The sequence below is a fragment of the Leiobunum rupestre genome, chromosome 3 (assembly GCF_980474605.1).
Source record: "Leiobunum rupestre chromosome 3, qqLeiRupe1.1.hap1, whole genome shotgun sequence".
Taxonomy (NCBI): Eukaryota; Metazoa; Arthropoda; class Arachnida; order Opiliones; family Sclerosomatidae; genus Leiobunum; species Leiobunum rupestre.
This window is the reverse complement of record NC_143386.1, coordinates 21,658,959-21,784,685: the sequence shown is the minus strand read 5'-3', so window position 1 is coordinate 21,784,685 and position 125,727 is coordinate 21,658,959. Positions and strand designations below refer to the sequence as shown.

The 125,727-nt window shown below is 38.9% G+C and overlaps 4 protein-coding genes across 8 annotated transcripts; all 4 read left to right on the top strand.

The window, feature by feature from the left end:
- Positions 1-15,885: 15,885 nt before the first annotated feature.
- Positions 15,886-73,824, top strand: LOC149949804 (F-box only protein 31-like). 4 transcript variants are annotated; one of them, XM_090167931.1, is made up of 9 exons: positions 57,264-57,551; positions 57,843-57,905; positions 58,352-58,428; positions 60,151-60,315; positions 66,979-67,059; positions 67,971-68,086; positions 68,634-68,778; positions 72,320-72,552; positions 73,324-73,823. In XM_090167931.1, the coding sequence occupies exons 1-9, from the start codon at positions 57,395-57,397 to the stop codon at positions 73,490-73,492; spliced, it is 1,206 nt and encodes a 401-aa protein (XP_090024057.1). In that variant the 5' UTR covers positions 57,264-57,394; the 3' UTR covers positions 73,493-73,823. The 4 variants fall into 4 exon arrangements, with proteins under 4 accessions (XP_090024059.1, XP_090024057.1, XP_090024056.1 ...); XM_090167930.1 differs by having other exon boundaries at positions 68,616-68,778; XM_090167933.1 differs by lacking the exons at positions 57,264-57,551; positions 57,843-57,905 and adding an exon at positions 15,886-15,906 and having other exon boundaries at positions 68,616-68,778; positions 73,324-73,824.
- Positions 24,251-29,820, top strand: LOC149949806 (uncharacterized). Its single transcript, XM_090169063.1, has 6 exons — positions 24,251-25,308; positions 25,372-26,994; positions 27,193-27,760; positions 27,822-28,193; positions 28,260-28,814; positions 28,907-29,820. The coding sequence occupies exons 1-6, from the start codon at positions 24,912-24,914 to the stop codon at positions 29,622-29,624; spliced, it is 4,233 nt and encodes a 1,410-aa protein (XP_090025189.1). The 5' UTR covers positions 24,251-24,911; the 3' UTR covers positions 29,625-29,820.
- On the top strand, positions 62,720-63,815 carry LOC149949805 (uncharacterized). The gene has a single exon (XM_090169061.1). It carries the CDS (start codon positions 62,720-62,722, stop codon positions 63,761-63,763), a length of 1,044 nt encoding a protein of 347 aa, XP_090025187.1. The 3' UTR covers positions 63,764-63,815.
- Positions 73,825-78,491: 4,667 nt separating the features above from the next.
- Positions 78,492-92,605, top strand: LOC149949803 (F-box only protein 31-like). 2 transcript variants are annotated; one of them, XM_090167928.1, is made up of 9 exons: positions 78,492-78,711; positions 83,908-83,986; positions 84,218-84,329; positions 84,747-84,911; positions 85,322-85,402; positions 85,658-85,773; positions 86,191-86,350; positions 87,623-87,855; positions 92,311-92,605. In XM_090167928.1, the coding sequence occupies exons 1-9, from the start codon at positions 78,555-78,557 to the stop codon at positions 92,477-92,479; spliced, it is 1,272 nt and encodes a 423-aa protein (XP_090024054.1). In that variant the 5' UTR covers positions 78,492-78,554; the 3' UTR covers positions 92,480-92,605. The 2 variants fall into 2 exon arrangements, with proteins under 2 accessions (XP_090024054.1, XP_090024055.1); XM_090167929.1 differs by having other exon boundaries at positions 78,493-78,711; positions 83,908-83,970; positions 84,253-84,329; positions 92,311-92,604.
- Positions 92,606-125,727: the final 33,122 nt, after the last annotated feature.

The following is a 125,727-nucleotide window of genomic DNA, read 5'->3' as shown; positions in this document are numbered from 1 at the left end:
ACCACCAAAATAAGTTGACTTTTATCCGTTTTTCTACTTCTAGTTAATTGTTAAGATAATTTAATACAGAATAGTCAAAAAAACAAATGAAATCCGATAAAATGACTTTAAATCAAAATATATATATATATTGTTTAATCACTTCGGCTTACTTAGATATATAAATTAAGCGGGTCAGATAAATTATTGAAAAACAACGAAAAGAAGATTAAATGATGTTTACCTGATATTTTTTACAATTGATAATTTATATCAGATATTTCTGAAATAAGAATTGATTAAATAAAATAACTTAGTTTTTTTTTACTAGGCTAATACCCAAGACACCACCTAAGGCCTAAGTCATTAAGCGACTTTTGAAGCCATTAATTCAGGTGGCCGGGCTACAATGCAAAGCCATCAATTATTTCTTTCGTTTTATTCATTTTTTGAAGTATGGAAAGATAGTTTTTGAGAGATAAACTTTTAAAACGAAATGTATCTTATAAAATAGCTATTATAACTAAAAAAACGTTATTTTTATTCTTCCATTAGATTTTTTTCACTTAGAAAAGACAAATCTATTGAATAGTGAGCTTCAAAAATAAGTTCTGATAAATTATGTATAAATTCCAAATGAATTAATGTGTATCTCAATATATGCCAAATTAAAAATATTATAGTTAAAATTACCAATATCCAATTTTTAGTTCCTTTATTGTGAACGCTACTTGTTGGTCATATATCTGTAATTTATTACGCGAATTATTTTCATTAGGAATATTAAATTATTTTCATTTTTGCAACTTATGAATTCTGCGGGTGATTCGAACTATGATTTTCCTTGACGCCATGAAGCTTCTTTAGTTCGATTAACTCCTAACGACTTCGTCGCAAAGGAGCAGCGGGACAAAGGGTTAAGAACCCAGCACGCCGAGACTAGGAGGAGCGCTATTAGTACAGGTCCTAGTACGTAGCAAGGGCCTTCCGGAAGGGAATTCCACATCTGTATGGAGGAGGGGAGAAATGAAAGTTTGCGGACGGCAAGTCTGAAGCCAGGAAGGATCATAGAGGGGACCCGCTTCCCTCTTGGGACTGCCGAGTGGGGGCGAGTGCACCACAGGAGCGATGAACCACGCTATTTACGATAATGAGACGCTTAAGACGGCAGTGCAAAGCTAAGGTCTCCCATTTGTTGTTATTGAGCAGGTTTGTCAACCGCGCGAACGCCACTTGCAGTTGATGGGGACCAGACGGCCAGACAGTATTCTAGGATCGGAAGGACGTAGGTTTTAACTTCTAACGACTTCGTCGCGAAGGAGCAGCGGGACAAGTTTCAGCGGAAGAAACCCAAGGCCCTAGCAGCTTGGAGGAGGGAAGTATTCTGGAGTGGAAAATCCCATAGTGGTAATAAGAACGTCCTTTCCCGCCTATTGCTGTTAGAATTACCCAGACTACCCCGGTTAAACCGGTTTTTGGTCGGACGTCAGCTTTATCTGCCATCATTCTGGCTTGATGACGTCCGACCAAAAAGAGCATGATGGGAATTTTACAAAGCCGCAGGTGGCGCCCGACTTTTCCACTCCAGAATACTTCTCTCCTCCAAGCTAGCAGCTTGGGAAATGACTCAGTTGATGTGGGTGGACCACTCCAGGGTGTCTGTTAAGGCAACTCCGAGATATTTTTGGGAGGAGACTGTGCACGGGTCAGCGCCTTGAAGGACATATATCGCTGAGTGAACTGGCTGACCAACTCTGCGAATAGAGAGAACTGAGAACTTTGCAGAGTTTAGCGGTAGCAGCCACTGCTCAATCCACTTGTCGATGGTGTCGAGGTCGGATTGAAGAGCAACGCAGTCCTGTGTCGAGAAGATTGGCCTGGAGAGTGCTATGTCATCCGCGAAGATGTAAAGTTGGGAGACGACGTTGTCTCCGATGTCGTTGATGTAAATGATGAAGAGGAGAGGCCCCAGGACCGATCCTTGCGGTACGCCAGAGGAAGCACGGAGCCAGTCGGAGGTGGTAGCGGGGAGTACCACTCGAAACTCGATCCTGTTCTCGAGGTAAGCTGTTAGCCAGTTCCGGGTCCTACCCGTGACCCCGTAGGAGTAAAGTTTGGCCTTGAGGAGCTCATGCGGAACCGAATCAAAGGCTTGCGAAAGTCAAGGAAAATGAGCTGGGTTTCAGTGCTGAAGCCACTACGAAAAACGTGCTGAGACGGACTCATGAATTTGTGCTGGATGAAGTGAGCCGAGATGGTGGTCGCACCCACATGCTCGTCAGTTTTGAGGACCTGCGACAGGAGTGTAATCGGATAGTACTCCGTTGGGTCAGACTTGTCTTCACCTTTAGGGATCGGCGTGACGTTGGCCCGACACTCAGAGGAGGGACTAAGACATCGGCCCACTTGCGAAGGATCACAGCCTAGATGCCATCTGGACCCGGATATTTTTGTGGTTTGACCTTTGTGAGCAGCTGGTGAATGCCTTTTATGTCGAACATTGGTGAGGCACGTGGTTCCAGGAGAAGAACGGTGTCCACATCGTGCGATGATAAAAAAACGCCAGAAGGCGGAAGCCAGGAGATTGGCTTTGGCAGCTACAGTGGTGTATGACTTCCCTGAGCCTGAGAGGTCAGGGACTCCAGTCACTTTCGCCTTCATAGAGACGAGCTGGTAGAACTGCTTCCTGTGGGTAGTCAGGTCGGATCCAATTGTCGACATGATGGGAACGCGCGGCACGGCGGAAGTATATGACGATGGCACGATGTCGAGTGCAGGCTTGCATGTTAGCAGCCGGAGGGTACAACCGAGAACGATTATAGCGTCGCTTCGTGATACGCATATGGCGGTGGTGAGAGGAGCCGACCCACGGGAGATTATGTCGAGAGGAGAGCCTCTTCATCGGAACATGGGCAGCTATCGCCTGGGTGATGGTAGTAGTGAGTGCGCTCCACGCCTCTGCAATAGAAGTGGTGGCCGTCAGGTTGAAAGTTGCCAGCGACCTCTCCATAGCACTCGGATTCTAAGAAGAAGAATGTCGAGATCGTTGACTCCAGGTAGATGGGAGATGTCCTCAAGTAGGTTGTCGTCAAAGACCAGCGCAAGGTCAAGAATATTGGCGGCCGCGTCCTTGACCCTGGTAGGCCTGGTGACTCGCTGGGTAAGTGGGGTGGTGGAGTGGTTAGCACTTTCGCCTCGCAACAAGAGGAGCCGGGTTCGTTCCCAGCTGGTGGCACTGGGTGAAAACTCGGAAGGAATGCACTCTAATTGTTAATGTAGTTAATCTTTTTCTCGAATATTTTTGGTATTAACGTCTCAATATGAAGATAATCATTAATGACACAGTAATTAATATGCCTTGTTATCCTTAATATTCAGAATTCGGTAGAAATAGAAGGCATTTTTCAATTCAAAAGAAACACGGGCGAAATATTTTTAATATAAACTTGGATATTTTATAATTTGGTTGAATAGAAATTCGGTTGATGGTAGAATTTCGAAAAGAGTCACGAAGGCGCTCAGTTCCGAATAATCTTAATATAAAACTCTAAAGGATCCTATATGTGTTTGCTTAACGCCCAATGCAGATTTTCAGCAGTTGGCGAAAGGAAGCGAAATCGAAGTGTGATCATGAATGTATTAATTTCTACCATAAGTATAGAGCTGCATTAGGTAGTCTGTCACCAGTTACGGAAAAGGAAAATAATAAATCTTCATGCCAAAACGTATATTCCTTTTATATATTTGGAAAGTTTTATAATATTTTTATATTGTAAGAAATAAAAAAGCACCTACCCGGGCACTTGCTATATTATCTCGAGTCAGAATGAAGCCGATTTTACCCCCTCGTATCTAAAAACCTATAGGTCGTATCAAAACAAGTGATGTATCGTTTGAAAGGTTACAGGCACGCGACAAACATATACGAATTGAATCGAACAGAGTTGAGGCGACGTTTCGTAGTAATGGGGCAAAGTAAGGCTTAATTTTTCTTCTTCTTCTTCCAGCTTCTCCACGCAGACCGCTCTACAGGAAAACCAACTGAACCGATTTAAATGCAATTAGGTATACAATTTCAAATTCAGCTCCTATTGTGTCCTTCCAAAGGAGAAGTTCATATCTGGTATAGTTCTTGAGCTACGGCGACAAATGTACAGTTCAGCGAGTCGGTAACGAACCCATGGAGTAATAAACACATAAGAAGTACTAAACCGGAGCGACCAGCGATTTAAAAAAAAAAAACATGCAAAAGGTTTGAGGGTTGATTCTAGGTGAAAATGTGGCGCTGTGTTGGAAAAAAAAGTATTAAAGGTTAAAATGCCCGCTATGACGGATAAACTTGGAAACTATGTATGTAATATAATTATAGGTGGATTGTAGGTGAGTTCGAAAACAATAGTCTGGCGAGTGTCAGGGTGGTGGTTGTCCGCCATAGGGCTTGTAGATAAATAAGTCCAGTTTATGACGGTTTTGATAATATAATTACAGATCTTGCCCTAGGGAAATAGATTAAACATTCGAATGCTACTGATTTATAGGTTGTTTCTAAGTTAAAGAGGTGCCGTGAGTTCGAAGTGTCTCGCCAGTGTCAGGGTGGGCAGTGTGCCACCAGAAGGCGGTAAATTATGCCAATGAGTAATAAACCCAGTTCAAAACGTGTAAAGTTTAATAACAATCGTGCAAGCTTATTTATTAATATAAAAAATGAATTAAAGAGTAAAATGACGTCACGTTTTCAAAAAATTAAAGTAAACAATATCTAATTCTAAACGTACACAATGTTGGCGAAAGAGCTAGTCAGTTCTCAATATTCCAAATAGGTGAAAGTTAACTTTCGAATTTTGTTTTAAATATTATTTCCTCTTTTTTACGTTTAAAGGTATTATAATAACTTCACTTCTATTGTTATAAACAAAAAGGCGTAAAATCCACCCAAAAAACATTCGGTTAAAAATTGCAAGTACCTTTAAACAAAAACGTCACGTCCTATATTATTCTAGGCCATAAAAGTAGTGAAATCAAATAACGGGCAAGATCTGTAATTATATTCCCATGAACGTCATAAACTGGACTTATTTATCGACAAGTGATGTTCTCTGAAGTAATATGCTAGACCTTGCGCGTCCTAAGTGTTTTACTGAGTTAAAATCCTTTGTACAACCATAAAACATTTAAAAGAGAATGGCTAATATTAGAATCGCATTGTATCAAATATAATGTTTAGATCGAAATATATTATCTTCTTTGTCTAAATTTACTCTTTTACCTTAAAAGCATAATTAAATAAAGCAGACAAGTTGTTGACTGCAGTAATTTCGTCACTGCAGTTAACAACTTGTCTGCTTTAAGTAATTTGCCAGTTTCAATAGTCGCACCGCCACCTATCGATAATGTACAGAAATGTTCGAGTACCACTAGAGTGTTTTTATTTTGTCTCGGTTGGCCAGGTGGTACTTTGAGCGAGACAAGAATTAAACACCTGCTAACGTTTATTTCACTGCCAAGTTATGTTGACTCTGATTATTGAAACTCGTTTACTATGCTTTTAAGGTAAAAGAATAAATATAAACAGAGTAGATAATATATTTCGATCTAAACAATATATGCACCTATAAATAAAATAAAAAAGCCGGGCCACGTTTTGCGAGAACGAAACAAAACTTTTCAAGTCGGGAGGTTGAAATGGTCCCGTGATTAGTTTATGCTGCCATCTACATCTTGATATTTATGCTTGCCTTTCGTCCGCTATGTGGTTAATTTTATGATTTGTTCACTCTTTATACATTCTTAATAAAACGTTTTATCTTATATTGACCTTTTTCTTTAATTAACTTGGTAAATTATTTAACTTATTTTGTATCACTAGAATCGTGACAGCTAAGCTAAGAAAACTTGTCTCGGCCATCGAGCCGAAAATACGTTCTAGCGCATGAGCGAGAGATAGAATTTTCATCAGCCAATAGTGTGTTTCTTTCTTTCCCAGAATGCTTTGCGAACATCCCAAAAACCGTTTTTCAAACCAATTTATTTAACGGTGTATTTGATACAATGCGATTCTAATATTAGCCATTCTCTTTGAAATGTTTTGTGGTTTTACAAAGGATTTTAAGTTTTTAACTCAGTAAAACACTTGGGACCAACGTTGCCAACCGTACTATAATTATAGTACATTTCGATAATTTTTGCTTTCAAATTTATCCGTACTATAATTTCAATCGCGTACTATATAGTACGCTTTTTGCGATAATTGTACTATAATTTTACTATATTTCCGATATTTGTGCGATATTTTAGAAAGTTCCTATCTGTTAACATACGAACGGCGTTCCCAGTTTCTTTTGTTACTCCTAGTAGCATATGTAACATAAGTATGTCACTGTACCTTTATTCCATTCAAAAATCTTCACTAACGGTTTGTTTCACCACGAACCAGTAAAAAGTTGGATTACGTTAGATTTTAGCCTTTTTATTAATCCTAGTAATTTTGGGAGTCACACTATTGGCTAGTAACATATTTATTTTAGCCAATGGAAAACCTCGAAATTGAGAAGGTATTTTTTGCGTCGGAATTTTAGGCAGCGAAATGTAGCTTTATTGAAATTTATAAACTCGCTCGGTTCGTGCGGATGAAGTTAAATAATGAGTAGTTTAGAAAAAGAAAAGGTTGGGGAAAATGACCTATACGGTTCGGTTCAGAGATCACTTTCCAAAAATGGAACAAGTAGTCGAAGTGGGATATTCCACCAGCGATTTTAAAACCCTTACCAAGCCTAGAAGAGTTAGGCCTAGGCTCAAAAGAATCTGCAAAGACTCCAACCTTGTAGATGCCCCAGAAAAGCTGAACCTGAATTTCAACTATTTATTCCAATAAACCTGCTTCTTTTATTTGACAATGCAAATTTATTTTAGAACGTGAGTCTCCGAGAACTTCATTATTTTGCAAATTAATTACATTAACAGAACTTGACACTATATTGTAGATCATTTTAGCTCCTAAGCCTTGGTTGTTCAAACCGGTTTGTTTACTAAAACAATGGCCGTCGGTTTATCATTATGTTACATATGCTAGTAGCATGCTAGTAGGCTAAGAATTGAAATATTATACTCCTTGGAGTGTTTGGTTTGTACTCGAAAATACGGCCGACTTGACTAATCAAGCGTGTTGTAGCCTAACGAAAATGAAAAGATTTAAGATAAGATTCAAGATTTATTGGTAAACCCATACAAAGTACAACCCCTTGAAATCGGGGCGGCGTCACCAAATTAAAGGGAGAACGGTTTACAAACAACACACAACATTAAACCAAATATAAAATATATAGTACTGGAAAGTAACAATATAAGTTACTGTAGTTACAGAATGCAACAATAAAATTATATATATAACGAATAAACATTTAAATTCCTAAATATTTCCACGACGCCACTTATCTTTATTAGCCCTCCAGGTAACCAGAATGTGTTTAACTATATACAAGTGATGAAAATTTCCTGAGAATCCAAGGGCTTCCTGCCTTCCTCTAAGGAAATGTTAGTAACGGCCAACTATGATAAAGTGCTACCACGCTCTAGCGAGTAATCAAAGTTGGCCGTACTTGTGTACTATAATTTTCTATAAAATTCGATAATTTTTCGGCTTCGATACTATAATTTCAGTTTTGGGACCTGGCAACGCTGCTTGGGATGCGCAAGGTTTAGCATATTACTTCAGAGCACATCACTTGTCGATAAATAAGTCCAGTTTATGACGTTCATGGGAATATAATTACAGATCTTGCCCGTTATTTGATTTCACTAATTTTATGGCCTAGAGTAATAGGGGACGTGACGTTTTTGTTTAAAGGACCTTGCCATTTTTAACCGACTGGTTTTTGGGTGGATATTAATTGTTTCTAGTGGTCGGCATTATCCATCCCTTATCCGAGAAAATGTTCTATAAGTTTAAAAATTTATACTCCCGGGTCATACCTAAAAGGATAGTTTTCGGTCGGTTTATGATATATTTTAGAAAAAAAATTAACCGAATATAAATTATTTATTTAATTTTAAAAAGTACAATTTTTTTTAGATTAGCAAAGCAACAAGAATGTATTTATTTATATTTAGGAAGAATATGATTATGTTGCGACAGTCGCCGGGCACGTTAAACGCCTTTCCGCCATCTCGCGCGGGGGGAAAGACAAAACGTCACCGGCCTTTGATTTCCATCGCGTTAGGTGACGTAAATTTTAAGCAGCCAATGAAATACCGGGACTATTTGTTTTATTTTAAGCGGAGGAGCGTACTGGGGGGACCAACGGGTGGATTGAGAGAAAGGCTAAAAACCGTCTCGACATAGACATTCTTCCTAGGTATAAATAAATACATTCTTGAAAGCAATTTAATTATTCTTCGTAATCGATTTACGGCAAATATTATTTTTCTAATATGTTTCTTTTTTCAGGAAATTTAAATTTAAAAAAACGAACAATCTTCAGCGGTTAGCCGCTTTTTTAATTAATCAAGAACGTATTTATTTATTGTTTTGAATATTTTTGAAGCTTATAACCCTATTTAAATAATGTTTACTTTTTCTTTATCAAGTAAATAAAGTAACCTAATTAAAAGTTAATTAGTTTACTACATAAATAGCTACGCTTTCTATGCGTTAAGTAATGTGTTTACCCTCTTCATATATTAAGCTATTTCCAATACCATAATTGGTTCAAGTACATACCATAAATGTAATTTAGAAATTATTTTACATTGACCCCGATAGATGTCAGCAAAGTATCTATTAAAAAAGATTTATCACTAGTTAAAAAGTCTTTAAAAAACAATCTTGATGTTTAATAGAATTGAAGTTTCCTTTTAAACGATTGGAAGCGATAACAAATTCTGGCGATTTGGGAGGGGGAAATTATAGCGATTGAAACCAATAACAAATTCTGGCGATTTGGGAGGGGGGAGGAGGAGTTGAATCATAAATAATCTTGGTGATTGTGATCTGGCGATTGAGATGTCAGACTGATAATCTCAAACGCGAGATCATAATTCCTTTCTCTGACCCCCGTCAAAAATACAACTATTTGCAAGTCTGGTTGAAATTCAAATTTAAATTTTATTTATTTTATATATTTTTTGAGTTTCAATACAATGAGAGTAGGGCTAAGTCAATAGAATGACTTGTAATACATGAACTCATAAAATTATGTATTTTCGTCTCCTGAGCAGACGCATTTTGAGTTCTCACTTGATAATCAGACAAAAATCCAGCAGTATATTAACTTTTCACGTTGTCCGCTACGTGGCTCTATGTAATCTAAAAAGGCTAATTAAAGCCCTTATTTGGTTAACAATGTGTAATGGCGAGTTTTGTCTCTTAACTTTTATGGCCTAGCTAGATAGGAATAGGATACTTCTTTCGTAACATATATGTTGTATACTTATGGCTTTACTTACCTTTTATAATTTCAATTATAAATATTAAAACATTTTATTTATAAAACACGTTGTTTTTAAACGTTTAAAAATTACTATTCGAAACGCTCTAATATCAAATAATTTCCTATTTAGTCGTGTCGTGAGTTCTACGAGATAAACCGCCGTCCAACTCTGACTTTGGGCCGAGTTTCCCTATTTTGATGTAACTTACCAAAACACGGGTGACGCGGTATCACGACGAACGTTCGATATCATGATTGTCATGTACAGCAACAGGCTCGTTGTCTTTTTTAACTCGATCGACATTCACCTAGCAACCGAGCGCTACGCGGATGTTATTGTTTTCATCTCGAATGCGTGTGGTGTGGAACATAGAAGCTAATATTAAAAATAAGTGTTGAAATAACAGTATACCAATCGAACTGTAGTTTAAATCAAATGACGAACGGAATCAATTTGGGAGACCTTCCTCAGGATATTTTGCTGCATATATATTCCTTTTTGGAAGCAGACGACGTACGATGTCTGGCGTTGGTTTCTCGCAAACTGAAAGATAGCACGTATTTCGAGGGAATCTGGAGACGATTTTGTTATAAAGGTACCTATGTTCACGCAGTTTAGACGGTATTTGATTTTTCAATTGGTCGAACGATTGGAAACGAAAATCTTCGTATTGCATTTGATCGAATTTTTATAACAATATTTTTATAAACAAATAAATATAAAATTATTTGTAGTACAACCATAAGTTAATAATCACGGCTCACATCAGTTAGACAGTTCTTTTCTGATGTGGGCCAAGTATGTTGGGGCACCTATTTTTATATTTTGCATCCCTTAGAAGGAATTTTGGGGTTCCTTTTACATTATCTAAAACTATAAAAATATGACGATTAATCCTCAAAATTGTAATTCTTACGCTTCCAGTAGAATTTTAAAGAAATTAATAGTTAACCCACAAGTTTTTGTTTTTATAAATTCCATGTGTTCGGGCACCTTTGATTGGATTGGGGGCCTTAGCGCCTCCAATTTCTGCTCCTTATTCGGTACACTCAGGAATAACAAGGATATAGTGCCTAAACCTCTACAGACTACATTTGATTTGTTATTTTTTCAAGCGTGTCAAAATCAGATTAATCTATTATTTAACCACCTGTAAATAACAATTAGCTGATTTACAGTAATCTGAATACATTCATGTTCTTCAACCAATTTTGTAATATGTTTCTTATCCGAGGTATGAAATCAGAAAGTAGAACTTTTAAAAAGTTTTAAGTGAAGTAATTATTTTATAAAACTTCGCTTTAGCCTAATAAATATGTTCCTTAATGTTTGTATATTTGATTAATGAGACCACATAATACTGTTCTAAAACCTACAATGGCCTAGCTGGGTCTGTAACAGATTTTTTTAACTTAAAAACAAGATCAGTTGAGGCATCGATATTAATGCGAACAACTTTTATCTGATAAGATCGGGCTTTCTCTGCTATATTTTCGGTATAAAACCAGAGTATGATAATCAGATAAAGGTATTCCTAAACAGATAGATATTGCTGCATACAACAAATTTATCTGATTTATCTCCATCATTCTGTCACCCTTTCACTGTAATTAACCTAACATAACCTATCAGGTTATCATTATCGATAATAAATGTTAACACGAATAAAAAGTATTAGAAATATATAATATATATTTTAAGAGAAGGTTCCGCCTAATTTTTTCGAATCTGAAAGTAAAACTAAAACTCTAGACTAGTTTAAACTGATTAACAATGTAACACTATTAATGTTCTGTAGTATGTTCTCTGATATTAGATATTTTATATCCATAAAAAGTTAAACACATTAAAACCCTTAAAATGTAAGTTATTTTCCATTTTTTTATTTTTCCGATTTCCGGAAAATGTTCAGGAAATTTTTCCGCATTTTATTTTTCCGGAAAATTAAAAACACTAATGTAAAATGTAACAATTAGGATGTTTACTGAACTATAAATAATTGTTTCCCCCTTGTAATAGTTTAGAAAGTCAATATAAAAACGAATTAACCCTGCGCTACTGAAATATTCCGAAATGGGTTTTGAAAAAATCAATAACACTATGCGAATAACGGAATAACATAAGGAATATGGGTATTTCCATAAGTAACATAATTCAAATAAGTATGCCAATTAGCAAAAGTTGTCAGAGCTATTGCGCAATCAAGGCTTAGATCAGCACAAAGCCCCCTAGTGTCTAATACGCCTAAGACGAAATATACTAGTCAGTTGAGTTAGAAGTCCAAGTAAGAAATTGAAGTGTCGAAAAAATGTTCGTTCAGAAAATTTGCTTTAAAACAATAGAACGTGTCATACTTTTTGGTGTTATGTAGCTTATGATACTTCTCATATTATCGATTAGAAAGTATTTATTTTTAATACGTTGCTCCTAATGCGCCTCGTGCTCAAACAGTAAACTTCTCCCCCCCCCCTAAAAAAACTCAAATCTCAACAACGCTTAGGTCTTCTGACGCAATTGTAGTGCACGCCGGTGACGTATTTCCCTCCCCCCCTAGCGGGAAGAGGGAAATACGTATTTCCCTCTTCCCGCTAGTGGGGGAAGGGAAATACGAATCCAGCCATGATGATCGTAATAGTAATTATCATAAAGAATACTTTATGAGAATACCTTTATCATACAAATCGATCCCAAGTATATTTTTATTACTATAGTAATAAAAATATACTTGGGATCGATTTGTATTGTTTCCAGGATTTGCAACCGCAATAAGCAATTCAGAATCATAATAACGTCACCTGAAAACCATAACAGCGTAACATTATTTGCTTGGTTTAATTTTTTTCACACATTACTTAAATTTGTTATAAATTTGGAAACAAAACCAAGTAACTATGCAGTCTATGCTAGTATTAGAGAGGTTAAACCACGGTAACCACCAGTCGAAACGTGTAGGGATAACTTGTAGCTGAGTGTATATTGTACCAATAAAGCTACGGCTACAGTCAGCTACAAGTTTTCCGTTCACGTTTTCGAGGGGTGGATTAACCTGTCTATTCATAGTTGTTAAGTTGCCAAATTCTTAACGGAATTACCCAAGTACATTGACGATTTTCTAAATCTTTAAATGGATCGAAAGATCGTCAACTAACAGGCTAACACGCTTTTCGATTTCTTTTTAACTTAACTAGAGCTACGTTCACACTTACCCCTAAATTCGCTTCGTTTAGATAATTGGGTTTTAAAACCAATGTGAGAAATCGCTTCTTGTTGGTTCGGGAAGCAAGTTACTCGTCCAAGTCGGTTCGCTTAGAATCGCTTTCAAAACGATAGGGCGGGGAAGTAAAATTGCTCGTATTTTCCAAAATAATGGGGATACAATTCTAAATAATGTCAAATAATATTACTATATGTATAGTAAACATAATTAACTAATTGTTTTGGGATATATTTTAGTATTTTCAAAATTCCAGTCATAATTTGAAATGGCGTTAAGCCTTGGCTATAAGCGAACCGGGGTGAAGCGATTTCGCACGTGTGAACTAAGAATTATCGTAGGCGGTCAAAACTGGCATACAAACCGACCTAAACTGGGTGTTAGGCTCTAGTGTGAACGTGGCTTATGAGTTGCGGCGAAATAAGGGGTACGAGGGTACACTTTACCCCACAAATTTGAGACAGAGATACAATGTACGTTCACTTGTGAACCCCAACAAATGGCACTTAATTTTTTTTAATAATAACATCAAAGATAATATAAACTTCATACCCTACATTCGAAATAACGGCCTCGCGCGTGGTCAATAGCGTTTACCCACTTCCCGCCGGAATTAATTAGCTCCACAGTTACCATGGTAACCAACTATAGATAGCGTGCCGGAAGTGGGTAAACGCTTCGTTACAAAACCGTCAATAGGAAAGCTCTCTGGAATACGAATATTATCTTTGTTCACCTGGTGGCATTTCAGTCCTTAATTTTACAAATATATTCGAGTTGTTCAAAATTGGGGTGAAGGAGGAAACACGAAAAACATTTTGAAAGAAAAAGACGTTTCAACAAATCGTTTTTTTTATTGTGTACACGAGGGCGGTAACAGAGTCACTGTTTGAACAATATTAACTATTGGATTTGAGTAATTTTTCGGTAAAAACGTTGGCACGCCCCTGACACACAATTCCCCCGATGTATTAAATATATTTTGAAAATTAAATTTAAATTTGAACAAATTTTCAATCATGTTGTATATTAACTTAATATACTTACTAAAATAACCTAAGAGGAATTTGGTCGAAATGAGCGTTTTCTCAATAAAAACATTATCTCAATCACCATGTCGTTTAACCAAAAGTAAATGAACCGTAGTTATCAGACTGCTATACTCTCCATGTTGGAGGCGTTTTCCTTATGAAGTTACATTTTGACCTCGAATTTGAAATTTTGCGCGCTCCTAGTCCGAAAAAAAGTTTGTTTTTATGAAAGCATTTTTTATACATAGAAATAGCTATACCCACAATTCCCAAGTGCAATTTATCGCGTCAAAAGAGACGATAATGGAAAGTAGCTTTTATTTGACTCGATTTTCTCATCTTTACCACAAAAACGTTATTATCAATCACCCTGTTCATTAGGAACTGGAACAAATATCAATCACCCTGTATATTAACTTGATAAGCGCACTATAACAACCTAAAGGAATTTTTAACAAAAGAAGCACTTTCTCAACAAACAAGTGCATTACAACGAACCTAATCACCTTGTCATTCTTCCAGTTAAAAATCAATTTTATCAATGAATATCTTTTTCAAAACCAATGTGCGGTGCCGTAGTGGCGAATAGCCAACGCGCTGTAGAAGACTATGGTTTCAGTTCGTAAAGGGGGTCAGAATCACATGGGAGAGTGAAATTGCACGTACCTATGGCTAGAAGCCTTAACAGTAGGCCCGAAATTTGTTTTTTTTTTCAAGGTCGAAGATAAAAATTTTGGAGATAGATGGCGCTTGAATTCTGAATCTTGAATTAGTACGAAATTCAAATTTCAAAACGAAAATCGACAAAAAGCACTAAAATACGCAAATGACCCACTTCTTGGGCTCCGATTTAAACAGAAATACTGGCTTTCTATTGACGTACTAGTTACCATTTTACAGTGGCGTAACTAGAAAAATTGGGCCCCAATGCAAAATGGACCCTACTATATTTACGTCAGTGACCGTTCAACCAATGTGGTGGACGGCTTAGCTTGCGGGCCCCTTTAAATTAGACGTCGCATTGGCCTAGTTACGCCACTGAAATTTTAGTACAAACCTGTCGAGGCGGTGGCGACGGCTACGTAGAACGGGAAAATAGTGCGCACAAATGTCTTAGGCATTTGGTGTAAAGAAAACCGTGCGGCTCCCCCGGGGAGGTACAAATTTTAAAATTTAATTATTATTATTATCTATTTAAATTAATGAACCAACGTGTTTTTAAATTTAGAGAAAATAAAGTCACTGTAACAAATAGCTATAACTATGACTTTTGAACAGGGCTTTAAAGGGAGTATGAACTATTTAGAAATATCGTCTGTTGAAACGCGTTAGGGCTTGTAACGTAAATAGTGTCAATCACCACAAACTTCCTTTTAACTTTTGGCAGAAACGTGAAATGCAACGATCCACCTTAAATAGTGAAGTTCATACTCCCTTTAAACTTCGTATAGAAAGACGAAACACTGCACTTCAACTACTGAGACATAGGTATGTATATATATACATATATATATACACTTGGATGTCTATGGAAGTCTATGGCGATTGTCATAGAAACGGGCGTGGTTCAGAGCGGAAATTTCGTTCGCGACGTGTTAAGCGAGACTCGGCTCCTAGTCGACATTAAGCCTTGCCACTTACATCCTTTGCTCTTTTTAAACATCTAAATGCACGATTTAACTCGGAACTAGACCAGTTGAACGTGACAAATAGGTGATAGCTTAAATTGCAAGGTATACTGGGTATAATTTCTTTCGAGAAAGATTTGAGCGCCATCAAACGTTAGAAACCTTTAAAATTAGTCACGTGGTTATAAAATTGCTTTAAAGTTTACCGTTGAACAGCGACTTCCAGCTTCAATAAATTAATCTTTAAAAGCTTAACTTTTAAAGAAAATCATACTTAGAAGTTATGTTTTTAAATATTTATACTTTTTAGTAAAAAAAGATTAACTTGTTAAACTTAATTTAACAATGACTCGGGCATTAGTATTATCATTGTGATAGTGATGTTAAGTCTCTGACTAGAAAATTGTAAGAAAATGAAAGACTTAGACTAGAACACGTTTTTAACCCAGGCTTAGTGACGTAGCCCCTATGTTTTGACCACGGGCAACCCCGATCAGTTGGCAGTGTTATTGTAACTCTGGAAATCAAAGAGATTTAAGACAATTTTTTTCATTTTCAATTGTAGATTATAAAGTTGACCTGGGCAATCAAGATAAAAAAGTTAGTGCCAGAAATCTCTACATGAAAAGTACGTATTCAGCGTGTCGAAGATCAAAAATTCATGAGACTAATTAATACATGGACCTTTCGGTGCCACTAAATTTCACCAGAATGTATACAAACGCTTATTTCCATCCCTGTATCGGGGGAAATAAGAAAAACAAATGACTATTTCAATTTAATAAAAATGACGCTAAAAAGGCAGGCTGTTGTTTAATAATTCCCACAAGAGGCGTTGCTTAACAAGATCTTTCCGTCCTTGTGATATTAAAACAAGTGGCGGCTTGACGTGAAGTAGCTCTTTTTTCAGTAGATGTCGCTAGCGTCGAAATAAAAAAGGCGGTATTTATAGGTACCCCTCTCGTTGATTTAATCGTTTGTAAATTGGTCAATAAATTACAGCAATTATAACCAAAATTTTTACACGGTATATATAGTTTAGGTTTAAGTCCACTAAATAGAGTAGAAGTTGTCTAAATATAATACTCTGCAATGGCTCTCTGACTACGGTATCATTTAGCTATTTTTAATGTTAGCTTCTTTTGCTATAAATAGATGGCACCACGCTCTCCAGTGAAGTCGCGTTTTTCGAAGAATTGGATTGATTCAAGGCCATGTCTAATAACAGGGGCCTTAATCATATCTCAGGTGGCAATGATAAAGCCGCCACTTGCTTTAAGCGCATGCCCAGAGTGAGTTACGAATTATTTGGCCGGCATTGACCACCGAAACGAGTCTAGATGGCGCTGCGGAGCAACGCTCCTCCGATATAGCGCCTATGATCTATCGTCTGCTATTGACAGATTAGAAAAAAATGCACAATTCTGGGCGACACAATAAGCGAGTATCAATAATATCTGACACATGCGCAGTAAGACGAAAAAGCAACGAGGCTGGTACATACCTCAGCGTGACCTCGGTGTCCCATGACGTCAGTTCAGGATTCTCTTTGCTATGAAAAAGTACCATTCTAATAGTTATTTCTTAAGCCAATAGAGGGTGGTAGGATTATTGAAACTCGCTTATTGCGCTGTGTTACCGTGGACGAAACATAAAACCGTGTAAAATTACAATAAACTACAAATATTAACATATTAAAGCTTCTATTTCATTCATCTTAAGCCTCTAATACGCGTAATTACGTCCCATAAAAATTCCTTACGCTACTGGCTGCCAATCATTAAAATCGTCTGCAAATACGCTACCTATATAATTTTCGGCAGCAACCAAGAGAGGGCGTAGAGATAGATTTCCGTCACGAATAGGGTATAAGCGTTTGTATATTTCAGAGGAACCTAACAGTCCTTGTAATAATGAGCTCAAATGTGATTTGTTTTCGGTCTACTGCTCATGATGCAGACGATATTTCTTTACCTAAGTTTATAAACATCGTAACTCGGATTTTCCCTTTATCCTCTCCATTAAAGTGTTGTAAGTCGAAAATGACCAAGGCCTTTTTTCCGGAAAATATTCCGTATTTTTCCGAAAAAAATAAAAAAAGATTTCATTCCATGATTAGTCTAATCAGGAATTCATACCTCGAACTTGGAATGGTTATCCGGCCGTAATCCCTATGTTAAGATCTCGGGTACCGTTTTCGGTGACGTGCGTGAGAAGAAAATCGGCCCCTCGCCCGCGTCTCCCCTCTTTAGGAGTTTTTACCCCGCGCAACTTCCCGTTTTTACAACGGTAGTTGTTTGTTGTTCGACTCCCCGGCCATTTCGAAATTTAGGGTTAGGTTTGTCCATATTATCTAGCAGACGACTATACTAGGTAACGGGTCCACTGCAGACTTGTAAATAGCGGCAGTCCATGCGTCAAAAACCCGTGAAAAAATCACGGGACTCCTAAAGAAATGTCTTTAGAAGGGGGTAAAGAGTCCACGGGACTCCATCAAATTATATCGTTAGCTGTGTAAAAAGAGGGAAAATTTCGAGAATTAAATAAAAAGTTGAATTATTTTTCTCTTTGAGGCATCTGTATAGTGTATACTGACCGCCACTATTTCAGCTCTCCGAATATTAGTCGGACTCCCGACGGAGCTAGAGCTCCCCTATCACTTATCTGTGAGGCGTATAGAAATTGACAATGACCAGTGAAAAATTTGGAAAACTTGGGCCTACCAGGGAAAAACCTCTTCTAACTTAAACAGGTGTGGTCCGTGTGGGGAATAATTTCCATATTTCGTTAGTCTTAGAAATTATTAGTCCATAATTAATAGTCTTGCTCTGTATTCCCTTAGGCACAGTAATTGTAACAGTGCCATTGAAGACCAAAATTTTGCTTTATTAAAATGAATAAAGGTAGAAAAAAAATTAAGCTTTATAGGTTTGGAATGAAGACTTTCATGGTTAAATTAATTGTGATAATATTTACGAGCATTTTAATTTACCCGATCACGATTATATATGAAAATATGTCAACTTTGATGCTGTAGTTCGATTACTGACTGTCACTTTTATAATTACAATACAAATTGTATAGGCTTTGCCTGGTTAGGTGCCATTTATTTTCGAATATAATATGGAGGAATAAAGAGAGATTAAAGAACATATAAATTTAAACGATGGGGGCGAAGAAAGAGGTAAGAGTCCGGAACCCGTCGAAAAAATAGATCGGCGGAGGGGTCCGGGTCCAGTGGACTCCCTTAAAAATATACACTATTTACAAGTCTGGTCCACTGTCCAGGATATTTTTGGTAGGAGATTTTTAAGCCAATGAAAATCGTAAGAGAAAACACGTTTGCTCTGACGTCAAAATGATGGAAAAAAAACGGTCCCCTAGATAGAGACGGAAATCGGCCGAGATAACCATTCCAAGTTCGAGGTATGAATTCCTGGTCTAATATATTGTTTGCGAATTGAAATAAAGCGGCATCTTCGACTCATTTTTTGAATCTAAAAGTAAAACTAAACCTCTAGACTAGTTCAAACTGATTAACAATGTAACACAATTACTATTTTGAAGTATGTTTACTGTTATAAGACATTTTATATGATAAAAATAAAAAATATTAAAAACCATTAAAATGTAATTTATGTTTTAAATTTTTATTTTTTTGATTTGCGGAAAATTTTCCGGAAACCTTTCTGGAATTTTTTCGGCATTTTATTTTTCCGGAAAATTAATAACTTTACTCCATTATATACTATACTTATTATTTTAATTCACTAGCGTAAGATGTTTTGAACTTATTTCATACTTTATTTTATCATACGGAAAATATTTGTAAATTAATTAATATTAATGTTATTTAATATACTATTATTATGGTTATTTAGTTAATAAATATTAATATTAGTTTTATTTAGTTAATCAATATTAAAATTTAGGTTGTTTAGTTAATAAATATTAATATTAAGGTTATTTAGTTAATGAATATTAATATTAAGGTTGTTTAGTTAATAAATATTAATATTAAAGTTATTTAGTTAATAAATATTAATATTAATGTTACTTAGTAAATAAATATTAATGTTAAGGTTATTTAGATAATAAATATTAATTTTAAGGTTATTTAGTTAATAAATATTAATATCAAGGTTGTTTAGTTAATAAATATTAATATTAAGGTTGTTTAGTTAATAAATATTAATATTAAGGTAGTTTAGCTAATAAATATTAATATTAATGTTATTTAGTTGATAAATATTAATATTAAGGTTATTTAGTTAATAAATATTAGTATTAAGGTTATTTAGTTAATAAATATTAATAATAAGGTTATTTAGTTAATAAATATTAATATTATGGTTGTTTAGTTAATAAATATTAATATTAAGGTTATTTAGTTAATTAATATTAATATTAAGGTTATTTAGTTAATAAATATTAATATTAAAGTTATTTAGTTAATAAATATTAATATTAATGTTATTCAGTAAATAAATATTAATATTAAGGTTATTTAGATAATAAATATTAATATTAAGGTTATTTAGTTAATAAATATTAATATCAAGGTTATTTAGTTAATAAATATTAATATTAAGGTTATTTAGTTAATAAATATTAATATTAAGGTTATTTAGTTAATAAATATTAATATTAAGGTTATTTAGTTAATAAATATTAATATTAAGGTTATTTAGTTAATAAATATTAATATTAAGGTTATTTAGTTAATAAATATTAATATTAAGGTTATTTAGTTAATAAATATTAATATTAAGGTTATTTAGTTAATAAATGATAATATTAGGTTATTTAGTTAATAAATATTAATACTAGGGTTATTTAGTTAATAAATATTAATATTAGGGTTATTTAGTTAATAAATATTAATATTAGGGTTATTTAGTTAATAAATATTAATATTAGGGTTATATAGTTAATAAATATTAATGTTATTTAATGAGTTAATAGTTATTGAATAGAAATTGGGTTTATCTTAAAGGAGTTTAAAACTAATTCGATTGTTTTTCAAAATCCAATTGTTCGAAAAGTTACGACGTTTTTGAACTCGGGGAAACGATCGAAAATAGCTCAAATTTTTAACTGGAGTTTCAAAGCGATATCTACGTATTTCAGTTTTGCGTCCATACGGCTTTACGATGGGTCTTTGGCAACCAACAGTGAAACATTACGGCGGTCTGGTCGATATTCAAGTAAGCATTCTCAATTGTTTACTTGACAGTAAATCAACTGCATTCGAAGGGTCATTTAATTGAGGGAACAATTCTTTTATTTTTGGTGGAGAAAATAAAAAATTAAGGAGTAGTTTTTAGGAGGGTTAATGAACGATAAGGTTTGAGTACGGAAATAATATATTAGATTTTAGGATAAAAGAAAATTAGTTTTTAGTACGGAAATAATATATTAGATTTTAGGAGGGAAAAAAGCATTAGTTTTAGGAATGATTATAAAGGATTAGTTTTTAGGAAAGATAATAAAGGGTTAGTTTTGACGAGATAAATAAAGGATTACTTTTTAGTACGGAAATAAAAGATTAGTTTTTAGGAAAGATAATAAAGGGTTAGTTTTGACGAGAGAAATAAAGGATTACTTATTAGTACGGAAATAAAAGATTAGTTTTTAGGAGATAAATAAAGGATTAGTCTTTAGGGTGGAAAATAAAGGAGTAGTCTTTAGGATGGATAATAAAGGATTAGTTTTTAGGAGGAAAATAAAGGGTATAAAATATTAGATTTTAGGAGGAAAATAAAGGGTATAAAATATTAGATTTTAGGAGGGAAAAAATATTTAGTTTTTAGGAGGGAGAATAATGGATTAGTTTTTACGAGGGAAAAATAATTAGTTTTTAGGAGGGAGAATAATGGATTAGTTTTTTCGAGGGAAAAATAATTAGTTTTTAGGAGGGAGAATAATGGATTAGTTTTTACGAGGGTAAAATAATTAGTTTTTAGGAGGGAGAATAATGGATTAGTTTTTACGAGGGTAAAATAATTAGTTTTTAGGAGGGAGAATAATGGATTAGTTTTTACGAGGGTAAAAGAATTAGTTTTTAGGAGGGAGAATAATGGATTAGTATTTAGGAGGGAGAATAATGGATAAGTTTTTAGCAGCGCCGGCCCTAGGGCGGTGCGAACGGTGCGACCGCACCGGGCGCCGTCATAGGTGGGGGCGCCGAAACGGGATCGGGACGACGGGACCAACAACTTTTGACCGCAAGACCGAAACGCCTGACCTCTCAATGAGATCTCGCACCACCAGAAAAACTTGCTGGGGCCGCTACTGGTTTTTAGGAGGATAATAAACGATTAGCTTTTAGAATGAAAATAACTCATTAGTTTTGGTGAGGCAAAATTAAGCATTAGTTTTTATGAGGGACAATAAAGGATTAGTTAATTGAAGATAAAATAAATGAGAGATAAGGGAGTGTGTATACCGATAAGGGGCACCTGCGGGCGGGGGAAACGGGCCCCTATAGGGGCCCCCTTTTGCGGCAATATTCGGCGGGGTCAAAAGGTTAGCTGATTTACGAGGTCAATAGGTTATCTGCCCCTATGGACACGATGCAAACAGCCGTTAAATAGGTGTGAAACGGACCCCCTATAGGGGCCCCCTTTTTGCGGCAATATTCGACAGGTCAAAAGGTCAATAGCTGGGGGCACCCCATTTTAGGGTCAATAGATGATTTACGATGTTACCCTCATAAAACCTGGGTCAATAGGTTATCTGCCCCTATGGACACGATGCAAACAGCCGTTAAATAAGGGTGAAACAGGCCCCTGTAGGGTCCCCCCATTTTGCGTACATTTTCGGCGGGGTCAAAAGGTTAGGTCAATAGGTTAGATGATTTACGATAGGTTATCTGCCTCTATTCCGCAGGTGGTGTGGACTGACACGATGTTATGCAAACAGCCGGCCAGTCATAGTTAATAGCTGGAGGCACCCCATTTTAGGTCAAAAGGTTAGCTGATTTACGATGTTAGGTCAATAGGTTATCTGCCCCTATGGACACGATGCAAACAGCCGTTAAATAGGTGTAAAACGGACCCCCTATAGGGGCCCCATTTTGCGTACATTTTCGGCAGGTCAATAGGTTAGGTCAATAGGTTAGATGATTTACGATAGGTTATCTGCCCCTATTCCGCAGGTGGTGTGGACTGACACGATGTTATGCAAACAGCCGGCCAGTCATAGTTAATAGCTGGAGGCACCCCATTTTAGGTCAAAAGGTTAGCTGATTTACGATGTTATAACCCATAAAACCCAAGGTGTTAACCCATTTTAGGTCAATAGGTTATCTATGGCGGTGACACGATGTTATGCAAATAGCCTACCCGTCATAGTGAATGTCGAGTTGGTTGGTTTTCGCCGACAAACACTTTCGGGCCCCTAAGGGTAGCGTAAAATAGCGGGCGGTCATCGGTAAAAGTGTTTTGGAAAAAAAAAGAGCAGAGTGTATACAAATTATAAGGTTTTATTTATACATTCAAAGTTACAGTACATTAAGCGGATGAAAACGTTTAAAGATAAAACAATTTATTTTTAATATATTTATGGTTGGTAGATACCATATTAAACAAATTGTAAAAGTTAAATACACAAAACATATTTTGGTTGGCCACTGTTTCTTTAAAATCGTCAATAATTTTAAATGCTGTTACGTAATTGGACGCATAGCGGACAACGGTATCATACCTTTCATGTTCATCCGATAGAAAAAAATTGTTGGGTGCACATGGTTCTTTATACAATATTTCGTAAATTTTACGATAATTATCGGTTATAACGTAACCCATTAATTCAAAGAGTTTTTGGTTCACTTTAAGGAGTTGAATGTGCGAATTAATGAAATATTTGAGTCGGTCCAATTCTCGAGTTTCCGGCGCTTTGATTACGACCGACGCTTCGGATATCGTACTTTGCAAGGTTAATTCTTTTTGGTCAGACATGGCGGCGGTCACTAGCGCGTCTGATAACGGGAACGGTGATCGAAAGGGCAGCCTTTGTGGATCATTTATTTGTTCCCAGTGGCCGTATAAATCATCCCAGGCGCGCGAAGACATTTCAAAGGCCTGGTGTGTGATTTTATTGCATAGAGCTACAGATATATCGAGCTCAGACGTAAAACCCGTAGTAACGAAAAGCTCGGATGAAAGTGAATACCGAGGTTTAACTTTCCGCTGAGTCGGATCAAATTTAGACATTTTAGTGGGCCCAGGAACGTTATCTACACAGCTTCGTTTAGACATGATGCTCGAGAAACGGTTTGTAGTGTACTGCCGATGGATGACGGGGATGAATCCCTTATATAGCGATAATAATTTGATGACGTAATCAGGATGATGTAATGGGTTGACTCAATGACTCACGCGATTAGTCAAATTTTGCGGTGTTATGTGTATAGCGACGGCCATATTGGTAAACCAAAGAGATAGAAATTCCACAAGTCCCATTAAAAGTAAAATCAACGCGATTAGTAATGCGTTTTTAGGATTGTTCGCGATAAGCCGACTAACGGGAGAGGCGGGGATAGAACCTTCCATACCGGAAGTTATCGTTAAACTAAATTTATCAATAAACCAAAAACGGGATTTAAACGTTATATATTTTATAAAAAACCAAATGACATACAAAGTATTAACTAAAATAAACAAATGACTAAAATATACAAAAAGAAATATTGACAAATAACTAATATATAGAAAGGAATTATTTACAAATGAAAAATACAAACGAGAAATGAAAAAAATATATACAATAATTAAGAGGATCTATTCCACATAGTTTATGGGGCTCCATAAAATTCTACGCGCAACAACATTCATTTATAACCATTTTTCAACAAAACGTTTGTCCCCAAAAAATATCTAACACTTTGAAACGTCTTTTTTAAAAAGTTTTTGAGTATATAACTCTTTTACCATGACCATCCTTCGACGCTTAAAAACAGCTGTGAAAACAATCGCTTTTTATAAACATTTCGGTGCACACTATTTTAACAATACCCGATTTGACGCGTCATGTTAAATTCAGGAGTCGCGCGTGGGTCTTAATTTGCATCGTAAAAAAGGTTAGGGTTGACACAAAAAAAGAGCCCCTAAACCATTTTCCCTTCAAAGAAAAAGACCGTAGGGGCCTACATTGTTCAATTAAGACTCGAGCGGCGTGGCCCCCAAAGGATTCCACCCTAAGGGTTTGGTGTCTAATAAAACAGCGGCTCGTAAAAAAAAATTGGGGCCGCTCGGAGAACAAGAAGGGCACAGTCAAAAAGTTTTTTTCGTATATTCATCCAGCTTTGTCAAAATAGCCAAAAGAGTTTTCTGCGGCTCTTTTGAAAAACAACCTTTGTCAGCGATAAAAGGATGAACCGCCACCATATTTATGGGGCTATCATTAAAGTAGCCATTGATCCACCCTTAAATTTAATAGGCTTAAAAAAACAGTGGGTCCATCTTTTAGAAAACAATCGAGTTTTATATAATAGAGTTTCGACTTAACGACGTGATATTATTTTTATACAGCCTCAAAAGATACGTATAAATAGAGCCCTATCGGCCAAAGAAACTTCACTAATCAGCGGAATTCTCAAGTTGGAAGTCGTTTTCTTATCGCCTAGAAAAAATGGATAGCGAAAGCTTATGTTGGTTTCTAGACGATTTGGAGGTAAATAGACCCTGGTCCGTACCGCAACTACTGCAATTTTATTACGGAATATGTTTATTTTTAAATTTAGACCCGGGGTTTGCACCAAATAAGTTACCCGCAATCTTTAGCCGTCTGAGTTTTAAATTAATTTTGACGGTTATTGAAATTTTTGAAACTGTTCAAGCTATCCCCCACGTTCCAGAAGCGTGCCAAACGGTAGCCGAACTCCGATTATTTAATCAAGCATTACCGCCTCGGTTAGGCGAAATTATTGAAGCTAGATATAATAAGCGGGAAAAAGAATTACTCGAACTCGAGTGGGATGCTATGTTGGGTGCCGAATATGACGAACCTGTGTTGGACTACCTGAAGAGTAAGTTTTTTTCTCGTACCGAAAAATATCTAAGAAATTAAAATATATATTTATTTTTTATAGACGCCCCTGAAATTGTCACGGTCGATGATGCTGAACCGCGTGAATCCGCCGAAATGGTGGACGACTATTTCAACGAACTACTTAACCAAAGCGGTTACGGGGAGGCGGAGGGAGATTTCCCAATTGTGGGGTATATTGAATTTGAGGACCCTAATTGCGTAATTTTGGGTCAGAATGAAAAACAGTTCCCGAACTTCAATATGACGGGAATTGAATTGGAAGCTGAAATATCTAATAATATAGCGGAAGGGCTTGCCAGGGTCACTGAACGGGTATTACGCGATGTAAACCCCGCTGACATGGTACAACTAGTAATACGTAGTTCGGCGCTGGGTGCGGCGCATCCCGATATAACCATTTCATTTAGGAGACGTGACCAAATTGATATCGAGGCCCTTCTCGACGAGGTATCCGAATCTATATATTCAGATGAGGAAGAAGCGTTTTTCCTGGCACCCGTTAATTTAACTTTTTCCATTGTCCGTCTCCCCCAAGGCGGTGGCTGTACGAAACGGAAACGACTAGAGACCTTTGCCCTGTTTTCTAGAAATAGACGAGCAATTGTCCGTATTGCGAACAGCGACTCAATCTGTCTCGCTAGAGCTCTTTGCGTCGGTGTGGCGCTGTGTAAATATCAGAATGAACCCGAAAACAAAAGACTAAAAACGGTCTATGAAACTTTGTCGCATACCAAAGAAAACAATGTGGCCCAGCGAGCCGAGGCGCTCCTCCTATGCTCCAAATCGGGTGTCCGACCGAATAAAGAATGCGCGTCGCCCGAGTCGATTAGAAAATTTAGAACGTATCTCAAAGAATACGATATTTTAATCTATCAAATTAAAAACAGCTGGCCGACCTTGGTGTACGATTCTAGAGTACGGGCAGGTATGGACAAAAAACGTATTGTACTTTTAAACGAGGGGGCGCATTTCAATCTAGTTAAAAAGCTGGCTCCCTTATTCGGGAAAGAAAAGTTTTGTTCAAAGTGTCTAGAGGGCTACAGACGAGATAGCACCCACGCGTGTTCAGACTATTGTTTCGCGTGCTGCAGGGCCATAAAATGTACCGGAGATATAATAAAATGTACCGACTGTTTACGTAAGTTTACGGGTGTCGATTGCTACGCTCATCATAAAATAAAATTAACATGCGATAAATTATCATTATGTCAAAATTTATTTCATTGCACGGAATGTTCGATTCTAATCGATTTGACTAAACGCGACGGCCAGCTGCATTCTTGTAACGAACAGTATTGTACCGTTTGTCGTAAGTTTTCCCCCTCTGGACATCAATGTTACATCCAAGTAATAAAAGACCCGCGACGCCCGTTACCCCGTTTCGATTCCAACGGTCAGCCTACGCAAATGTGGATATTTTACGATTTTGAAACGGTCCAAACCAAACGGCACCCCGATAAGAAAAACTGTTATATTCATCAACCCATTTTATGCGTGTCGGAAACTTATTGTGTCGCGTGTGTTGATACCCCCGACGTAGCATGCAGATTTTGCGGCGTTCGCCAACGACAATTTCTGGGGTCAGATTCCGCGCGAAACTTTTTCGAATATTTAAGAACACTGGCTCGGATAAGAAGAGTGACCGCGCTGGGACATAATGCCAGTAATTATGATACGCAACTCCTATTACAAGTTATAATGGAGAGTGCCGACTCGTTTGAGCCCGACCCGATAATAAATGGAACTCGCATCTTGCAACTGAAACTACACAATTTAACTCTATCGGATTCGTATAATTATATACCCATTCCTCTGTCGAAATTCGCGGATACGTTCGAGCTGGGCCGCGAATATACGAAAGATTTTTTCCCCCATTTTCTATTCAACGTAGTTGATAATAATTTTGACATTTACAAACCCGAACAAACAAACTACGTCTCGGAGAACTCGCTGCCCCCCTTGGAAGCTTACGGGGCCCAATATTTCACGGCGAAAGACCGCGAAAGTTTTAACAAATGGTACGCTCTCGAATCCGAAAAGAGTTCGGGATTTAATTACCTCGAAACGTTAAAACTCTATTGTTCTAGAGATACCCACATATTAGCTAAAGGTTGTTTAAAGTTTATGAAACTATTTCAAGACTTGTGCGAAGTTAATCCGTTTAGCGTGGGCGTGACTATCGCGTCAGTGTGTAGTTACGTGCTAAGGAAAAAATTTTTGGAGCCAGAAACGATTGGCATAATACCGGCTAATTTGTATCGGTTATCCGAGCCTCAATCCACCGAGGCTTTAGAATGGCTGGCTTGGGAAGCGCATGTCCGGAATGTTACCATCGTGTCAACGCTGAATGGTCGAGAACCGCGTGCTGGAAAAATTAAAATTGATGGTCTAATCGGTGAGAAAAACGCTCTACAATATCAGGGCTGTTGGTAAGTATTATTTTAAAAAGTTCGAAGAGACAAAATATAAACCGGTTTTTTTTCATTAAAGGTATCACGGTTGTAGGACTTGCTTCGGGGACTCTGTAAATAGGAACCAGCCATTATACGCTAACGCGAGCGATACCCTTAATACACGATTTTCCAACACGATGCGGACAACCAATAAACTTAAAGAAATGGGTTATACCGTCATTCAACAATGGGGGTGCGATTGGATTTTGGAAAAACAACAAAATCCAGCCATAAATGAATTTTTAAAAAATTCTAATTTTTCGGAAACTTTAACTGAACGTTTAGACCCGCGAGCCGCTTTTTTCGGGGGCAGAGTATCAGCCTTACGAACGTACTGTAACGTTGAAGGGACCGACGATAAAATATTCTACGTGGACATTTGCAGCCTGTACCCTTTTATAAACAAACGGTATTATATCGAAAAATATATATATATAACGAAAACAAATATTTAAGTGTGTTTTCCTTTTTATAGTGGCAAAGTCCCCGTTGGTCATCCGACAATTCTGCTCGGTAGCGATATTCCAGCCATTGACGATTTTGAGGGATTATTGTTATGTAACGTGCTCCCGCCAACCAATTTATTCCATCCTATTCTTCCGTATCGGACCGTTAACAAAAAGTTAACGTTTACCCTATGCCGGACGTGTGCCGATTTACGGTATCAGGGTGACTGCGAGCATTCTGACGACGAAAGAATGCTTAAAGGCGTTTGGGTAATCGACGAATTAAGATGGGCGGTAAATCGCGGATACAAAATTACAAAAAAAATTGAGGCCTGGTCATACACGGTGACGCAATACGATCCTGCAACGGACAGTGGAGGGATTTTTCGAGATTACGTTGACTGTTTCCTAAAAACCAAGGTGGAGGCGAGCGGCTGGCCGTCAGATTGTCAGACCCCCGAAGCCCAGGCTGAATACATTGCGGCTTTCGAACGTCATGAAGGGGTCAAATTGGACCCTACCAAAGTCTCCAAAAACGAAGGTCTTCGAGCCATCTCGAAATTAATGCTGAATTCCATGTGGGGGTCTGTATGGATTTTATTACCCCCCCCCCCCCCCATTGGGGTTATAAATCATATTAGGTAGCGTGATAGATATTAAAACTTTTTTTTTCCAGAAAACTCGGTCAGCGATCCATTGTGACCAAAACTGAAATCGTTCGCGAACCCAAAGTGTTCTTTGAACTGCTATCAAATCCGGAAATCAACGTAAAATCGGTTTTGACAGTCAACGATACGACTCTTCTAGTGAAATCAGCCCCCATCAAGGAAGCGGAAATCCCTCTAAAACATACAAATTGCGTGATTGCCGCTTATACAACCTGTCAAGCGAGATTAGTTTTATTAAAATATCTTGAAATAGTCGGAGAGAACGCGTTATATTTGGACACTGACGCCCTCCAGTACGTCTCGAAACAACCCCTTATAACTACGGGCCATTATTTGGGCGATATGGTCAGCGAGTTATCCGGTTATGGAAAGAATTCGTTTATTTACGAAGCCGCGTATGGCGGGCCAAAAAATTACTCGTTTTGGGTGAAAAATCCGGATACGGGCGAAAAATTTAACGTTACGAAAGTGAAAGGATTTCGAATTAATGTCGGTAATCAGCATATCATTAACGGCGAAAATTTAAAAACTATGCTAGGAGTGACTGACGAAGAAACTGAAATACCGGCGGCGTTTGCCGTGCCTCTGCCCAAACAAATCCGTCGACTTCCGGATCATACGCTCGTTAGCGTCGACTTGGAAAAAGCGTATAGACCCGTAATGGATAAAGTTCGGGTTTTATCGAATTACCGAACAGTTCCATTCGGATATAAAATACGCGCTTAAAAAAAAACCTTCGCTCTTATGCGGGCGAGCCGCGGGTCGAGAGGCGCCGGTCTCCGCGGGTCGCCGTCTCGGCGTTCGAGAGAGAGAGAGGCGCGCGCGTTCTCTCTCTCGATCCGCTATCCGCGCGCGTCGGTGGTCACGAGGGGGGTGTGTCTCTAGCGCGCCGGCCGCTTTCCACGTGGTAGGGGGGTGTGTCACGGGAAAACGTGTTTTGTTATTGTCAAAAATAAAAAATATTATATATAAAAACAAAATGTCCATTTTATTTCATTCTGGTTTCAGCTACGCGGTGATAATGTACCCTTTTTATCACAGTTGTAACATCATACTTTGCGGGCCTAGCCAAAGTGGTAAGACATATTTCGTAGAAAAACTGATTAAACATTTAAAACAAATGTTTGAACCTCAAATTGAAGAAATCCACTGGTTTTACGGCGAGGATCAGCCAGGATACGATAAACTTAAAAAATATAACGTTATATTTCATAAGGGTTTACCCGATCCTGACTTATTTGACGGCTCGAAACGGATACTGGCCGTTTTAGACGATTTAATGGGTGCGGGTCAAAAAGGAGAAGTTGCCCAGTTGTTCACCAAAGTCTCGCATCATCGTAATGTTAGCTTTATCTACATAAGTCAAAATTTATTTCATCAGGGTCGCGGGTGTCGCGAAATTTCCCTCAATGCGCACTACATACTTTTAACGAAAAATGTACGGGACAAAACACAGATTAATTGCTTGGCGCGCCAAATGGCCCCTGATAATTCCAACTTTGTTATCGAAGCGATTTCTGACGCGACTAAGGAACCAAACTCTTACGTATTGATCGACCTTCAGAAAGATTGCCCCGACTCACATCGGATCAGAACTAATATTTTCCCAGGCGAGCAAGTCTCGGTATACATTCCGAAATAATACTTTTCCGAGGGGTGGTTAGTTACCACACACCCCCCAGCGAGTCGAATTCATTCGATGTACAATGTCTCGACGAGTCAGGTCGCAAAAACATCTGCTCGAATCGATCGGCAAATTAAAGGGCGTTAAGAGACGTAATATTTTAATTAACGCCAATAAAGAGTTGATCGAAGCAATATCTGATTGCGTGTATAATACTCTTATCGGGAATATACGTCTAACCACGCGGCAAAAACTACGATTAAAAATACACCGTAAAACGTTACGCAAAATTGCCCAGAAAAAATTGGGCTGGCAAACTAAAAAACGAATATTATTAAATCAAAAAGGTGCCGGATTTTTCTCGTTTCTTCTGCCTATTGTGTCGTCGCTCGTGGGAGCCCTAACAGGTTGAACATAAAAAATGTTAAGGTACTCGAAAAAGATGACTTTAGCGCCGATTACGCCACCCCATCAACAACTCAAACCGGATATTGACACGGAAATGGCTGATATTTTAAAAAGCGAAGCGCTCGATGACAGGACCAAGTGGAAGATATACGAAGAGATGCTATTAAAAAAGCACGCTCGAAATAAACCGATTGAAAATAACGATACGCCCAGTTTCGATACATTAGTCAATCTGTTCCCGCTAGGATACAGAGCGAGCGCCCGAGCTATATTTAATCATTTGATTTCGGACAGCGGTCGACTGCGGTGGGACAGCCAGGGGCAGATTTTATTAGACGGTGAAATACAAACGGATTCTGATATTGTTGATTTAGTATATTATCTAATAAGTCCCCACGCGCCGAGACCCCAGAGTTGGTCAAAATTTAATAACCTGGTGGGTAAACTACGGAAAATCACCCCTCAAGCCTTCCCCACCACCACCCCATTACCGTCTACTTCGTTCGTAACAGCTTCCGCCCCCCCGGGCCCCCATCTTTCGCTCGCCTCCTCCAAACGAAAGAAAACTTTGCCGTCAGCGGTCGGGCCTAATTCTTTCGCGACACCTCGACAGTCACCGAAACTTTGGTCGCCTACTATTAAGAACCGTTTACGTAAAAAAAAAACGCCGAGTGCCAAAATTTTGAAATGGGAGAGTTACCGATAAACGTAACGACTAGACTCGATAAAATATATTTCGATTCTCGTAATCCAGCTAGCTACGGGGGTGTTGAAAAATTATACGATTCTGTCAAAGAGCTCGGAATATCTCGGGAGAATGTTGAAACGTTTTTGCAAACTCACGACGCCTATACGTTACATAGACCAGTTATTCGAAAATTCCAAAGACGAAGGATTCGTGTAGGAAACAGACTAGACCTCTATCAGACTGATTTGGCAGATATGCGCTCTTTAGCGAGCGACAATTCCGGATACACATTTATTCTTACTTGTATAGATTGCTTTTCGAGAGTGGCATTTGCCGTCCCCCTAAAACGTAAGACCGGCGCTGAGGTTGCCCGCGCCCTGAAAATAATTTTTAAAGAGCGGGGCAAGCCCCGCGCTATACAGTTCGACCGTGGGTTGGAGTACGTTAATTCGACTGTTTTAAAACTCCTAAAAGAGGAGGGCATTAGACATTACCATTCCGAAAATAGCGACGTTAAAGCCGCGATGGTAGAGCGTTTTAATAGGACCCTGAAACAGCGCATGTATCGTTTTTTTACTCATAAAAACACGCGACGCTATCTCGACGAGCTGCCCAATTTAATTCATTCGTATAACGCCAGTTATCATACTGCAATTAAAATGGCTCCCTTCGATGTAAACGACAAAAATATTCTTCAAGTTTATAGAAATATTTACAAACCAGGGCAGTCTCAGCCCGCCGCCCTCAAGCCCCGAAAATGCCGTATCAAAGTCGGCGATTACGTAAGGATTACCCGAACTGCCAGACCGTTTTTAAAAGGATACAGCGATCAAAATTGGAGCGCCGAAATATTTAAAGTTGTTTTCAAGAATACTAAAAGACCTCTTCAATTTAAGCTCGTTGATTTGGCTGACGAACCCATCACGGGATATTTTTATTTCAAAGAAATTCAACGAGTTATAAAACCGGAAGAATATACAATTGACAAAGTATTAAAGAAGCGACGCTCAAAGGGTAAAGTCGAATATTTCGTTTCTTGGTTAGGGTATCCGGCTACATTCAATTCTTGGGTTTCTGCTAAAGATGTCCGAAGCCTTTTACCTAACGATACCCAGTAATTCAAATCTCGAGATATTTCCGAATAATACGGTAGCCTGTTTCACGATAAAATTACCCGAACCTATCGAATTAAAGGGGGGGTGGGAAGTTGCGTTGGTGGAAATATTGTATCCCTTTTCGTTTTACAACGTGTTGCCCTATGACAATTACGTCTATTTCCGCGTTAATCCCGCCCAACATGGGGGACAGTCTGACCCTAAAATGGTCGGGACGATGCGAGAAATCCCTCCGGGGCATTACTTGAGTATAGACCATTTACTTAAAGTAGTAAACGACACCGCGCTATGCACCGCCGCTAATGTGTGTCTTACCCACGATCCGCTGAACGGACACGTGGCGCTGGTTGGAAAAAATATTACCCCCTATGGCGTATTTATGAGTGACGGACTGAGCAACACGCTAGGATTTGAAAGAACTAAAACTATCGCGGGCAGAAGCGAGAACCCGGCTCGCTTAAATTTCCACATTCCGCCCCAAATCTTCGTTTATTCCGATATCGTCGCTGATCAAGTGGTGGGCTCGTCGCTCGTCAAATTGTTAAGAATAATAGCGGTTGACGAATCAGCCCGATTTGGTACTCATATCGAGAAAACATACATTTCGCCGCATTACGTGCCCATTGAGAAGAAATACTTTGATACTATCCAAATAGATCTACGCGATGTTTATGGGAAACCAGCTCCTTTTGAGTTTGGCAATCTAACAGTAAAACTTAATTTGCGTCCAAGATGCCCTTAAGACACGTTCTTGAAAAAAGACGCTGCGTAGCGTGCCCGTACGCTCAATATTATGCCACTCAGGCGGGTGGCGCTATTCCCGACGTATACGTGGGATCGCCGTATCAGCGGGGGCACGGGCAATTCGGAAGCGGGTTTGGGAGTTTCTTCTCCGGCTTGTACAAGCTAGCGAAACCGTTTCTTTTACGGGGGGCGAAATTTTTGGGGGGCCAAGCCCTCTCCACGGGAAAACAAGTTTTGGCTGATGTCTCGACGGGGTCATCCATGCGTGAAGCTACCAAACGGCGCCTCACAGAAAAGTACGATGATCTCAAACAACAATACGGGACTGGGAAACGTAAACGCAAAACTAAAACAATTAAGAAAAGACCAAAACGCGGTGGAAAAAAATCATTAGTAGGCAGGAAACGAGCTAGAAAGGTCGTTGATATTTTCTCCTAAAATTATGGGTCATTGCGAAGCGTTAAAAAGTGAACTTGATATTTTTCAATCCGCGCCTATCCAAACGTCAATTGAGGGAGGAAAATGGACCACCTTCAAACCCATCTCGTCGCTGCGAGGCGATACCATCGAGTTTAATATTCCTGGAAGCGGGCACGAGTATATTGATTTACCGCTTACGTACCTACTTGTTAAAGCTAAAATCGTCGCCGATGACGCGGGCAAAAGTTTATTACCGTCGGATGTTGTAGGGGGGTGTAACAATTTTTTGCACACGCTATTTAATCACGCGGAAGTTTACCTTAACGGAACCTTACTGTCTCCGTCAGCTTGTTCGTACGCTTATCGGGCGTACATTGAAACTTTGTTAAATTTTGACAAGGGTGCCAAAGCGTCCCATTTAACAGGCGCGCTGTGGTACAAGGATACCCCCGGCGAAATGAATTCGGTCACTGCCAACGAGGGTTTTAAACAGCGGAAAGGATTCACGGATCAGTCGAAAGAAATAGATTTAATTGGTCCGCTGTTTCTTGACGCGCTCAATGTCGAAAAATATTTAATTAATGGCGTAGATTTACGTATTAAACTATCGCGAAGTAAAGCGAGTTTTGCGTTAATGGGTACGCCGAAGCCCGGGGTTGACTATAAAATTATCATTACGGACGCGAGCTTGTTGGTACGTCGTGTACAAATTGCACCCAAAATACTTATCGCTCACGAAAACGCCTTGTCACGAGCAGCAGCAAAGTACGCTTTTACTCGCACCGAAACTAAAATATTCACCATCAACTCGAATATCCGAAACACCGTTATTCCCAACGTATATTTGGGTACCCTCCCGGTTCGCTTGATTGTCGCGCTGGTGGATCACGAAGCCTACAATGGAACCCTGGCAAAAAACCCGTACGCTTTCGAACATCAAGATTTATCGAGTTTAGCTCTTTACGTGGATTCTGACGGTGTGGATTCGAAACCTATTACGCCAAACTACGACGCGGGACAATATATTCAAGCCTATCATACTTTATTCACGGGTAGCGGAATTCATTATAGAAACACCGGGATCGATATTTCCCGGGGAGATTATGCCGGGGGCTACGCTTTTTACGTCTTCGACATTTCAAACGACCATAGCGCGGGTGAGAGTCATTATTGGAACCCCTCCAGACAGGGACAGATGCGTTTGGAGCTTTCGTTCGCTAAACCAGTCCCGCAAACGTTAAGCTGCGTAGTTTTCGCCGAATTTCAAGCCAGCTTTAGCGTAGACAAAGATCGTAACGTTTCTATTGAAAACGTGTAATTATGCGCGGATCCGAGATTTTAAACATTTTGAGACGTACGCGCAATTTTATGGGCGTATTCGCTTCCGATTGTCTACCCTATAAGATTAATAGTTTTCCAGCGTCACTGGTTGTAAATCTGGACCCCCACGATGAACCCGGCAGCCATTGGGTCGCGATTTACCTTGATAAATTAAAACGGGCTTGGTATTTTGACTCTTTGGCGCTACGGCCCATTTTGCCAGCCATTAAACTTTTTTTAAAACAAAATTCGAGAAAAATCACGCCCACCAAGCGGCGACTTCAATCGACAACGAGCGTCATTTGCGGACATTATTGCGTGATTTATATACGTCACCGATCAAAACGTAGAAGTCACCAAAGCTTCTTTAAGGGTTTTTCACGAAGAGACGTCAACAATGATATAATGGCCACTAGAAAATTTAACAACCTGTTACGTCATCATAAACGGAGTATAAATTCCCGTCGCGCGACTATACCCCGTTTTTATTCCTAACTAAACCCTCAGTATCGTGTCGGTGGCATGGCGAGAATGGCCGTTGTCGAATTTGACTTTCTACTAGGAAAATCCGCCTCGCGCTCCGGCGGAGAGCCCCCCGACATTGTCGTGAAGGAACTAGCTATATCAACAGTATCGACCCCTCCCGCCGTTCAAGCTTGGACTTTCGAACAACCCTATCCAGTACAACAACTTCCGAACGCCATTAAAAGACAAAACGGCTGGGTGTCTAGGAACCTTCACGGTATTTGCTGGACCGCGGGGTATCTCCCCTATTATAAACTACCCGCCTGCCTTATATCAGCGGTATCGAGTGCGGATATGATTTTTACAAAAGGAGACGTAAAGTGTAAATTTTTAGCCGATTATACTGAGACCGCCATATACGATTTGGAAACTTTTGACTGTCCCCGAGCTGCGACTTTTGATACGCCCCCGCCAGTAAAATGTCTATTCCGACATCAAACTCTTAACACCCGACAACCGTGTTCTTTGGAACGAAGTCTACTTTTCGCCGAATGGATTACCCAGAACCGCGCTGAAATAGACAGTCAATTACGATGTCCATTTTAATTTTTTTTTGTATCACACTATAATATTTTTTTGACTCGTAAAAGAAAAATAATTTTTGTAATATATCATCTTATAAAATAAATATTTTTTATTATCTTATAAATCCGACTCGTTATTTCTCATTGCTCGCGTCATTTTTTTTAGATTACGTAATTAATAGTTCATTGTGTCCATTCATTCGCCCACGGTAGAAAAATATTATAAACGTATTTTAAAAATATTAAGTGTCAATTTATCCATGTAAAAATTATTTTATACGGTCACCTTTAAAAATAACAATGTATTCAATATAAAAACGTTTATTCACATTTTCTTTACAGCGGTTTTAATATTATGAATTTGATTAGTTTTACAATATTCTTGAAAATAAATCAGAGCAGCCATTTCCTTTTCAGTCGGCATTTTTAATTCGGCTGGCAGGTTAGATGTAGTTGGTTCGGTTGATTCCATTGTGGCACCGCGCTTTTTACATGCCACAATAAGTTCGTTAAGATAATCGATAATTTTATCATCTGACATTTCCTCGGCCTCCGTGTAATGGAGCGATTCACTCTCATCACAATCACACGCCAGATCCGAATCTTCTTTCATTGTATTACAAGATAAATGTGTCATTAAATGTTGTTTGAAACCTCTCACGGACCGGTATATTTCCGAGCATATCCCGCATTTCTTTGGTAGCCTAAGCGGAGACATCTTCCTCTTTCCCATAGCGGCTGGCTTATGAAAACCACAACGCATCTACGTAATCTTTACGTTTCATGGTGTAGATTACGTCATCTTTAGTGAGTCATTTTTATAGATTACGTCATTTTTATAGATTACGTCATTTTGGGGTTTAGACCCAGAAATATTATTCCGTAGCTCAAAGAGAATCGGGATGGCTAGTCACGAGGATCTCACCACCGTAACCGGTCGGCTAGAAACGTTCAAGCAATGGGACAACGTACACGTGAACAAGGAAGACTTGGCCCACGCAGGACTTTTCGCCGTAGACTCGGACGGCATAGTCGAATGCTACCTCTGCCACGGACAGTTAGGCAGTTGGGAATCCGGCGACGTACCCCAAACGGAACACGACAAATTTTATCCCAACTGTCCGTCACCCGCCGCTTTGGAGGGCCAAGATATCCCGCCATCCGAAAAATACATCTCCGGCGGAACCACAACCACCCCCGAGGGACCCGGCGACAACGTAACTCTTACCATCAAACGCCTCGAGGTAGAACATTTAATGAAAATGCTCGTAAAAACGCTAATTTCAGATGGTTCGTTTCAACCCTTTGAGTGAACTTTGGTATATACCCTACGAAGATCGACGTAATTACCATGATATAAATAAAATACATTTCCAAAGACGTATTTTCAATGTAAATCGTATTATACAACCTGTACTCGAAAAATATCTTAATAAAACCTTATAATTTGTATACACTCTGCTCTTTTTTTCCAAAACACTTTTACCGATGACCGCCCGCTATTTTACGCTACCCTTAGGGGGCCCGAAAGTGTTTGTCGGCGAAAACCAACCAACTCGACATTCACTATGACGGGTAGGCTGTTTGCATAACATCGTGTCACCGCCATAGATAACCTATTGACCTAAAATGGGTTAACACTTGGGTTTTATGGGTTATAACATCGTAAATCAGCTAACCTTTTGACCTAAAATGGGGTGCCTCCAGCTATTAACTATGACTGGCCGGCTGTTTGCATAACATCGTGTCAGTCCACACCACCTGCGGAATAGGGGCAGATAACCTATCGTAAATCATCTAACCTATTGACCTAACCTTTTGACCCCGCCGAAAATGTACGCAAAATGGGGCCCCTATAGGGGGTCCGTTTCACACCTATTTAACGGCTGTTTGCATCGTGTCCATAGGGGCAGATAACCTATTGACCCAGGTTTTATGAGGGTAACATCGTAAATCATCTATTGACCCTAAAATGGGGTGCCCCCAGCTATTGACCTTTTGACCTGTCGAATATTGCCGCAAAAAGGGGGCCCCTATAGGGGGTCCGTTTCACACCTATTTAACGGCTGTTTGCATCGTGTCCATAGGGGCAGATAACCTATTGACCTCGTAAATCAGCTAACCTTTTGACCCCGCCGAATATTGCCGCAAAAGGGGGCCCCTATAGGGGCCCGTTTCCCCCGCCCGCAGGTGCCCCTTATCGGTATACACACTCCCTTATCTCTTAAATGATTTTGTCAATTTTCACAAACTTTGTATGTCTGCAAGAGCCGGATCCTTCGAAAGGGGTTAAGGAATAGCAAGAACGCATTTAAGTGCACTGAGAAACTACGAGTCTGCCTTCCTAAGTCACTAACCTAGACTACGTCTTTTATAATGATTTTATCATATACACTACTGTTATAATGGATAACTTTGTTAATATGTGCCAATAACCGCCACGAATAGCCGATATGTACCCATATCAGTGCATCGCTATAAACAAGGACTAACGTTTGGAGAGAACACACTTTATTTTTCTTTGTAAATTATAATATATTATAATTATTTTTCTGTGAGAGCTATAGTGCAAAGTCCGTAAGTTGCGAAATTGTTGTTGCTGTGAGGGTGCTTTTATTTTATCTCCGCTAAAGTAACTGTGGTCGTCTAACGCCATCTACCAACTAGACAATGTTTAATTTCCGAGCCGTCAATGATTTAAAGTAGACGGGTTTACTCGTATGTTCTCAGTAACGATAAATATGTTCCCCAAAATACCACGTTTTTCGAATATTGTGCATATCACAGGTAAATAGTGGTAAATAATAGTAAATAATGGTAAATAGTGGTACATAATGGTAAATATAGTAAATAAAGGTAAATATAGTAAATTGTTTTAAATAACGGTAAATAATGGTAAATATAGTAAATAGTTTTAAATAACGGTAAATAATGGTAAATATAGTAAATCGTTTTAAATAATGGTAAATCTAGTAAATAATTTTAAATAACGGTAAATAATGGTAAATCTAGTAAATAACGTTAAATATAGTAAATAATGGTAAATATAGTAAATAATGGTAAATATAGTAAATAATGGTAAATCTATTAAATAATGGTAAATATAGTAAATAACGGTAAATCTATTAAATAAAGGTAAATATAGTAAATAACGGTAAATATAGTAAATAATGGTAAATATAGTAAATAATGGTAAATATAGGAAATAATGGTAAATCTATTAAATAATGGTAAATATAGTAAATAATGGTAAATCTATTAAATAAAGGTAAATATAGTAAATAATGGTAAATATAGTAAATAATGGTAAATATAGTAAATATTGGTAAATATAGGAAATAATGGTAAATCTATTAAATAATGGTAAATATAGTAAATAATGGTAAATATAGTAAATAATGGTATAATGAATATGTTAAATCAAGAACATCATTAAAAAAAGGAATATATAAACGTTTGGAATTATTAAACTTTATTTTCATTATTCTACAAGTCTGTTATAAATATTAAAGGTTTTACTCTATAAGTTTTAACTACTGTAAATAATTCATGGAAATATATTATTTACCTTTTACTATCATTATTTACCACTTTTCCAATTTTATACCATCACCTTACTTACCATTATTTACCACCTGAGAAATACCACTTCCGAAGCCTGGTAAATTGGGTAAACTGATCAATAATGTCAATCTGTAGTACGAACGTGGCCAGCTGGTAGCCGTGGAACTGTACGCTCCTTTCTACTTGGACTGGAAATATCCGCTGAAAAGGAAGAAGCTCTTCACGGTCAGTCTCGACTCGGACGGCGAGCGCCTCCAGATCCTCAACCCTTCCGGCAAAGAGGCCAAAATACGCTTTCTGGTAATTTACTCATTTCAACCACGAATATCGAACTGTATTAGCACGGCCAGCTTTGATCTCGCGCTATAGCAGCCAGCCCATTCGTTGAAGTTTCTATGTTAACGTACGAGCAAAGATATCTGTATGAGTTGAGCGCCCCTAGCGGAATATTCTTTTTAGAATAGTTTTTGCATTGAAGCCAGTAAAACAAAACGCCACGCTTTTTATAGCTGGCTCACGGAATTTCTGCGAAAGGGTTGGACGCTATAGCGAGAGATCAAAGTTGGCCGTGGTATAAGTAAACGGCAGCTTATGCAAATGACATAAACGTGAACGTCTACGTCCCCATTTTTTTGCAACTATAGGGAGAAACGTACACGTTCGTTTTTACTTCATTTTCGTCAATTGCTGAAACTGCGCATTAACACAACATCAGCGACGAGGTAGAATCCGCTCACACTAGTGTTTCCAACAGCCAACAGATCAGGTTATTTGGCTCTTAAAGTTCTGATATCTGAAGGTAATTAGTTAGCCAGACCATTGTAACACTTAAATATTATGGTAAAGTAATGGCGATTTTAAATTATGGTTAAGTTGTCTAGGGTTAATGAAGATAATTAGTTAGCCAGACCATTTTTCTGATTTCCCTTAGCCAGAAATCTGATCTCAAATTATATCTGTTAATCACGTCGTATCTTCGTGAACAATTGGTCTTTTTCAATGGAATCTTTTTCTTTGTACAATATCGACAGGACTCTACAACTTTCTCATTCGAATTTTTTTGTCTAGCACCTTCCTGCTAAAATGTTTTTTGTTTTTTTTTTTCAAAAACGTGAACATTTTTCCATTTTTCTGGATGTTTGGATTTGACATAATACCATAAAATTTTCGTAATTCTAGCTATTGTAGTTGTTGAGAAAAATGCTCAGTCAGAACAAAAATAATAAACAAGCATTTGAAATCCGTTCACCTTTTGTCTGTCGGGTTATAATGAATTCAGATTAGTTTCAAGTTTAAACTATCTGGTATTCTTTTTGAGTCATATCAACTGATGTGATAATATTTGAGCGTAAATGCCGATAATCAGATATCTGATCTTTGGTAATTATAATTGCTATCCGAAAATTAGTCGGAAGCAGTAGCTCAAACTGCACAGTGCTTGCCCTTGCCGTTACAGTACGACAGCGCCACCGGTGGACTTTCTTAGAACTAGGTCCTGTTTCAGTTTCCCCCGAGGTCTCCCCACTTTCCCCGTCGTCACCTTCGTAGTGACTTCTGGTTTCAAACAATGTTTCTCCAAAATTTTGTTTCGTGCGAGCGTTAAGAGGCGCTGTTTACGTATCTTGAATTCTTCTTCCAGAAAAAGAACGACACGGATGCTTTTAATTTCTGCCTAATCAAAGCTGAAAAACCGCTGCAAACTTTGCGAGACCAGGAGGAGGTAATTGTACTAAACTTATTTCGTTAAATATTACCAACATAATTAAAATAACAAGAAGTTTGACAATTATCAAAAATTATCTCCGAATTAATTTTCAGAGTTATAGCTCAATCAAGGTATAGTCATTGAGTTGGGAATAAATAGAGGTACAACTAAATCTGGCTGGCGCGGGACCAATTTCGTTACATAACGAGACTTTTTCAACTTTATCGCTCTACCAACTATATTGCAATTGAATTTTTTCGCGAATCGGATGCGAAATTGAAATGTATGATTTCTCGTAACCAACAAACCTTTGAAGTTGTTTAAAAATAATTTTATTCTGTCCACACGATCCTTTTTAACTCAAGTTACGGCGAGTTAGCTAATAATTATTTATTTTTAGCCATATAATATACAAAATATAGATGGCGCTACCGCCTAATTATAAAGATGAATTTCGTACAGTCCTATCAGAACAGGTCCCGCGTAACCATGGCAACCGAAATCGTAATTGTAATTCTAGCAGTATTATTCCCAATTAAATGGGTATAGTTTAGCGCAAAGCCCCCTAGTGTCTAAATATACCCAAGGCGGCATATACTACTATCGAGGACGATAATATACCACCATGGACACTTTATCTCTAACCGGACGGGAAAAGCTGTAGCTTCCACCATACAAAATCACCTGTCGCCGCTACCGTTTCTCTCTAAAGGGGGGAAGGTTCTAGATTTTGAAATTTTCGGGCTTTCAAGTCCATATAATTCGTCACGTGATCAACAAAACGTTCCGTTTGAAATGGGGGTTTACATTCTTTAAAATGACCTTGACGGCCCTGCGAATCGAGAACGGCCGACTATTTCAGCTAATTCGAAGTAGGACGCAAACGGACAATGAGTGGGTAACTCTTTTAAGATGCTTTTCTCGTCCTGTTAGAAATACAGTGTCCATGATACCACTCACAAGTGTCAGTTCAGTTGTAACTTAGATTAATAAAAGTGTTACCTCGATATATCACTTCGACATTTTTCTGACCACAAATGGCTCTAACGACCCCCGCACCGCGTAGCGATAAATTATTTAAACTGCCGTAACAAACAGGAAGACTCGTTCTTTTAAACCAGCCCTACAAACGCGTTTTGATACAAGCGCGATTTGCAACTTCGATCTTGGGTTGGTTTCTTTTACATACAGGTAATTGATCTTATAATATTAAACTTATTTTTAATCAAGTAAATTGTCTTGTAGTGGTAATGTGGGAACTTGGGAAGATCCTAAACGTTAATCCTAACAGCAGTTATTTTCTAAATCCGGATCTCAAGAGCAGAAACCGTAACAACGGAAACGGATTTCAAAAGTCGAAAACACATCGTCACGTTCTCATTTCTTCCCCCTCGCAAAAGCGCATCGGCGGACGTGCTGAAATGCACGCGTTTACTGTAGAATGATATCCAGGTAACACTATTATTAATCCAAGGTTGCAAGTCCAAGTCGGAGCTTGTCAGTATGGTATAAAGGTTCGATCCAAACAATACGGGATGTCATACTTATTGTTATTATGTTACTTAGGGCCACAATTACAACGTTCAATGTTAAAAGGGAATAAATGTAACGCGTTCTATGGTGTATCAACGAAAATAACTTTTTACCGTTAATAGCGCTGTTGATTGATATTTAGGGTGAAAAGTACGAAGTAGCTGCTATTGCTACTATACCGCCTTATGCAAAATACTGAAACGTGCGCCTTTTCCCTCGGCCGTTTCAAGTAGCTTAATGGAAGTAGATTCGTTCAAACGTCATTTTAAGGCGCGTGCACTCCTTCCTAGTGCTTTTAACCGAAATCGGATCAATCTGATTTGTGATCCGACGATAACAGATTTTTTAAGTCATCATTATCCGCGTAGATTAGATTTCCTTTGCAGTTTGAAAGTCGGATAAATATCAATACGTGATAAATGTTTCTTTTTAATTTATCAGACCGGCTGTCCGAGTATCTGTGGTACTAACGGGTGAGATCGAGGAGCTAGTCACCCCGCGTAATCGGTGTACCTTTGACTGTACTAATGAGATTACGCGTAATCGGTGTACCTTGGACTGTACTAATGAGATTACGCGTAATCGGTGTACCTTTGACTGTACTAATGAGATTACGCGTAATCGGTGTACAGGCCATCTGACAGTGGCTTACCCCTCGGCTTAGATCTAGAATATGGTTGTAATAGGGTTCAGTCAATTGACCTTGACCACTTCATTTTTCGGCCAATTATCGACAACTTATTTTTTGATAGAAACCAAGTTTTATTTTGTCTATACCTGTGGTAATTAAAAAAACTCTTTAATAAAAAATATATAAAACAGTTGTCTGTTCAGATATATTTTTAATGCACAGATAACAGCTAAGAATGTCTATCAGTTATCGCTAACGGATATTTAAAAGTTACCGGATCAGATCAGATCTAATTTCTTATCAGATATCGAAATTAAACCTAACTGTTTAAGACTTTTAAAAGCAGATATCAAAATAAGACGTAGAATAAACTTCAAAAGATCAAACATTACTCCTCCCGACAAGAGAGGTTCATTTTAACAACGCGATGACTTGTTTCTTTGCTTCTGATTTACGAAAGATGGCTCTCCCATCTGGACCTATTTCAGGGTTTTTAAAATGTTAGATCTAACCTTTTCCATTAAGGCAAAACACAAATTTATCTTAAAGCAAGTGGTGGCCACCTGTCGGCTGGAGTTGCTATAGCATCCACTCTTAATAGGCGAAACTATAAAGTCCAGGGGGGCTGAAAAGATGGTAGTCAAGTGACTTTGTGGAGAACTGCAGCGCCATCTATCCTAAGAAATACGAACTATTATTCATGTTATTTTGCTAATGGTGGTTTAAATTTTGATCAATTCGTCTAAATTATCTGTTTATTATTATTATTTAAAACATTTTGTTATAGAAAAGTGTAAGTTATTTAGCTGTCTGCAGTATCTGGAAGGAATAATTTTTTTCTTTAACGTCGCACGGCCAACTATGAACACGAGTTAACGAATCGAAGTTGGCTGTGAAAAGGTAGTCACGTGATTTTGTTTTCCCATTTTAACAAGTTGGTTAAGACCAAATTTACTTTATAGTTTCGCCTATTCGACTGCCGTGGGCGAATTGGGGATTGGTCGTCCCATTGCTGCACCTTCTGCTGGGTTGAGTGGTTCGCGTAGGGTACTATGATGATAGACCTCCGGTGGTATAGTCTCTGTTACTAGGTACTCCAGGCTATAAATTCTGACACACTGTATTATGAAAAGACCCCTGTTATTAGAGATGGCCATTAATCATTCCGATTCTTCGAAAAACGGGACTTTATTGGTGCTATCTATTTATGGCAAAGGAAGCTAAAATTAAAAATAGCCAAATTTTAATGTCGTCAGAGAGAAATTGTAGAGTATTATAGTTAAACAACCTATACTCTATTTAGTGGGCTTTAATTTAAATTATATATCGCGTGTTAGGTATCGAAGATGGCTATGGTTGCTCAGATCGCCGGGAAGATGGTTACACCTAGTATCGACTTTCAAAAACGTTTTATCGTTTATTTTCAAGTCGACAATTACGTGTTTGCCGAAAAGCCAATCCAAGCGAGGTCAACTAAGCACGTGATTCCAAATAGTCTTTTCTGATACGTGATTAAGAATACCCAATGACCTAATAGCATGCTTTGGGCCACGCCATATTGGTAAATTATGCTGGCTAGTGTGCCTAATCAACTTGTTTAAATTTGCACAGTGGCGACAACTGTTCAGCCAGAACGCAACTACACTAGAGCCCACATTTGCTTTAAAATATTGTTTATAATTGCTGGAATTTATGTTATGGACAATGACCAATTTCCAAACGATCTAATCAACGCGAGGGACAGCTAAATGTACCGCCTTTTTTATTTCAACGCTAGCGACATCTATTGAAAAAAGAGCTGTTTCACCACTTGCTTTAAAACCATTTAAATTAATGAAATATTAGTTTCGGGAATTATAAAATTTGTTACAACGCTACAGTTCGCTCTGTGCGAACGCCAAATTTTTGTGGGTCTTGGCCCTTGAAAGTTGAAACCTGGTCGTTGCCTAGGCAACAGGTTCCAATTGCGAGAGCACCTAGTGTCCAGAATTATCAACCTAAAATGCCAGATATTAATTGAAGAAATTTGTCATGCAGGGGCCTTTACAATAACGTAGGCCACGGTTCAAATAAGATTTTGCTAAATAACTCACCGCGTAAACTCGAAAAACACAAAACTCCTATCATACTATAGAGAAGTGGTTGAGTGTGAAATTATCAAAACACTTAAAATCTTTAAAGCACATTGTCGATTTTGAGGGATGTTATGTTTTGATGTTATATAATGAATGATTACTCAGCTATAACTAAAATATTACTTATTTATTTAGGAAATTAAGAAAGGTCTAAAAGTTACATGCTTACTGGCTTATGCCCAATGGGGGAATGCCTGTTTAAATTCTTGGGCTTCCCTAGCTAGTCCAGTGTGCCCTCTAGCGGATGATATTGTAACTACATCATATGCTTCAAGGGAAAAGACAGGTTAAGTTCACGGAATATTTAATGGATTTTGGTATATTTTAGGGATTCAAAAAGTGGTTGAAAGAGCAAGGCTACGAGTCGCCGTTGGCCTCGGGCTATCACTCCGAAATGGACACTCCAGGGGAACTAACCAACCGATTCTTGATCACTTCGAACTATAAGTGAGTTACAAACTTCTCTCCTAATATTTGATATTATCAGAAGCGTATAATATATTTCTTACGAGAGAATAATTCGCTTGAAACATGTACCCGAGCAGGTTCCCGCTGATTTTTCAAATTGTAATCTTGGAAGAAAACATGGAGTGTAATTCACCATATAGCGAGTTTCTAAAACTATTACAGATTTAAAATGATTCATCAATGAACATTATTCCTAATTCCTAAAAGAGATGGATTTTACTGATGAATAGAGTTGGGGATGCAGACGATATTTTAACAGGGTTACCATACACTTATCATTCATTTACATCAAAAGATGCTTGGCAAAAACGTTCTTCAATGACTGATAAAAAGGGCTCCCGTAAAGTGTTCGGTGTCAAATAAGTAAATCAGCTTCCAAAATCCGCCACTTGGAGGAAATAGGAATAACGTCCATTAGTACATATTCCTACGCAGGGTTATTTTAATATTTTATTTGCTTAGGAAAAGTAATACGCGCGGTAAATTTAAGGTCGTGATCCGGTGTACACACATTGGAATCCGCGTCGAGACAACGAAGGTACAAGTTTCATTTTTATGGCCTAGATAGATACTTCTCTCGTAAGATACATATGATCAACTTCTGATATTACTAGTTTACAAATCAATGACAACTTATAGAGGTTTTCCCGGACACTGTTAAGGTCAAATTTAAACTTCATATTACCGTACGTATATTTTAATATAAAGGTGTTTTAAATTAATAACGTTGTTTTGCAACGCTAGAATTACAACGTTTAAAAATGACCAAAGCCTTTAGTGAAATAAATAATAGTCACAAAACTATTAAAAAACTCAATTTTTACAATTTCAAGATGGTATTTTACAGGAAAGTTTGGTGAAAAATTATTATGGTAAAAACCTTTCTGGTTCGTTCTTCCTTATTTTGGTGAAACTAGTGAAAAAATATCAAGGCTCCTAAGAAAATATAGTGTACCTTTAATTAATCAAAGCGGTAGAAACCTAAAAATAATTTTTAGTGCTCCCCACGAAGGGGAAATATATGATAACAATATCGTTTCCCCTAAAATAAAATAAACTCAGCCAGGTAACAGTGTTAATTTTTACCATCTCTCTCGGACCAGGGTTAGGTTAGACCAGTGGGGGTGGGAATCTGGGTTTTGTTTTTTTTAATAACTTTGTGCAGCGGGAGACTCGAAAAATGGAAAACAATTTGAGACTAAAGATGCATAAGCTCCAACAAAAACGGAACATAATTTATACCTTTGATAGTATGTGGTCGCCGTCTAACTACAACAAATAATAGCATTAAATTAAAGCTAAATAAACAGCATACGTTTTACGTTAGTGTTGTAAGTCGGAAAATGACCGAGTCCTTTTTTCCGGAATATTTTCCGTATTTTCTATACGGAAGTTTTCATTCGATGATTAGTCTAATATTGTTTACAAATTTAAATAAAGCGGCATTTTCGCCTAATTTTTTCGAATCCAAAAGTAAACCTAAACCTCTAGACTAGCTTTAAACTGATTAATAGTGCAACACTATTAATGTTTTATAGTATGTTTACTGTTATTAGACATTTTATATCGATAAAAGTAAAAAATAAATAAAAACACATATAAAAAATTATTTTACCGATTAGCGGAAAAGTTTCCGGAAACTTTTTTGGGAAATTTTCCGCATTTTATTTTTCCAGAAAATTAACAACACTATTTTACGTGCTAAAAAATTAAGCCCTATGGGTTATTAGCACTTTATCACTTTCCCCCCAAATAGTTCCTCGGAACCCTTGGAACCATGACGGGTACCGCGGTACACCGTTTGGGAAACACTGGGTTGGACCATGTTGTCAGCGTAAGTGTCTGTGTAAGTATGCGACGCGTACGTTACCTTGACAACATATGCTGGACATTAGCGATGGCGTTATGTATTAAGCTAATCGAGATTGACAAATTATGGATATAATTTATGGCGTTTTACTTTCGCGATGCGGTGTACGCGTCCGCTTTTTGCTGCGGATAATCGAGAAGTTAACATTTTCACATCCTAGATTGATAACCAGGGCTGCAGAGAGTGGGCCTGGGCCCCGGTGAAATATAAGTTGCCGGCCCCAAGAGAGCCATTACTACTGGAGATAGCTATCCTATTTCGGAGTGAAACCAGAGCGAAGAATACCTCATTTGTTCAAACACGGGCCCCTAGGCTGCACGGGCCCTGGTAAATTGTAATGGCTTCCCCCTATTGTCGGGCCTGTTGATACTTCTCTCGTAAGAAGTGTTTCATAAACTTCTAATAAGACGTTTTACAAAACAAATTAGTATTACACTGTTAATTTTATGTGTACAGGAATTCGTGTACCTTCAGGAGAATCAAAGGTTTGCCCAAGAAGAAACCCACTTACCCAATTCAACCAGGGCTCTTCAAATCCGAGTACGGCGACCACGGACCGGAACTCATTATGCTCACGTACGCCGATGACGGAGCCAAAGCCACAGCCTTAAAGATTACGGTAACTCAGTCGACGATCAAGAATCTTATGAAATTCGCCACTCTGACTCAAAAACTCACGACGCAATTCTAGTTCTATCTTTAACCAGTGCTCACAATACCTGAACAAATCTTTGTCATTTTTCGAGAACTGTTGACAGAACTTGGAGGTTCTGTGAGAGCTGCTGACAGTTCTTAGAGGTTCTGTGAGAGCTGCTGACAGTTCTTAGAGCTTTTGTGAGAGCTGCTGACAGTTCTTAGAGGTTCTGTGAGAGCTGCTGACAATTCTTAGAGGTTCTTTGAGAGCTCATGACAAATCCTAGAGATTTTTCAAGAGCTCACGATAAATCGTAGATATTCTGTGTGAGCTTCATGACAAAGCAGATATTTTTTAAAGTTCCTGACAATTTTTAGAGATACTTCAAGAGCGGGAAACAATTCTAAGAGATTCTTTGAGAGCTCATGACAAATCTAAGATATTCTTTAGGAGCTTATGCCAAATCGTAGATGTACTTTGGGAGATCATGACAAATCTTATAGGTTCTTTGGGAGCTCATGACAAATATTAGATATTTTGTGAAAGCTCATGACAAATCTTAAAGATTTTAAGAAAGCTCACGACAAATCTTAGAGATTTTGTGAAAGCTCATGACAAATCTTAGAGATTTTGTGAAAGCTCATGACAAATTTTAGAGATTTTGTGAAAGCTCACGACAAATCTTAGAGATTTTGTGAAAGCTCATGACAAATCTTAGAGATTTTGTGAAAGCTCACGACAAATCTTAGAGATTTTGTGAAAGCTCATGACAAATCTTAGAGATTTTGTGAAAGCTCATGACAAATTTTAGAGATTTTGTGAAAGCTCACGACAAATCTTAGAGATTTTGTGAAAGCTCATGACAAATCTCAGAGATTTTGTGAAAGCTCATGACAAATCTTAGAGATTTTGTGAAAGCTCATGACAAATCTTAAAGATTTTGTGAAAGCTCACGACAAATCTTAGAGATTTTGTGAAAGCTCATGACAAATCTTAGAGATTTTGTGAAAGCTCATGACAAATTTTAGAGATTTTGTGAAAGCTCATGACAAATCTTAGATATTTTGTGAAAGCTCATGACAAATTTTAGACATTCTTCGAGACGTAACGACAAGTCTTAGAGATTATTTGAAATATCATGCCAATTCTTAGAGATTCCTTGACATCAAGATTCAATCTTAACAGTATTTGATGTTCCAGGGTGATCGAAATGTTCCTGCCGGGAAAGTGACCTTTTTCGCGAACCTCAACCACCCGCTGAACAACGTCACCTGGGATGATCAGGCCGTGTGCTGCACTTTGGACATGGTCAAATCGGATAATATTCCATACAGCCACGAAAACTACCTGAACACGCCTCCGCAGGTTTTCCGACTTCCAGATTACCTCGTCGAAAGTCCCAAGGAACCCATGCCGGAGATCAGCATTGGAAGGTTATACCCGATTTTCACCTTACTTACTGTAGCTCAACGTAATCACAAGTTTATTATAAGATCCCTTCGAAATCAAGTATCTAACTACAAGCGTAAGTCTAGAAATACGGTTGACATAAGTGTGTCAGTTCTCTACCTACTGTGTTTTCAGCGAGACATTTCTAGAATGATAGATAATAAATTAATAATAATACCCAAGGCACTACCTCCCACTCCTGAAATTAGTAAATATACCGAAATTGGCTTTATTTTGTTATTTTTTTTAAATTAAAATATTTAAACTGTAGTAATAGTAAGTGTAGGGACCTGTTTGCTCGCGTGGCATGAAGGGCTTTCCACCACCCTCCTACGTATTGTAACCCGGCCACCTGAATTAATTGGATGAAAAGTCGCTCGATGACTTTGGCCTACTGTGGTAACTTTGGTATTAGCATAGAGAAAGAAGGAAGGGGAGAGATGGTGAAGGCGAATTTCAAGGTATTTCCCCTTTTCACGAAGTGGCTCTTCGCGTCATATGGCTACCATGGTTACCGACTGAATCTTGTACAATAACGCGCATCGTTGTGCGCAACTACGTCACAGTCAAGAGAGAGAGCTTTCTCTGTTCGTTACTTCGTTTGCGTTTTTGGCAAAGGCTAAGGCTAAGGCTTACTAAAGTTCGGTAGAATCGGTTATAAATTTAATATAGAACCAAAAGTAATTTCTAATTTTAGGACTAGTTTCTAATTTAAGTACAATAAAAATGGTGGTGACTAAGAACTGTTGTTATCGTGGCTGTCGAAATGACTCTAGAAGTTTGGAAAATAGTGTTGTGAAAGGTGAAAATTTTACCCATTTCCTAAGAAAGAGACCAAATTAGGAAAATGTAAAAAATGGCATAGAGCTATTGTTAGAGTTAATTTAACTCACGTGGATCAGCATCACAATAATTGTAATGGTATTAATTGATTCCCTTGAGGCTATTTTTTAGGTGTATTATTTGTCAAGGATTACAGTAATGAAAAAAGTTTTAACCACAATTTAGTATTTTGAAAGATATGATAAATATAAAATTGTTACTTGCCATCAATTTTTACCTCGTAAAATACGATATATTGACTAGGGTTGCTATTGCAATTTTTATAGCAGCACGTTTTGTAGTAAACCATTTTAATTAAAAACTCACTAACTATAGGCACGTGGCAGAACCACAGTTGTCTCTTCACTGTGGGAAAGTTTAAAATTCCCAAATATTATGACGTCACGCGGTCTCATGCGCAACGGCGATGCGCGTTAGTGTGCGAGCTTCTCTCTACCGTCGAGTTTACGTCGCCCCCTTTCTAAATATCTATCCCCTTCCTTCTTTCTCTATGGTATTAGCCTAGCGGATTGAACACAAAGCTAGACGTAATTATGTCAACTAGCTCGCATACTTATGGAACATCCTTATTAACTTATTGTAGTTATAAACTTCTTACATCACTTAATAGGTGAAAACTATTTCCCCGCTCCAGTACAGTTTTAGGCCAATTTCGCTCGTAAATTTGTTTGAGCAATCCATGGAAAAAATTGACAGTGATGTAGCCACTGACAGCTTGGAGCAGATGAATAGTTTGGGCCTAACATCAAGTAGAAGAAAAAACCTTATTTCATATTTGTTATTTATTATTTTAGGTTTCAAGGTTTTTGTCAACTCGCAAATCGTGGCTACAAGAACCCTTCCTTTTCGAAGGGGCACTGGGTTATCTTCGACCAGGACATTTTCGTTTTCATCTTTCTGGAGATAAATACGGCCAGGATGTACTACAGAGTCAAAGAACCACGCCTTTCCAAATACTTCTAAAATTCCTAATCTTCAATAAACAAATGGATCGTTCACTCGAAGTCACTGTTGCCAGGAAACTATTTACGTATAGGCTTCTAATGTCTAAGGCATTGAATTGGGAATAATACTGCTAGAATTGCAATTACGATTTCGGTTGCCATGGTTACGTGGGACCTGTTCTGATAAGACTGTACGAAATTCATCTTTATAATTAGGCGGTGGCGCCATCTATATTTCGTAAAGTTGCATGGCTAAAAATAAATAATTATTAGATAACTCACCGTAACTTGAGTTACAAAGGATCGTGTTGACAGAATAAAATTATTTTTAAACAACTTCAAAGGTTTGTTTGTTACGATAAATCATACATTTCAATTTCGCATTAGATTCGCGAAAAAATTCAATTGCAATATAGTTTCCACCACTAGAGACAGCTGCCGCCACGGTAGAACGATAAAGTTGATAAAGTCTCCTTATTGAACGAAATTGGTCCCGCGCCAGCCAGATTTAGTTGTACCTCTATTTATTCCCAACTCAATGGTCTAAGGAGCCTTTGCTGCCATGCTGCGAATGCGTCTGGAGAAACGAAACACCATAACCTTCCTTAGACATTAATATTCCCAGTGTATGCGCGTATAGTTTCCTGCCTCTCTATTAGCACTACCAAAGGTGGGGAAATATAGTCTGCCAAGACTGCCAGATAAAGTGATCGCTCTGAAGTTAAATTAGGTTAGGTTTAAGTTAAATATAGTATCCGACACAAAAATGATCTGCAAACTTTAAGGTCCCATGAAAAGTTTATTATTATAATAAAATATTTTAAAACTTATCTCAACCGAAGTCTTTCAAAATACAATCCGCATCTACGTTAAAAAGAACATGGAAACTCCATTTTATAAGAATAAGTAACCAAAGACCAAACAATAGTCGCTTCGATAAAACCCATTTGGCGATTCGCTAGAAACTATTAATGCATAGAGCCTGAACGTGCAAACCACTCTTTTTATCTGACCCTTGAAAAAGCGCAAAAACGCCGCGATTGTACAGTGATCGTCGCATTTGTAGCAGGAAAAACTGGTGTTAGGCCTAACGGGGAATTTTTGCGTCTAAATTGACGACTTTTTAAATGACGTTTTAGCGCGCGACACTACAGGTACATGTCTTGGGCACACAGCCTTCTTTGCGTGCTTTTTTGACCATAACATGTAGAGGTATTTTCACGCGCAAAATGAATTTTAAAAGCCGTCAATTGTCTTAGGCCTAACTAAGATTTTTCTCGTTGACTCTCGCCATCGCGCCGTTTTCCTTTTTGAAAAGCTAAAATTTAGAAACAAAATTAATTGTGTTATAAAGTGAATGACGAACTTAGTTGACTTGGTTTGGCTTGTGTATGGATTACAGTTGGTTTCTTTGTTAACCAACCAACCCAAAATATTTTAGTTAGCTCAAAAAACACTTTTTTTGGATCGGAGTGCAAAGTTCTAAAGTTTTACGACTCTACTGATCAATGATTGAAGTTTTCTAAATGTGTGTTAAAGAGAGTTAAGGAAATTCCGCGGATGTTAAATATCCACTACTTTAGTAGTGTCCGGTGACATTGAATTCGAGTATTGAGAACGACGGTTGACAAATAATCGAATTTTTTTAAGCCTAATAGGCCTTTGAGTTTATTTGTATCACAACTAAAGTGCTAATCAAAAATTTAGGCAAATACATCGATTCGCAAAAGGAGTACATGGACAAAATATTTAGAGCGAAAAGCAATTTTTATGTAAAAACTAGAAATTAACTGAGTAAAAATTCAGTAAAGGAAAAAAATCGTGGTATCAGAAGACTTCGGGTATTTACCCCTGTCAAGCGATCTTCTCCCTGGCCAATTGTGTAGGACCGTGTTCTAAAGCTACTTCTATTTGGAAACTAACTCCAAAACACCACCACTCTCTTAACTACAAGTAACCAATATTTCTGACCTATTGAAATACCAAAATGTTTTAATTTGTTCCATAAATGTGTCTCTTAGTCAAAATAATTACTTATAGCAAGAATATATTTATTTATACTCAGGGAGAATGAATATGTCGAGATAATTTTTAGCGTTTCTCCAATTCCACCCGTTGAGGCCCCCGGTATGCTCCTCCGCTTTAATAAAATCAAATAATACTGCAATCTCATTGGTTCTTAAAAATTACGTTTTTCGACGCGATTAACGCTGCTGCGAGGACGCAAAAAAATAAGACGGGGTTAGGGCCTCAACGTGTCCGTCGATAGTCTCGACATATTCATTCTCCCTGAGTATAAATAAATACATTCTTGCTTATAGGTATTCGTGAAATGACATAGAAATTTCGTCACAAATAAAATGATAAGCGCCCCTGGCGAGATAAATACACTACTTTAATAAATTCACGCGACGGTCGTATGGTTAAACCTGTTGAAACTTGAGTTTGACGGGTTGGAAATTGAGATTAACTGATTGAAAATTGAGTTTATCCGATTTAAATCAGGTTTAATAAACTAAAAATTTCGGTTTAATCGATAAAAATTTTATTAACATTATTAAACATTCAGTTTCCTCTATTACAAGTTGAGTTTAATTGATTACAAATTAACTTATTTGGGTATTTATTTTTTCTCTACAAATATTATTCCTTTAAACAGTAATTTGTTAACCCCCTGACCAGCTTTATGCACCTTACTTGAGCTTGTTCGTCGCAAGCACGAATGTGAAGTATTGTGTGACCAGAGGTATATAATAAATTTCTTAAATTTCGCTTAAAAACTGTACCTTCGTAGGCTACCGCTGATTTTTAAACATACATTTTGAATGAAAATATTGTGCGGGGGTACTAAATCGAGATGTACATTATGTAGTGGTTTCCTAATCTATTACATATTATGGTTTTAAATTGACCTAAATGAATACGTCTCTCGCAAGAAATATATCTTAAACATATGATGATATAGAGTGCTTTCGTCTGATACGATTTTGAAAACTTGTAACGTCACAGCTGTAGTGTTAATAGTGGCCGCCATGACAGTAACCGTTTTTTATCAATAGGCAAATTACATTGGTGACGTCGTGAGTTTCGAATTGAAAACACTATTTAATACTAAGAATAATATCTTAAATGTTATGTTATGTGAAGTGGCAGATCTTAAACCAAGTTTTTTAAGAAAATTATCTTGTTATATGAATAGACCAATTTACAAATTGTTTACTGGAAAACCATCATTTCGGGTCCTTAGATGTTAGATTTTAACGCTTTTAGTAATACTAGATGGCACACATTAAATTTATTTATTGCAAAAAAAACAACTTCTAATAATATTTTAATCGGTGTTTTATAGACCAAGTATTGTGATAGAATCAAAACTACAACCAGGGTTATTCAACTTTTAATACGCGCGTCCCACAATAAGAAGACTTAGGGGGATTTCATGTTGATTTGTGAACAGAGCCCTCTATTGCAGGTATAAACACGCTCGTGAAAAAAAATTAATTATTAAAATAATATAATAAACTCTATTTACCTTTAAATATCTTCTGTAAATATCTATTTAAAATTAGGGCTGTCTTTACACAATGAAATGAAGAATGTTAATAAATTTGTTACGTAGATGGAAAGCCAGTCTGACGGTTGAGCGCTATCTAAAAGCGTCCGTTATCCAACCTAAAGTTGAATAACCCTGCTTTAACTTCATTTTTAGTTGACTCGAGGGGCAGAATGCTCCGTTAAGAACGTGTTACCACATCACGGAATTTGAAAATAGCCATAAAAAGTCAGGGAATTACGAGGATTTTTTGGAACGGCCCCTAATTAAAATATGTAAGAAACGGTTAAAGATAAGTAAAGTTAACCGCTTTATTCTTGTATCGAGATGTCTATTTTCTTATGTCGGTGATAAATTTCATTCAATGTTTATGGAGATCTGTGTATATCTGAGCTATGTTGCCAGTTTTGAAGAAATAAATATATTGTGGTTACATTTTGCTCTTGTCATGAATATTCACGTTTAAAATGCTTTAAGCTGCGAGAATGGACCAAGAATCACTCACTGTTCAGACTTTATGACTCACGACTTAATACTGGGAATAAGAAAATCACGGATAGTTTTAGTTCAATGCGGACAAACTTAGTGTCGCTGAAGTCGATTTCCGGCGTAGTTTCATAGAGAAGTTGGAGCGTTCACGTTCAATTTTGACAAAATGGCGCCGTTGTTGTCAATTAAATGATGATAATTAGTAATTTTTAAACCTTTTATTTTTGAAAATTCGTTCTTTGAAATTTTAAGTAATGGTAATTAACCATTGTGTTAAGTAACAATAACCAGTAAGCCGCATATTTCTGAGGTTTATTAATACAATTTACTGGAGCCCATTTCATTTCTAAACTTTAAAATTAATGAACTAAGCCTAACCTAAAGTACGGTCGCCTAAGCCTCTCGTAGTGATAGTTGAACAGAATTATTGAAACGCTTCAAAGAGCCTTGCGTACCTTAGTTAGCCTTCCGATTTAGGCCATGCTTACCGTGTCATATTTAATTTCAAGCAGCGATACTTCTAGGCCAAATTTAAACAAAGCACTTAAAAATGGTTATTTTACTTATGGGAGTATGGAGGGTGACGCTATACCGGTAATAGAATCGCCGGTCTCTTCCCCTTTCAATTAGAAACGCGGTTAATTTATATTGTTTGAACGACAGCGCCCTCTATTGATAGTTACATACCCAGATGAAGTTTGGTAATCAGGAAATTATATAAATCAAATTAATTTCTTTTTTTTTTAATACAAATCGGAAATCTTCTTGGTAAATAAATAAATTTGGTTACCTAGATGTCAAATAACATTTACAAGAGGGGAAGGTAGATCTGACTTATGGGTGACGGTTGAAAGCTGAATTCCAAAAAAAATAACCAAGGATGGAGCATAAGTGTAGAAGTCACGAAATTAAATTATTTCTTTAAATACATTTAACGCTGTTAAATTTCAAAAACCGCGCGTTTACGGACATAGTCTAGCCTAAAAGGCCTTCTACGATTTACGCGTTTTGGCATTTCTGGGATATATTTACCCAATATCCCTTAGTTAGCGAAGTTAAATTCAAATACCTCGTGGTTTAGGACTTAGTATAGCCTACATTGCCTTATAAGATATACGCGCTTTGGCATTCCTACGATACAGCTTTTTGTTTGTTATCTAACCAAATAATCCGGAAAAAAACATAGCAACGGGGTGGTTGGCTTTTGATGTGAATTGAATGTGCCATGATGAGCTAGTCTGACCTTTAATAGATAGTTAACGGATAGTATTTGGAGTAGAACGCTCTTTAGGAACTTTACCGTGTAAATTATGGAGGGAATTAATTTGGAGGATCTCCCGCAAGAGATTTTGTTGCACGTGTGTTCTTTTCTCGACTCGGACGACATTCGATGTCTGTCATTTGTGTCCCGGAAATTCCGAGATACCACGGATTTCGAAGAGGTTTGGAGAAGACTGTGTTACCTGGGTATGTTGTTGTAGTCTGACAGATCGAAACTCAGTAGTCAGTACAGAATTAAAAACGCGCTAAATTTTAGTTACTTCTGTTTACAGCTTAGGCTATAGTTTACAAAAATTATTAGTGCAGTAGAACCGATTACCGGCTGAAAATGTTTTCAAATAGTCCCTAGACATTTTTCATATGTTAAAATCGATCAACGTAAAGCTAAATAACTATTTATATGAATTATTTTTTATTTTCCGAAACTCGACGTTTGCTTTGCCAATCCATCATGGTAACTTTTCTTATTAATTTTAGATTACAATATTGAACTGGACAACAATGAAAGGAATTTTAGCGCCAGAAATCTCTACTTGAAATGTATGAATTACCAGAAGCATGAATATATCTAGCTATGAATATCCAACCCTACGATATAGCCCTACTATCATGTCGATTTGATTTGGGTGGCAACTTTCGAGACCAGTGAAGCGTTTTCAGCCAATCAGGAGACTGAAGGAAATGACGGCATGCTCCTCACTCGGTCGGAGTAGATGTGATTTATCACGTGACTAGATAAGACCAACCCAAATTTTAGCGGGAGGTTAGAGAGGCTATTGCTATTGTATATTCATAGCTAGATATATTCATGCCAGAAGCAAATTAAGATTTAGAAGCATCGATCTTCATGTTTTTTATGAGTCTTAATTTTTAATGTATTTAAATCGTTATTTCCAACGTGAATGTATAATCTGGTTTCTTATTAATTTTGCAAGAATTGTTATTTACTTAGATTAGTTGCTCATAAGAATACTCTTATTTTGTAGTATTGCGTCCGTATGGATTTATCATGGGTCTTTGGAAATCTTCGGTGAAATATTACGGTGGTCTGGTGGAAATTCAGGTAAGACATTAAAAAGGGAGTCAAAGTCGGGTATTGGATGAACGAATTTCACATTTTTGTCACTAGAAGCGCTGTTGACTAGTTTATAGGGTGAAAATCTGTAGGAGCCTCTATTAGATTTTTCAGTTTACATAGACTCATGCATCGGTCAAATCAAAGCTCCAAATCTACTAGATTTGTGTCTGCTAAGCATTCGCTTTATGTTTTATATTAGCAAATGGTCTGCTTAGCAGACAAAAATCTAACAGTTAATGACAGGGTGAGAAATAAGATATTTTTTTAAATTGGACCTGTGGCCAGTAGAGCCTAGGTAGTTAAATTAAAAAACTGGCCACTGGCCAGTTACCATTGTTAAAGGGGTTCCAAAGTTCGGTGGAAAAATGTGTGTAAAGTGAGTAAAGTGCGAAATTTACGGTTGACTCTGCCCGCCTCTGCCAAGGCCGAGTGAGGGGTTGGGGGGGATGAAAAGCATGCTCAATTTTCTTTTTCTTGCCACCGAACTTTGGAGCCCCTTTAACCTTCAAAATCAGGCTTTCATAATTTATTGTCAAATTATCTATTCTTGACAATATGTTCTATAGACCCGACCCGATCAAGCCTACTGAGAGAAAGACTGTTTATATTTATTTTTGCTAACTGCTTAATTTGCTTCTTCTATTCTGTGTGTAGAGTGTAGAGTAGACAGACTCACGACACCCAGTCAGCCACCTATACACACCATTGACCCTAGGCGAAGCACACAGCATAGAAGCAAAGACCAAACAATTTAAGGGATTAATATAGTATTTTTTTAATGAACTAAAATCTTGAAGGGAAAAATTAAGTGTTCACGACTCACCAGGGCCACTAACACCCCAAGCATTTAATTTTTAAACTGGCCTAGCTAATTTTTAAACTGGCCTAGCTAATTTTTAAACTGGCCTAGCTCATTTTTAAACTGGAGATTGGCCTATGATAGTGCCTTATTTATCACACTGGATAATGAAGCTACGTGGCTACCACCTAATTCCTACGCGTGTGCCTTTTCCGCGTGCTTTTCCAGCTTAGAGGAAGATGATTCGATTAAAGAAGGTTATTCGCGACCGAAACGAGTCTAGGTGGCTGAGTGGCTCCTTTGATCTAGCATCTGCTACAGACAAATTAAAAAGTCATGAGAATGTTTTCTCTTAAAGGGAATATAACCTCAGGTATTTGGTGTGGAACACCAACGTTTGCAACTTTGCCCGCTCTTGCCTTTGGCTTTAGAAATGTTTGGCGCCACTGACACTGTACAGGGAAATTTTAAAAATTGAAGGGGTCTTTCATAAAGATTGCTTCGCAGGTTATATTCCCTTTAAATAAACTTATCAAAATATAAGCAAAAGATGACAAAATTATATTAAAATGCAAATATCATTATTTATAAAGTCAAATGTACTCATAACGATTAGGAAAAACCATTAGCGTCTACTTTAGCCGCTACCTATCTTAAGTTTCTATGGCGAAGCAAAGGTAGCGTAGCGGTAGTTTTCGGTCGCAAATGGTAAACAACCCACTGCGTAAATTGGAGTAAAACTCCTATCGTAGTATACCGAAGTGCAGATTCGGCCGAGCGCGAAATAAGGATTTGAAATTATCTTGCTTGATTCCCCGAATTTTTATCCGTTCAAACATGAATTAGAGAACGCACATTCACCCAACTAGCCGAAAAGTTACACTCATAATTTGTTTTGGCTATCTTAGTACGAACAGGGCCAGCTGGTGGGCGTGGAGCTGTTCGCTCCGTATTTCTTGGGCTGGAGACATCCACTGAGGAGAAAAAAGCTTTTCTCGGTCGGGTTCGATTCGGAGGGAGAACGAATCGTTATTCTAACCTCTGCTGGAAAGGAGGCCAAAATTCGACTTCTGGTAAATTTTAACTCTCATAATAATTTCTCTAGGGGGCGCTCAAATATGCGATCTTCAGTAAATGGTGATCAGGGTTATTCAACTTTTAGAAGGTTGGATTACGACGCTTTACCTGTAATAAAGATATAAGAAGCCAATACAATGTCAATTAACTATGAAAATGATTAAATGAAATTTATTTACTTTTAAAACTTTAAAATAAATAAATGTGTTCGGTAAATATTTATTTAAAATTACCGTCAACTTTACCCAATGTAATTAACAAAGAAATTAAATATGTTACCTAGTGCAATAACGATAACATACGGGGAATATAGGGAAAACAAGTCTGACCTATGGGCGGAATGTGAACGCTTCTGTACTCTAACCTCTTAACGTTGAATACCCCTGCCTCTATCTAGCCACTATTAATATAGTTTTAAACTGATTTCTGTCATCGTGGGTATCAACACAGGTTGTCAAGTTACAAGTTGCAAACCGATTCCTTCGCGCTAGTTCGCAAAGGCCGTTTTACGGATAGTTACCGATGGATAAAGCGTTTGTGATAAACCCGGACCCACGAAATTAAAGAAAGTGCTTAAACGATTCTGCAGCCAAGGTAAAAAGCCTACAGAACATTACTGCTGCAGGCCATGCTTTTATTTTGCCGTCGTGTATCCTGCTTTAGCTAAAAATAGTGGTGCTCAGGGAAATCTGGGTATATAAAAAGTTAAAGGTCGGGGAATTTTAATAATTTGTAAAAGTCCGGGAAAGGTCAGGGAATTTTTAAACAAAAGCTTGAAGTCAAGGAATGTTAGAATTTGCAAAGAGATAAATGTCTGAGAATATCATTTTTTTGTAAACCTTAAAAATAATTAAAAATTCTTATACTGATTCTGAATGTTAAGAATTTTTAAGTCAGGAAACATCAATTTATTTAAATATTTTATGAAGGTGATCTAAAATGTTGCAATAAACATTTTTTCGTGAAAACCTAATCAATGAATCACCTTCATGCTTAAATATATGCGAGGAAATTCTTCAACTTCTGATAATAGTAATATTTAAAATTAACAATCTTGTAGTATAGCCTTAGACCAAGAAACACAGGGACGTCGCACGGTAGATATTTCGCGCCCGAATCTTCGTTGCGGCTGCCTATTTCCTATTTATCTCGCGCGGTGTCGCTAGTAGCGAAGGTGAGTCAATTTTTATTGGCTATTTGAGTCACGTGCACAGCCCTACAATCTGTCAGCACGTGGCCTGCAACAGCGTGGCTCCAAAAAACGAAATTTCTGGTATGTTTTTTAATATTTGTGTCCCTAAAATATTAAAAAAATATAAAATAATTAAAAAATATGTAACTCTTAGCTGATTATTTTTTTCAAGTACTTTAAAAATCGTTATTTTTATCTCTCATGGATGGCGCCTATTGACTATCTGTATCACCTAACCCCCCTCTCCCCACCGCAGCCGCAACAAAGACCCGTCGAAAAATAAAGCGTCGGGTATGCTATGAGCGAGACGTCCCTGTGTTTCTTGGTCTAAGGTATAGCCCTTAAAATATGGTCAGGTATTTTAAATCTGAAAATATTCTGGCAAACCTTTTAAACACCTTTCCTCCGATAAGATTAAGAAAGACGGAATGACAGGAGACAAATCTATAAGGGTAAATACACTTCAGTAATATTGAAGAGCCATCTACTATCGCAAAACAGATATTCTTATTAAGTAATTTCGTTTTACCTATTTCTGTATATCTGTTATTGCGAAACAGCTGCAGAAGTCGTTGCAATAAAGACTGAAGTAGTGTATTCTCTTATTTATGCTTTTTTTTATTTTAATTTTATGAATCAAATGAAAACAAGAAGCATTTTTTAAGCTGTCCCAGCTATCCCAAAAGCTTTAACAGGGTTAGTACAAGACCTGGAAAACCTGGAAAAGTCAGGGAAATAGAAAATGACTCCAAAAGGTCAGGGAAAAGTCAGGGAATTTTAAAATTTTCCTAGAGGTCAGGGAAATGTCAGGGAAATAACTCGTAATTCGTATGTACGCTAGGCGAAGTCTCAAAGTGCTACGCGAACAAGTCTATACTCTTTTTTATTCATGCCGCCCTCGGCGCTCTTCCCTCTCGGGTCTCGGAGCTCAAGCAGCCGCTTATGGTTTTCTACCTTACGGGTAACGCACCAGAAAATTTACAACCTAAAAAAAACATCGTCTGCTCTTCGGATAATTTTCGCGGGCTAGCTAATTTCGAACAACAATGTGTCTCTGTGTCCACGTGAGCTTTCTTTATGCATCCAAATTTTAATTATAATAATTTTATAAAGTAATACCTATTATATTACTAGAATATAGAATGTTATGATAATTGGGGATATTTTTTCGTCTTGTTTTTAAATGTTCAGTTCTTATATGGTCAAACATGCCTTCCAAGAAAACCGTATTTAATGACGATTGGGTTAACCCTTATTTACATCCGAACTTCGCTATCTGGCTTCAGCCTGTTAAAGGAGATGATAATAAAGCCTTTTGTAAGTTTTGTAACAAGAAAATCACACTTAGTAACATGAGAGTACAAGCGATAAAGAGTCACGTTGGACCTAAACACCTTAAAAATGCTCAAAGTGCCACTAAGGGTCAAGCCAGAATTGGATCAATTTTTAAGTCAACGAATTATCCAGTGGCTAGCACATCTTTAGTGGTTAGTGTCAATGCTCCTGAAGAAACGTTGAATGAAACTATCAACGAAGTTATGCCACCGCGCGCTTTTCAAGGACAGATATCCAGCTATTTGATTAAAGAGAAAATAACTTCAGCTGAAGTATTGTGGGCGTTGAGGCTAGTGAACAAGAGACAATCATTTCATTCATTGAATGATGATAACGAAATATTTAAAAGAATGTTTCCAGACAGTGAGATTGCTCAAGGTTTCACAATGAAAGAGAAAAAAGCCAAGTATGTAATAGCATATGGTTTAGGTCCTTACTTTCACAATGAACTTCAGAAGTCATTGGATGTAGTAAGTACCTTTGTTATATGCTTTGATGAAGCTCTAAACAAAATAGCCCAACGAGGTCAGATGGATATCCATGTAAGATTTTGGGATCGAGTATCCACGAGATATTTCAATTCTGTGTTTCTGGGGCACGCCACCGCTGAGGATTTACTGGCCAAATTTAAGGAAGGCATTTCTCCTTTAGAAGTACATAATATACTCCAAATAAGCATGGATGGGCCAAATGTAAATTGGTCCTTTTTAAATCACTTAAAAGCGGAAAAAGAGATTGAACCCAATGACAAAAAGATTTTGGACTTAGGTTCGTGTGGGCTACATGTTTTAAATGAAGCTTTGCAAACTGGACACAAGGTGGTGAAATGGGATGTGACATCTTTCATAAGGGGAATGTATTACTTGTTAAAGGACACCCCAGCTAGGAGAGCCGATTACACTACACCGAGGGGCTGATCACTCCGCGTAATCGGTGTACAGAGCCGTACCTTTGACTGTACTAATGGGATTACGCGTAATCTTTGAAGTCCCTGCCTTTGGCAGTGCTAATTTAGGTGTAATCCGGTGTACAGACTTTCTAAGAGAGGTTAGCCCCTCGCACTACACTAACCGGTTCAGAAATGTTTCCTTTGAAATTTTACGCAATTAGATGGGTTGAAAACGCAAATTGCGCTGAAAGAACTTTTAAAATATACCCTTATATAAAGAAATACGTCTCTTCCGCAAAACTACCCGCAAATGTGTCAGTTACTAATGTCAATAATGGCATTAACGATCCTTTGATGCTACCAAAATTGTCATTTTTTAAAACCATTGCCTCTGATCTTGAACCATTTTTGCGTCAGTTCCAATCTGATAAACCTCTTGGGCCCTATTTATATTCCGCCCTTCTAGAAGTAGTGCATATCTTGTTAAGAAGATGTGTTAAAGCGGAGGTTCTTGAAAACGCAAACTCGTCAACGAAAATTCTGAATCTAGATTTATCAAATAAGGAAATCTTGCTCGGACCAGCAAAAATAGACATTGGTTTCGGAGCATCGTCTCAACTAGCCAAAGCTAAAAGTCTCAGTGAACGTCAGAAATTAGAATTTAAAATGCAGTGTAGAGATTTTGCAGTTGCTACCACGAAGAAAATTTTAGAAAGATCTCCTCTCAAATACAGTCTAGTCAAAGGGATATCATCTCTGGACCCTGAATTAATTAAGAAAAAACCAAGAATCGCAGAAGAAAGAATTAAGATTTGCTTGAAATCATTACTAAATAATAATTGGATTGAAGAAGGAGTTGCAGAAAGAGCATCGCAGCAATTTTCTTCATTTTGTAAAGCGGCAAACTCTAAAACTGATCGAAAGGGAAAATTTCAAATATTTCTGGACGGGAAATATGAATTCAAGAAGAAACTAGGTTAGATGCATTTTACGTAGACTCAATGTCCGAATCAAAGTGCAAAGACCTTTGGACTGTAACCAAAATCATTTTGATACTCTCTCATGGCAATGCGAATGTCGAAAGTGGATTTTCGATTAACAAGGGTATGCTAGTGGAGAATCTACACGAAAATTCGTTGAAGGCACTGAGACAAGTAAATGGAATTGCTGCTGCTGGTGGATTGAAAAACATTTCAGTAGATTCAAAACTGCTCAGTTTTGTAAAGGGCGCAAGGGCCAGGTATGAGTTTGCATTACAAAAGAACGCTGAAAAAGATAAGAAAATTGATGAAGCGATGGAAGACAAGAAAAGAAAGCTCAAGCTATTAAAAGAGTTAAAGGCGAAAAAACAAAAGGTTTCTGCGACGCGCGCATTGGAAGACGAAGAAATTGAAAGAGATATAAATTGCCATTGCTGCTTTTTGTATAAGTAATTTAAACTTTATTTTTCTTTAAAGATGATAAAGTTTCTAGAGTATCGTAAATTTTTGTTTTAAAAAAGTTATATAAGTTCCTATAACTACATATTTTGTCCTAAAAGTGATAATCTGTTCCTATTGTATTTTGTCCTAAAAGTTATAATCTCTTCTTACCTTATATTTTTTTAAAGTGACAATTCTAGTCTTTTGTATTAACAAAATTCAAATGTTCAAGTTTGTAATATTTAACCTATAAATTAAATATTGATAAAAAATTTATTTCAAACGTTTCATTTGTTGACGTATAAACTATACAAAAATGGTCAGGGAAATCATTGAAAAATGGTCAGGGAAAACCTGGAAAAGTCAGGGAAATTCATTCTGAAAAATGTGTACTAACCCAAATTAAGCGAACGCAGAAGTTATTTTGATCTATTTCTGCCTGCCTCTGCTACCACTGCCTAGAGCCTAGCACCGCCGATCCAACGCCGCCGAGTCATTTAAGACTGGTTTTCACTAGGACCGAAACAGGACGACGGCGACGGCGGACGCAAAAATATTGTATGAGGCCTAACGGGAATTTTTTGCGTCGAAGCTAACCGTCGTGGCGTTTTTGGACTAGTGAAAACTAGCCCTTACTAGCCGATGAATTTTGATCCCGCCGCCGAGTTTCTTATTTTTTAGATTTTCAAAAAGGGGGGGGAGGGAAGAAACGTTTGCCCTTTCAGGCCGCCGAAAAAAATTCAACGCCGCTGGGGATTTTTGGAAAACGCTGCCGCCGACCAAATAAAATCGGCGCTATGCTCTAATTGTCTTGCCTGAATTTCCCTTTGGCCTGCCGCTGCTACCCCGCATTCTTTTGCTCCAACTTTAATTTTGACTTCTGCTGCCCCCCCCCCCCCACTATCTTGCCCCAACTTTTTTTCGCTACCCCGTGGTTGTCTAGCCCCAACTTTTCTTTCGCTACCCCTTCGTTGTCTAGCCCCAACTTTTCTTTCGCTACCCCTTCGTTGTCTAGCCCCAACTTTTCTTTCGCTACCCCCTCGTTGTCTAGCCCCAACTTTTCTTTCGCTACCCCCTCGTTGTCTAGCCCCAACTTTTCTTTCGCTACCCCTTCGTTGTCTAGCCCCAACTTTTCTTTGGCTACCACCTCGTTGTCGAGCCCCAACTTTTGTTTCGCTACCCCCTTGGTGTCTAGCCCCAACTTTTCTTTCGCTTCCGCCTCTTTGTCTAGCCCCAACTTTTCTTTCGCTACCGCCTCTTTGTCTAGCCCCAACTTTTCTTTCGCTACCCCCTAGTTGTCTAGCCCCAACTTTTCTTTCGCTACCCCCTCGGTGTCTAGCCCCAACTTTTCTTTCGCTACCCCCTCGGTGTCTAGCCCCAACTTTTCTTTCGCTACCGCCTCTTTGTCTAGCCCCAACTTTTCTTTAGCTACCCCCTCTTTGTCTAGCCCCAACTTTTCTTTCGCTACCCCCTCGTTGTCTAGCCCCAACTTTTCTTTCGCTACCCCCTCGTTGTCTAGCCCCAATTGCCTTTTCTGGGAGCTCAATAATTTACAGGCAGCCGTAGAAATTATCTGATCTCTTTTAATTTAATGATTTAGTTCATTAAAAGGAACCGAAAGTTTAGTAAACGTGGCGTTACAAATTAATTGAAATCATTTCTAGTTTAATTTCATTTTTCTAATTTTTATATCAGTGCATATAATTTTGCACCCCGAACGCATCCTCTGCTGCCATTAAAAATTCTTCGCGAATTTTGCTAAGGAATATCCTATGAGGATAAATATTTAACTTCGAGTTACGTTTCGTTATATTTTTTTCAGAAAAGAAACGACCCGAATGGTTTTAACGTTTACCTGTTGAAATCTGAAAAACCATTTCAAAATTTACGAAGTCAAGAGGAGGTAAAGTTTGTATTGTACAGGAGCATTTTCTACACGCATAGTATTGTCGGGCCAGAAAATACTAGGCGTTTACACTTCTTTCGGGTTTCTTGAGAAATAATGGCCCGTACTCGGACCCGGTTTAGGTATCAATGGTCGAATTGCATTAGATCGAAAGCTGGTGCGAAAGATCGAATCGAGAAAGGGTCGAAAAACATTCGGAGTGCAATTGACCGAATGGACTTTGATCGAAACTATTATTGTAAGGAAACCTACGGAAAAAACTTAACTGTGAGTAAAAATATGAAAATGACACCTGATTTTAATTAATTAATGTCCGCTGGCATTGGTATCTGTAATGTAAATTTAGAGCTAGAAAACGGAATTTGAAAGATGGGAAACCGAAAACTAACCTAACCTAACCAAATTTGATCATTCGATCTAATTAAACAACATTTCCTACTACAAGTGTTAAGTTAAAAGGAACCACATATGGACTGTAATGCAAAGGATGATAAAATTAGCGAATAAGTAGATTAGTTCATTAAGAAAAGGGAACAAAAAGCTAAACCCTAAACAAATTTGAAGAAAATTAAATACTTACCAAAGCTCGTACCGATAGGACTTCGAGCAAACAAAAATACGCGAAACTCGGACCAAATAGATCTTCCTACTACAAAATTACTAATAAAATATCCACCAAAGCAGTATTTAAATACCATTCGACCAAAAAAACGTTCGATCCATTCTACAACAATTAAAAGTCTGATTGAAAATTGTGCCAATCAAAAGCAATTCGATATTTTCATTTTCGATCAATTCGGGGTAAATTCGACCAATTGGACTTATACCGAGGTAACCGAGAACTCGACGGGCCTGTTTTCAAGACCTTTGACTCTTGTGATTTAAATAACGTTGAACGTTTTGTATAGGAATTCAGCAAGTGGCTGGAAGAGCAAGGCTACGGGCCCTTGGCCCCGGGTTACGACCCGGAAATTGACAACCCTGCGGACCTACTGAGCAGATTCTTGGTTACGGCTAACTTTTGGTAAGTTAAATCTAATAAGGATTAGCGAGTGTTTCACATGGGTTAAAAGAGGCTTTCCATAATAAAACAATACACAAATTAATAGCCCAAACATGTTGGCGGCTCTAATTTCAACAACCCATTACTGGCAACACTTATGTCATGGCGGTTTGTTAAAAGGTATATTTGCATCTCGTTCCAAAAAAAAACATACACAAAATGCGCTTGTTTTCTTTTTTGTTGATATTTTCTAAAACACCAGCTAAGGTACCCTACGTTAAGAAATCATATTTCAAAATATAGCAATATTAAAAATGAAATAGTTATACTATCAATAAGATAAAGTTATGACACGCCACACAAATGTTTGTTTGAAAATGTACCCGATAAATTAGTAGGGTCTCACACTCATATTTAAAATTTAGTGTAGTGAGGGGCAATGCCCATGTATTGGCGCGAAGCAAACTGTTAGTTACCTCTGTTTTCTTTGTTGAAACGTTGGAAAGTTTGTAGATTCTGGTTCGTATATATTTTTGTTATTTCTGTACAGGAATTCGTGCACTTTTAGGCGAATCAAAGGTTTGCCTCAGAAGAAACCCAGTTACCCCATTCAACCAGGGCTCTTCAAATCCGAGTACGGTGACCACGGACTGGAACTCATTATGCTCACGTACGCCGACGACGAACCCAAAGTCACAGCCTTAAAAATTACTGTAAGTTATATCAGTTAGTTAGTTACTGAGAACTTAGGTGTCTACCCACAGTAAAATTCGCAAGTGAAATTCAAAACAGGATCTTTTTGTGAAGAGGTCACAAACGTAGTCTGCTCCTAGTGGGGGGACATAACAGAGTGTCGTCGCGCCAAATATGACTTTTAAATTATGCTACGAAACGTCATTTTAATATATTATATAACTGTCGTTAAAATATTATTTATTATTTATATTAATATTAAGGTAATAAAAATACATAATTATATTAATACGATAATATAAATTGATGCATATAATTTAGTAAGTGTAGTTTGGCGTACCAAAATAGATGGCGTAAAATAGCGCAGATATTTTTTCCCTGAAGCTTTCGATAGTGTCGCAATAGACACATTAGCCTAGCTGATTATTATTATTTTATTATTATTATTAGACCGAGAGTGCGCTGACCTCTCCATAAAAAGATCCTGTTCAAACAGTAACGTCATTGGTAGGATCATTTATTTAAAATATTTTCCTACCACAATTTTTAAGAATCTACAATCTATTTCGTTAATTAAAAGTTAAATAATTAAATCGTTAAATTCAACTTTAATTAAAGTTGCTGGAACTAACTTATAAGTTCAATTGAACTTTTCGGTAATTAATTAATTATCCACCCAAAAACCATTCGGTTAAAAATGGCAAGGTCCTTTAAACAAAAACGTCACGTCCTATATTACTCTAGGCCATAAAAGTCGTGAAATCAAATAACGGGCAAGATCTGTAATTATATTCCCATAAACGTCATAAACTGGACTTATTTGTCGACAAGTGATGTGCTCTGAAGTAATATGCTACACCTTGCGCGTCCTAAGTGTTTTTACTGAGTTAAAATCCTTTCTACAACCATAAAACATTTGAACTCTGTTTAAATTTACTCTTTTACCTTAAAAACATAATTAAATAAAGCAGACAAGTTGTTGACTGCTGTAATTACGTCACTGCAGTTAACATCTTGTCTGCTGTAATTACGTCACTGCAGTTAACATCTTGTCTGCTTTAAGTAATTTGCCAGTTTCAATGGTCGCACCGCCACCTATCGATAATGTACAGAAATGTTCGAGTACCACTAGTACGGAGAGTTTCAGTAATTTTATCGAGTGTTTTTATTTTGTCTCGGTTGGACAAGGTGGTACTTTGAGCGAGACAAGAATTAAACACGTGCCAACGTTTATTTCACTGCCAAGTTATGTTGACTCTGATTATTGAAACTCGCTTACTATGCTTTTAAGGTAAAAGAGTAAATTTAAACTGAGTAGATAATAGATTTCGATCTAAACAATATATGCATCTATAAATAAAATAAACAAGCCGGGCCACGTTTTGCGAGAACGAAACAAAACTTTAAAGTCGGGAGGTTGAAATGGTCCCGTGATTAGGTAATGCTGCCATCTACATCGTTTTTAGAAACTAATTCTTGATATTTATGCTTGCCTTTCGTCCGCTACGTTGTAAATTTTATGATTTGTTCACTCTTTATACATTCTTAAGAAAAAGTTTTATCTTATATTGACCTTTTTCTTTAATGAACTTGGTAAATTATTTAACTTATTTTGTATCACTAGAATCGTTACAGCTAAGCTAAGAAAACTTGTCTCGACCATCGAGCCGAAAATACGTTCTAGCGCATGAGCGAGAGATAGCATTTTCAGCCAATAGTGTGTTTCTTTCTTTCCCAGAATGCTTTGCGAACATCCCAAAAACCGTTTTTCAAACCAATTTATTTAACGGTGTATTTGATACAATGCGATTCTAATATTAGCCATTATCTTTGAGGTTACACACTGATTTTGTTCAAACTCTAAGCATTGGTAGACCTTCATGTAACTGGAAAAATCCCAAAGGGATTTTATTCAATGGTCAACGGTTTTGCCATGGCACCGAAAAATGTTTTTGACAACTTAAAATGGAAATTTTCCCATTGAAAATAACATGGGATTTTGACCGATTCCAAGGGTCCCGTGAAACATTTTACAAAATTGAATAAAAATTAAAATACCAAAAATTGGTCACATTTTTATCAATTTTTTAAATCTTTTTCACAGGGAAATCGGTCAAAATCCCATGTTATTTTATGTTGTCAAAAACATTTTTCGTTGCCATGGCAAAACCGTTGCCCATTGAATAAAATCCCTTTAGGATTTTTCAAGTTACATGAAGGTCTACCAATCCCCCAAGTTTGAACAAAATCGGTGTGTAACACCTCAGGTAGTGTCCTTGTCAGTAAAACACTTAGGACGCGCAAGGTCTAGCATATTACTTCAGAGCACATCACTTGTCGACAAATAAGTCCAGTTTATGACGTTTATGGGAATATAATTACAGATCTTGCCCGTTATTTGATTTCACGACTTTTATGGCCTAGAGTAATATAGGACGTGACGTTTTTGTTTAAAGGACCTTGCCATTTTTAACCGAATGGTTTTTGGGTGGATTTTGTGCCTTTTTGTTTATAACAATAGAAGTGAAGCACACTGCCCACCCTGACACTGGCGAGACACTTCGAACTCACTGCACCTGTTTCACTTAGAAACAACCCATAAATCAGTAGCATTCGAATGTTTAATCTATTTCCCTAGTATCGGCCATTTTGACCTTGACCGCCCTATGGCGGACAACCCCCACCCTGACACTCGAACTCAGCGCCCCTTTTTACCTACAATCCACCTATAAATATGTTGCATACATAGTTTCCAAGTATATCCGTCATAGCGGGCATTTTGACCTTTAACGCCCTCTGGCAGCTAACTGTCCAATCTGCGACTTGCACGACTATTTTTTCGTATACAGCGCCACTTTTTCACCTAGAATCAACGCTCAAACATTTTGCATTAATTTTTTTAAATCGCTGGTCGCTCCGGTTTAGTACTTCTTATGTGTTTATTACTACATGGTTTCGTTACCGACTCGCTGAACTGTACATTTGTCGCCGTAGCTCAAGAACTATACCAGATAGAAACTTCTCCTTTAGACGGACACAATGGGAGCTTATTTTGAAAATGTCTACCAAATTGCATTTAAATCGGTTCAGTAGTTTTTCTTGTAGAGCGGTCTGCGAGGAGAAGATGGAAAAAGAAGAAGAAAAATTAAGCCTAACTTTGCCCCATTACTACGAAACATCGCCTCAACCCTGTTCGATGGCATTCGTATATGTTTGTCGCGTGCCTGTAACCTTTCAAACGATGTGTCACTTGGATTGATACGATCTATAGTTTTTGAGATACGAGGGGGTAAAATCGGCTTCATTCTGACTCGAGATAATATAGCAAGTGCTCGGGTAGGTGCTCTATACCCGGACCTTGCATAGGGACTACCGTCCCTTTTGATACTAATCCCCTTGATAGATAAAAGAAAATATTTTTCCCGATCGATACAATTCGGAAAATGGAGAGTTTCCGTTTGAGTAGTAGATCATGGAAGGTAGACTCATAAGTTCTCAGTACACACAAGACGTTTTTGGTTATTTGTTTTTCTGAAAAGGGTTCTGTTTAATTCGTTCCAGGGCGATCCAAATGTGCCGGCCGGAAAAGTAACTTTTTTCGCGAACCTAAACCACCCTCTGCACGATGTCACTTGGGATGATCAAGAGAGCTGTCAAAATTTGTATCTACTCAAAGCCGAAAATCTCCCCTACAGCCACGAGGACTACCTGAACATCCCTCCTCGGGTATTTCGAGTACCGGAGGACATCGAGGACGAGTTCGACGAGCCCCTCCCAGAAATCAGCATCGGAAGGTTTGCCATTTAACCATAAGTCTATAATCATCTCCATAAGTAAGTTAGTCGAGAGGATTACTGATAGCTATGTGTAGACACGGAGAGTTGGGTGGCTAACAAATAAATGGTAAACAAGCGTGAGTACACCAACTTCGACGTCATTACACTCGGAAAAAGACCCGGTTTCGAACCTCTTTCTTGTCATCCAGCTTGTGATGCTTTAAAATTATTTTACATAACGACTCCTTACATTTTCTCCATGGTGTTCAGTGTCGTAGAATCAGGGTTGCTGTATTTTTTTTTTAAATCGAAGAAATCTTTTTACACGATTTGAGTATAGATGTTTTGGGTTTATTAATTTTTGAATGTTTTGTCTCTTTCTGCTGCTGGGAAAGTGATTGAAGAGTTTGAAACGAAATCGAAAAATTGTCTACTAACAAGCGCTACTACTTGCTTTTAACGTAACTAGCGCCAGCTTCTGTTTAACCTGGTGGCAAAAAAATTTTACTTCATTAATCCACAAATAAATATGAAGCTTCAAACTCCCCTTAATAATTTAAATGCATTTGAATACAAACTAAAATTTATATTCTTCTTAATAAAATTTAATTTCCAATTGTACTTAAATTTACTCGGAATTGCTAATGCTACATAAATTAATTTTGCATATTTTCATAAATACACAATAGCTGATTTAAATCGATGATTTTTTGTTTGAAATGCTGATTGAAATCAAGATAGATATTTTTGGTAACCTAAGCAAGTTCTTGATTTTAATTATTTTGGCAGGTATCAAGGTCTTTGTCAGCTTGCGAATCACGACTATAAGAATCCTTGTTTCACTAAAGGCCATTGGGTGGTGTTCGACCATGACACTTTCGCCTTCCTTTTCCTGGAAATTAACTCGATGAGCATGTACTACAGGGTCACTGATCCATCAATCGCGAAATACACCTAAATCCCGGAAGAATACTAATGTTCTGTTGTTAGATATTTATTTTCTTGTCGCTGAAACATATATTTGATAATAATAGCCGTCTTTTCTATCTATGCAAACAATATAATACTAATATTACAAATACAAATAGCACTAACGCTAATTAGCTAGTCTAATAACCCAGGCAACAGCTTAGGCCCCAGTCAGCTAGCTACTATTAGTATAAGTACTAATACAATTAAATTGAATTAGTACTAGTAGTTTTAGTACTATTAGTATAGGTACTAATAGTACTAATACTAATAGTATACCGCAAAGTCTTTTAATTATAATGAAAAACAATGTATTTTCATATAGCTTTATTTATTGGATTGTTATGTATATACTTAACACATTGAATGTTATAAATAAATATATTAATAAATTGTTGTATTCACTTATCGTTAAGTCAGTAGCAGGGGCGGATCCATAGGGGGGGCGATCGCCCCCATCGCCCCCCCCCCCCCTTAGATTACTTGAAAAAAACATAACAATTTTTGAAGTTATTGAAATATATTTATAGAGACTAGAGTATACTAGACTTTCTAGTTGTAGAAAGTACTTCGTTTAAGCAAACGAAAATAAGAGCTCTACGTTACATTTTCACGCTCCATATAGGCTTCGAGCTTAGAAACGATAGCGCCATCTACTTTAATACCTGCCAACTAAATTTGTGAAGAAATAGCAGACGACTTTTGAATGCCCATGATCGCCCCTCCTTACTTGATGGCCTGGATCCGCTCCTGGTCAGTAGAGTAAACATAGGAAACTTTCAATTTACACAGGAAAAAATAACTAAGACGATGACTGCCAGGCCACATAGCAAACAACGCTACAAGATTCTTAGCTGCTGGAATTACAAAGCAGGCACAAAGCGTCTGCTAGTTGAAAATTCGCAGCTGAGTGAATTTCGGTCGTTTTGGTTATGCACAAGCAGGTTAAAAATGTTTCCAAGGGCTAAGAAGCGTAGAAAACCGTAATGACGTCTTGGTCTGAAAATACACAGACAGTAAAGACTAATAAGATTTCGTATGGCCAAAAAGTTATGATGGGCGGAGTTACTGAACTCAACGGATAATAAAAATCTTTTCTACGTTTAAAATAACATGAAAATCATGATTTTAATGAATTTGTACCCAAGGACTAGCCATTAGGCAAAAATCGTTTGTTTTTTCGGTTAAATTAACACTCACTTTTATTTTGTAAATCCCATGTTTTTTATCGTAGTTCTGGGTTCTCTTATTTTAAAAACTGGCACACGACTAGCGCCATCTACTGACGTCCGGTGAAATTTAATTAAACAGCGACTTCTTCAGTAATCATTGACATTGATTTCCAGTGTAGAGAAAAACGCTTAAGGGTCATTCCACGTGAAATCGACAAGCGTTGTTGCTCGATAGTGACGGATTTCGCCCAAAAATTTTTTTCCCTGGTTTATTTACCCTAAATATGAAGCCTCCTGGACTTTAGCGAGCTAATTTCAAAAATTTTAAAAGTTATGATTTTTTGAAATTTCATGCATTTTGGCTTGAGTTTCGTTACTTAATAAACAGTTTTTTCAGTAACATGATTCGTAAAGCTCGTCAAAATATGAAAATTGGTACTCTTAGCTAAAACGATCTACAGATTTCGAATTTGGCTTCCAATTTACTCTATGGGCTCTAGTTTGTGATATAAGAGCTGTTTGGGGGGGGGGGGGGGGTAGCGCAAAACATCGTTTTCAATAAAAATTTCAAATAAGCACCTCCTTGCACATAGAAAGGTTCCTCTTAAATTTGGTGTTGGCGATCAAATTATTTTTATCAAAACGAATTTTTTGAAATTGGTCATTTTTCGCGTTTTTCGCAAAACTGCGGTGTACGAGCTGAATAGTGGTGGCACTTATCATTTATTAAACGAAATATGCCACATCCAAATTCAACGAAAATTTCCAATAAGCACCTTCTTACGTATATAAAGGGCTCTGCCAAATTTGGTGTTGTCGACGAAACTATTTCTATCAAATCAAATTTTTTTGAAATTGGGCATTTTTAGCATCTTTCACAAAACTTCAGTGCGTGAGCTTAGACGGGGTGGCACTTAATATTTAAAGATCCCCTCCATAACCAGAAATTTCGACTACTTTTTATTTCTAGGTTTCAAAGAACTTAATTTTTAATTTTCTATTCTTATTTTTTATGAAATATTTTAGAGATGAAATATTTAAAATAATAAAAAAAATCAACAGATAATTTTAAATTAAAATCCTAATTTACTTTTTTTTTAAAATAGTGTCTTGGCCTTTAATAAACACTCATTAAAAAAGTAGTAATGCCTTCCCCTTGGTGATTTTGGACGATTAACAGGGCAAAGTATTTCACACTCTGGAATCCAGTGCTTGTCTTTTCGATTGGGCCAGTTATAAGAAGTTGAGCTAAACGAATTTGTTGAAATTGGTAATTTTTCGCGTTTTTCGCAAAACTACGGTGTACGAGCTGAATAGTGGTGGCACTTATCATTTATTAAACGAAATATGCCACATCCAAATGCAACGAAAAATTAAAATAAGCACCTTACGTATCAAAAGGCCTCTGTCAAATTTGGTGTTGTCGACGAAACTATTTCTATCAAAACCATTTTTTTTTAAATTGGCCATTTTTAGTGTCTTTCACAAAACTTCAGTGCGTGAGCTTAGGTTGGGTGGAATTTAATATTTATTTAACGAAAAAGGCAACATTCAAAATTTTCAGTATTTAGCAATGCAATCATTGGGGACGGACGGACGGTCTACATATATGTCGGGAAATTAGTCCGTACTATTAGACGCGTCGCCTACTTATACACTATACAGGTAAGGTTATTACAATACATTTGGCGCGATTTCCGGGTTTCATACTATTATCACGGTTTATATATTTACACAGGGTAGACTACTTGTACCTTCATACGTGCTAGCGTTTTGAGCATCTTAAGTTCTTCTGACAGGCAACCCTGTTTTCTACTATGCTTCTGTTACGCCCTCTAATGTATATAATTATATATATATATAATTATAAATTCACTAATGAGCTACCGTATTTATTTTTTGATAATAAGTATTTTAAAATGTTGTGGAAACAAATGACAAATATCGAGAATCACTAATCATTTTCATTCACCCTCACGGTAGCTCAACTTCTTATAACTGGCCCAATCGAAAAGACAAGCACTGGATTCCAGAGTGTGAAATACTTTGCCCTGTTAATCGTCCAAAATCACCAAGGGGAAGGCATTACTACTTTTTTAATGAGTGTTTATTAAAGGCCAAGACACTATTTTAAAAAAAAAGTAAATTAGGATTTTAATTTAAAATTATCTGTTGATTTTTTTTATTATTTTAAATATTTCATCTCTAAAATATTTCATAAAAAATAAGAATAGAAAATTAAAAATTAAGTTCTTTGAAACCTAGAAATAAAAAGTAGTCGAAATTTCTGGTTATGGAGGGGATCTTTAAATATTAAGTGCCACCCCGTCTAAGCTCACGCACTGAAGTTTTGTGAAAGATGCTAAAAATGCCCAATTTCAAAAAAATTTGATTTGATAGAAATAGTTTCGTCGACAACACCAAATTTGGCAGAGCCCTTTATATACGTAAGAAGGTGCTTATTGGAAATTTTCGTTGAATTTGGATGTGGCATATTTCGTTTAATAAATGATAAGTGCCACCACTATTCAGCTCGTACACCGCAGTTTTGCGAAAAACGCGAAAAATGACCAATTTCAAAAAATTCGTTTTGATAAAAATAATTTGGTCGCCAACACCAAATTTAAGAGGAACCTTTCTATGTGCAAGGAGGTGCTTATTTGAAATTTTTATTGAATTCTGAGATGGACCCCTTTGTAAAAACGATGTTTTGCGCTACCCCCCCCCCCAAACAGCTCTTATATCACAAACTAGAGCCCATAGAGTAAATTGGAAGCCAAATTCGAAATCTGTAGATCGTTTTAGCTAAGAGTACCAATTTTCATATTTTGACGAGCTTTACAAATCATGTTACTGAAAAAACTGTTTATTAAGTAACGAACATCTAGGCAAAATGCATAAAATTTCAAAAAATCATAACTTTTTAAATTTTTGAAATTAGCCCGCTAAACTCCAGGAGGCTTAATATTTAGGGTCAATAAACCAGGGAAAAAATTTTGGGCGAAATCCGTCACTATCGAGCAACAACGCTTGTCGATTTCACAAGGAATGACCCTTAACGAGAACGAGAGTTGTTAAGCCTTTCTAATAATGATATTTTTACAATCTAATTAGCCTGACGACGACGCTGGGTCGCTGGTGTTTGGCGTCGAAACGGCCGTAGCTGTTTTTGAATAAAACATTTGAAATTGTACAACAGTGGTTTTTTCTTATTTTTAATTTCTAAATTATGTACAAGATTTGTCCTTCATTGAGTTAATCTAATTACCTTTTTCAAAAAATAAAAATGAAATATCATCAGTAAATATAAAATTTTACCCTAATTTACTCAGGGCCGCCTTATTCATAAGGCAGACTAGGCATTGTGCCTAGGGCCTACGAAAATTTAAGGAGCCATTAGGGCCTACGATTCCATAAAATAGGGCCAACGAAGCTCTAAAAAGTCGGTAAAGATTAAAACAGCCCTGAATTTACTTATATTATATTCGGTTACCTAAATGGTACTAATGTCAAATAAAGATAAATTAAAGCTGTATTGCTGCCCACCCCTACTCACAACCAAAAAAAGTAAAATAACCATGGATGTAGCAAAAATGGTCAAGGAAAGGGGGGGGCATTAAAAATACGCCAAATTAAATACATTTCATCAATTTCCTTTAGTTCACGAAGTTCAATTTCAAAAACCCCGCGTCTTGTAACATAATCTAGACTTTCATTTATTTTCCACGGTTTCCGCGCTTCGGCATGCCTGCGATACAAATTTTTCGTTTATAACATAGCAATCGGTTGGTTAAGATTTCGTAGTTAATCGAATGCATAATGATGACGAGCTTTCGAATGAAAATGAACGTACTCTTTAGGAACTTTACCGTGTAAATTATGGAGGGAATTCATTTGGAGGATCTTCCGCAAGAAATTTTGTTGCACGTGTGTTCTTTTCTCGAGGCAGACCACATTCGATGTCTGTCGTCGGTTTCCCGGAAATTCAGAGATACCACGGATTTCGAAGGGATTTGGAGAAGACTGTGTTATACGGGTATGTCGTTGCACTGGTGACAGATTGAAACTCATTTTAAACATTAAAACGTGTCCACTTTCAGCTAGCTCATTTTAAAGCTTGAAATATTGTTACACAACAAACAAGTTCACACAATTTATTAATTTAAAAGAATAAATTGTTGTAAAATGTGTTAGGCCTAGTAAGTTAGTAGGAGCGCAGAGTTACAAAATGAGAAGTCAAACGTTTATAATAAGTCTTTAAAATGTTTTGTAGACTCTTGAGTATATAGGCCCTAAATTATTTATTGGATTTACTACAAAAAAACGTTATGCTCTAAAATTGGAAAATTTAATATTTTCGGTATACGGCTCAAAAGCAGGGATTTATTAAACTTCGACTTAAAATAGCTCTATTTCGTAAAATTATAAAGTTATACATTTTTGTTTTACCTGAAAATTCCCTTCTTAAAACGGAATATGTTAACAGGGGGCTATTGTGGTCTCGATTACGACATAACGACACGTTTATGGCCAAGACAAGAGGCGAGGTGGCGTTTAATGAGTTAGAATAGAAAACTAGAGCCCTAATCCGAATCTGCGTATCACGGGTCAAAAATTAACAACATTGACGGACAAACAACTATACCGTTCCGTGTTGGCGCCATCTCTACCCAGTCGATAATAATAAAATATAAAATTAATAATAATCAGCTAGGCTAATACTCAAGGCAAAACCCTAGGCCCAAGTCATCTAGCGATTTTTAATGCCTTTTTCCCAGGTGGCCGGGTTTAATTGCGTAGGTGGGTAGTGGCAAGCCCTTCATGCCACGCGAGCCAACAGCTCCCTACGCTTACTATTAACTGTTTTTATGGAAAGGGAAAACCGAAGAACTCGGTGGAAAACCTCTGTACTCAGTGGGGAGAGAACAAACTCTACATAGAAGGAGTTGTTCCGAGTTTTCACCCAGTTCCACAAGCTGGGATCGAACGCGGCTCCTTTGGCTGCGAGGCAGAGTGCTTACCACTTTTCCACTAAATTATTAAGTATTGGTGCCATCTGTACGCAGTCGATAATGTTTTGTTTTAATGGGAAATTTAAATATATGTTTTGCTCAGCGGGTTTTGAAAATGAATTCATATGCCAAATGAGAAATTTAGTTGATGATTATTTTCATTTGGGCCTTTTAAGCAAAATTACATTTTTGAAATAGGTAGAAAATGTTCTGTCGAGAGTTGTGTAAATAATGGGATAAGCAAAAGAAACTAAAAACTTAACTGTTGTTTAGAATATAATGCTTAATTTAAAATGACGATTTCCTGTTAAGCGTTCAGATTGATATGATACAAATGACTCGAAGCTATTGGTAAATAAACTGGACTCCCGAACCGATTTGGGTACATTTGTTCGAATTTCGTTCGTCCGAATGGTGGTACAAATGTCCGAATGATCATTTGTCCGAATGATCATTTGTCCGAATGCCGGAAAACAGGATCGTATGTCCGAAAACGGATTTCATTTGCCCGAAAAATTTATCACAACTTTTGTTGGTGATTTAGTCGTTCAATTTATGTTAAATTTACTGGCGAATTTCATTTGTTCGAATAATCGTTTTTCCGTTTTTTCGAACATTAGGAATTGATTGTTTTTTTTTAATATTTTAATATAAGAAAATAGTAACATTAACATGAACCTAACCTAACCTAAAATATCCACAACATTGATAGATATTAATACGAATATGAAGTAAAATATACAATATATAGATATAGCAGCAATTAAGAAAAAACCATTGAGTTGGGAATATTAATCTAGAGATCCAATAAAATCTGCTCCCCGCGAAATAAGTTTTTGAAAATAACGAATGTGCCGTCTCCTCTAAAATGACGAGAAAACGTTATCATATGACCCGTGGCGCCATCCATTATTTGTGAAGAAAAAAAAATCTTTTTGCCGGAAAACGCGTCTTTTTTGAACGAATCATTGAGAGATAGACGGCGCCACGGGTAGAATGATAAAGTTTTCTCGTCATATGGAGCAGACGGCAGTATTCTTATTTTTTTTTCGCGAAATACTGAAAAAAAAATCCGGACCAAAAAAAAACAGCAATAAGAAATACTAATTTAGTGACAGAATTCGGACAAGTGATGCTACCGATTCGGACGAATGAAACAAACACACCGATTTTGTTCAAACTCGGGGGTTAAGTAGGCCTTAATGAATCATGAAAATTCCCAAAAGGAAAAGTTTCAACGGGCATAAGTTTTGCCATGGCAACCGAAAATGTTTTTGACAACACCAAATGGAAAATTTCTTACCGAAAAAACAAGGGATTTTGAAAAATTCCCAGGGAAAATTTTCCAAAAAATTGAAATTGATAAAAAAATTTCAATTTGATGAAAATAAGAAAAAATGCAAATGATTTGATAGAATTTATCTCATTCTGTCAATTTGATAAACACAATTGATTTTTATCACATTTAAGATTTTGACCTCTCCGAGGGGACTTTGTACCCTAGGAGGGGTTATACAACCACCGTGTCAGTTTGTCTGTCTGTGGGTGGGTGGGTCTGTCTGTCTGTCTGTGGGTCTGTCTGTCAGGCCTACGAACGCGTTCGCATTTTCGAGGCAAAGGGTAATCACTGCGTACGCCGTTTCTTAGAATCAGGGAAAAGGTTTTTCCAAAAGCGCCCTCTTTAAGTCATTGGGTGTAGTATAATTTTTAATCGGCCAGGATTCGAACCCGAGCCCTCTTGAACAGTGGTTTAGTCCTAAAAAACGAAGAACCGGGGCGCTACCGGGGTACGGCCAACTTCGATTTCGCACGTAATCGAAGTTGGCTGTACCAGCCGCTATAAATGTATATCCAACTTCGATTATTAGTGTGATCGAAGCTGGCCGTGACTAGGTGACTATTTGAAATTTTTATGGTATTTTCCTGCGGGCAAAATTTATAACAAATTCACATACCCTTTATTCGAGAAAAATGATGGCAAGTTGAAAAAAAGAGGCAGGGCACGCCCTGGCAAAAAGGAAAAACCAAGGCGGGGCGGCGCCCTGCCTTTGAAAAAAGCACCGGGGCGACGCCCTGGCCCGACTACACCACTGCTCTTGAACGACAGGTGAGCGTTCTACCGCAGAACTTGTTTTATCAATAAAATCCATTTTAATTAATTTTCTATCAAATCATTTGCATTTTTACCCATTTTCATTAAATTGATAAAATTTTGATAAAGGACATCGCACTTCTTCTATGGGATTTGGCTTTCGACAGATTTTTCTGAAGTTGAAATATGTTGTTAAGCTTGATCAAAGGAGCAAAATTGTCCATTTTTCCCTACCTCCTATAGATTGTCCAGTATCAGGGTGATACTATCAGCGGTCAAAACTCAAAAGTGGACGAAACTTAGTTTAGTCTATTTGTTAAGAGAATTCACGGCCTATCGGAGAGCGTTCTACGTTCGCGCATCGCTAGTCCAGGTTCACTATCAATAGAGTTTTCTGGCCAAGATTTGAGATGCTTCCCTAAACAGAGCTTCGCATTTGGTTTCGTTCTGATCGCGCGAATCGCACGATGAACGAACTCAGTAAATAAATAGTTAAATATTGAGTTTTAACTGTCGTGTGACCGTGACTTTAATCGATAAATAAGTGTTTGATCGGTTATGGTGGGACTGTTTCTTTCTTATCAGCGAGTGTTGAATGCGGGATTTAACGATTCAAACGAAACAGTTAATCATATATATTCTGATTTCTTAAGTATTTCTTTTATGGTATGTTTTATTTTATTATTTCATATAAAATATTGAATAATAAATAATTCCACGTATGAAAAATCATCGAATAATTATTTGCGAGAAAATAAATAATGAATAATGAAGTAGACATGTAAAAATCTTGGCAAGAAAACTCTATTGATAGTGAGCCCGGACTAGCGGCGCGCGAACGTAGAACGCTAACCGATGCCCCGTGAATCCTTTTAAAAAATAAACCATAGTAAGTTTTGTTCACTTTTGACCAATGATACTGGACAAACTATAATAGCTAAAGAAAAATGGCAATGGACAATTTCGCTCGTTTGAACAAGCTTAACAACATGTTTCAATTTGGAAAAAAATCTGTCGAAAGCCAAATCCCATAGAAGAAGTGCGATGTCCTTTAATTTTTTTTCGTCAATTTTGATAAATTTTTCTAGTTTTTGTGTTTGTTTTTAAGTGGCCACCCTTAGAATTTTCAAAATCCCATGTTTGTTTCGGTAAGGAATTTTCCATTTTGTGTTGTCAAAAACATGTTCGGTTGCCATGGTAAAACTTTTCCTTTTGGGAATTTTTATGATTTATTAAGGTCTACTTAACCCCCGAGTTTGAATAAAATTGGTGCGTTACACCTCGGGTAGTCTCCTGTCAGCGTTTCGTCATTTCGTCAAAGGTTAGGGTCAAGGCTTCAGTTGTGTATTATTTTATTAGACGTTGTATTTTTCAACCTTATTAAACGAGTAATGAGTAATAAAGTTAGAGATGATGATTTTGAGCGTTGCATAAAATAAGTTCTGCAATCAGCAGTAGCGAAGCTTGGAATTACTTTGGATAATTGCAACGTTATGAAGACGGAAATTGCATATGGCATAGGATATATTTTCCAACTACCAAGATGGTAGTATTTACATAATGTAGCTGATACTTTAAAAAAAAATAGATTTGTTTGAATTATTATATGCTGTTAATTATTATTCTAAACTAGAGTAAATAAAATAAGCTTATACTCGGAATAAATAAATTAAACCAGGAGCAGGACCACAGGTAGGTTGATTTCTACTCTGTAGTATAAAATTATTTTTCTTTATAAAGAAACGCCGGCTCACGCCGCCGCCGACAAAAATTGATCGGCTCGCCGCCGCCGATCAAAATTTCGCGGCGTCGGGGTCTAGTATAAGGTAAAAAATAAACTGGGTTATTTTGTGGTAAATTTGTCAACTGCTGCTGATGGTATGAAAGTCTTTCTCGATAGTGAAACCGCCTTCGGGAGCCCATAAATTTGGGCATAGAGAGGAAATGAAAAGCACTCGCTATCGAAAGTTTTATTTGGACTAATAACCATCAGATTTTTGTTCATTAAGTATATTTCTATGTCGATGTGGAACTAATATACGGCTTGGCTTACTTGTTTCCATCTTCACGCATTTGGTAAATGTCGTTGCATTGTAGGTGCATTATGTTACTTTTATATTAATTTCAGACTACAACATTGAACTGGGCAGCAATGAAAAGCGTTTTAGCACCAGAAATTTCTACACGAAAAGTACGTATTACCACAAGTATATAATATAGATTCTAGAGGTATTTATATCCAATATAAGCTTATCGGTAATGTTATTCGCTTGAAAAAGGCTTGCACCAAAATAAGTTTTGATAGATTTTAAGCGTGCTGATTGACGAAGAACCAATAGTAACTTTCAAATCGTTATTTGCAACAAGAATGTTTAAAGATAAATCTTCTTAAAAGCTTTGTTACTATTTGAATAAGAATACTTATCAACTTGACGCAGCCTAGTCACTCAAAAGAATACTTTTAATTTTGTAGTGTTGCGTCCGTATGGATTTCTCATGGGTCTCTGGCAGTCCTCGGTGAAATATTTCGGTGGTCTTCTGGAAATTCAGGTAAGACTTCAAATAGGGAGTATAAAGGTGGACGTTGAGTACGCGAATTTCACGTATTTTCCCCCGCTAGAAGCACCGTTTACGGTTAATCATTTGTAGTAGCCTCTATTCCTACTATACCACCTTATGCAAAATTCGGCCTTTTCCCCACAGGCGCCCCTCCTAGCGTAATGGAAGGTGATTTGTTCAAAATCAACTAAACTAGGGGAACACTCCTATCGTAGTATTATACCAAAGTGTAGATTTGGCGGAGCTTGGAATGGAGATTTGAATTAACCTTGCTGCCCCTCAATTTTCAAAACACGTTATACTCTCTTTAAAAATGGTGCGTTCAAACATGAAACCGTGAACGTACACCCAACAAGGCAAAAGTAGTCTAGTCACGCTCATAATTTGTGTCACTTTTCCTTACCTTAGTACCAACAGGGCCAGTTGGTGGCCATGGAGCTGTACGCTCCGTATTTCTTGGGCTGCGGACATCCTCTGAAGAGAAAAAAGCTCTTCTCGGTCGGGTTCGATTCGGACGGAGAACGAGTGTTGATTCTGACCTCTGCTGGAAAGGAGGCCAAAATTAGACTTCTGGTAAATTGAAACTCTCATATGAACCTTTTTAGTTCGTACGTAACTGCCCTCTGTGGCTAAATCACTTGGATTCGGTAGGTAGTTGTGAAAAGCTCGTCGTCGTCGTGTACCCTGCTGTAGCCCAAAATAGTAACAGACCATCGTACAGTATCTAGTTGTTATAGAAGCATGCATATCCATGATGTAAACCAAGGTTTATAAAAATACGTGTCCGTGTAATGTTGGTGATTACAATGAAATAAAATTAACATTATTTATTAACAGCTTTATTCATATCGGGGCATTTTTATGCAAATTGTAAAAAGGGGTGACCAAACTTAGAAATCTCAAATATTCTTCAACTCCCTTAGTGACCTACTGATAAGCATAAGTATATTACCTCTGGTTATGTTCCGTATTATTGTTTTCAGAAAAGAAACGACACAAATGCTTTTGAAGTTTGCCATTTGACATCTGAAAATCCATTTCAAAATTTAACAAGCCAAGAGGAGGTAAAGTTTGTATTCTACAGGACCATTTTCTACTTGCAAGCAGGCTCGATGAGACGGGGCCCGTACAACCTGGGGCCCCGGGTTTGAAGAAAAGAAGTATTTTTTCCTGAAAACTGATTGCTATGTACAGATAAATAGGAGCTCTTGAGCCTCAGAATTGTTTTCCCGGGGCCCGGGCCCGCTCTCGGCGGACCTGCTTACTAAACGTTTGGGATTTCTGATTTACCCCTACCGAAATTCCTCCCTTTTTAATAGGAATTCCAAAAGTGGCTGAAGGAGCAAGGATACGGACCTTCGGCCCCGGGTTACGACCCGGAAATTGACAACCCAGCTGAACTTCGGAACAGGTTCTTGATTAAGGCCAACTATTGGTAAGTAAAATCAAAGAAATTTTAGAAAATTTAGAATAGTAATAGAAACTAATTTTCGCTAGGGTATAAAAGAGGTTTTAAATCATAAAAAAACTTTAGTTTCGCGCCATTTGCAACAAACCATTATTTCACAAATTCCATGAACGTTAATATAGAAAATAGCACTTCCTTAGTTTGGTATTTTCTAAATAGCCAGCCCAGTAACCTACTTGAAGATAATATTTTTCCAAATATTAACCTAATCAATGAGATATCGTTATTTCGATGTAAACAACAGTTTGTTTAAAACATTAGCCCGATAGATTTCCCAAAATTACGTCCTTCAATGGCGGACATATCGAAGCGAAATGGTGGTGTTTAAACATTAGAAAGGTTGTAGAGTTTGATTGCTGTTATAATTTCGTTATTGGCATCCAGGAATTCCTGCACTTTCAGCAGAATCAGAGTGCCTCGTAAGAAACCAATTTATCCGATACAACCAGGGCTCTTCAAAGCTAAATACAGCGTCCATGGCCCGGAACTTATCATGCTCACGTACGACGAAGACGAACCCAAAGCCACAGCCTTGAAAATCACGGTTCGTTATGCCAGTTGGGTAACTTATAACGTACTAGTCACCCGTTTAGAGAAGCGATAATTTTTAACTGTACCTCAACCAAAACACTAACGCTATCTGTCGTTTTAAACTACTCGACTAATTTATCGGGGTAATGTAGACCTATTAACTTTCAGACTTAAGACTTATCTTCTTAAAGCAAGTGGTGGCTCGACGTGAAGTATATAGATTTATTTCAATAGATGTCGCTATCGTCGAAATAATAAAGGCGGTACTAGTAGGTAACTCTCCCGTTGATTAGATCATTTGTAAATTGGTCAATAACATAAATTACAGCAATTAAAACCAATATTTTTACACGGGATATATAGTTTAGGTTTAAGTCTACTAAATAGAGTACAAGTTGTCTAAAAATAATAAGACGTTATCATTTGGCTATTTTTAATCTTAGCTTCTTTTGCCATAAATAGATGGCACCACGCTCTCCAGTTAAGTCGCGTTTTCGGAAGAATCGGATAGATTCATGGCCATCTATAATATCAGGAGTCTTTTCATATTACAGGTGGCAATGATAGAGCCGCGACTTGTTTTAAATAGATATTAACCAACTTTAGAACATCGAGATACAGTTTAAAGCTTTGTCGTAGGAAGAGTCTCGAAAATTGAAAATAATATGTTTTTGCGTCCGATACAAAATGGCGTTGTACATTTGGTAAAATTGAACGTTTTAGTTTGAGCAAGAACGCATTCAGGTTAACAAAGGATAAATGGGCAACAACAGCCTGTGCGCCTCGTCATTCCCGGAAGGTGGGCTGGAGGAGTACTTTCGCCTCGCGGAAAGAGGAGCCGCGTTCGATCGCAGCTTTTTACTCCTTCTGCCTTGAGTCCTCTCCTCACTGGTTAACTGGTTTCCTCTCTAGTTCTTTCCATAATAAATTGTTGCAGCTAACAGTTAATAGTAAGCGTAGGGAGCTGTTGGCTCCATGACATGAAAGGCTTGCCACCACCCTCCTATGCATTGTGACCGGCCACCTCTATTAAAGGCTATACAAGTCGCTAGATAACTGGGTCCTTAGATAGCATCTTGGGTATAAGCCTAGCTGATTATTATTTAAAAAATCCTCCGGTTTTCCTCGTGTAATATCTACCCCTTTCAGCCGGTAAGGGGGAAGACACTCCACGAAAGCGGAAAATCTTGTGGGAATCAGAAATAAAGAAGCTTGCGCTTCGTCCCCATACTCTGTTCAGCTCAAGGGCCTTTAATAATCTTAATACCTTTTTGGTTCGATCCAGGGCGATCCAAACGTGCCTGCCGGAAATGTGACCTTTTTCTCAAACCTCAACCACCCTCTGCATGGCATCACTTGGGAAGATCAAGAGAGCTGTGAATCTTTGAATCTGGTTGAAGCTGTAAATGTTCCCTACATTCACGAGGACTTCACAAACACGCCCCCTGGGGTCTTTCGAGTTCCAGACGACCTCTCTCACGAGTTCGAAGAGCCCCTCCCAGAAAACAGCATTGGAAGGTAGCCTGTTTATTATCAGTCTAAAAATAATATTCCATTAGTCTATAAGCGAGAGAACTAGACTTGGGTTTCAAGGATTATTAAGAGAACCCTCTCATTAGCCTGGAGCTCAGGAGAACGGGTGGGAGGAAAGGCCCCGTGCTAAAGGGAGAAGGGAATCCATCTCATGAGAACGGGTGGGAGGAAAGGCCCCGTGCTAAAGGGAGAAGGGAATCCATCTCATGAGAACGGGTGGGAGGAAAGGCCCCGTGCTAAAGGGAGAAGGGAATCCATCTCATGAGAACGGGTGGGAGGAAAGGCCCCGTGCTAAAGGGAGAAGGGAATCCATCTCATGAGAACGGGTGGGAGGAAAGGCCCCGTGCTAAAGGGAGAAGGGAATCCATCTCATGAGAACGGGTGGGAGGAAAGGCCCCGTGCTAAAGGGAGAAGGGAATCCATCTCATGAGAACGGGTGGGAGGAAAGGCCCCGTGCTAAAGGGAGAAGGGAATCCGTCTCATGAGAACGGGTGGGAGGAAAGGCCCCGTGCTAAAGGGAGAAGGGAATCCGTCTCATGAGAACGGGTGGGAGGAAAGGCCCCGTGCTAAAGGGAGAAGGGAATCCATCTCATGAGAACGGGTGGGAGGAAAGGCCCCGTGCTAAAGGGAGAAGGGAATCCATCTCATGAGAACGGGTGGGAGGAAAGGCCCCGTGCTAAAGGGAGAAGGGAATCCATCTCATGAGAACGGGTGGGAGGAAAGGCCCCGTGCTAAAGGGAGAAGGGAATCCATCTCATGAGAACGGGTGGGAGGAAAGGCCCCGTGCTAAAGGGAGAAGGGAATCCATCTCATGAGAACGGGTGGGAGGAAAGGCCCCGTGCTTAAGGGAGAAGGGAATCCATCTCATGAGAACGGGTTGGAGGAAAGGCCCCGTGCTAAAGGGAGAAGGGAATCCATCTCATGAGAACGGGTGGGAGGAAAGGCCCCGTGCTAAAGGGAGAAGGGAATCCATCTCATGAGAACGGGTGGGAGGAAAGGCCCCGTGCTAAAGGGAGAAGGGAATCCATCTCATGAGAACGGGTGGGAGGAAAGGCCCCGTGCTAAAGGGAGAAGGGAATCCATCTCATGAGAACGGGTGGGAGGAAAGGCCCCGTGCTAAAGGGAGAAGGGAATCCATCTCATGAGAACGGGTGGGAGGAAAGGCCCCGTGCTAAAGGGAGAAGGGAATCCATCTCATGAGAACGGGTGGGAGGAAAGGCCCCGTGCTAAAGGGAGAAGGGAATCCATCTCATGAGAACGGGTGGGAGGAAAGGCCCCGTGCTAAAGGGAGAAGGGAATCCATCTCATGAGAACGGGTGGGAGGAAAGGCCCCGTGCTAAAGGGAGAAGGGAATCCATCTCATGAGAACGGGTGGGAGGAAAGGCCCCGTGCTAAAGGGAGAAGGGAATCCATCTCATGAGAACGGGTGGGAGGAAAGGCCCCGTGCTAAAGGGAGAAGGGAATCCATCTCATGAGAACGGGTGGGAGGAAAGGCCCCGTGCTAAAGGGAGAAGGGAATCCATCTCATGAGAACGGGTGGGAGGAAAGGCCCCGTGCTAAAGGGAGAAGGGAATCCATCTCATGAGAACGGGTGGGAGGAAAGGCCCCGTGCTAAAGGGAGAAGGGAATCCATCTCATGAGAACGGGTGGGAGGAAAGGCCCCGTGCTAAAGGGAGAAGGGAATCCATCTCATGAGAACGGGTGGGAGGAAAGGCCCCGTGCTAAAGGGAGAAGGGAATCCATCTCATGAGAACGGGTGGGAGGAAAGGCCCCGTGCTAAAGGGAGAAGGGAATCCATCTCATGAGAACGGGTGGGAGGAAAGGCCCCGTGCTAAAGGGAGAAGGGAATCCATCTCATCAGAACGGGTGGGAGGAAAGGCCCCGTGCTAAAGGGAGAAGGGAATCCATCTCATGAGAACGGGTGGGAGGAAAGGCCCCGTGCTAAAGGGAGAAGGGAATCCATCTCATGAGAACGGGTGGGAGGAAAGGCCCCGTGCTAAAGGGAGAAGGGAATCCATCTCATGAGAACGGGTGGGAGGAAAGGCCCCGTGCTAAAGGGAGAAGGGAATCCATCTCATGAGAACGGGTGGGAGGAAAGGCCCCGTGCTAAAGGGAGAAGGGAATCCATCTCATGAGAACGGGTGGGAGGAAAGGCCCCGTGCTAAAGGGAGAAGGGAATCCATCTCATGAGAACGGGTGGGAGGAAAGGCCCCGTGCTAAAGGGAGAAGGGAATCCATCTCATGAGAACGGGTGGGAGGAAAGGCCCCGTGCTAAAGGGAGAAGGGAATCCATCTCATGAGAACGGGTGGGAGGAAAGGCCCCGTGCTAAAGGGAGAAGGGAATCCATCTCATGAGAACGGGTGGGAGGAAAGGCCCCGTGCTAAAGGGAGAAGGGAATCCATCTCATGAGAACGGGTGGGAGGAAAGGCCCCGTGCTAAAGGGAGAAGGGAATCCATCTCATCAGAACGGGTGGGAGGAAAGGCCCCGTGCTAAAGGGAGAAGGGAATCCATCTCATGAGAACGGGTGGGAGGAAAGGCCCCGTGCTAAAGGGAGAAGGGAATCCATCTCATGAGAACGGGTGGGAGGAAAGGCCCCGTGCTAAAGGGAGAAGGGAATCCATCTCATGAGAACGGGTGGGAGGAAAGGCCCCGTGCTAAAGGGAGAAGGGAATCCATCTCATGAGAACGGGTGGGAGGAAAGGCCCCGTGCTAAAGAGAGAAGGGAATCCATCTCATGAGAACGGGTGGGAGGAAAGGCCCCGTGCTAAAGGGAGAAGGGAATCCATCTCATGAGAACGGGTGGGAGGAAAGGCCCCGTGCTAAAGGGAGAAGGGAATCCATCTCATGAGAACGGGTGGGAGGAAAGGCCCCGTGCTAAAGAGAGAAGGGAATCCATCTCATGAGAACGGGTGGGAGGAAAGGCCCCGTGCTAAAGGGAGAAGGGAATCCATCTCATGAGAACGGGTGGGAGGAAAGGCCCCGTGCTAAAGGGAGAAGGGAATCCATCTCATGAGAACGGGTGGGAGGAAAGGCCCCGTGCTAAAGGGAGAAGGGAATCCATCTCATGAGAACGGGTGGGAGGAAAGGCCCCGTGCTAAAGGGAGAAGGGAATCCATCTCATGAGAACGGGTGGGAGGAAAGGCCCCGTGCTAAAGGGAGAAGGGAATCCGTCTCATGAGAACGGGTGGGAGGAAAGGCCCCGTGCTAAAGGGAGAAGGGAATCCGTCTCATGAGAACGGGTGGGAGGAAAGGCCCCGTGCTAAAGGGAGAAGGGAATCCATCTCATGAGAACGGGTGGGAGGAAAGGCCCCGTGCTAAAGGGAGAAGGGAATCCATCTCATGAGAACGGGTGGGAGGAAAGGCCCCGTGCTAAAGAGAGAAGGGAATCCATCTCATGAGAACGGGTGGGAGGAAAGGCCCCGTGCTAAAGGGAGAAGGAAATCCATCTCATGAGAACGGGTGGGAGGAAAGGCCCCGTGCTAAAGGGAGAAGGGAATCCGTCTCATGAGAACGGGTGGGAGGAAAGGCCCCGTGCTAAAGGGAGAAGGGAATCCGTCTCATGAGAACGGGTGGGAGGAAAGGCCCCGTGCTAAAGGGAGAAGGGAATCCATCTCATGAGAACGGGTGGGAGGAAAGGCCCCGTGCTAAAGGGAGAAGGGAATCCATCTCATGAGAACGGGTGGGAGGAAAGGCCCCGTGCTAAAGGGAGAAGGGAATCCATCTCATGAGAACGGGTGGGAGGAAAGGCCCCGTGCTAAAGGGAGAAGGGAATCCATCTCATGAGAACGGGTGGGAGGAAAGGCCCCGTGCTAAAGGGAGAAGGGAATCCATCTCATGAGAACGGGTGGGAGGAAAGGCCCCGTGCTAAAGGGAGAAGGGAATCCATCTCATGAGAACGGGTGGGAGGAAAGGCCCCGTGCTAAAGGGAGAAGGGAATCCATCTCATGAGAACGGGTGGGAGGAAAGGCCCCGTGCTAAAGGGAGAAGGGAATCCATCTCATGAGAACGGGTGGGAGGAAAGGCCCCGTGCTAAAGGGAGAAGGGAATCCATCTCATGAGAACGGGTGGGAGGAAAGGCCCCGTGCTAAAGGGAGAAGGGAATCCATCTCATGAGAACGGGTGGGAGGAAAGGCCCCGTGCTAAAGGGAGAAGAGAAACACCCTCATTAGCCTAGATTTCATGAGAACGGGTGGGAGGAAAGAACCCGTGCTAGAGTGATTGGGAATAGACAGTAGACGGGGTAATACATAAAACAATGGTGAGAATGGATATTTGCGAAATTTTATCTCCTGATAAGAACACCGTACCAATGGTAAGTAGAAACTACGGTCATTGAAGATCTGGTTCTCAGTAGAAACGTAACGCGCGGAAAATAATGAGTGTCACACTACTAGATAAACTTAAATATGGTTTTAATTATTGTCTTCTATTTTTGCAGGTTTCAAGGTCTTTGCCAGCTTGCGGAAGAGGACTATCAGAATCCTTGGTTTTCGAATGGGCATTGGGTGATATTGGACCACGACACATTCGTCTTCCTTTTCCTGGAACTTAACTGGATGAACATGTACTACAGAGTGACGGATCCGCCATTCGCGAAATACATCTAAATCTAAACGTTATGGTGCGAAATGTTATTTAATTGTTGTTGAATCATACATGTGATAGTTTTAATACTTATAAATAGTAATAATTCTAATACTACATGTATTTGTGTACTGCAAGGGCTTTTAATTATATATTTCGGGGTTTAATGGATTGCTATGTACTTACGAAAAAATATTGATCATAACCTATTAATATTTACTATCTATCTTTCTTTGGGGCTTCGTCAAGGACAAGGTGTACGCCACACCGGTTGATACCCTTAAAAATCTGCGTCAACGAATTGTAAGCGCTTGCCGGGAAGTAACCCCGGAAATGATTCAAGCCACCTTCGACAATATGATTGTAAGTATTCCGACCACCCGTTGGGGAATTGGTGGTCTTCCTCACACGCTCATCCACAAACTCTGCCTCCCAGACGCTTGGGATTACAGAAGTACGCCACTACTACCGGCAACTGCTTTTTGATAAACGGATTACGTGAAAACTTTATTTTATTCCTAAGCTGGGGTGACCGAGGGGCTGATCACTCCGCGTAATCGGTGTACAGAGCCGTACCTTTGATTGTACTAATGGGATTACGCGTAATCTTTGAAGTCCCTGCCTTTGGCAGTGGTAATCTAAGTGTAATCCGGTGTACAGATTTTCTAAGAGTGGTTAGCCCCTCGGGGGTGACTAGGCTAATAATTAAATAAAAATGCTTACTTTGAAAATTAGCCTTCAATTCTTTGATAGACAATTTGGCGCCCGTATACTTATGGTTTTGATATGTAAGATATATTTTTAAGCAATACTATTCTGTAGTTGAAGAAATTGTATACTCCGATTTTTGTTCGTATGGTTTGTGTCTTTAGTCTTCAATGAAAATGAAAGAAGTTCTAAGCGGTAATATCCGTCATCCTGGATTGGCACAGTTTGCACGTGATGCTCCGGTTATATTTAAGAAAGTATTTTCTCCACCAACAAAACGTTGTTTTGGAGGAGCAAACGTATTTTAGACCGCGCTGCGAGCGCCATTTTGAGTTTTGGACGCAAATTTAAATTTAATAAATTATGTATATTAATAATAAAAGAGTAAATTCAATAGCAATTTAGAAATGTTAAATATGAAAATGAAAAAATGAATAATAGAATACATTTTTAACCATAATTTCAGGTATCAAGTAATTATTTATTAATAAACATAATATTTCAAAATATACTAAATACGTGTAAACAAATTCTAAAACGTATTTTCGTACTTCCAATTTATAAAAGTACTAAAAAAGTACAAATGTACCGTCCGGAACATCACCAATTTGCTGTGACCAGCTGAACCGGACGTAAAGTTTCCGCGCCATTTTCGGTGGAACTGACTTGATTAATTTGCTACCGAACTTAAGAAGTAAGACCCACACCGTTTTAAATAGACAGATTAAAATAGCGCTTCAAACATGGAGGAAAAACATGTAGCTGAGTGTAGCTGAAGCTTTATTCTGTACGATTAAATAGATAAAATTTAATATTGTTAGCAATTTTAAATTAAAAATTATTTTCTTTAGTATTTTAGGCAAAGCTTTGTATATGAAGATATTCCCACACGGAAAAGGCGGATTGGAGAACATGAGGGAGCCAAGAGATCTAAACGATTCAGCTGGCATCTAAGTTTTAACAAAGACCTGCGGGTCCATAGTTAAATTTGTTTTTATTTATTAAACTCCTACATATTTAAAACATTCTTTTAACTTAAGAAAATACTTCTACATGTTTACATTTTATTATGTTAGTCTGTGCAAAAAAAATATAAGCCTCGGAATAGCTTCTTCGCGCGTAGTCAATTCAAAAACTATCGCTACGCCACCTATGTTTCGTCATTGAAACCTAGATAGGTAGCGGCTAAAGCAGACGCTATAAGTTTTTCATCATCACTATTCGTAAATTTTACTTTATAAATAATGATACTTGCATTTTAAAATAAATTTTGTATCGTTTGCTTATATTTCAATATGATTATTTAAGAAAAAACGTTTTATTTGGATTGTTGCAGATGCTAGATCGTAGGCGCTACCTCGGAGACTTGTTTCGGTGGCGAAAGCGTTTACCCACTTCTTACAGAAACTGCGAAAAACAATTAGCTCCACCGTTACCATTGTAACAACTATAGATAGCGCCTAACAGTAGAAGACGTTTAGTTTCATTCTACTTCAATGGATGGCCATATATAAGCTTACTCTAGTTTAGTAGCTGTGTTTCTATCTAAATTAAAAAAAGTAATAAAAAACATTGCAAGCAACAGCAACAGCATAGTAAATCTTTTTTACATTAAACCCCGAAATATATAATTAAAAGCCCTTGCAGTACACAAATTCATGTAGTAATAGAATTATTATTATTAATAATAATTAATACTATCACATGAATGTTTCTGTAACAATTAAATAACATTTCGCACCATAACGTTTACATTTATATGTATTTCGCGAATAACGGATCCGTCACCCTGTAGTACATGTTCATCCAGTTAAGTTCCAGGAAAAGGAAGACGAATGTATCGTGGTCCAATATCACCCAATGCCCATTCGAAAACCAAGGATTCTGATAGTCCTGCAAAAATAGAAGACAAAAATTAAAACCAAATTTAAGTTTATCTAGTAGTGTGACACTCATTATTTTCCGCGCGTTACGTTTCTACTGAGAACCAGATCTTCAATGACCGCAGTTTCTACTTACCATAGGTACGGTGTTCTTACCGTAGACTTCTATAAGGTCCGGAGATAAAATTTCGCAAATATCCATCCCCACCATTTATTTAATGTATTACCCCGTCTACTGTCCATTCCCAATCACTCTTGCACGGGGTCTTTCTCCTGAGCTCTAGGCTAATGAGATAAATTCTCTTCTCCCTTTAGCACGGTTTCTTTCCTCCCACCCGTTCACCTGAGATCTAGGCTAATGAGAGGGTTTCTATTTTCCCACTACCACGGGACCTTTCCTCCCACCCGTTCTCATGCGATCATAGCTTAATGAGATGGATTCTCTTCTACCTTTAGCACGGGTTCTTTCCTCCCACCCGTTCTCCTGAGATCAAGGGTAATGAGAGGGTTTCATTTCTACCTCTACCATGGGGCCTTTCCTCCCACCCGTTCTCATGCGATCATGGCTTAATGAGATGGATTCTCTTATCCCTTCAGCACGGAAACTTTCCTGCCACCCGTTCACATGAGATCAAGGCTAATGAGAGGGTTTCACTTATCCCTCTACCACGGGGCTTTTCCTCCCATCCGTTCTCATGCAATCATAGCTTAATGAGATTGATTCTCTTCTCCTTTTAGCACAGGTTCTTTCCTCCCACCCGTTCCCCTGAGATCTAGGCTAATGAGAGGGTATCACTTCTCCCTCTACCACGGGGCCTTTCCTCCCATCCGTTCTCATGCAATCATAGCTTAATGAGATGGTTTCTCTCCTCCCTTTGGCACGGGTTTTTTCCTAACACCCGTTTTCCTGAGCTCTAGGCTAATGAGATGGATTCTCTTCTCCCTTTAGCACGGGTTCTTTCCTCCCACCCGTTCTCCTGAGATCTAGGGTAATGAGAGGGTTTCATTTCTACCTCTACCATGGGGCCTTTCCTCCCACCCGTTCTCATGCGATCATGGCTTAATGAGATGGATTCTCTTATCCCTTCAGCACGGAAACTTTCCTGCCACCCGTTCACATGAGATCAAGGCTAATGAGAGGGTTTCACTTATCCCTCTACCACGGGGCTTTTCCTCCCATCCGTTCTCATGCAATCATAGCTTAATGAGATTGATTCTCTTCTCCTTTTAGCACAGGTTCTTTCCTCCCACCCGTTCCCCTGAGATCTAGGCTAATGAGAGGGTATCACTTCTCCCTCTACCACGGGGCCTTTCCTCCCATCCGTTCTCATGCAATCATAGCTTAATGAGATGGTTTCTCTCCTCCCTTTGGCACGGGTTTTTTCCTAACACCCGTTTTCCTGAGCTCTAGGCTAATGAGATGGATTCTCTTCTCCCTTTAGCACGGGTTCTTTCCTCCCACCCGTTCTCATGCGATCATGGCTTAATGAGATGGATTCTCTTCTCCTTTTAGCACAGGTTCTTTCCTCCCACCCGTTCTCCTGAGATCTAGGCTAATGAGAGGGTATCACTTCTCCCTCTACCACGGGGCCTTTCCTCCCACCCGTTCTCATGCGATCATGGCTTAATGAGATGGATTCTCTTCTCCTTTTAGCACAGGTTCTTTCCTCCCACCCGTTCTCCTGAGATCTAGGCTAATGAGAGGGTTTCTATTTTCCCACTACCACGGGACCTTTCCTCCCACCCGTTCTCATGCGATCAAGGCTAATGAGATGGATTCTCTTCTCCTTTTAGCACGGGTTCTTTCCTCCCACACGTTCTCCTGAGATCTAGGCTATTGAGAGGGTTTCACTTCTCCCTCTAACCACGGGGCCTTTCCTCCCACCCGTTCTCCTGAGATCAAGGGTAATGAGAGGGTTTCATTTCTACCTCTACCATGGGGCCTTTCCTCCCACCCGTTCTCATGCGATCATGGCTTAATGAGATGGATTCTCTTATCCCTTCAGCACGGAAACTTTCCTCCCACCCGTTCACATGAGATCAAGGCTAATGAGAGGGTTTCACTTATCCCTCTACCACGGGGCTTTTCCTCCCATCCGTTCTCATGCAATCATAGCTTAATGAGATGGTTTCTCTCCTCCCTTTGGCACGGGTTTTTTCCTAACACCCATTTTCCTGAGCTCTAGGCTAATGAGAGGGTATCACTTCTCCCTCTACCACGGGGCCTTTCCTCCCACCCGTTCTCATGCGATCAAGGCTAATGAGATGGATTCTCTTCTCCCTTTAGCACGGGTTCTATCCTCCCAACCGTTCTCATGCGATCATAGCTTAATGAGATGGATTCTCTTCTCCTTTTAGCACAGGCTCTTTCCTCCCACCCGTTCTCCTGAGATCTAGACTAATGAGAGGGTATCACTTCTCCCTCTACCACGGGGCCTTTCCTCCCACCCGTTCTCATGCGATCAAGGCTAATGAGATGGATTCTCTTCTCCCTTTAGCACGGGTTCTATCCTCCCAACCGTTCTCATGCGATCATAGCTTAATGAGATGGATTCTCTTCTCCTTTTAGCACAGGCTCTTTCCTCCAACCCGTTCTCATGAGATTTAGGCTAATGAGAGGGTATCACTTCTCCCTCTACCACGGGGCCTTTCCTCCCACCCGTTCTCATGCGATCAAGGCTAATGAGATGGATTCTCTTCTCCCTTTAGCACGGGTTCTATCCTCCCAACCGTTCTCATGCGATCATAGCTTAATGAGATGGATTCTCTTCTCCTTTTAGCACAGGCTCTTTCCTCCCACCCGTTCTCCTGAGCTCTAGGCTAATGAGAGGGTATCACTTCTCCCTCTACCACGGGGCCTTTCCTCCCACCCGTTCTCATGCGATCAAGGCTAATGAGATGGATTCTCTTCTCCCTTTAGCACGGGTTCTATCCTCCCAACCGTTCTCATGCGATCATAGCTTAATGAGATGGATTCTCTTCTCCTTTTAGCACAGGCTCTTTCCTCCCACCCGTTCTCCTGAGCTCTAGGCTAATGAGAGGGTATCACTTCTCCCTCTACCACGGGGCCTTTCCTCCCACCCGTTCTCATGCGATCAAGGCTAATGAGATGGATTCTCTTCTCCCTTTAGCACGGGTTCTATCCTCCCAACCGTTCTCATGCGATCATAGCTTAATGAGATGGATTCTCTTCTCCTTTTAGCACAGGCTCTTTCCTCCCACCCGTTCTCCTGAGCTCTAGGCTAATGAGAGGGTATCACTTCTCCCTCTACCACGGGGCCTTTCCTCCCACCCGTTCTCATGCGATCAAGGCTAATGAGATGGATTCTCTTCTCCCTTTAGCACGGGTTCTATCCTCCCAACCGTTCTCATGCGATCATAGCTTAATGAGATGGATTCTCTTCTCCTTTTAGCACAGGCTCTTTCCTCCAACCCGTTCTCATGAGATTTAGGCTAATGAGAGGGTATCACTTCTCCCTCTACCACGGGGCCTTTCCTCCCACCCGTTCTCATGCGATCAAGGCTAATGAGATGGATTCTCTTCTCCCTTTAGCACGGGTTCTATCCTCCCAACCGTTCTCATGCGATCATAGCTTAATGAGATGGATTCTCTTCTCCTTTTAGCACAGGCTCTTTCCTCCCACCCGTTCTCCTGAGCTCTAGGCTAATGAGAGGGTATCACTTCTCCCTCTACCACGGGGCCTTTCCTCCCACCCGTTCTCATGCGATCAAGGCTAATGAGATGGATTCTCTTCTCCCTTTAGCACGGGTTCTATCCTCCCAACCGTTCTCATGCGATCATAGCTTAATGAGATGGATTCTCTTCTCCTTTTAGCACAGGCTCTTTCCTCCAACCCGTTCTCATGAGATTTAGGCTAATGAGAGGGTATCACTTCTCCCTCTACCACGGGGCCTTTCCTCCCACCCGTTCTCATGCGATCAAGGCTAATGAGATGGATTCTCTTCTCCCTTTAGCACGGGTTCTATCCTCCCAACCGTTCTCATGCGATCATAGCTTAATGAGATGGATTCTCTTCTCCTTTTAGCACAGGCTCTTTCCTCCAACCCGTTCTCATGAGATTTAGGCTAATGAGAGGGTATCACTTCTCCCTCTACCACGGGGCCTTTCCTCCCACCCGTTCTCATGCGATCAAGGCTAATGAGATGGATTCTCTTCTCCCTTTAGCACGGGTTCTATCCTCCCAACCGTTCTCATGCGATCATAGCTTAATGAGATGGATTCTCTTCTCCTTTTAGCACAGGCTCTTTCCTCCCACCCGTTCTCCTGAGCTCTAGGCTAATGAGAGGGTATCACTTCTCCCTCTACCACGGGGCCTTTCCTCCCACCCGTTCTCATGCGATCAAGGCTAATGAGATGGATTCTCTTCTCCCTTTAGCACGGGTTCTATCCTCCCAACCGTTCTCATGCGATCATAGCTTAATGAGATGGATTCTCTTCTCCTTTTAGCACAGGCTCTTTCCTCCCACCCGTTCTCATGAGATTTAGGCTAATGAGAGGGTATCACTTCTCCCTCTACCACGGGGCCTTTCCTCCCACCCGTTCTCATGCGATCAAGGCTAATGAGATGGATTCTCTTCTCCCTTTAGCACGGGTTCTATCCTCCCAACCGTTCTCATGCGATCATAGCTTAATGAGATGGATTCTCTTCTCCTTTTAGCACAGGCTCTTTCCTCCCACCCGTTCTCCTGAGCTCTAGGCTAATGAGAGGGTATCACTTCTCCCTCTACCACGGGGCCTTTCCTCCCACCCGTTCTCATGCGATCAAGGCTAATGAGATGGATTCTCTTCTCCCTTTAGCACGGGTTCTATCCTCCCAACCGTTCTCATGCGATCATAGCTTAATGAGATGGATTCTCTTCTCCTTTTAGCACAGGCTCTTTCCTCCCACCCGTTCTCATGAGATTTAGGCTAATGAGAGGGTATCACTTCTCCCTCTACCACGGGGCCTTTCCTCCCACCCGTTCTCATGCGATCAAGGCTAATGAGATGGATTCTCTTCTCCCTTTAGCACGGGTTCTATCCTCCCAACCGTTCTCATGCGATCATAGCTTAATGAGATGGATTCTCTTCTCCTTTTAGCACAGGCTCTTTCCTCCCACCCGTTCTCCTGAGCTCTAGGCTAATGAGAGGGTATCACTTCTCCCTCTACCACGGGGCCTTTCCTCCCACCCGTTCTCATGCGATCAAGGCTAATGAGATGGATTCTCTTCTCCCTTTAGCACGGGTTCTATCCTCCCAACCGTTCTCATGCGATCATAGCTTAATGAGATGGATTCTCTTCTCCTTTTAGCACAGGCTCTTTCCTCCCACCCGTTCTCCTGAGCTCTAGGCTAATGAGAGGGTATCACTTCTCCCTCTACCACGGGGCCTTTCCTCCCACCCGTTCTCATGCGATCAAGGCTAATGAGATGGATTCTCTTCTCCCTTTAGCACGGGTTCTATCCTCCCAACCGTTCTCATGCGATCATAGCTTAATGAGATGGATTCTCTTCTCCTTTTAGCACAGGCTCTTTCCTCCCACCCGTTCTCCTGAGCTCTAGGCTAATGAGAGGGTATCACTTCTCCCTCTACCACGGGGCCTTTCCTCCCACCCGTTCTCATGCGATCAAGGCTAATGAGATGGATTCTCTTCTCCCTTTAGCACGGGTTCTATCCTCCCAACCGTTCTCATGCGATCATAGCTTAATGAGATGGATTCTCTTCTCCTTTTAGCACAGGCTCTTTCCTCCAACCCGTTCTCATGAGATTTAGGCTAATGAGAGGGTATCACTTCTCCCTCTACCACGGGGCCTTTCCTCCCACCCGTTCTCATGCGATCAAGGCTAATGAGATGGATTCTCTTCTCCCTTTAGCACGGGTTCTATCCTCCCAACCGTTCTCATGCGATCATAGCTTAATGAGATGGATTCTCTTCTCCTTTTAGCACAGGCTCTTTCCTCCCACCCGTTCTCCTGAGCTCTAGGCTAATGAGAGGGTATCACTTCTCCCTCTACCACGGGGCCTTTCCTCCCACCCGTTCTCATGCGATCAAGGCTAATGAGATGGATTCTCTTCTCCCTTTAGCACGGGTTCTATCCTCCCAACCGTTCTCATGCGATCATAGCTTAATGAGATGGATTCTCTTCTCCTTTTAGCACAGGCTCTTTCCTCCCACCCGTTCTCCTGAGCTCTAGGCTAATGAGAGGGTATCACTTCTCCCTCTACCACGGGGCCTTTCCTCCCACCCGTTCTCATGCGATCAAGGCTAATGAGATGGATTCTCTTCTCCCTTTAGCACGGGTTCTATCCTCCCAACCGTTCTCATGCGATCATAGCTTAATGAGATGGATTCTCTTCTCCTTTTAGCACAGGCTCTTTCCTCCCACCCGTTCTCCTGAGCTCTAGGCTAATGAGAGGGTATCACTTCTCCCTCTACCACGGGGCCTTTCCTCCCACCCGTTCTCATGCGATCAAGGCTAATGAGATGGATTCTCTTCTCCCTTTAGCACGGGTTCTATCCTCCCAACCGTTCTCATGCGATCATAGCTTAATGAGATGGATTCTCTTCTCCTTTTAGCACAGGCTCTTTCCTCCCACCCGTTCTCCTGAGCTCTAGGCTAATGAGAGGGTATCACTTCTCCCTCTACCACGGGGCCTTTCCTCCCACCCGTTCTCATGCGATCAAGGCTAATGAGATGGATTCTCTTCTCCCTTTAGCACGGGTTCTATCCTCCCAACCGTTCTCATGCGATCATAGCTTAATGAGATGGATTCTCTTCTCCTTTTAGCACAGGCTCTTTCCTCCCACCCGTTCTCCTGAGCTCTAGGCTAATGAGAGGGTATCACTTCTCCCTCTACCACGGGGCCTTTCCTCCCACCCGTTCTCATGCGATCAAGGCTAATGAGATGGATTCTCTTCTCCCTTTAGCACGGGTTCTATCCTCCCAACCGTTCTCATGCGATCATAGCTTAATGAGATGGATTCTCTTCTCCTTTTAGCACAGGCTCTTTCCTCCAACCCGTTCTCATGAGATTTAGGCTAATGAGAGGGTATCACTTCTCCCTCTACCACGGGGCCTTTCCTCCCACCCGTTCTCATGCGATCATGGCTTAATGAGATGGATTCTCTTCTCCTTTTAGCACAGGTTCTTCCCTCCCACCCGTTCTCCTGAGATCTAGGCTAATGAGAGGGTATCACTTCTCCCTCTACCACGGGGCCTTTCCTCCCACCCGTTCTCATGCGATCATAGCTTAATGAGATGGATTCTCTTCTCCTTTTAGCACGGGTTCTTTCCTCCAACCCGTTCTCATGAGATTTAGGCTAATGAGAGGGTATCACTTCTCCCTCTACCACGGGGCCTTTCCTCCCACCCGTTCTCATGCGATCATGGCTTAATGAGATGGATTCTCTTCTCCTTTTAGCACAGGTTCTTTCCTCCCACCCGTTCTCCTGAGATCTAGGCTAATGAGAGGGTTTCTATTTTCCCACTACCACGGGACCTTTCCTCCCACCCGTTCTCATGCGATCAAGGCTAATGAGATGGATTCTCTTCTCCCTTTAGCACGGGTTCTTTCCTCCCTACCGCTCTCATGCGATCATAGCTTAATGAGATGGATTCCCTTCTCCCTTTAGCACGGGTTCTTTCCTCCCACACGTTCTCCTGAGATCTAGGCTATTGAGAGGGTTTCACTTCTCCCTCTACCACGGGGCCTTTCCTCCCACCCGTTCTCATGCGATCATGGCTTAATGAGATGGATTCTCTTCTCCTTTTAGCACAGGTTCTTTCCTCCCACCCGTTCTCCTGAGATCTAGGCTAATGAGAGGGTATCACTTCTCCCTCTACCACGGGGCCTTTCCTCCCACCCGTTCTCATGCGATCATGGCTTAATGAGATGGATTCTCTTCTCCTTTTAGCACAGGTTCTTTCCTCCCACCCGTTCTCCTGAGATCTAGGCTAATGAGAGGGTTTCTATTTTCCCACTACCACGGGACCTTTCCTCCCACCCGTTCTCATGCGATCAAGGCTAATGAGATGGATTCTCTTCTCCCTTTAGCACGGGTTCTTTCCTCCCTACCGCTCTCATGCGATCATAGCTTAATGAGATGGATTCCCTTCTCCCTTTAGCACGGGTTCTTTCCTCCCACACGTTCTCCTGAGATCTAGGCTATTGAGAGGGTTTCACTTCTCCCTCTACCACGGGGCCTTTCCTCCCACCCGTTCTCATGCGATCATGGCTTAATGAGATGGATTCTCTTCTCCTTTTAGCACAGGTTCTTTCCTCCCACCCGTTCTCCTGAGATCTAGGCTAATGAGAGGGTTTCTATTTTCCCACTACCACGGGACCTTTCCTCCCACCCGTTCTCATGCGATCAAGGCTAATGAGATGGATTCTCTTCTCCCTTTAGCACGGGTTCTTTCCTCCCTACCGCTCTCATGCGATCATAGCTTAATGAGATGGATTCCCTTCTCCCTTTAGCACGGGTTCTTTCCTCCCACACGTTCTCCTGAGATCTAGGCTATTGAGAGGGTTTCACTTCTCCCTCTACCACGGGGCCTTTCCTCCCACCCGTTCTCATGCGATCATGGCTTAATGAGATGGATTCTCTTCTCCTTTTAGCACAGGTTCTTTCCTCCCACCCGTTCTCCTGAGATCTAGGCTAATGAGAGGGTTTCTATTTTCCCACTACCACGGGACCTTTCCTCCCACCCGTTCTCATGCGATCAAGGCTAATGAGATGGATTCTCTTCTCCCTTTAGCACGGGTTCTTTCCTCCCTACCGCTCTCATGCGATCATAGCTTAATGAGATGGATTCCCTTCTCCCTTTAGCACGGGTTCTTTCCTCCCACACGTTCTCCTGAGATCTAGGCTATTGAGAGGGTTTCACTTCTCCCTCTACCACGGGGCCTTTCCTCCCACCCGTTCTCATGCGATCATGGCTTAATGAGATGGATTCTCTTCTCCTTTTAGCACAGGTTCTTTCCTCCCACCCGTTCTCCTGAGATCTAGGCTAATGAGAGGGTTTCTATTTTCCCACTACCACGGGACCTTTCCTCCCACCCGTTCTCATGCGATCAAGGCTAATGAGATGGATTCTCTTCTCCCTTTAGCACGGGTTCTTTCCTCCCTACCGCTCTCATGCGATCATAGCTTAATGAGATGGATTCCCTTCTCCCTTTAGCACGGGTTCTTTCCTCCCACACGTTCTCCTGAGATCTAGGCTATTGAGAGGGTTTCACTTCTCCCTCTACCACGGGGCCTTTCCTCCCACCCGTTCTCATGCGATCATGGCTTAATGAGATGGATTCTCTTCTCCTTTTAGCACAGGTTCTTTCCTCCCACCCGTTCTCCTGAGATCTAGGCTAATGAGAGGGTATCACTTCTCCCTCTACCACGGGGCCTTTCCTCCCACCCGTTCTCATGCGATCATGGCTTAATGAGATGGATTCTCTTCTCCTTTTAGCACAGGTTCTTTCCTCCCACCCGTTCTCCTGAGATCTAGGCTAATGAGAGGGTTTCTATTTTCCCACTACCACGGGACCTTTCCTCCCACCCGTTCTCATGCGATCAAGGCTAATGAGATGGATTCTCTTCTCCTTTTAGCACGGGTTCTTTCCTCCCTACCGCTCTCATGCGATCATAGCTTAATGAGATGGATTCCCTTCTCCCTTTAGCACGGGTTCTTTCCTCCCACACGTTCTCCTGAGATCTAGGCTATTGAGAGGGTTTCACTTCTCCCTCTAACCACGGGGCCTTTCCTCCCACCCGTTCTCCTGAGATCAAGGGTAATGAGAGGGTTTCATTTCTACCTCTACCATGGGGCCTTTCCTCCCACCCGTTCTCATGCGATCATGGCTTAATGAGATGGATTCTCTTATCCCTTCAGCACGGAAACTTTCCTCCCACCCGTTCACATGAGATCAAGGCTAATGAGAGGGTTTCACTTATCCCTCTACCACGGGGCTTTTCCTCCCATCCGTTCTCATGCAATCATAGCTTAATGAGATGGTTTCTCTCCTCCCTTTGGCACGGGTTTTTTCCTAACACCCATTTTCCTGAGCTCTAGGCTAATGAGAGGGTATCACTTCTCCCTCTACCACGGGGCCTTTCCTCCCACCCGTTCTCATGCGATCAAGGCTAATGAGATGGATTATCTTCTCCCTTTAGCACGGGTTCTATCCTCCCAACCGTTCTCATGCGATCATAGCTTAATGAGATGGATTATCTTCTCCCTTTAGCACGGGTTCTTTCCTCCAACCCGTTCTCATGAGATTTAGGCTAATGAGATGGTTTATCTTCTCCCTCTACCACAGGGCCTTTCCTCCCACCCGTTCTCATGCAATCATAGCTTAATGAGATGGTTTATCTTCTCCCTCTAGCACGGGCCTTTCCTCCAACCCGTTCTCATGAAATCTAGGCTAATCAGATGGTTTATCTTCTCCCTTTGGCACGGGTTCTGTCCTTCCACCCGTTTTAAAGGGATCTAGGCTAATGAGAGGGTTTCACTTCTCCCTCTACCACGGGGCCTTTCCTCCCACCCGTTCTCATGAGATCTAGGCTAATGAAAGGTTTATCTCCTCCCTTTGGCACGGGACTCTGTAGGCACGGTCACACGACTGCGAAAGCGATTTGATAGTATATTTTAAACTTGCTGCTAAAAACGGTTTAACCGTTTCAATGCTAGTTTACTAAATATAGTTCACACCGGCCCTAAATTACAACTAGTATTCGTTAGTACAACGTCGTAACTATATTTGCTACAGCGAAATACATGACGACGGCATATTAAGCATGGACTGCAGTCAGGTACGTCATTTGAATGGGGCAGGGGGCATTGCCCTCCGGCTTTTTTGTGAGCCAAACAGGTCACGAACAAATTTCATATAATTACATTAAGAAGGTCTGGTTTAATTTCATGTATACATTGTTTTCGCTTGCATACAGGATCCATTAAGTTGCCCGTGGTTATGACGAAATGCATGCTAAGCCTTTAAAACTCATACTCCCTTATATTTTATTACCACTCCGCTTTTTGATTAATCTATCGTTTAACACAGGCCAGTACCCAGACGCTCGCAAGAAAACTATAATTACACCTATTTTTAAGAAAGGCGACATCATGTATAGCAAAAATTATAGACCTATTTCGATATTACCTTTTATTGCAAACATTTTCGTCAAAGCATTTCATAATCGAATGATCTCGTTTACCACCAAACACAAATTGCTGTCGGACTCCCAATTCGTTTTTCGAACCGGGATGGGAACCCTAAATCCAATATCTGAAGCATACCATACTATAATTAACTATTTAGATAAAAAATAAATATGTATTGGGGTTTTCCTAGACCTCAGGAAAACGTTTGATTCCATCCGCCATAAAAATTTATTAAAGAAACTAAACCATATGGGAATAAGAGGCGTGGCTGGCAACTGGCTAGAGAGCTACTTATCTAATAGAGTATGTTTCACCAAAGTAAACGGAATTATATCAGACCCTAAAACCTTGCGCAGTGGTTCCCCACAGAGCTCAAAAATCTCCCCACTACTTTCTAATTTGTACTTGAATGACATCACAGATGTGATTAAAACCGGACTAATATGCGGACGATACACTGCTATTAGTGGGGGAAAATGTACACAAGCCGTCCTCCAAAAAGTTAACCAAGCATTAGATAAAGTTAATACGTGGCTTAAAAAATGATCTTACATTAAACCTTACAAAAACTGAATATACAATTTTTAGCAACATATGTAAAAACACAAACCCCTTAACTGAATTAACCATAGACAATCAAAAAATAATTAGAGTACAGACATATAACCTGGGAATGATTTTTGACCAAAATTTAAACTGTAATGCCCATGTCGAAAATTTAGCAAAGACATTGAGAATGATAAATGGATTACTTTATAAATGCAAAACAACAATTCCACATAAAATATTAAAAGAGATATACTATGCCCTTTTTCATACTAAATTAAGTTACGGGTACTGTATTTGGGGAAACACAAGTCAACATAATATAAACGGAATAAGTGTCCTCCAAAAAAGAGCCATCCGCACTATAAACAACGCCCCTTACCCGTTGCACACAAAGGAATTGTTTTGGAAAGAGGCAATTTTAAATGTTTATCAACTATACGATTATTTGTCAATGTTATATTTGTACAAAGATACCACGGAAACCGCCAAATAGTACAACCAAAAAGTAATCCTAAAAATACCAGAAACACAAATATGTTTATACTACCGTATTGTAGTACAAGTAAAAAATTTACCACCATCTATTATAGTGGGGTAAGACTGCTAAACTTCGTAACAGACCAAATAGACATAACTAACAAGTCGGCCCAGCCGGAATATTAGTTTCACATCGACGCCAAGTATCAAAGGTTAAATAGTGAAGCTACCTTCGATATCTTACGACGTGCAATAATAATCCAATATAATTAATTTACAACGTCGAAAAATAGTCCTTTTATAACATATCGAAATAAATTATCTAATTCAAACATCCCGCCAATTATAATCCTATTCTAGCATATCGAAAGATATTATCTAATTCAACCTTCCCGCCAATTATAATCCTATTCTAGCACATGGAAAGAAATTGTCTAATTCAAACTTCCCGCCAATTATAATCCTATTCTAACAAATCGAAAGAAATTGTCTAATTCAAACTTCCCATCACCCGCCAATTATAATCCTATTCTAGCATATCGAAAGAAATTGTCTAATTCAAACTTCCCGCCAAACTAATCCTATTACATTTTTAATTCTTTTTCTATTAATTATTTTTATTAATTTCAAACTTCCCACCAGATCTCCAATAAAGACTATATAACGAAACTTCCCACCAATATTTCAAAGCTCGGCGTGTAGCTTGTAGCTCCATCCAGGGCCGTCTTAAGACCTTTTGGGGCCATGGGCTAAATTATTTCTTAAGACCTTTTTGATCCCCAACGGTCAGCCTTTGTATGTCCGTTGTCTAATTTCAGCTATACAATAATCAAACCAAAACTTTTAATTTCAAAATTCAAAAGTATAACATAGTCCTACTGAAAATAAGATTTTTACCGACAGTGACTCTCTGTTAGGTTTTAGAAATTGTTGGTACCGTAGGATACGCGATGTGGTGATGAGTCAAATTACTTTAGACGTAACTAAAAAATACATAATATTAAATTAGTATAAATAATATTTAATTAACTAATCCCTTATCCCTAGAGTAGAGGCGGTATGGATGGCCTTTCCGGGGCCCCAAACTGGCTGGAGGCCCTGGGCTGTAGCCCACTTAGCCCATGCCTTAAGACGGCCCTGGCTCCATCTACCGTGTCGTCGCTTTCCACGACAAACAAACACTTAACGACATTCCGTCCATAGCAATAGTGTCACTTCGAATATATATTCGATGTGAAACTAAAAAGTACCATATTTTTAAACGGGACCTCAAGGCTATACTAATTAAAGAAGATACCTTAAATTATACAAACAATAAACCCGTATCACATAAGCTATAAGTTTCGGTATACTTATTCTTATATGGTTTCTTCCTATATGGTTCCTTGGATTTTGATTTAACTCCTTTCTTTTATAAATGTTTTAATTTTTGTAATTTTTAACTGTTATATTATTACATGGTATTTTATAATAATTTTTCTTGTTTATTTACTATGTTTTTATTTTTATATTTATTCCGCTCTAACTGTTAATTTATTTAAAACTGTTATCAAAGTTATTGTTAATAATTAAGAATTCGTAAGAAATGATATATAACAAGCAAAAAGGGTTCGCAAGTCAACCAAAAGACTTAGCCCTATAACCATCGTAAAAACAAAGTTGAATATCAAATAAACTTGAACTTGAAAGTGGGGCTGTTTGATTTATCTTTTTTTTTAAATAAATGATTTAAAACACAATCTATTTCAATGGAGGAATTCAAAATGGGAAAAATAAAAACGAAGCAAAATAAAATATTTAGAAATAATTAATTTAATTAAGATTTCATTTTATCTGTTAATAGTAAAATATCCGTTAATTTATTTAAAATAAAATCAAAAAGTGAGAGTCCTGATATGAAAATAATTAATTCAATCTTTCAGTTTTGGTCTGGCGTAGTCGGAAATTAGATCAATTGAAATTGTAATTATTAATTAATTCTTAACCGGTGTACTTTTCTTTTTTTTTATGAAAATATGTTTATTTAAATAAAAATATTTAGTTTTCTTGTATAAACCCAAATTTCAAATGTTTATGCAATTTAATCTATTTCACAATTTTATTGGATTTCACCTTTTTTAATCAAATCCCGAAGTTATTAACATTTCCAATTTTCATAATAATAATTATCTAGTTATTAAACAGCATGATCAAGAGCATATGAATGTAGTACAGTGCTGGGCTGAGTATAATATATATAAAAAACTAAAATTGCGTACTTTTATCATTGCAATTAACTTGTTTTGCTGTAACTAGAAGAAAATAATGGCATTCTTTTTCATTTTCTTAACCGTATAAATACTAAAAATTTAATAAAAAAATTGATTCGAACTTACCATTGTATTTTTCTGATAAGTTGGAAATAACTGTTTCACCATACTTACCAAATTAATTCTTACCCAATGTATATTGGTTTTTTACTGTGTAGGAAATTATAAAAATGTTTATTAGTAGAAATACTAAAAACGTGTGACTTTCGAAAATAAAATCCAATATGTGAAAATATTTAAGTGTTTAGTTCTTAAATTATATGTTTAACCCGAAATACGTTCCGACAACTACTAAAGTTTTGAAACGAACACCTGTATAATTTTTGCAACAAGAGTTGGTTTAGACTTGCAAAATAAAAAATACAATTTACTCGGGTAGTAACTATTAAAACGGTTTCGCGATAGAGTCGAAAGAGACCGAGGCGTTTTTGCCCCTTTAGGGAGGGGGCAAATATTAAACAAAAATTGGGAAAGAGTGCGTGGGTGTATCTGTCTGCCCCAAGCGGAATGTGTTGTGTCTGGACTATTGGCAGTTGTTGCGTCTATCTGCTTGGCTGCTACATTGATTTCTACCCTCGACAAGCCACTCCCTCCTTGTATTCGGTTGTAGTTCCGCGAAAGCATTAGACTACTCCACACCTTCCCCTCATTTTCCTAGAATTATCTCACTCAACAGTCAACACAAGGATCGAAAATACGCGGGTCGCACTATACATACGGTGGTCCATTTTCTTCATTTCCGCGCCGGCACTGCCCGGCAGAGATGGGCGAAACTCTGAGGGAAAATGGAAAGAGAGAATGAGACGTCCCTCTTTCACTCTCCCTCTCGCTTCTAACACACACTCTGCAGAGTAGATTTCTCCCTTCTTTCGACACTCGGAAGAATGTAGTTTCCCCTCGTTGGCCACTCTTCTCGATTCCCTCCGGCGAAAGAGGGACACTCTCGAAACTCTCAAGATTCCCCTCGCATTGTTATTCCAGCGCGCTTAAGAAGGCGGGAAATTAGAATTTCAATAGTTTTTTAACTCTTTAATGGGCGGGAAATTCGAATTTCTATTTATTTTTCCGCCTTTAACAAAGACGGGAATTCAATTATTGTGTTAATATGTAATCGAACAGATCATTATTATAATTATTTATTATTTTTTATTTATTTCACTTAATTGTATACAAATCAGTTTAGTAATTGATATTAAATCAAATTAATCAATGCTGAACTAACATTCCATACATAAAAAATAGTGTTTTCGGATTCAGTCGCCGTTGTGATTATGATTATAGTAAAATAAATTATTACCAACAAAGTTTTACTATACTCTATATATAAAAACGTTTATATTAAGATTAAAATGTTTTGTGAAAACTGTTCCAGTTTTAGTTTCAGACTTTCAGTAGAACTGCTATTTGCTTTTAGGATTTAAATTTTTTAAATAGGGTTTCATTAGCATTGTTCTTAAGCTAAAGGAACTGGATGATTATAAGAACCCTTTTCGATAATGTATTCATTAAAAAATACAAAATTTTCCTTCCTAAGCGAAGCGGCGCCTAATGGGCTGCAGTCCTTTCAGCAGTAAGACAGCTCTTTTCTTATCCCCGTCGTCGAAAAAGGGTAAGCCCCAATTGTACGCGTCGGCGAGCGGACTGGGGTTATTTCAAGTGCCTTGTACCTCCTGCAGTTTTTGACAGTGCTATTTTAATGCTGGATTTAATCCTTCGTCGTGGCGAGGGAGGGAGAGCGAGCTGACCGTTCGCTATCAATAGAGGGGTTACCAATGGGGAAGTCAAAATAATAACCAATACAAAACCGATTAAAAAGAGTCCATGACGACTCGAAATTGATACATTAATTTCTTTAAAAACATTTGACACCATAATTAACATAGTAACATACGATCTGCGCTAAAAAGTTTAATTATGTAATTTCCCCAAATCCAATAAATCTTTGGTCCGTTGAAAACTTCCAATTATAAAAAGTATAAAAAGACTAATAGAAGAAAACATCAGACTATAAAAGAAAAATTACACCCAGTAATGGTTTTAATCAACGCGCCTTGAATCTGCGTTGCGTAATCAGAGCCAGGAAGTACATAAGAAAACTGGGTGAGTTATACTTTGTTATTTACTATTATTTCATGTTTTAATTTCCGCCTATCTATCGGAAACCAGAAATTTCGGCTTAGCGGAAGTCTCTGCCTTCAAACAAAGATAGGAATTGAATTATTGATACATTATGTAAATACACACACACATATATATTTATATATATATATATATATATATATATATATATATATATATATATATATATATATAAATATATATATGTGTGTGTGTATTTACATAATGTATCAATAATTCAATTCCTATCTTTGTTTGACAAAGATAGGAATTGAATTATTGATACATTATGTAAATACACACACACATATATATTTATATATATATATATATATATATATATATATATATATATATATATATAAATATATATGTGTGTATGTATTTACATAATGTATCAATAATTCAATTCCTATCTTTGTTTGAAGGCAATATATATATATATATATATATATATATATATATATATGAAGTTTTTTGTTGTTTTATCAAAAGTAACATAAAAACGTAAGAAAGTAAAATACTAGCAACTCTGTAACCCGTAAGTTTGATTCTCTTAAGTGATTTGAATTTTTAGTCGATTAGGCCGTCGCGCGAGTCTAAAAATGTGTGTTTTTTTTATATTGGAGCGCGCTTCTTAATATTTCAGTGAAGAGATCGCGTGATTTGATGCGCGCTGTCTGAAAAAACTACTCCTCCTAACTTAAACAGTACAATGAATCATTTCATGTTGTTTTTAATTATTTTAATGGCTTTTAATGCATATTCTTGAAAGAGTAATTACAAGTTAATACTTGTTTTTAAATTAAAATGACTATTAGTTTCAAACAATGTGTAAACCTGTGGTTATAATTAAGGGGGGCATAAAACGAGAATGAAAGCGCAGAAATACATAATATTGCTTGTTTAAATTCGCATTGCGTAATCAGGAATTCAGGATGAGAAAGTACTTAGGAAAACGGGGTAAGTTAAATTTTTGTATACTATTCCATGTGTACGAAAACGCAACGGTTAAAATACGTGGTTCTGTTTATGGAATTTGCCGCTCACCGAATAGTATTCGGTGAATACGTCCACCACGTGTTCAAGCCACGTGGTTTTGTTGACATTCTTTTTTCGACACGAGCGAGATGACGTTTAGGTTTGGAAACTGAGGATTACGGGACATTTGCTTGAGTAGTTCGTTTAAATAATCGAGCTAGTCGGCGCTTTCATATTTAACGTAAGCCAATAATAATAATAATAATAATAATTTAATTTAAGTTATATCAAAAATAAATAGCCACTGAATACGTGGTTGGTTGTGTAATATATTTCGTAGTAGGATCATCCTGTTATAAGGGTTTTGAATACAGTGCGGTGGCCCGTCGCGTTCCCCTTATTGAATAATTTTGAGCTGACTGAACTCAAATAGATCGTTCAAGATACGTAGGTGTTTTTTAATAATGACGCCTAGAAATGTGTACGAACGATAACGGTTAATGATAAACATGAAATGTAGAAACATTTATTTGATTTTATTTCGAACTATATACACAATTTTATTATTATTATTTTGAAACACCTAAAATTGGTTTCTACTTTCCGCCGCCGTTAAGTCCATTTTGCATCGCTTTTCCGGGGGGCCTTTAAAGAGTAAGTGTTATAGATTAAAACAAAATCTTTTCAAGCGCTTCACTTTCAATTTCATCATACTTTTGTCGTCCTCAAGGTTCAGCCGTCTCATTTGGAGAGGTCGTCGCCTTCTCGACACGAGGGGACCGACACTGATTGCCGGAGGGCTGGGACTATCCAAGCCACCGAGCTCCCAATACTTTTCCGGAATTTTGGGTGGAAGTGCGTGGCTAGCCCGGTGCTTGGAAACGTTGTTTAACGCTGCCCGCCTCTCGTTGACGGGCAAATCTGCGTAATACTGCGGGGAAAAAAATATTTCGGTTAATACGGTCATTAGTTAATTTTGTATATGTTATCTGAAACAGTGTAAGATTACAAATAGAAAATAATTTATACTTTATCGCACTTCTCGCAAGATTGCCCCTTGAGGGCTGCCTTCTCTGTTTTGCTCCTTGGAGCGCGTTCCTTATATTTGAACGGCGGAGTCGGGGACCGTTTCTCATCTTTCGGAGGGCAACTTTATTGCAAACAAGTTCATTAATGTCTAGTGGTGGGTAATTTATTACCAGAAAACATACCGATCGAAATCAGAAACGTTTGACCTGATTAAAGGCCGTTTCATATTTGGGGGTCCCCCAAATCCACAAAGAGCTACTGACGAGCCGACTCCCCAATACTTAATTGGGGAGTGGGTGGACTCGCAGAGTTTCTTGGCAGTCGCTGGGGTGACGACATTCTGTTCCGGCGCGTCTTTTTCTTCAGCGGGATCATTCAAAAGCGGTATCTCCTCTCCATCTGCCGGAATTAGTATTAAATTAAACGTTTATCATTTCTTGACGTATAAAGATATTACTACTTTTAGCTCTTTTCAGTGCTTCAATTTCATCTTCAAGAAGCTTAATATTTGAAAGAAGCTCCTTCTCTCGTTCCTCCGAATCTAAAATATGTTCCAGAAAATATAGCTTTTAAAAACTACTTCCTAAAATGTATAAATTTGCTAATAATTACCTTTAATTTTGAAACGATGGTATTCCATAAATAAAGAAAATAGCTCTATCATTCTATTTTAAGAAATTATAAGCGTTTAGATTCGACCACGTTCCCTTGATAAACTAAAATTTCAAAATATTTACCCGTCTTCCCAGCGATAAAAATTGTGTCTTTCTCAAAACATATGAAAGTAGAAAGTGACAAACGACAACGAGTATAACCGTATATATAGGCGAGGGGGCATAAATGACCTTGGTACCTTTTATAGTTAGATGAAGGGCGAGTAAAACCCGGGCAAGTGTTCTCCAGACTTTCAGGCACCTTAATCATTTCGACCAAAGAAAGAGAGGGAAACGAGAGTACAAATTCGTCGATTGACCAATAAATATTTGGTGTCAAAGAGAGAGGGGGAAAGAACCTCAACCCCTTTTAGGTTGAGATTTGCTGATGGAGTCCAGACAGGGAGGCACCTAATTGCGCATCTTAACTAAAAGTAGCGAGGAATTTTAGGAAGGAGACTGGAGGCTACTCGCGTTCTCTCCGAATCGTTTCATTATGGAAGGTATGATCCTCGTCCCCGCGACAGATTGTCGGTTGTTGGGTTTTGGAAACATTCCAAATATGAAGTTGGTCAAGTGAGGGGGTTAGACGGGTACAACACCTTTTACACATCAGCTCACACTAGCGTCCTAATATTTGGCGGATTCAGTAAATTGGGGGGATTAAAATCCAAGAACGTTGGTACTATACTGTACGCCAAAGAGATGAAACGCTAACCATGGACAATAATAACTTTTACATTTATAATCGTTACTTAAATTAATATTAAGGTTAATCAAGTTTTTAAATAAAAATTGAGAATATCGAGTATTTCGAATGATAATTATTTATTAGGGTTTTTGTTTGACTTTAATAATTATTATATATTTTTTTAGGGTTTTGGGGTTTAAACCAATACATGGTGACGAATTTTTCAAACTGACGCATTATAAGTAATAATTTCGAAATTTAAAACAAAATCACGGAGTAATATATGGTTTTTACACACAATCCTAAGGACTTGTGTATATTAGTTTCACGTACAGTGTAGCCGATGCCGATTCCGCCGTTTCGCTCATATCTCTTCAACAGTTAGGTCTAAAAAAGTCAATGACATCTCGTTCGAATGTACATACCTCGGCATCGATAGCCTTTCATAATTTTTTTAAATCGGAGCCCTAGAAGTTGGGCAAATGCCCAATTTACTATTTTTGGTGGTTTCGCTTTGTGTGGTAGATTTTTTTATTTAAAATTAAGTCCGATAACGTTAAAAAAATATATTTGGTTAGGTTAGGATTCGGCGGATCTACAAACTCGATTATATCAGTAAATATGAAATTTAAGTATAGTTTCCATGGTAAATTACGGCACCCCAATTTTCGCGGATTTATATTTTTATTTTTGAATAGCTGAGGTTTCCATATAACCTAGGTTGGCAATTACGTTGCCTAATTTAAATTCTAAGTTTTTTGTCCAGCGTATACGGACCACAACAACTTCCAACATTGTAAATCGTCTTGTCTATTGAGTTCTAAACGCCAGTTTCCCTCTCGCATTTTTCAAGGCCGTTCCCACCGCGCTATCCATGTATGACCAGAAGTAAAAATAAGTGTGACACTCAACGTGTGACCAGAAGTAACAAATAAGAGTACATGCAAATAAGTATGGCTGTGGATATATATTGGTTATGTCACCGGCGTTGCAAGTTTGCTGCGAATAGCTTAAACAAACTTAACACATCAGGAGAATTGTGTGTATTCTAACCATCGCGTACGTCTGGTTAATTTCTGATCTACGTTGGGTAGAAGTGCAATTCAAACATGTTTTTTGTAAATGTGATATTATTTACACACAAATATAAGACAATATATCATATATTATCATTTAATAAGCTTATTTAAACAAAATATGATTACCAACATTTCGCGGCGGAAAATATTGACATATCAATTTAAGGTAATCGTATTTCAATTAAATACCAATACTATCGGGCTCACATTTATTTTATATTTTAGGGTATTTTGTATTTAGGTTTTAGATTTAATAATTGTTAGGATCTATCTAATTTAAAATGAATTTGATTGAGATGTTATTACTAATTATAATTACGGGGGACACAAAAAATGTGTAAGTTTGTATTTCTGTGTATTAAATTTTTGCAGGACCCAATGCACGGCAATATCAGGGCCTATATTTTCCTTCAATTCTGACACGGTCGTAAAAATCCTCCTCCATTTATTATCTTATATTACCTATATTTTTATCATAGTCTCAATATAATAGTTATCAATATGATAACTATTATATTGTATTTTAATATATAATATTATTATTGTTGTTATAAAAACTGAAAATTTATTTTGCCCTTTTACGCAGTTTGTATTTTTGGTTCGCCTTAGGATTTGATAATGAAATAGCTAATAGCTTCAGAAATATTTCCCGTGTTCTTTCCGTTTAGAAAGTGCTTTCTGAAAGTTGAGACGCGTAGGCACCAAGATCATGGTATTTCCCATCGCTTCATTGTATCTTGTCGCCTTAGTGGCTTGACCAACTACGCCTCGGAATTGTCGACCTTCCGCGGGCGGGTCAAATATTGGGAGCTGGAGACAATCCGTCGGCTTCGATTTGAACCAATTTAAGCATCGAAACTTATTGGAAGGGGGTGGTGATGAAGGGCCCAGATCTTGGTATAAAAAGGCAACGTAAACAGGAATGGGCCACAGTTTCTTGTCGATTCTCGAGTCTTCAGAGATATTTTTACGCCGTTTTTCTTAGTCTTAACTAATTTTTTGTCAGTTTCTCTTAGATTTTACTATATGTTTTGAGATTTTAGTCTTAGTTTTTCTAAGATATAGTCATTGCTTCGGAGACCAAGATGTAAATATTTCAATTTTATCCTGTAATTTCATTTCTCTTAATTCCTAAGGTTACCCCAAAGACAGCTTTTTTATTCTATCAACAGCATAAATATTCCTTCTCTGTTTTTTTTTTATTTTTAATGGTAAAAGTATATATATATTAGAATCTATTTCGCTATTTTTTCTGTATGTCGACAAAACGCGTGCTACGATTTTAATTTGCGTATATTTTTAAATGGTTTATAGGTCTTTGGGTGAGGATTTAACGTCTTCAACGCCAGTCTCCTCCAGGAAGAGGGGCCAGAAGCGACCCGCGGCAGCCTTGTTCGAAGGGCGTCGGAAAATGGTGCAAGACCAAGAAATGGTCGTCACATTCTCGAATGGGTCCTACGGGGGGAAAAAGGTCAATGACTATTTTTCATACGTGGGGAATTATTCGGGGGCCGATAGGGTGACGCCGTCCAGCTCCGTCGTGGCTTGCTGTAACGTATGCAGCCGCGAAATTGTAGGAAAGGTCTCTTGCTCCTGGAATCTAGAACGCCACCTTGTAAGTTTAAATTGTTGTCGCTCATCAATTTCCTTTGTTTTTAATATTTTCATTGAGATCCATACTTCCACTTTTATTAGGAACTAGTACACCAGATATTTTTGGAAACGAAGTCACCCGACCACTACCGTATTGACCTGTTGGGGGAAGCGTCTAATTCTTCGGCGAAGAAATCCAAATTAGATCCGGCCGCGAAGAAAGCTAAGCAGGAGGCTTTCAAGCGCCTACGCGTTTACATGGTGGCTGTGGACGGCTTGCCGTTTACCGCGGTTGATGGGAAAGGCTTTAGAAAGGTTTTAGAGTTTGCCAACCCAGACTAGCACGTCTTTAGCCGGAGGTGCGTAGTCTCGGAGTTGGTGAAAATTGTTGATAAAGAAATTAAGCCGAAAATTAAGGTATCTATAAATACCTTTTTAATATATTATAATTTAATAATCTTTGACTATTTTTCAATTGTGACATTGGTAATATTTTTATTTGTTTCAGACCATTCTAAGCAAGGTGGCGCCCGGAAACTTGCATTAAACGTTGGATATCTGGTCCAGCCGACGCCAGCAATCGGTAATTGGAGTACGTGTTCAATTTATTGACGAGGACTTCAATTTTCGAAACCTATTGCTGGCGTTTGCCCATTTTCCAGGAGCGCACACCGGCGCTGCGATTTTGGCCAAACTCAAGGCTATTTTAGCCGAATTTGACCTATCACCGTCTTCCGTAAGAGATTCTATTACTATTCTATTACTGTGGCAAGAATTTAATTATAATTTTCTGTTTTGTAGATATCCTGCGTTTGCGCGGACAACGCGTCCAACATCACAAAAGCCGTGAATTTGTTGGACGTCGTTTCGGAGCCCTGGGAGTTTGGTTCGACTCCAAGTCCATCGACGTCCTCCACTAGCTCGGACTCCATCAATTATAGTGATTTGGAATCATCACTTTCCGAAGACGAAGGCAGTATCGTTCTGGACGATGGCAAGTTTTATTTCCAACTCGCTAACCAAAGGAATGAAATTTTTCTCTTATATATATACGTTTTATCTCGTTTATAGGATGGGATACGCTTAATCAAATGTTAATTCCTTCAACTTTGCCCGCGTCTCCAACGTCATCCCCGGAGCCCGAGAACCTCCCAATTTTCGGGATGTTTCACGACACGTGGATCCGGGTCCGCTGTATTTGCCACTCGTTGCAGCTGGTAGTTAATAATTCCCTCAAAACAATAGTAAGAGCGGAAGTGATGGTCAAGCGCGTCAACGATTGGGTGACGTTCTTCCATCGCTCCTCCAAATGGAGCGAAGCGTTTCGGAGGAGGTCACCCGGGGGCCTGGACGTCAAGGCCATCGTCGTTACTCGATGGAATTCCATCTTTATGGCTATGGAACGACTCGTTCAAGTAAGTGACATTTTGAAACCAATGGCGTGACAGGGTTTCACTAATACTATGTTTTTTTTTTTCCTTTTTTACCCTGTTACTGTAGGATGGAATGCTTGCGGCTCTGAAGAGTACCTTCATCGAGGCCGAAGAGTTTCTCGAAAACCTGCCAAGCGAAGATCATCTCTTCCAGATGAAGGAGCTACTGAGGTTGCTAAGACCCATAAAAATTGACACAGATAACTTCCAGAAGCGGGAGCCCGTTGCTCATCTGGCAATTGGAACGCTTCTGGATGTTTTTGATCAGATCTCGGCGGCGAATGCTCCTTACTTTATTGATTTTCGGGAGGAGCTGCTGTGCAGATTAAAAACGCGCTTCTTCGAGGAAGTGGTAGACCCGCAATATGTAGTTGCGGCGTTGTTAGACCCTCGAGGGAAAACTGCATTATTTCCCGGTAAGATAAAACAAATCATATTTTTGTCCAACTCCCAGAATCTAAATGAATGATAAAATTCTACAGCATTGAATGCCATGGACGATGGTACAAACATTTTCCGGTCACTTGGAGAGAGTGACGCGATTCGTCATTTGTCGGAGTTTGCCGCCCGCATAATGCCCGAGGAACAGCATCAGCAGTAGGAGGAGCGGCCTAGCAGATCAGGGGGACTTTGGTCCAGGGTTCGAGCTGCCCGGACGTCAGAGCAGCCAGCCACCACGCAACAGCAGTCATTCAAGAGCGAAATCGCTAATTATTTGGAGGAGCCCTTGCAGCCGGAGGAGTGCCAAGTGCTCTTTTTTTGGAAGACTTACCGAAAAAAGTATCCTGTGCTATCTGAATTGGCTAAGAGGGTTTTAAGTATTCCTGCGGCAAGTGCCGACGTTGAAAGAACGTTCTCGGTAGCGGGTTCCATCACCCGCTTCCGAAGAAACAGAATTTCGATGTCCAACGTTGAGTACCTCCTTTTATTGAAGGAGTGGGGCGTTTTCGAATGAATTTCTGTAAGTGATGGTAATTTAGTACATAAGGTGTCATCATCGTATTAAGATTATCTTACCTTTATAGGTGAGGTGAGGTCAAATGAGACGAGGTGTAGTGTGCAGTACACCAAAAAAAACGGTCCTTTTCAGGACCATTTTCATTTTTGAGAAAAGGTCGCCATAAAATGTATTGGTCAATGGAGTTGAAATAAGCCTACTTTTATATAGATATATCAAAATTTGTCGTGCGCCATTTATGGTGGATTTAATGAGCGAAGGCATGGAGACGTCACTCTCTACAAAAACATTCCTTTCATTACGACAACAATCCGTTGCATTTCAAATTTTGTTATAGGTGTACAGGTCCGTATCCAACGGGGCGTATGAGAATTCTGAGCATCCGCAAATCAAAAGTGCGCCCCCCCCACCCTAAGAACTGCACTATTTTTAAATTTAGGGTAAGGTCATTGTCGCCTCTTAAAAACACTGAGAGCACCCCCGGTTTCGGGCGCTGTATGAGATGCATATTTGGCCAATCTAATTTCTTTTAATTAATTAATTAATGGAAGTTGGGGTGTCACTTCTCCATTTCGTTCAATTCCCAAAAATGGGAAACATTTATTTTGAAATCATTTCTACACCATTAGGCCTAAAAATGAGTTTTTGATCACACGAAATTTTGCAAGCAGATATTAAGAGGGTTTATAATTGGTCTCTGGATAAAAACAGTGAAGGGAAAAGAATTGAAGTGCAGGTGTATTCAATTTTCTCTTAGACGCATCATCTTTTGGGCTCAACAATAATAAAATTTGAGTAAGAAGTATTAACTTATGTAATTACTGGAAAATAAAAAGTATTTCAATTATTTATGTTTATTAGTGTCTCTTAATTCCATAAACAATAAGCATACGCTTCATCAAAATAATTTCACATACATGTAAATTGTTGCAGTAGAAGCTCCTGACCCGGGTGCGCCTACTATATATCTTCACGATGTCTATTTGTTTAACCCCTCAAAGTTATTTGTTCCGTAGGTATTATATTTCTTGGTTTAACGATTTCAAGTAACTAGGTAGCAAACCTAATATCATAAGAAACATACTAACAATAAGTATGACAATTAACGAGGTTTACCACAAAACTGATTTTCATAGTTATTGCGCAATCATGATGTTTTCTCAGACACAGCCTTCAAGTGTCTAAAATACCAGAGACTTCCACTAAGCCGAAATTTCTGGTTTCCGATAGATAGGCGGAAATTAAAACATGAAATAATAGTAAATAACAAAGTATAACTCACCCAGTTTTCCTATGTACTTCCTGGCTCTGATTACGCAACGCAGATTCAAGGCGCGTTGATTAAAACCATTACTGGGTGTAATTTTTCTTTTATAGTCTGATGTTTTCTTCTATTAGTCTTTTTATACTTTTAACTCGATAATTGGAAGTTTTCAACGGACCAAAGATTTATTGGATTTGGGGAAATTACATAATTAAACTTTTTAGCGCAGATCGTATGTTACTATGTTAATTATGGTGTCAAATGTTTTTAAAGAAATTAATGTATCAATTTCGAGTCGTCATGGACTCTTTTTAATCGGTTTTGTATTGGTTATTATTTTGACTTCCCCATTGGTAACCCCTCTATTGATAGCGAACGGTCAGCTCGCTCTCCCTCCCTCGCCACGACGAAGGATTAAATCCAGCATTAAAATAGCACTGTCAAAAACTGCAGGAGGTACAAGGCACTTGAAATAACCCCAGTCCGCTCGCCGACGCGTACAATTGGGGCGTACCCTTTTTCGACGACGGGGATAAGAAAAGAGCTGTCTTATTGCTGAAAGGACTGCAGCCCATTAGGCGCCGCTTCGCTTAGGAAGGAAAATTTTGTATTTTTTAATGAATACATTATCGAAAAGGGTTCTTATAATCATCCAGTTCCTTTAGCTTAAGAACAATGCTAATGAAACCCTATTTAAAAAATTTAAATCCTAAAAGCAAATAGCAGTTCTACTGAAAGTCTGAAACTAAAACTGGAACAGTTTTCACAGCACATTTTAATCTTAATATAAACGTTTTTATATATAGAGTATAGTAAAACTTTGTTGGTAATAATTTATTTTACTATAATCATAATCACAACGGCGACTGAATCCGAAAACACTATTTTTTATGTATGGAATGTTAGTTCAACATTGATTAATTTGCTTTAATATCAATTACTAAACTGATTTGTATACAATTAAGTGAAATAAATAAAAAAATAATAAATAATTATAATAATGATCTGTTCGATTACATATTAACACAATAATTGAATTCCCGTCTTTGTTAAAGGCGGGAAAATAAATAGAAATTCGAATTTCCCGCCCATTAAAGAGTTAAAAAACTATTGAAATTCGAATTTCCCGCCCATTAAAGAGTTAAAAAACTATTGAAATTCGAATTTCCCGCCTTCTTAAGCGCGCTGGAATAACAATGCGAGGGGAATCTTGAGAGTTTCGAGAGTGTCCCTCTTTCGCCGGAGGGAATCGAGAAGAGTGGCCAACGAGGGGAGAAATGCACTCTTCGGTTACCGCCCTCAACAGAGAGAGGGAGAGGGACATAAAATTCTAGCTCTTTCCTCTCCCAATTTCCCTCTTGACTGAATGCTCATCCCATTAAATTCTGTGAGAAGAGCGGATTTCTACCTCCTGGAGGTTTAAAGAAACCTTAATGCGCTCGCAGAATGTCGGAATAAGTTTCATTTTTAAATAATTCAAAAACTGCAACCATTTAAAACGACGCCTGCCTAGCTTCCGTACTAAAGACCAGTGCGAATTTACTAAGCCTAACCGATGCCGTGCCACGCCCGACAAGTTTGACAACAGTGTTCAAAGTCTCTTATAATACTCTCCCAAAAGACAAAATGCAGCAGATTTTAAATTAAGTAATTGAATTTGAAGAATTTACAATAACATTTTATTATCATCAATAGCTTAACGTGGTTGCGTATTCATTTTTTGTGATAAAACTGGACTAGTGACGGTGGAAGTTCTTTAACCTAAACTATTTCCATTAATACGTATCCCTAGCAGCACAAAATCACTGGCCCAACTGTAAACAGTTGGCCCTTACAGTTGGCAAACCAGTGTTTTTCGCGTCAAAATGTGCGACCTGGCCAAATGCAGGTAAAGCCGTCGGTAAATGTTTATGGCCTACTGTTGGCCAACTCTAAAACCAGTAATGATTTCAGTCGGCAAAGAGTTGTGCATGCGTTGGGGAGGTTTCTCTAAATATTGTATTGTACGTAAAACAGATGGCCTACTTATGGATATCAGTCGGCTATCCAATGGAATTTCGGGTAGATTTTTCTTAAATAATGGTCCTTTTCAATATGCTTGAAATTAATTATAATTTAGACAGAGTTAAAAAAGTGGCTTTTTATTTATAAAACATTACAAAAAAGTTGATTAGTGCCGTTTCATTTTAAACAACAATAATACTTTAGTGGAGCTTTATCATATAAAAGTTAATCCATATGGTTTTATTTCATAAAATGTTAATTATGAGCGTTTTATTTAGAAAAAAGGTTAATCAGTAATATTTAATTTATTTTTTTAACAACCTTATTCACTGGTGTGGTCTTTAAGCAATTACCTTAAATAGTGGCGTTTTATTTTAAACAACCTTAATTAGTAGCGTTTTTTAAACTACCTAAATTAATCCTAGCGTTTTATTTTAAAGAAAACGTTAATCTGTGCCATTTTATTATTTTAGTAGTAGAGTTTTATTTAAAAAAACTTTAGAAAATGGCATTTTATTTTAACAAGCATTAATTAGTCAGAAGTGTTTTCTTAGCGACACTAACTTGTAGCGTTTTAATTAAAAAACGTAAAATAGTGGGTTTGTTTTATAAAACATTTAACTCTAAGTGAATGAAATAATTTGATGACCGATTTTTAAAAAATTAGGGATCTGCATTCGAGGGACGGCCTTGTTTTTCTCTTCCTTCCTGTCGATCGGGAGCGTACTTCACCCAGCCTTAAATTATTTGTACTATTGGGCTTAATTTGCTATCCGCAATATTTCTTTGTACTGCTCCTAGAAACGTATACATTTTTGTAACTATATATTATTCATAAGGGCAGGTCCGGACTGGGACCTTAAACCGGCCCGGGCATTTTAGAAACGTCGGCCCCTACTTCCCACAAAAACACTACATTGTCATGCTGGCTAGACGGCTTCACGGCCCTTTGACCACACCGGCCCATCGGGCATTTGCCCGATCTGGCCTATGGCCAGTCCGGGCCTGCGGCCAGTCCGGGCCTGCATAAGGGTATAAAATTCTTTGTGACCAACAGGCCCGTCTTAAGACCTTTTGGGGCCCTGGGCTAAATTATTTCTTAAGACCTTTTTGATCCCCAACGGTCAGCCTTTGTATGTCCGTTGTCTAATTTCAACTACACAATAATCAAACCAAAACTTTTAATTTCAAAAGTATAACATAGTCCTACTGAAAATAAGATTTTTACCGACAGTGACTCTCTGTTAGGTTTTAGAAATTGTTGGTACCGTAGGATACGCGATGTGGCGATGAGTCAAATTACTTTAGACGTAACTAAAAGATAAATAATATTAAATTGGTATAAATAATATTTAACCAACTAAAACCTTATCCTTGTTTAGAAGGCCTTTCCGGGGGCCCAAAACTGGCTGGGGGCCCTGGGCTGTAGCCCATTTAGCCCATGCCTTAAGACGGCCCTGGTGACCAAACCGTTTAAGTATCGCTAACAAACTTCAGTTTAACTGAATCAATATTAAGCTCTAAAGACCATGTCCTAAGAGAATTAGATAAATCTGTTACTTCTTGGTCTTAAGAGCTGCTGTTACTATCAGTTGTAGAATATGATATAATTCCCTATTAAGATTACATTCAGTTGCAGTATCCCTTTTAGTTGGTAGTGCAACGTTTATAGTCTTGTTATTTGAATTTTCTGCATCAGTCTCTTGCGTACCCGATACACGAATTAAAACATCATTAATGTAGTTTGGTCAACTTATCTGTTCTTGTCTCTTACTTAAGCCGTTTACAATGTCTTTGTCGCATGAGATCCAATTTGGTTAGATGGGTTATTACTAGCCCTATCCATTATCAAAAATATCTAGCTAGGACAACCTTTGATAGTAAATTACTAACAATTTTAAATCAGAAAGCAATGAAGTATATAAACAAAAGATAAACTTCCAAAACACCTTAAATCATATGCAGTGTAACCCTTCAGGTTCATTTTCTCCCGCATACTTATTTTTTATTTTTTCGTGTTTTATTTACTTTGGCTATTACATTATTCCCTCCACTCTCAGCCATCTATAGTAATTGTTAAGTATTCGTAAAGCCCCATACGTCAAATTTCTTAGAATTCTGAGCTCTATTTAATGAAACTAATCACAGTGTTAAATATAAATTAAAATTAATGATAAATTAAAAACTTAAATAACTTTTGAACCATACATACAAATTAAATATAGTTTATAAATCTGATAGAACTCAATGAACCCCCACTATAAAATATAAAATTGAGAGAATTAATTAAACAGGGTACTTAATATAAATTATAAACTAAATCCCTGCCTTCAGCAATGTTAAATTAAGAGCCCTTGGCATCTGGAGATAATTGGTGTCTTT

Coding starts and splice junctions, on each gene's coding strand:
- LOC149949803 (XM_090167928.1), top strand. CDS start 78,555: ATGGAGGGAATTCATTTGGAGGATCTTCCGCAAGAAATTTTGTTGCAC. Junction 86,351..87,622: donor CCACAGCCTTGAAAATCACG/GTTCGTTATGCC, acceptor GGTTCGATCCAG/GGCGATCCAAACGTGCCTGC. Junction 87,856..92,310: donor CCAGAAAACAGCATTGGAAG/GTAGCCTGTTTA, acceptor CTATTTTTGCAG/GTTTCAAGGTCTTTGCCAGC.
- LOC149949805 (XM_090169061.1), top strand. CDS start 62,720: ATGCCTTCCAAGAAAACCGTATTTAATGACGATTGGGTTAACCCTTAT.
- LOC149949806 (XM_090169063.1), top strand. CDS start 24,912: ATGGATAGCGAAAGCTTATGTTGGTTTCTAGACGATTTGGAGGTAAAT. Junction 28,194..28,259: donor TACCCTTTTATAAACAAACG/GTATTATATCGA, acceptor TCCTTTTTATAG/TGGCAAAGTCCCCGTTGGTC. Junction 28,815..28,906: donor ATGCTGAATTCCATGTGGGG/GTCTGTATGGAT, acceptor TTTTTTTTCCAG/AAAACTCGGTCAGCGATCCA.
- LOC149949804 (XM_090167930.1), top strand. CDS start 57,395: ATGGAGGGAATTAATTTGGAGGATCTCCCGCAAGAGATTTTGTTGCAC. Junction 58,429..60,150: donor GTGGTCTGGTGGAAATTCAG/GTAAGACATTAA, acceptor TGGCTATCTTAG/TACGAACAGGGCCAGCTGGT. Junction 72,553..73,323: donor CCAGAAATCAGCATCGGAAG/GTTTGCCATTTA, acceptor TTATTTTGGCAG/GTATCAAGGTCTTTGTCAGC.